The 141,953-nt window shown below is 39.6% G+C and overlaps 6 protein-coding genes and 2 long non-coding RNA genes across 16 annotated transcripts; 3 read left to right on the top strand and 5 right to left on the bottom strand.

The window, feature by feature from the left end:
- Window positions 1-12,521: 12,521 nt before the first annotated feature.
- Window positions 12,522-34,084, bottom strand: LOC113968670 (ATPase family AAA domain-containing protein 2-like). 3 transcript variants are annotated; one of them, XM_027685535.1, is made up of 19 exons: window positions 33,828-34,078; window positions 31,692-31,741; window positions 31,265-31,359; window positions 30,225-30,303; window positions 29,448-29,464; window positions 29,290-29,393; window positions 28,959-29,074; window positions 27,565-27,739; window positions 26,834-26,922; window positions 26,349-26,508; window positions 24,866-24,959; window positions 24,109-24,417; window positions 22,233-22,335; window positions 20,708-20,891; window positions 18,960-19,145; window positions 17,726-17,861; window positions 17,452-17,510; window positions 15,000-15,128; window positions 12,522-13,064 (listed from the first exon to the last, which is right to left on the bottom strand). In XM_027685535.1, the coding sequence occupies exons 1-19, from the start codon at window positions 34,047-34,049 to the stop codon at window positions 13,026-13,028; spliced, it is 2,346 nt and encodes a 781-aa protein (XP_027541336.1). In that variant the 5' UTR covers window positions 34,050-34,078; the 3' UTR covers window positions 12,522-13,025. The 3 variants fall into 3 exon arrangements, with proteins under 3 accessions (XP_027541336.1, XP_027541264.1, XP_027541425.1); XM_027685463.1 differs by having other exon boundaries at window positions 24,866-24,956; window positions 29,290-29,464; window positions 31,265-31,360; window positions 31,693-31,741; window positions 33,828-34,084; XM_027685624.1 differs by lacking the exons at window positions 12,522-13,064; window positions 17,452-17,510 and having other exon boundaries at window positions 33,828-34,079.
- A 4,866-nt stretch (window positions 34,085-38,950) lies between these two features.
- Window positions 38,951-46,243, bottom strand: SLC7A13 (solute carrier family 7 member 13). Its single transcript, XM_027685342.1, has 4 exons — window positions 45,190-46,243; window positions 42,588-42,719; window positions 40,539-40,903; window positions 38,951-39,796 (listed from the first exon to the last, which is right to left on the bottom strand). Exons 1-4 carry the CDS (start codon window positions 45,911-45,913, stop codon window positions 39,551-39,553), a joined length of 1,467 nt encoding a protein of 488 aa, XP_027541143.1. The 5' UTR covers window positions 45,914-46,243; the 3' UTR covers window positions 38,951-39,550.
- A 3,370-nt stretch (window positions 46,244-49,613) lies between these two features.
- On the top strand, window positions 49,614-70,062 carry LRRCC1 (leucine rich repeat and coiled-coil centrosomal protein 1). 2 transcript variants are annotated; one of them, XM_027684358.1, is made up of 19 exons: window positions 49,722-49,771; window positions 49,853-50,058; window positions 50,427-50,492; window positions 51,205-51,372; window positions 53,375-53,544; window positions 53,645-53,854; window positions 54,687-54,889; window positions 55,642-55,828; window positions 56,161-56,309; window positions 57,424-57,628; window positions 59,960-60,099; window positions 61,369-61,570; window positions 62,553-62,738; window positions 63,927-64,101; window positions 64,818-64,981; window positions 65,814-66,022; window positions 66,210-66,347; window positions 69,044-69,179; window positions 69,765-70,062. In XM_027684358.1, exons 1-19 carry the CDS (start codon window positions 49,722-49,724, stop codon window positions 69,885-69,887), a joined length of 3,087 nt encoding a protein of 1,028 aa, XP_027540159.1. In that variant the 3' UTR covers window positions 69,888-70,062. The 2 variants fall into 2 exon arrangements, 1 of the variants encoding a protein (XP_027540159.1); XR_003534386.1 differs by lacking the exons at window positions 65,814-66,022; window positions 69,765-70,062 and having other exon boundaries at window positions 49,614-49,771; window positions 69,044-69,178.
- LOC113968480 lies at window positions 52,899-74,069 on the bottom strand. Of its 3 annotated transcripts, none has more exons than XR_003534536.1 (4): window positions 73,887-74,069; window positions 64,730-64,867; window positions 64,166-64,320; window positions 52,899-53,454 (listed from the first exon to the last, which is right to left on the bottom strand). It is a non-coding gene; the product is annotated as an uncharacterized LOC113968480 (long non-coding RNA). The 3 variants fall into 3 exon arrangements; XR_003534538.1 differs by lacking the exon at window positions 52,899-53,454 and adding an exon at window positions 62,740-63,463; XR_003534552.1 differs by lacking the exon at window positions 52,899-53,454 and adding an exon at window positions 62,740-63,460.
- Window positions 74,070-74,603: 534 nt separating this feature from the next.
- E2F5 (E2F transcription factor 5) lies at window positions 74,604-89,078 on the top strand. Its single transcript, XM_027684517.1, has 9 exons — window positions 74,604-74,755; window positions 80,857-80,966; window positions 81,184-81,345; window positions 82,633-82,676; window positions 84,408-84,472; window positions 85,382-85,646; window positions 86,354-86,554; window positions 86,992-87,036; window positions 88,347-89,078. Exons 1-9 carry the CDS (start codon window positions 74,630-74,632, stop codon window positions 88,454-88,456), a joined length of 1,128 nt encoding a protein of 375 aa, XP_027540318.1. The 5' UTR covers window positions 74,604-74,629; the 3' UTR covers window positions 88,457-89,078.
- Window positions 84,959-86,371, bottom strand: LOC113968566. Its single transcript, XR_003534575.1, has 2 exons — window positions 85,804-86,371; window positions 84,959-85,694 (listed from the first exon to the last, which is right to left on the bottom strand). It is a non-coding gene; the product is annotated as an uncharacterized LOC113968566 (long non-coding RNA).
- CUNH8orf59 (chromosome unknown C8orf59 homolog) lies at window positions 89,038-94,229 on the bottom strand. The gene is made up of 3 exons (XM_027684995.1): window positions 94,078-94,229; window positions 90,555-90,671; window positions 89,038-89,203 (listed from the first exon to the last, which is right to left on the bottom strand). Exons 1-3 carry the CDS (start codon window positions 94,195-94,197, stop codon window positions 89,135-89,137), a joined length of 306 nt encoding a protein of 101 aa, XP_027540796.1. The 5' UTR covers window positions 94,198-94,229; the 3' UTR covers window positions 89,038-89,134.
- Window positions 94,230-95,077: 848 nt separating this feature from the next.
- LOC113968228 (carbonic anhydrase 13-like) lies at window positions 95,078-114,773 on the top strand. Of its 4 annotated transcripts, XM_027684881.1 has the most exons (9): window positions 95,078-95,172; window positions 101,520-101,717; window positions 102,065-102,113; window positions 102,806-102,831; window positions 105,464-105,582; window positions 108,826-108,921; window positions 110,057-110,119; window positions 111,047-111,202; window positions 113,296-114,773. In XM_027684881.1, exons 1-9 carry the CDS (start codon window positions 95,142-95,144, stop codon window positions 113,407-113,409), a joined length of 852 nt encoding a protein of 283 aa, XP_027540682.1. In that variant the 5' UTR covers window positions 95,078-95,141; the 3' UTR covers window positions 113,410-114,773. The 4 variants fall into 4 exon arrangements, with proteins under 4 accessions (XP_027540682.1, XP_027540431.1, XP_027540594.1 ...); XM_027684630.1 differs by lacking the exons at window positions 102,065-102,113; window positions 102,806-102,831; XM_027684793.1 differs by lacking the exons at window positions 95,078-95,172; window positions 101,520-101,717; window positions 102,065-102,113 and adding an exon at window positions 103,280-103,344 and having other exon boundaries at window positions 102,230-102,831.
- Window positions 114,774-141,953: the final 27,180 nt, after the last annotated feature.

The raw sequence follows: 141,953 nt of genomic DNA, 5'->3' as shown, positions 1-141,953 counted from the left end.
TCTGCTACTTTCATTGAGCAGTTTACACTGATAAGTAAGGGAAAAATGTCTCACATTTGTATTGATAGCAGAAAAGAAATCACTTTCATAGTATTGAAGAGGGCTGTAGCTGATGTGCAAAACTGAAGCATGTACTGACCTTAGGAAGAACAATTTCATTTTCTGTATCAGAGACACAGTGTCCCAAAAAAAACTTTTCCAGCCCCAGAAAAACTGTCACCAGATATTTTGAAGCCTTGCCTCTAAGTTAATAGAGCTCATAAGCTACATGTCTATACTGAGAAGGGGAAATTTTTGCTAATTGGGAACAACACCACACATAAAATAGCAGAAAGGCTACAAAGCTTTCTTATTATTTTACTTCCCTTCAGGAGAGGTTTCAGGGGGATTAAGATATGACAAATATTTGACAGTGAATTCATTTTCCAAATTGCCTGTTTCTCACTTAGCATATCCCCACTCGACTTTATTATATATAATAAAGTCAGTTCACGTATGTTCATTCACATCACTGGAGTTTGGAGGTGGACTGGTGTTAACAGGACAGAAGTGCTGCTTATGTGGAGGATTTAGAAATCTACGTATCACGGTCTTTTTGATTTAATTTAAATTCAGGAAAAAAAAAGAAAATCATAAACATGACTTTCATAACTACACAAAACATATATATCAAACAGCTGTAGGGGATCACCAAGCAATATTCCAGTTCCTAGTGTCCTACCTCCAACACTGGCCAGTGGCAAATGCTTAATAAAAATATAGATAGGACAGGAAGTATGTGGTAAATATTTTCCCAGGATACTTTCTCATCCTCTAGCAATCTGTATCACTAGCACTTACTAAGTCAGAGATGCGACTAATAATCCACAATGGATTTTCCTTTTTTTTATCCAAGTTTTGGGTTTGATTCATGGTAGAATTGCAGCATTTACAACATCCAGTGGTGAGAAAGAAATTCCGGATTAACTACTAATTTTGTCAAAAACACCTTCATTTTTGCTTTTTCTGCTAACTGTAAAAATGATATCTACTAGTTACTGTCTTGAGAAATACAGAGGAAAAAATTTTCCCTGTCCACTTTCATCTATGCCATTCACAATTTTACAAACATTTTTTTGCCTTTTTACTCAGTTGTCACTTTTCCAGGCTGATGAATTCTAAACTACTTAGTGTCTGTGACCAGTAATAAGTCAGTTTTTGTTTGCCTTTGCAACCCTTTTATCTTTTCTGCTTTAGCAAGTCCTTCTGAAACAGGACCGAAACGGCACATACTTATTTTAACTTGCAAAAGGGTAGGGTGCTGGGCTCTGTTGTTCTCTGCTCCTTTTTTTGGTCATTCCCCTGGCATGGTATTTGTTTCATTACATTACTGCTACTGATCTCAGAGCTGGTCTTTTCATCAAAAGGACTTGCTTTAACCCTGAGGTCACTTTCTGAAGCCTGCTCCTACCCCATTTTTCCCAATATTTTAAAATAAGGATAAATTTTTTCCATTTTCCTATTCTTCCCATATATAAAGCAAACTGCATACTGGACTCCTTTATGAAGTCTGTGGCCAGAACATCAAGGAAAGTTGCTATGCTCTAACTGGGGTCTAGCTTGGGGCTCCCCAGTTAAAGAGTGCCAAGAAAGGGGCAAGGCAGGAGAGGGCTGCCAAGGGACCAAAAGCACCATGAGAAGGGGCTGCAGGAACTGGGCAAAGAAGAGGCACTGCAAGAGCAACCAGAAGTTACTTGAAGGGTAGTGGCAAAGGTGACAAAGCCAACAGCTCCTCAGCAGTGGCAAATGATACCAAAAGGGGACACATACTGCAGCAAGGGAGATTGAGGTTGCACATTAGGAAAAACATTTTCACTGGGAATGTAGCACAAGTTTCGCAAAAAACCTGTGAAATCTGCATCCTTGGAAGCTTCCACGATTTATGCCTAGACATCAACACAGCTGACTTGGTCTAGTGTTGGTGATGGTGCCGCTTTGAGCAGCAGATGGGACTTGATGACTGCCAGAGACTCTTCCAACCAACATTGCTGTGAGTCTGTGAATGACTGACTTCATTTTTACACTGGGTATGATACTTGCTGATCTGTTTCTTGAGTTAATGGTGCAGAAAAGCTCCCTGACTACCTTAATGAGTATTCAGCGTAATTAGATGTCTGTAGTTATGATCCCGGCTTTAAAAAGACAAATCCCTGATCTATGATACAGAGCTTGCATAATTGCCGTACAAATTTGTTTGAATTGATGATGATTCACCCCTAAGATTTTACGTCCTTTAAAAATATTCATCTGAGATCATTTGTGTCCTTGCATCTTCAAAAAGAAGAAAGTGTCTTAAAAGAAAGTGTGTCTCTAGCATTAATCACAGGGATTGATCAGTATAACTCAAACAATGTGATTCAGCCGGGCAGATCAAGGGATCCCAATACCCTTCATTGGCTGAAAATGAAGGGAATGCTGAAAACCTTCAGAGAGAGATGAAACAGGAGTAAGTAGGTCTCAAATGTTTTAAATATGAGAATATTTTTCCATCAACTCTTTCCCAAGAGTTTATATTGCATTTAATAAGGTCTATGGACTCATGACTTAAAAAGAACCTTTTTCTCTCAGTACTAAAGAAATGAGACAGCAATATATCAGGTTTATTTCCAGTAATTAGACTTCACAATTGGCTTTATTTTGTCTTATTCACAATATAAAATTTATTTTTCTGTCTTCTGCTTACTGTTTTGATTCTAATCCCAATGTGACTAGCACACTGAATCACAATCCAATTTAATTCAATATCCCAATGCAGTGAAGAAGTGACTAGAAAAGCATTTCTAGCATAAATTCAAGTATGAATGCAAACAATCCCAGTTCTGGTTTACATAAGTGAAAAACAACTGCTCTAAACATTGGTAGAAAGAAAGAAAGAAAATTTTACAGAGTCTGACAGAAAACAGTGCAAAGTATATGTTTGGAGATAATTACATTTAAGTCTGTAAGATACATTTAATGAGCGCAGCACATGCTCCTCAAATCAATTCCTGGAGGGCCCCAAAGGGCTGACTGCACGTGTACAAACACTATGGCGCAAATGGTACAAAAAAATCTATTTTACATAAGTGACACACACCAGGTAAACTATAAAAGAAATCGGTCCCTCTCACTCTCCGTCTCTCTTTCCTTGTTGACCCCAGATCCAGACTATCCACAGCAGCAAGATCAATGCAGGATCTAAAGGCTGGATCTAAAGTTCTCTTTTCTCTTCTCTTTCTCTCCTTTCCTCCTTTGTTTCTCTCCTCTCTAATTTTATCCTGGCAAGTGCGGCAATCGTATTCTACCCCTTACTCCACACCTTGTTGCGGGATTTGGGAGCTTGTTAAAGTTAAATCTTGTCAGGCAACACTTCTGAGACTAACAGTTGCAAGAGTTAAGGTGACACTTTTACAACAAAGTGTAAGAGTTCCCTGACATGTGGACTTGTGTCTGCTCTGTGCAATAAGGAAGCCACAAGATGTGACATTAAACCCAGTCCTAAACGAATTCAAGTGATTGACATTTTTGGAAACTCAAGAGTGCAATGAACAGCTAGGGTGAAGTGCTGGCTTCTAGGAGAAAATTTTCCCACATAAATACTTATGATAATAGGGGATATACCTATGAATATTTTGGGATTGGATCTACTAAAGGGGCAGGCATGGAATGATTCAAGGAGATGGGCGTTCAGACTTGCCCATGCCACAATCCCAGTACTACAAGCAGCACCACTCTTGCCTCCCTCTAAGATAACAAATGTGAAACCGTACACGTTACTCTGAGGAGCAAAGAAAGGGATTAACCCTGTAATTAGTGACTCATGAGACCAGGGTATAATTATCCCTGTTCAGTCTCCTGTTGGCCAGTGCATAAACCTAACAGGAAGTGGTCATCCAGAAAAGCAGATTACAGCAGCTACTGATGGCATGAGGATGTGTGAGAACAGTAAAGGAGTACTAAATACTGCAGTGGTTACTGGGAGACTTAAGTGCACAAAGAAAAAGATTGGAAAGAAGAGATGTTATCTGCAAGTACAGTAAGACGAAAAAAGCTGAAAAGTCTCAAAAAATACATTTAGGAAAACTTTCAAAAGTCGACTTCTGGTGTCAAAAGAGACTAATGCAATAGATTAATTTTAAACAAAGTCATTTGTTTTACTACAGTGTAAAGGGACAAAAGCTTCTTTTTCATATGTGAAAATATTCTAGGAGATGCATTTTTATAAATTTAATAAAAATGTTTTAGAAACTTAAGAAAAACACCCTCAAAGGATCTTCAAGGAGTTAAAATGTAGGCAGGGTGTTCTAAAATGCATTAACATATATGTGGAATGAAAGTTCAAACAAGACCCTACCATCTTTTATATATGATTCAAGCCAATAAAGAAATAAAACCCTGCTGTGTTAATGGGAGCCTACCCACTGGTTTTAATGGGATTCACTCCAGCAAGCCTCAATATGGTACTACTTTAATTTAAAGTTGGATTTGCAAACTCAAATTAATACTTTGAGTAAGTTGAGGAAGATTTCTTAAACTGTATTAAAACCCAACAGACAGAGGTGAATGCTGCTTTCCTGCCTGTCTCCCAGTTTCTCATTTTTTACACGCTTCAGATCAGCTCACAGCCAGCCGCTCACTGATCAGCAGCACGCTGCGGTGACCTGCAAGTTTACTTATGCCTGTTCTTCTGACAGATCACTGATCTCTGTTTCGTACTGCTAACTTAGAGCAAATCCACCTTACTCCAGCTTGGGTCTGGAGCAGAAAAGCCTTCTGGCTACAAGAAAATTAGCCGTTCAATTGTTAGCTTGTTAGACCACCTCAGCTAGTGTTACAGCACAAACAAGGAAATTACATTTCTTATAGTAAATGCAGAGCATGGGGTTGGCCACTGAGGCTATGGTGATTTACCTAGGGCTGCTGGTTCCTGACCCCTCCAGTGGTCCCAGGAAAACTCCTCTCGGAGGGCTCCACTACCATCTTGGAACAGATGGAGGCTGCCTGGCCCTCATACAAAGGACAGACAAGGAAGGTGCAAGTACCAGTACCAACCCAGCCTTCAGCTGAAGCAGTTGGAAAGTATGGGGAGGTTGTAGAAGTAGTAACTCTGTCTTTTACAACTGTATTAATTAAGTTTATTGGTTTTAAGGATATATACATGTTTTTCTGGGTGACAGCTAGGAGCACTTAGAAAGCACAGCCAAAGGCTGCAAGACTAATACATAAATCCATGGGCTTTCCAGCTGGTGAAGTAAGGTACCAGAGAGGGATAGAGGCTTCTCTGTCTCCAGTACTGCTTAAAAGGAAGTGATGTTCTTTTCTACCCTCTCCTATCTGTTGATGGATTTCTTTGATGAGACTTTCAGCATTTAGTTGGAGACTGTTATGCTAAACCTGGGTAAAGGGATATGTTTCCACTAGACAAGACATAAAAAGAACTGTGATCTGAGATATACCCTTGCCTTTGAGGGTTCTGGCTGACACCCCCTACCTGAAGGTGCTGGTTTGAGCAGTTCTTAGTTGGATGTGGCTAAACGGCACTATTGACCATGCAGAAATCATGGTGCCATTTAAAACTTTTCCAGACACCTCCACATGATGCTGAGTTCTCAGCATGTTTTACCAGAAGCTCACTCCCAGAAACTGTCTGCATTATGTGATCAAGATTTTCAGAAGAAATACTGTGACATGATCAAGGACTGCATGTGCTTCAACAAGGTCCAAGTTAAGGTTAGGAACCTGATAGCAGCTGAATAATAAAGGCACACTGCATAATCTGGACTCAAACAATTAAATATGAATTTCTGTATCACCCATTCAAAACAAGAAATACAACTCATGTTTTGAGGACATAGGAGTCTCTCCTGGGGATTACTGCGTTGAAACAGATGCTAGAAGTGTTGGCAACTAAGTAGCTAAGAATAACTCCTTAGGGTGACACTGTGGCCAGACTTGGAACATAATTTATGCAGTCAAAGTAAAAATTCCGCTTCACCATACAAGAACTCTACGTTACATCTTTTGGGTGACTGCTTCTCAGATACCAAGCCCAGTTTCAGTGTCCTCAGAGAATGCTGACAGAGCTCACTTAAGAGAAAATGAAGAAAGAATCCCATAATCACTCTCATTAAACACACTTAAAAAAACCCTTAATTTTAGCAAAGATTTCCCCTTGTGACTCAGGCAAGTTTCTTAATGTCTTGGTTGGTCTAATAAAATATATATGCTGAACAGAAATTCAATAACAGCAAACAAAGAAAGAGCCAAAATCAAGTCAGAAAGTGAAGGGAGATTAATTCAAAAAGAACTACTCTTAGCAATGCATTTTTAGATATCAGAACACATACCCAGGCTGGACAATTAGTGGAACAGCAAACTTTATCAAACACATTAAGACAGCAGGCATGGCAATGGATACACAGAGGAGATGCCATTTCCAACAGCAAATTTGAAAACTTATGCTGGTGACAAAGTTGAAGACCACAATTTAATGCCCTGAATATTCTCACATTTGGGTGACTTTTTGATATTTCACTGTAACAATCCTGCCAAACTAGTCCAGCCACTGACTACAACAAGGATAGACTGCAAATGAGAAAGGCATCTTTTACGAAGACTGAAATAAATAGGACAAAACTCAGCTGACACGTTTTGGCAGCTGTTGTGTTTATTATCAGCAGCTTTTGAAAGTAAATTCAAAACAATGCCATAACATTTTTGACTTAGAATGAGCTCAAGACCACAAAGTGAAATGATTAGACAATTCTGAGAAAAAAAAATAGAGTTGTCAAAGTGTGCTGCATAAGGGAAAGGTCTAAACATCAATAGGAACGGCTTTGACAGAAATATCTGCTGGAAAGTATGCCAAAGGCTGCAACTTAGTTGTTTCAAAAAAGGACTAAGGATAAATGGGAAAAATACATTATTCTTCTGTTTTCTGAAATATTTTTTCCTGTAGCTTTTGGGTTAGCTCTGGTCTTCAGTGTTCTGTTGACTGAAATGCAATGCTATATAAGATACTTTGAGAAAGCAAGCAAGATATTCTCTTTATTTGACTGTTGCTGTCATAAAACAAACAAAAAAATCTGCAGTGGATGGATTTTCTTCTTTAAATACTGAATTGAAAGTCATTGTGATGGTCATAGCATTCAAATTTAGTACTTAACCTTAAACTACCTGTTTAAAGCCTGACTTGTACAGCACCTTTTTAATAGACTGGAAAGCCAATCTGATGACAACAAGAACCCAGACTCTGTTCCATGCAGGGAGCAAATTTATTTCAGTTACTTCTCTCTGGAAAAGTGGAAACAACAAAGTAACAGATACTTCACATGTTACTTTAAACAAAGATAGGCTTTGATCTGTATGAAACTAAGTTTGAGCTCAGTAAGTAACAAGTAGAATTTGAGTTACTACACACAAGGGCATTTTGGGCCCCTTTCTATGCTCAACCCATGGACAGCAGGATGCTGCCTGGAGCTAATGCATTTTTCCAGCTGCCAGCAAGCAGCCTCAGGGCACCAAGCCCACTTGTGTACTCAGCATGGAAATCCAGTTCCAAGGTAATATGATCAACTTCCCAAAGTCAGTAGGTTTGTGAGTCTTGTGGCCAAATTACTTTCTAACTCATGTGTGTTAGCGTCGCCTAAAATTGGGAGAAAAAGACTCACCAGGCAATTATTAGTATAGACAAGATATAGAGCAGGTCTTTAATGAAGGCCTTCTGGCGCAAGGAGTACAAAGGCACGTGTCCAGGGGTTCTACAATTTATGGTCTAATACAAGAACTATCCTCCCCAAATCTGCCCCCCTGGCACGCCTCCCTGAAAACTGAGTTGGAGGTCCCAAGATCCCTTTCTTCCATCTTCCTCTTCTTCACGACATGTACTGTCTCTGGAGTTTCTCCAAGGTTCCGGGCTTGAAGGTTGCTTTGACTATGAAGGTATCTTGTTGTTCAGCCCTGGGATGCGTATGTTCTTGAACAGAATGTGTTTACTATAGTCCTGCCTTGAAAGGAGCCTAAACAAGCCTAAGAATTTAGAAAATTCGACATGAAATGGGGGAATAGGGTGTTGTAGTGGTTTGAAACAGGTTTTCCCCCCTGGAGCTAAGAAAGTGGTAACCCCCAGGGGGTGGTGACACTTGAGATTTGAACCAATCTGCGCTCCTGCAAAAATATAAATATACCACAAGTAGACCGGAAAAGAAAGTAGTTGTAGTTGTTGGAGAAGAGGTGGCCATGTTCTGAGGCCACGAGGAGCAGGGGCAAGAGCCCCTTGGCAGGGGAGCTACAGGGACTTGGAATAGTGTAAGACTGAGCTAAGTGCCTGTAGTTGAGAAGTTGGGAGTTTTTTTCCTTCACCATGGACAGCGGCAGGAGAAGCGGCAAAACATCACTGTCCGGAGAAAAAGCAGCGGTACAGAGCCAAGAGATAAGAGAAGCAGCAAAACAAACATGCAGCAAAGCAGACACAAAAACTTCTGCAAGCCGAGAGAGAGAGAGAGAGAAAGCAGCAGAGAGAACTAAGTTTTATGGAGAGAAAGTTGGGGTAAGAACTGCAAAACTCCCCCAAACTTTCTTTGATATCCCTCCAAAAATGGAGGGGGTGGACTCCTATTAATTGGAAGTCCTAAATGCAGTGGTCCTGAGAGCTCAGCCAGGACGAAATGTGTGAGAGAGGACCTTGGGCCCTCCCTTGCTGCAGCTTCAGAGAAGCTGGCAGCCATCTTGAGGCAGAGCACAGAAGCTCTGCAAAGGGGCTTGAATCCCCTGAAGATACCAGACCGTCACGAAGGCTTCTGCACTTCGTTGACATGACCGTGGTGGAGCAACCTTTGTCTGGGGTAACGCAGCCCACGGAAAGTCCCTTCATTTGTGTCGGGGGACTGAGAGAGGCTTGGAGGCCTCCCTCGTGAGTATTGGCAAAGATCCAACAACTGCTGCTTCATGAAAGACACAGAGAGCCTGCTGCCCTAGTGGACTGCTGCTCAGAGACTGGAAGGGGTCTTTTTTCTTCTTCCCTCCTGGACTTTTATTTGGAAGGGAGAAGAGATTTGATCCATTGTAAATACTGTATATCATGGTAGAGATAGAGTTAAAATTGTATGTAATGTATTATATTATTTATTTTGTACAGTGTATTGTAATATATTCCCTTTCCCCCATTTTGAGTCTCGTGTGGTGTCTGGAAAACCCATCTCACACTGGGTTGAGATGAGGGAGGGGCTAGAACTAGGGAATTGAAAGTGACAGACTATACAGCTATACTAAAAAAATCTATTTTTACTACACAGCTACTTTAAAATCTATGAAAAGCTAAAAATCCTAAAAATTCTGAGACATCATTACAATACTACAAAATTCCCTCCTACATCAAGAATTATTTACAATTAATCTGTGCTCTGCATACTCCAGAAAATCCATGTCACAAAGAAACCTGAACTAAGGAACTAAAGAGTTCCTACTCCAGTGTCTAAGATCAGGCAGGAGTTCACACTGCATTCTTTCCAAGCCTTAAAGGAATCAATAGAATTCCCTCCTATTGCATCTACCTCTTTTTTGTAAAACTCAGAGGAAATTCACTATCTTAGTGATATCTATTCTCACAACTTCAGCTGACTTTGGCTGATGAACTCAGAAGGTTTTGGGGCCAAGTTAAATAGATAGAGTGACCAAATGCAATCCTCCTCAAGAAACCAGGCAAAAAAGGAATCCTAAGGAATTACTACTACTTACCTTCTTTATAGTCTTCCTTTTTTGGACTTGATTTTGGCTTTGCCAACTGTCCTGGTTAGAACGGCTGGGACCAATTCATCACTGGATGGGTGCAACCCAAAACTGTGTATTCTATAGCCTTCCATGCCATTTCCCCAGAAACTGTTGTCAGTGGAGGCCTGCAAGGTGAGGGGATGTTCCTGTCCTCATACCCTTTTATGGAATTCCCCGCTCTGATACCCTTTTATGGAATTCCCTACTCTGAGGGAGGGACTGAGCACTCCCGCCTGAACTGGAGAGTATATAACTGGGAGTTTGGGAACCTTGCCACCTCTCGTGGGATCCAGAGGAAGACTGCAGACCACTGCCTTCAACTAGACTGCAGACCACCGCCTTCAACCAGACTGAGACCACCACCCTCAACTGGACTGCAATCACCACTTCTGACCAGACTGCAGCAGCTCTCCCACCAGCAGGTTTATCCCCTCTCCCTTTGCTTTGGACTCGGGGGTGGGCCAAGGTACACCACTTTGTTCATACCCCAGGGTGCTGGGTTATACATTTGGGTTTTGTGGGTTAAAACCAATTGTCTGTCTGTATAATTGTACTTATTGCATTATTTTAATAAATTGTTATTCTGACTTATAAATCTCTCTTTTGAATTGAGTTCATTTTCCCTTGCTGGTTAACTTTTAAACCAGCACACCAACTGCCTACATTAAGAAAGAGGACAGAGGAAAGGAGAAAAGAATTGTTGAATTAGAAGTATTGTAAAGAAATGTTATATGGCATTGTACTGTATAGTTCCCCCTCGAGACTTCAGGGAGACTCCCTCAGGGAACTTCACCAGGTTTATAATCTGGTGCTCCACATCATGCAGACCCCAAGGAGGATTCAGACCCCAAGTCTGCTGCAGACCATATGAACACATTTCTTGAAGAACAGATGTTCTTCAAGATGCTAATCTTGATGTCTTGACAGGGCAACTAATATCCCACTAACCAAAGAGGAGGAGGGATCCCAAAGAAGCTATATATGTTTGAATATATATATATATATATATATATATATATATATGAAGATATATATCTTTTTTATGCAAGAAGACGACTTTTACAAAGAAGAGTGAGTCTAGTTCTAAGGCACTGGCCCTGACATTAACATACTCATATTCCCCTGCAGACTTTTAGTTGTAGATTTACCATGACATGACTCACTGTGCATGCTTCTCTTTTCATTGTATAAATTGAACAGGGATTGAACACCTAGAAATACAATATCTCATAAAGTGTCAACTGACATTTTCCCTTAATATTTCCAGGATTTTGTCAAAGCTGGAGTCTGAACAGGATGTCATGACAAGTCTCACTCCAAGGCAGGGCTCTGCTGAAAAGCAGACCACTTCTGAGTTGGATCTGGTTTGTCTTTATTTTCCACAGAAATTCAGAACAGCCTGAAGAGATGATCCTAACTTGCAAAGAGCAGAGAAGAGTTTTAGCTTTTGAAGGCTATGTTAAAAACACAGAACTCTTCAAAGTAAAATTAATCAGTTATTCGATTAGCAACACTGAGATGCAGAAAGCACAGGCTACTTGACGTCCTTTAGAGTCATGTAAGTTGTCTCTTTTTTTACTAGGGTAGATCAAGATTATAAAAAGCTTAAGTAACATTTTCACCAGGTTAGGTTATCCGCTTTAATTAAGTACAAATGAGTCCTGATTTCTAAACAGTTTTGTTTTTAAAGCATTCAAAGTAGTACTTACAAACACTTGACTAAGGAGTATTTCACAGGCACTTCAGGTCAGCTAGAATGCACTCAGAGGTCACGTACATTTTGTGTCGAGCACCGGTTTTTACGAATTTTTGTCATCAAAATGGCGAGCACTCTCTCTGTGACCATTATCATAACTAAAGCAAAGCAGTCTCTAAGCTAATCTTCATAAGATAACTTTTCAGATAAGAAACTGAATCAAAATAAACGGGGAAGGGAAAGAGAAATTCAGCAAATCACAAGACGGTGCAGAGGGTTTCTATTTCCCAGGCCTGCAGGTGCCCCAGGGACAGGCTCTCTGTGGCACGCTGCCACAGCCCCCGGGAGCAGGGCTTGTGCCGAGCCCCCTTCAGCCGCGGGACGGCCAGGAACGGGAGTGGTGCTGGGGTGGCCCGTCCGGCTGCAACAACGCCTCTGACGGCAGCCGCAGGTGCTCACCTGCACTCTCGTTTCTCCCCTTTTCTCCTTCCACGGGATCCGATCTCCGGTGCTTTCGCACGGGGACTCAGTTTTCCCAGCTCCTCCCAACTGCTCCGAAGGCTCCCGGCCGGCAGCGGAACGCCCTTGTCGACGGTTCCTCCTCTGCGTCCCCCGGCTCACATGCACCGCCTCCCGCCTCCAGCCCCTCACCCTGGTACTCACAGCCCCGTCGGCTCTCCAGACACCCCTGATCCCGCGGCTCTGGCGGCAGCCGGAACGCACCTGGGGCACATTCAGATGCGGCGGATACTGAGCGAGGGGGGGGCACGAACTCGGAGCTGGAGCCCTGAATGGGGCAGGCGAGTGCCCCGCACCCACCCCTGGGAGACGACAGGCAGCCAGAGTCACAAGCGCTGTGTCTTACTCCTGGCCTCTCGGCTCGATTCTCTTCATTAGACATTAAGTTGGAGGAAAAAAATAAGCAGTTCCCGTATCTTACAGTGACAGATTCTTTAGAAGAATTTCATGTTGTTTTCAAGAAAAGAAAATACTGTTGTCACGAAACGAGTTCTTTCACCCAGTGTGCAAGAAGCCAATCCACACACAGAGTCAAGGTATTTGATTTATTTGCAGAAATAATCCACAAAGCCAGCATACTGAGTATCACAACATTTCACTATTCTTAGCAAAGACACTAATGTTCATTGGCTCCAAATTCCATAGTCCTCTTATTAATTAGTCTTCTATTGGTTAAATGATTCTGTCACTTCACATGCCCACATGCTCAATCTTCTTTTGAGCTAGTGCCCTTCTTACTTCAGATGGTGTCTTCCTTTCTTGAGCCAGTGGGCACGGTCTCCTACTGTCAGAAGTACCCTTACCTAGTTTGACAAGATGACCTTGTTTTGTTCCTTATAATCTGGTGTTACCTTAGTCGTTTCGCCAAGTGTTATGTCTGGTTTCAGTTACGTGTTAAAGAAGTCTCTTTCTTCTATTCTTTTTTCTATACCTGCTACAATTACTGAGACATGATAAACACAACTTATCTATTTGGGAGCCATATATGAACATTAGAGTATGTCAAGTATGCTGAAGTCAAGTATCACAGCCAACTGAGGGCTACAATTTCTTTCTTCATTTCCTAATAAAAAAAGACAAATTAGGAGTCAGTTTGAATGTAAGCTTGAGAACTCTGTTTACTTCTTCATCAAAGAATCAAGAATCTGTACATACATACAGTTGTTAGTAATATTTGACCAATGTGTTACCACCATCCCAACATCTTTCTAGACCCACTAGCTTCAAACTCATCCTTAGGCATCCAAAATAGAGAGTAAGCTAGAGAGAATGCAGGGATCTGTATCAAGGGACAATGGATCTCTATCAACGGTGCTTTGAACAATGAGAAAGAAGACAGTTCCTGAAGAGCCACAACTGAAAGCTGGAGCTGTTCTGTTCTGCACTCTGAATAGTATTTGAGTACTTGTTAAAGTCTCTCTCTTCATACAGTAGACATTGCTCCTGACTGACTTGCACAGTCACTCTGAATAGGAGTTATTTTTTGGTTTAAGCTTAAGGTAAAAGAAGAAATCAAACAAAGAAATCAGGTCCAGTCACAAAAGCTGACAAGCTCTGATATAAAAAAATCCCTTCCTGTTCTAAAACACATCAGTATGCTAGATAAGTGTGCATTTTTCAGGAATGGCCTCCCTGAATCCAAATAATTCTCAGTGCTTCACAGTCAGAACAGACTGTCCATTCTAACTCTTTATCAGACATTGAAGAAGAGATTGAGATGACCAGGGCTACAAAAGAAGAGGCTGCCTCTTTTTTTTAAGGTAGAGTGAGAGGCATAAAGAATTTTATCTATTCTCAGGCACAAACACCTGGAAGACAAATGGATTCAAGGAAGCTGAAGACAGACTATCCAACCTGTCTAAATCAACTCAATGCTGAGAATGCCTTACTGGGGCCATGGGTATCCATGACAGATTTCTGCCGAGTTCTGACAACTCAGAAATCCTCTCTTAGAGGAAGAGATTAAAGAGCTGGACTCAGTGGCATCGAACCGTCATAGGCATAGAAAGCTCCCCACATGTCAAATTAAAGTAGCTTGAGCTGTGTGAGCCAAGAGAAAGTATAGTGAGACTAGAAAAAAGTCTCAAATTCTTGTAATGTTTCATACCTAATTTGTTTTCAAGAATGGAATGACTACTACACAAGTGTAACCGTGTGTGACTACCTGCAAGGGGAGAAAGAGGAAGTGGCAGACTGAGAAAAGAATCCTCCTTTCTCAGCCTGCCATCCCTGAAAAGGTTCTGGAGAAGGCATAGTGGGGTCAACTGCTTTGAGAGGCCTGTGGGGGTGGTCCCATTGTCTTCAAGGCTATTCCTGCTGAAACTGCCAACAATATTAAGAGTGTCCAAAGGAGGGCTATGAAGATGGTGAAGGGCCTTGAGGGGAAGCCGTATGAGGAACAGCTGAGGTCATTTGGTCTGTTCAGCCTGGAGAAGAGGAGACTTAGAGGAGACTTCATCACACTCTACAACTTCCTCATGAGAGGGAGAGGACGGGTAGACACTGCTCTCTTCTCTGTGGTATGCAGTGACAGAACCCAACGGAATGGCCTGAAGTTGTGTCAGAGAAGTGGTGTTAGGGTGGATATTAGGATAAGGTTCTTCATACAGAGGGTGATTGGGCACTGGAACAGGCTCCCCAAAGAAAGTGATCACAGCACCAAGCCTGTCTGAGTTCAAGAGTTGTTTGGACAACACTATCAGGCACATGGTGTGACTTGGGGATGGTCCTGTGCAGGGCCAAGAGTTGAACTTGACGATCCCTGTGGGTCTCTTCCAACTCAGCATATTCTGTGAATTATGCTAAATACAACTATGGTTTTGCAATATGGATAAATGTCTTCCAGACTAAAATGAAAAAGTCTTGTAACACAGGCAACTAACCAGTAAAGAGTAATGCTAAATAAGTGCTATGTTCACAGTGCACACATACATAGGCATAATAGACACACACACATAACAGTGTGTGACAAAAAGTGTTATATAACAAAAAAATTTACCGTCACTAATTCAGTTTTGTCGGCATCATCTCGATGTTGGTAAATGCACAGGCTAAGGACAGAATATAGTTTTGCCATGCTTGATATACTGACGCTTTCAGTTGCCTCAACAATAGCATCCAACACTTGCTGAAGAAAAGAAAGTGGAAATTACAGTTTAGAATAGCACAAGATACGTCCTACTTTCTTATATTGTTGAAGAAAAGTGGCACTTCAGAGAACTGATTAAATATCTGACAAGATTTAACTTGAAAAAAACTTCAGAGAAAAGTAAGGCTTAAAGTTCAGACAATACTTTTTTACTCATCATTCTATGATATCAACAATCATAATTGACAATTAACTGCCTCCAGAACAGCAGGGAACAACGCAATCCACTTTGTCATAGAATAGCTGCCACAGCAAAGCCACGTTTGCATTTCATTAGAAATGCCATACAGGGCCCTGGAAAATGTGTCTTTGGAAGCCAGCCTATAGATCTTCCAGATACAGCTGTGCTAGTCAGAAATGGAAGCATCCTTAGGTGCTCACCTTTACCCATTAGCTGAATGTGTACTGTGCCTAACATCAGTTAGCTCCTACCTTTCAACTCAAGAGACAAGCAGAGTGACTCCCTGTAGCAAATTACCAATCTCTCACACAATCCTTTCTGTTACCAAAGATGTGAATGTGATAATCTATGAGAAAGCAACGCTAACACGCTAGCAGCAGTGCTGCTGGGGCTGTACAGTGGCTGTGTGTTGTGTGAGGCTGTGAAGATGTAGCTTAAGACAGCAATCTCAACAAATGAAAATATTACTGCCTCACAACCACTTACCACTAACTCAGCCTCCCTCAGATCAGCTAGCACAAGATTTGAGCATTCCCCTCATGTCAGATATGAGATAAGACACAAAAACCACACAGCATGCTTTCAGCTGCTGCAGACACAAAAGGTAGGGCATGACAGAGGTGTGTGGCCAACATCACATGTGATACTATTTCTAATTGCTACCACATAGGTAACTGTATGCTCTTCTATTTCATCAAGTTCTACACCTGTTACCAAGCAAATAAACAAACAAAACCCCCAGCAACCAAAGCAACCAACCAAACAAATAATCAAAACCCCCACCCCATACAAAACCAAGAAGCTATATTTTGGAGGTTCATCCAGCTTCTTAACTGCAGGTGAGTTCCAAAGAACTTCTCTGGTACAAGCAGCAAGTTTCAGTGGCACCCATATTAAGTAAATAAGTTCTCTAAAAAGACATGTTTAATGACTGTAGCTCTCTCCTCACAGGTGAAAAATACATATAAGCTGAAACATCTATAAGGGCTCTACTACATGATTTCCCCAGTGGGCAATAACTTCAGAACACAGGCTTTTAGCAGCCTGACTTTGGAAAAACATATGTGGCTTCTCTCCATGCATAGGCAGACACGAACAAGAAAACCACCTGAAATTTGCTTATTTAAGACACCAGCCTTAAAAAGATACTTTCATCTCTAAAAATTAAGTCACAGCTTAAAAATATGACAGAAATTATGTGAACAAGCCTCTTCAGCAAAGGGCATTCCACTCTGGTCACATTCTTTTCATGCAGAAGATACATCCAAATAATACTCCCTTTCTCAGGCAGGTAAACAGCAGCATCTTCTGCTTTGACCAACTTCCAGGACTCCAATGAAGCAATTTCCTGAATTTTTGGCACAGCAATATCCCCTGGAGGTCAGGTTCTTCTTCTACCCTCTCCAGTTCATGCAAATGAACCTCTTTTACCCCCTGCATCTAGGCCCAATTTTGACCCCTTCCCCAACTCTAACCTAGGATAGCAACTTCTCTCCTATAGGGGACTGGAATAACTTATGACACCATAACTATGTGAATGCAAAATTCTAACACCGGATTTTGAAAGAATTTGGGAAAAGTAGGTATTAATATTTTAACCAGGATGAACTTTAGGTCAACCTGTTATCTTCAGGTTTAAAGCCATGACTGCTAAAAATCAAGGTCCTTTTCCATTTCCTAATAAATGAAAGCATGCAAACAGCAAAACAAAACAACGTCCTCCCAATATATCATAAAAACTCCTAAGACATTAATAATCAATAGCACAAGCAGGTTGTCAGTAGGCTATCTTAAAATTTAACACGCCCTTTTACATTAAAAATTAGGAAGAGAACCCTGTCTCCTAAAATATAATTCACCAAAAGCAAGGGCAGCAGTCTAGAACAGCTCTGGAAACAACAATTGCAGGTTGAATTATTTCACAAACTGTATATCCCTCCCATAAATTGCTTGAAATTGCATTGGTTAACAAACAACTTAATTTACAACTATACAGGTAACAAGAAAACTGACGCTGTCCTGTGTCAGTATTAACAAAATTGAAATTGGACTTACTCTGAGCTCAGAGTAATCCACAAACACTCCCTGTGCCTGAATTTTCATTGCTTTCCTGTCACATACTTGTGGTTGCTCATCCACCTGAGAAGATCTTGCATGAGTCACACGGTGTACCCGTGAATCTGGAATGACACAGATTTCTTAAATCAAGATTTTTCTTTATCTGGAATACAGTATCAGTGAAGATACTGTATATACAGAGTACTGTATATAAAGTACCTCTCTGCAATAACAGAAAAAACACAGAGAAATGATTGATAGAAAATTACCACCAAAGCAAATACTGTATTAGCTGTTAACTTACAGTAGCAAAGTTTTATATGTAGAATATCCTCACCTGCATTGTTTTTTGACGTAGGAGGTTCAGCAGCTTGCTTCATGATCAAATCCTCAAAAAATCCTCTTCTTTCAGCACAAGTAGGCCGTGGGATTTTGAAAACTTCTTCACGATTATTATTAAACAATGCTTTTATCTAGAGCATGAGAGGAAAAGACGTTTCAGACGTAAGGCCACACAAATATTTTTTTTCTATTCCAAAAAGATGAGTACCTTTGTAAGTCAAGCTGAATACTCATATGGATAAGACAAGCTATGTAAAGTTAACTTTTTGGGCTTAAAAACCTAGATTTTCATAGCAGCACAAATTAAAATACCTTCTCTAAGGAACCCTCTAGAGTTTAAGCTTCATGAATAAAATCTATGGTAAGCCAATGAGAAAGGGGTGACATTCACCACCTCTAAGGCTGCTTATTTTATATTTACCTATTTTGTCGTCCTTTAACTTGAATTCTTACAGCAGCTACAGAGGTAAGGCTCAGCAGACAAGTGCTAACTTTTTAGTAAGGTGGAGGTTTGGGTTTTTTTTAATCTAGAAGTTATCTATTAGCATTGTAAAAACTTTCATTACTCAGACAAAATAATCAGAGCAGTATATTCACATTTTGAACACCTTCCTTTAATGCACACTCTCAGATGTCTAGAAAGCTCAGCACATCCTCTTAATGAATTTTGTTAAGGAATAGAACTAAAAATTTATTTCCAAGTTACTTAAACAGAAGTCGGACCTTAACTTTTTAATTTGTCAAATTTTCATCTAGGTGAAGAAAGATATTGAATTTTTCATTAAATAATTTATATTTGAAATTACATTCTATCAGTAACAGTGTGATCACCATCCTTTTTCCATAAAAGTACCTTTCATGGTTTTGGTAAAAATGTTATCAGAAAAAACAATCTTTTTCCTAGCTATCTTTGAAGCACACTAAGGACACACCTAACCATCTTGACACCACTGAAATGATTGTCTGAAGTAAGTCTATACATCTGTCAGATAAGCATGAGTGAGAAGCAAGAAAAAGTTGGGTCAAAGTCAATCTTTTTACTCAGAAAACACTAGACAAATGCTTTCCATATTGCTTTGTCTAAGCCAATTTTAAGAAACTGGGTTCTGGTGCCTCAGTAATAACAGTATGAATTTGCTTAAGAGCAGCACAGTACTCCAATGTTTTCACAGAGTTATAAATTAACAAGAAACTGAGTAATAAAGCAAGAAAAGTATCAACAGAAATACCTCTTCTGGTAGATCTTCATGTTGCACATCAGATGTTGCAAGAAGCAAAACTGGAGCAAAGTGTGGAATGGTATTCAGTAGTCCTGTAAAACCAGCTTTCAGTGTAGGTCCAACAGCCTCCCACCACAAAGGGATTTGTGGGATATAAATGATGCTTGGTGTTGTTCTTTGAGCTTCTCGTATCAGCTGGTAAAGAGAAAGCTTGCATAAGAAAACTATATCAGGTAGAGCAGGCCACTAAGTAACTAAATAACTACATGTCAGTTCAACTATCTTATGAAATAAGAGTGCATAAGCAAAGACATCAGGAGAAACCAATAAATGAACAACTCCTTAACAATAAGGTAAAATTTTCACTTTGACTAAAATATGGATGTTGCTACAGAGACAGAAACAGACCTAAATCTCTACCTGATTTCAAAATTTCTTAGGTGTAAGATAGTTCCTAAAGAGCCTCAGAATTCAGCTGATGTGGTGGTGTGCCTGAAAAAACAAGACTAACCCTTCAGCTGGATGTACTGGCCTGGATAAATTGCTACACAACTGTAACTGCACCATTTTCGATTCAGAGTGCCCACATACCCAAGTCAGACCAGAGCACAGTCTGAAAAAACAAATATCTATGTGAAAAGATGAGGGCTGAGAAGATAAAAGAAGCCTGGTTACGATTCATAATTTCAAGTATATTTTACAAGACCTGACTGATCCTTAGTCTGCCTGAAGAGATGAATCACTCACAGCCTCTCATTACCAAAGGATCCACCAGACCAGATGACGTGCCTTGGAAGATCACAAGCCACTGCTTAGAGATGGTACCTCAATCACAGAAGAGGACCTGCATGTACTGCATGAGGGAAGTGGCAACAGTCCTTTTACATGGCAAATTTCTCGAGGCTCCCTTTCAGATTAACAATAATCAGGGAGTTCCTGTCACAAAATGAGAAGTGCACTTGGTGTGTCCAGGCAGTAACTACGCAGGGGAGTTATATAACCACAGATGCAACCATGACAGAAAAGGAATTGTTCCTCCTATGTGACAAACGAGAATCACGTCATGTAATGTGTTTGTCCTGACTTGTACAGAACTCAAATGCTACTACTAAAGGTCAAAATATTTGAATACAGTGATGCCAAACAATGGAATCAGTTTCCTGCCTAAAGATAAAAAATTAAAACGGCACTAATAAGTTTATATTTAATTTTTTTTTAGTTAAGGAAAATACACCAGTTTACAAATTTAAGTGTTCCACGAATTTTAACGCTTTTATTGCATGTACCGCAGCAGTACAAGCTATATATGGAAAAAACCAAACCCTTTTTTTCCCCAAAACCTTAGCTGCCTACAAATATAATAAAAAAGAAGGCTACAAAAAGTGCATGACACACCATCAGGCTGACGCAGAACTATCTACAGGGAGCACAGAGACTTAAGAAACTACAAAAACAACTTTCTGGATCCCACCAAGACCAGCAGGATTTCTTGCCACAAAGAGGGGTTTGTTAGCAGTATCTTCCATCTTCCCAAGCTGCTAACAACATCCTCCCTGTTTCATTTCAAATGGAAAACATGGTTATGTATAAACATCCTTATTCAGTATCATTCCATCTACAAGAAAAGCGGATTTTCAAACAGAGGTAAACATAACAGCACATTCAAATCAAGCCACCTCCATTAACAGTGAATTTTGCTCGCTTGACTATATATATACAGTTCACAAATGCTATGAGATTAATGAGTAAAAAGATACCTGTGAACATGTTTCTTCCTGTGATGTGCTGCTAACAAACAAAGTCAGTAGGTCTAGCGTATAAGATGGAAACTCTTCCAGGGCATGCATTACTGCATGTGCCAAATCAAAAGCTTGCCCAGATCCTGGCTCTTCAACTAATAAGAACCGGGGCCTGAAAGATGTTGGCTGGTAAAGAGGATTGCTACAACAATAAGAAGAAAACAAGTTTAAAAATGAGTGATGATGAGGCACAAGTTTTTTCCCATATACTTTTCTTTTGTAAATACTCTCCATGTTCCACCATAAGCTGGTCTGTGATCAGGAAGCCTATCAAAGCCTATTTTCTCAGTAACTGGTACCATTCCTCAGATAAGAAATCCTGCCAGTCCCTAGCATGTCTGCTATTCCTTTGGCTGGGTTAAGTAACAGCTCATAAATCCCACAGGGGGGCGATCCAACCAAATACAAACACAACAACTGGTCAGAAACCTGATACATGGCAGAATAAGAACTCTCACCACAAACCAGTCTGGGCCTCTTCACTGCCCATGCACAATCATTTTCAGCATGTTTTGACTGTAAGTAACTGTGAGATCTCTACACCTGTCAAGTTTCGCTAAATTTTGCCATAGATCCTTGGAGCTGGTTGGAAGGAGCAAAACAACATTTCTAAGTAAAAAAAATTGATGTCGGCACTGAAACAGACTAGCTGTGTCTGAAGAAGTACATGTTTGGATTGGTTAAATTACAGCACTACACTAAATATAAAACTTATGTTTATTTTATTCATTCATCTTTGACTTGTGTATTAATTTCCTAGTAATCTGGCCTTGTGAGCAAGAAACACACTTGTGAAGAGGTTTTTGTGTTTTTTCACCACAATACTGTCGTACCTTTACTTGTGGATCCTAGAAACCTAACCAGATTCAGCAGATCACATTTTCCGGACAGCACAGCAATAGAAAGGGAGAAAAATAACTGACAATAATCTATTTTTTCACCTGTTGGCTTATGTGACTTCCAGAATTAAAACATCAAAAGAATAACAAAAACTCAGTAGGGTAAAGGCACAAAATGCAGATGTTGTTTAAATTTTTCTCCCAGTGTTTCAACAAACCATTTCTCAATTTTGTTTCTGACACATAATTTGCTACTGGTTCAACAATCTTGGAAGGTAGAATGGCAAAAGATGGCTACACAAGTCCATAGGGTTTTTTTAAGCTAAAAGGACAGACTGTACATTTTTGGGGTCTAGTCTTTCAAGGAACACTGTGGATGAAATCAACATGTTCTTATAATCTGGTGATCACTGAGACTTAGGGAAAGAGGTTTGGCCATTCAATTTGATGGGTTAGGGCACTGTACTCAATTAGAACCTTAATACCCACGCGGATCTTCACTCTTACTTCTTGCAAATAGATTACCCACACACACATCCTTAGCTCCATCTAGCACCCCTCACACCAGAACAGTTTACAGACCCAGCCATCTCAAAAATGTAACTATAAAGGGGACATTTGTGCATGCTAAAGGGGACATGTACCTGCTAAAAGTGTGAAATGCTGCCTTTTTGCTATCAGAAATTTTACGAGTTGGCATCTTTCCAGAGACTGATGGTGATTCTTCATTGTCAATCACATCATTTCCTAAAATAGCATTTAAAGACAGGAGAAGTTTATTAACTTTCCTGAATAGTTCATATCTCACTCTTGCACTAATACACCTTTGAAATCAGTGCTGGAAACCACTTCTCTTGTATTTTGTCATTTGGATGCCATTTTCTGAAGATTTCATTCTACCACAGATCAAAGGAGATTGCATAAGTCTATACAAAACTGTCCTATGTTCCATGATTTGCATCAGGTATTATCCCTCTGTTGATAAAAACTTGGGAGATTTTTTCCTTAGAATAAAAATAATCAGGGACAACTTCTGTAGTTCTTAGACACCAGAAAAACCCTTCTCCCTTCACTTAAGCATTTATTATTGACTACATCAGTTAATGAGGTCAATGACATCAGATGTCATTTATCTGGATTTCTGTAAAGCTTTTGACATGATTCCACACAAGCTCCTTCTCTCTATATTGGAGACAGATGGATTTGATGAGTGGACTATTAGATGGATAAAAAAGTGGTTGGATGTTCCCATCCAGAGGGTAGTGGTCAATGGCTCAGAGTCCCGATGGACATCAGTGACAAGTGGTGTCCCTCAGGGGTCCGTACTGGGACCAGTGCTTTTTAGTATCTTCGTAATTAACATAGATGAAGGGATCAACTGCAGCCTCAGTAAATTTGCAGATGACACCAAGCTGAGTGGTGCTGTTGGACGGGATGCCATCCAGACAGACCTGGACAAGATTTAGAAGTGAGCCCACGAGAACCTCACGAGGTTTAATAAGACCAAGTGCAAGGTGCTGCACCTGGGTTGGGGGATCTCAGGTGTCGATACAGGCTGGGGGGATGAACTGATCATGAGCAGCCCTGCCAAGAACTTGGGGGTGCTGGTGGATGAGAGTCTGGACATGAGCCAGCAATGTGTGCTTGCAGCCCAGAAAGCCAAATGTGTTCTGGGCTGCATCAAAAGCAGCGCAGCCAGCAGGTCAAGGGAGCTGATTCTGCCCCTCTGCTTTTCTCGTGTGAGACCCCACCTGAAGTACTGCATCGAGCTCTTGGCTCTCCAGCAAAGGAAGGACATAGACCTGTTGAAGCAAGTCCGGAGGAGGGCCACCAAGATGATTAAAGGGATGGAGTACCTCTCCTGGGAGGAAAGGCTGAGAGAATTGGGTTTACTAAGCACGGAAAAGGCTTAAGGGTGACCTAATTTTGGCTTTCCAGTACCTGAAGAGAGCCTACAAGAAAGGTGGAGAGGGACTTCTCACAAGAGCATGCAATGGCAGGACGAGGGGAATGGCTTCAAACTGAGAGGAAATAGATTTAGATTAGATATTAGGAAAAATTCTTTACTGTAAGGGTGGAGAGGAACTGGAACAGGTTGCCTGGAATAGATCTCTATCTCTGTAAGTGTTCAAGGCCAGGCTGAATGAAGCTCCAAGCAACCTGGTCTAAAAGGTGTCCCTGTCCATGGCAGAGGGGTTGGAACTAGATGATATTTAAGGTCCCTTCCAACACAGACCATTCTATGATTCTATGATTCTATGATTCTATGATTTGGAAACAGGTGCCCCATACATGAAACCTTAGATCCATTTCTGAAATGGTAAATGTGATGTTAGCTATTATCAGAAACAGGGGGCTCCAGTGAAGAATGCATAGTTGTCTACAGCATATTTCTAGTCACTCACAGCTCCCTTCCTGCACTGTGCACATGCAAAGCATAAAATTGTACTGTCATTATGGCTGAGAGGTTTGTGTATGTGCCTTGGCAGAATTTTAAACAAGTAGGTGTTATTGTTGTACCTTGGTCCTTCTTCAGGACAAGTTCTGCATGGGGAAATGCTCTCCGCAAAGCTTGTAAAATTCTTTCCAGAGTGTTTTCTAACAGCGGCTTTGAAATAGGTGGTAGTCCTTGTCCAGGTGAAGCCCCAGCTCTCTGTGAAGCTGGAACAATCTTCTGCATGGCCATGGCAAAATCCTCTGCTGTTACTTTAATGGAAGTGGCATCTATCTTCAGTCTCTTGTCACTGTCATGTATCTGAGGATAACGGCGGCGCAAAGCACAGAGGCCAGCTTCAACACATAAGGCCTTAATATCAGCACCACAATATCCTAATAAACAAAACAAGAATCAAATATTATGTCAATATATATATATAGGTTAAAAACTGTCTGTATGGCCAGGCAGAGTGTGTTGGTGAATGATGCCACATCCAGTTGTCAGACAGTCACTAGTGGTGTTCAATACTGAGCATTGAGGCCAGTACTTTTTAATATTTTTACCAATGATCTGGATGAGAGGATTGAATGCACATACAGTAAGAACATGGACAACACTACGTTGGGTGGGAGTGTTGATCAGCTGGAGGACAGAAAGGCTCTGCAGACAGATTTGAACAGACTGGGTCGATGGGCTGAGGCCAATTGTATGAGGTTCAATAAGGCAAAGTGCTGGGTCCTGAACTTCGGTCACAACAACCCCATGCAGCCCTACAGGCTGGGAGAAGAGAGGCTGGAAAGCTGCCCAGGGGAAAAGGACCAGCACTCTTTTCAAACTCACCAACACATTTCTCAGCCAGCTCTTCAAGTAGGTTGTCCGATGGCTTCAGGGTCCAGTCTCGTGTGTGAATTTTGAAAATCTCTTGTCTCGCCTGGTAATAAAATGGTTGCATTTTAGTTTGCCTTAAGTTTTCTCTTGAAAAAATAATCACAACACAGAACTCCCAAACCCTCAGACGAATACAAAAACTTTTCTTATTTGCTCCTCTATCTATTTTAAAGGTCAGTTATTAATGCTCTCATTGCTTCTTCAAGCAGGAAATTTAATAATTCTCAAACTGTTATATTAAACTCTTGCTGGGGGATGCAGTGAGTTAAAAGGCATGTACATCTTCCATAAAAAGTCAGTTTTCACAAGTGTGAGACCTAATAAAGAAAAACATATACTAAAAGCTCTATCTTCAAATGGAGATTTTGCATCAAAGAAAATTCTCTCAAATTTAGCAAAATTTCATGGTGATGATTTTATTAGTTCACTAAATTTGCTTTTCTGCTACTTCATTCAAGGAAAACAGTCCTAGCACTCCATTTCAAATTGCTACAGTTACTACCAAGAACAAAAAGTATGACTGAAACCACTGTCACTCATCCAGAAAATGTCAAGCATTGCCTATCCTCATCTCTCATCTTAGCAAGACTTTCATTGAAGTATGTCCTGATACACTGATTAATTATGGTAGATTTCTAATATTCTTCCACAGTAGACAATTGTGTACAAGATCTGTTTCATGACACCTCATCTTCTGTTCCTGAGGGCAGCTAAAAACTGGATACAAATGTTTGTGCTAATGCACTGCTTAGTGAACTTCTACTAGCTCTCAGTCCAATAAGCCTTTTATCCTTTTTCCAAAAAGTGCTAAGAAATATCAGTGATAGCCAGAGAAAAACTACAAAAAACAGGGTCCCTGTTTTGCACACTGTCTCCCTCCCACTCCATCCCCACCACAATATTTTTTGGTTGCTATAAAATGAATTTCTTCATTGTTTAGCTATTGCCATTGAACTAGAAGCTTCCCAAGCTCTGCAGCTCTGCAATGTGCTTCACATCTTAGTCCAAGTCCTTGTTAATAAGTACCAGTAAGAACGTCGTATCCAACATACTTAATTCGCTCCAACATCAGCCTTGATCAAAGTTTCTGTTACCAAAAAGGAATTCTTGTGTGCACACCATTTCTTTCACCTTCAAGATGCTACAGCAGCACTTTAATTCATACATTCATTCTTTCTTAAACATTTTGATGACTAGCAGCATGCCGTTTTCTTTGCTGGTCACAGTGAAACCGAAACTACTTGTTGAAATCACGTTATTCCTGTATATTCAGTACCAAGTCTGCCCTCCATAGTGCAATGCAATCTCTCCAGACAGCCCTCTCTTGTCCAAGCTGTACTCTACTGATGGAGACTTGCACTGCTCCACGATGTTGCCTTGTTACAGGGGTGTAGAGTTTGACACATAATCATTAGCATTGAGTCGAAGTCCTGACCTTTTTGTTTGGTAAGCTGAAATGGAATTCTCGTTCAAAGCGTCCGGGTCTTCGTAAAGCAGGATCTATAGAATCCAGTCTGTTGGTGGCTCCAATAACCATAACCTCTCCTCTGCTGGCTAAGCCATCCATAAGTGTCAGAAGTGTCCCCACAACAGAGCTAACAGATAAATATAATTTTTATTCACCAGTTTAGTAAATTTTCTTCAGTTCCACATAACTTTCTTCATTGATCCCTCCAAAAGGACAACCCATTATTGATGAGATGCTGATCAGGAAAAGACATGTTTTAAGACATAACAAAGAATTTGTGTTGATATCAATCTTAGCAAACTGTTTTTGCTTATTGTTGTTTAAAAATAATCTGAAATTCAGTAGCACTAGTTTTCAGGGTAAATGAATGTGTCACATCAAGTTACATTGGTTGCGGTCTTCCTTTCACAAAGATCAAGCAGTTTTCTATGCAGACACAAAACATGTCCTACCTATGAACTTGGTCTTGTTTACTGGACCGTGTGGGAGCAAGAGCATCGATCTCATCAAAGAAAATAATTGAAGGTTGCATCTGGTAGGCCTGCAATGAAAATACAGGAATACTGACATCAGGAAAACAATACTATTTGAAAGAGAAAATGCATGAAAAAAATTGTGATTGGAAAGGCACTGGAACTAGATTTTTCAAACTAGCATCAGGGATCCCTACTAACTGAGCTAATTGAGTAAAGTGGCACGAGTAACAGAAGACAGCAGCCTATTTCCAGTCAACCCAGGAAATGAATCGTACCAGTAGTTTTTACAGCTATTTGGCAACCACCAAGAACAGATTCAGGACTTAACTCAGTTACAGGTTCTGGAAGCAACCTTCCATTACCAATTTAAATGAACATGCTTTCAGCCTGCATCTGTTTCCCTCTGATCTAAAGCAACCATCTCTTGCTTCTTAAAACTTTTTCTGCGACTGTTTGGGTTGTGAATTATGGTGGGAGTTTTTTTGAGGGTGGTGATGGTAGTGATTTTCTTACTTGCTTTACTAATCTTTCCCAATATATCTCAAGATCTCAAGCCCCTAAAAACCCCACTGAAAAAGGAAACACTGACAATCCCAGTGGACTTTCAGTGGACGGAGCTGAGAAAAACATGAAAAAGAATGAGTTCTTCTCAACCACAGAAAATTAATTACAACTCGAACAGAATACATGGCATGTTTCAACCTTACCTGTTCAAATACTAAACGAAGCTGTCGTTCAGATTCTCCTACCCATTTACTCATGCAGTCGGCAGCATTTCTCATAAAAAAGGTTACTTTCCTGTCACCTCTGCTACATTCATTAGCAAGTGCACGAGCAACCAGTGTCTTTCCAGTCCCTGGTGGACCATAGAATAGACAGCCTCTGCAATTTGAAAAAAAAATTAAAAAAAAAAAATCACATAAGAAAAAACCCTCATGGAAAAGTACCTATTACAACCACCATTCCTAAAACACACTGCTCTCCTAAACTAAACACTTAATGGATAAGAGAGCAGTAATAGCTGAAGTTTATGAAAAAAGTCAAAAGTCAATTCCTACTCAATTCTACAAGGCAGTAAACAAAATTAATAAGAGAATAATGCAGACATACAAAACCTAGAGAAAAGATAGTAAGTAGCATTACAGAAGGAGGTTTCCAAAATGTAACCAGCAGAGGTGGTTACAGCACAGTGGAGCCAAACAAGAAAAAACTTCCAACACAAAATCTGAGACTGGGGTAACTTAGGAATCATCAGTTCATTTTTCCATGATACACTGCATATTCATTCTTGTTTTCACAAAAGGCAAGATTTGAGAGTAAAGCATTTACTTCTGACTTAAAAAGCATTAGGTTACTGGATTTGGTCTCCCTTTGCTGGTGATACAGGAAGAGGAAAAGGTATTCTGTATTTCTTCACTCCCATCAACTAGAAAAGCCAGTGCACTGCTGATTCAAAAAGAATTTCAACAAATAAAGAAGCAAAACACAGATTTTCTTTTCAATGTTTGTAATACTTTTAAAGTTGCTGAAAGCACAGAATTTAAAGTCCTTTTTCAGTATACCATGACTGAATTCTGCTGACCAAGAATATATAAAGTTAACGAGTCTCTAATAATTTCATTTTGTAACACAGAACTCAGCTGTGTAAGAAGTGGACATATTCTTATTTTAGCCCAAGCACAACAAACACTGCAAGGTCCTAGTTGCAAGTGCTATCAATTGTAAAACTGATACTTGAGCACTTGAAAAAAAAAGGGTTGGTGGGAGAGAGAACGGGACTTCCAAAAACAAACTACAGTTGACTACCAGTAGATAATTCTATTCTGCTTACAAACTCTTCAAGTCCACTTGTGCATAAGAATCTAAAGAAAAAATCTCCAACCCCACCTTTCAAAGGCAAGACACTTTTAAAGGATAGCCTCGCCACATAGTAAATCTCTGAACCTACATATATGCTGTATTCTATCAATTTTTTAAAAAATTACTTTTTACTAGTGCTAAATATCCCCATCAGCACTGCTGAAAATTTTGAGGCATGGAAACATTGATTCTCCTGAAAATAGATCAATTCTAACTTACAGTTTTAAATGGTGCCTGTTACCTGGGAGGTTTAAGTTTCAGTATCTCAAAGAGGTCAGGATAAAGCAATGGCAAAATGATCATCTCTTTTAAAGCTGAAATGTGCATAGAATGACCACCCACGCCATCAAATTGAACCTAAAGATGAAGCCAACAGAACACATTTATATGTCAAAGACAGCTGCAATTTTTCCTATCAGAAATTAGATGTCAGCACCAAGGAAACATTCATGGCAATTTTCAAATCACTTGAGAGAAAACTGTAAACAAAGGGAGTTGTAGATGGCCCATTACTGGAAGCTTTCATAAATACTGCAAAGGTCTCACCGACACAGTGAAGTAAAAATACTTACCGAACTACCTATTTGCATTCTCCTAACACCAGTCAGACTTGTTCCAATTTCCATTTGATTTTCATGTGAAGTTCTGTAAACTTCATTTAAGTTGTCTTTCCGAGTCACTTCAACTTTCGTGTGATCCTTGCGAACTTCCTTCAAGTCGTCTTTCCGAGAGTTGACCGAAAGAGATCTAATTTGAATGAAGGAGTAAGAAAAAGGTGCTTTCTAAATTACGATGCAGTAGAAGATTTTTTATTTTCTAATGAAAGCAAGTGAATGCAAAAGACCTTACAAATGAGCATAAACTATCTAAACTATCTATCATTCCAACTGTTTTTCATTTAATGGCCATGAATAAAAAAAGGAAAACGGCCACTCCAGACACTAAACAGAGTGAATTATTTTTAACAACTCCTAGTACTTACAAATATCACTATTGCAATTTATAATTTTGAATTTCATTTAGCATTTTTCTTGTTTAAGGATAGTTTCATATAGAAACATGAATTGATTCCAAAGAGAAACCAGAATCTTTATCTGAGTGATTAAAAAAAAAAAAATCATTGAAACTTCCAGACTCTCCCTCTAATTAAATTATCTTCAGTTTTAGGAAAATAATTTGTACCCCTAAAGATTAAGTAGTCTAAGATTTTCAGAGGGACATTAGGGTTTCCATTCCAGAACAAATTAATTTCAGTTACTCAATCTCAGCCATAACTCTCATCAACACCTTATCAGTGACCAGAAATACTGCATTTTCAAATAAAATCTGATGGCTAGTAAAAAGGATGGCCTCCCCCTCAGTGTTTGTTTTCTTTATAATTTCAGACTATCAAGGCAATAATCTCTAATTATATTAATCTCTAATTATCACCAGTCCGAAAACCCTTGAAAGCATTATTCAGTCATGTGACTGACAGCACTTGAGAAAGAACTAACCATACACCAACCTTTTAGTTCTTTTACATGAATCTCTCTCTCTGACAGGTGAAGTACAGTTGGAAAAATTCATCTTATGTTTTCCTAGATCTGTTGAAAGCAAAGAGTTTAGAATAGTGTTACAAACAAGTTTGAGAGGAAACAGGATAGTCAAAGAAGCAAAAAACGGGATGTGTATCACCCATCTCTAAGTTCAGGGGAAGTTTCAAGGAGGGGAAGATTCGGTGGTTTGATCAAAGTGAAAAAAGGCACACCTGATTTTTAAGGAGAAGTGAAAAACACAAGAGTAAGATTATCAAGTTTCTTTAATTACTATTCTTTAAAGGATACATAGGTATTTTTTTTTACTGAAAAACAACAATAAGGATGCCAAAAGGATGCAAAAAAAATTGAATGTGCACAGGATGCATACATTTAATAAAATGTACTGGCAGAATGAATGTAAGAAATGTAAAGAAAAGTTGTGTGCATGTATTTCCACTGAAAAAAAATCTCACTTCCATGCAAGAAATTAGCTCCCAAGAGAAACTGTGCCTGTAACATACTTCATTGGGTCTAGCTGGGTGAAGGTAATTTTCCCCATAGCAGCCAGTTTTGGCTACTGCTGAGCAGACCTCCCACAGTGTCAGCACTGTCTCTCCAACATTCTGGCCCTTCATCAATAGGCTGGGGATGGGCAAGATCTTGGGAGGGGACACAGCTAGGTCAGCTGACCCAAATCAGCCAAAGGGGTATTCCATCCCATATGGCATCAGCTCAGATATAAAACCTAAGAAAAGGAAGAGGACGGTGGGGCATTCTTTATGTACAATGTTTGTCTTCCAGAGCAACTGCTACGCATGCTGAAGCCCCGCCTCCTGGGAAGTGGCCAGACATTGCTTGCTGATGAGATGTAGAAAATAAAATCTTTTTTTCCTCTTTGCTTGTGCACATTTGCTTTAGTAAACTGCCTTATCTCAACCTACAAGTTCTCTTCCATCTTATTTTCTCTACCCTTTCCAGCTGAGAAGTGGCATCCACCTTAATGACAACCCAGCACACTCACACTTACTTTCCAATGGAGCTTGATAGCGTTCAACAGCTTTCCTCTGTCGAATGGAGCGTCGTTGACCATCACCTTCTTTTGCTTCATGTCCTGATGAAACCACCGCATATCAACATAATGTTAAACTGTGTAAGTACTGTTGCAAATGATAATATATTCAAAACCCACTACACGACATGCATTTCCACCTGTCCACAACCTTTTACCTTGTAAGCATTTTGTAAAAACCTGGATTTTTTTTTTCTCTGAATACCTGTTCTGAGTTTTCTACAGTACAGCCCTAGAGCCCATGGCTTGTAATGTCAATAGCAACATAGTTTTTTCTAATAGATGAAAAATAACCAGTAGTTCAGCCCATCTCAATTGTTTAAAACAGGGCTTTTGGCTAGAACGTAGTCAAAAAAATTTAAAATAGAACTAGCCTACAATGATACCTGGATTGTCAGCTTTTTCTGTGTTAGTTCTTCCCATGTTGAGGCTTTCCTAATTAAAAGAAACAAGAAAGATCAGTCAGAAATATGCAAAAAACCTGTGGGCATTATTTGGTGCTTTTATAGTAATATTACCAAGGCACTCAATATAGACAAAAGATGAAATGAAGGCATGGGAGGAGAAAATAGGAGCACCAAGATTATTAACAAGTATTACTGCTCTAAAATAGGGTTTAGTAAATGTGATAGTTACATCTAGACAGATACAAACCAGAGTGTATCAATTAATACCAGGTAAACAATCCAAGAGTTTAGTAGAACCTGGGACAAATCAATTCCTAGCAGAGAAAAGAAAATCATCCTGGGATTTGGGAGAGGATATACAAAGTACTATGGACAATTCTGGTTTCATGAGAAAAACCAAAACCAAAACCCACCCAAAACAAAAACCAAACCACGAAAAAATTCAGATCTAAAACCCACAAACAAACAAAACCACAAAAAACCCAAACAAACAAAAAACAAACAAACAAACAAAAAAGACAAAAACAAAAAAACCCTTTCAAAGAGGGTTATGAAGATGTTTAAAAACTAAAGCACCCGTGATTCAAAAGGGCAGTGGACTAACTTAATTTAATAGAGCAAAACTAAGATAGAGGGAATATGGTTGTTGTCTATCATTTTAACATGAGTTCCCTTGTGCTCACAGGCAAGACTGGCATAAGACAAAACACAGATAAATCAGGTATCAGTGAATTCAGTTTTTAGTAAGATTTGAAGTGAAAACCCAGGCCCTGAAACAGTTGTTTGTAAGCAGAGTCCATTCAAAAGTCATAAGGCAATTCAGAAAGCATAGTGTAAGACATATTGCAGCATATCAACAAATATCTTCTGAAGAAGATATTTCTCCCACCCTTAGAGTGTAGCTGTGGCATCACTGTAAGAAGTTAAATTATAATTGGAGACCAAAAATAGCTTTCTAGACTACACTATGCCTTGGAAGAAGTTTGTTCAGCTAAATTAAAATTAAAACTAAATAATTTCTCTGTGTGAAATATCCTGCTCACGTTCTCTCTGTCATCCATTTTTTGTGATACTGCTTCTGCAGTACTAAGATACAAAGTGGACAGGTAAGAGCAATGATAAGCAAGTACAAAAAAACCCATTGAAACTAACAAGCATAACAAGTGCAACATTTCAATATAGTGTGCACTAAATAAGAGTCATTGACCCTTAGCCAAGTTTTTCAACCCTACTTAAAAATTAGGTCAAATGTTGACTTTTTTATAGCAAGATTTAGAACAAGTGTTTGAGCATTTACAAACATGCACTGTTTTCAGGTTTATTTTTCCCTCTTGCTAAACACAGTAAAAAAAAATCTCATGTAGCAGGAAAAAATGAGTTCTGCAGATCATAGGAAGAAACTAGAAAGAAATTATGGAAGTTTTTCATAGCTCTTATCCTCATGATTGCATTAAGTCATTTTTAGTTCATAGGCTTCTTTAGACAACAGGTTGCTTATTCTTCTTTTAACTGGAAATAAGGTCTCATGCTAATTTTCTATGACTACAGATGCTAGAAAAAGCATCTCACTACAATTACACTTTGCAAAGATTTCAGAAAATTATGTCAATTTGGGCTTCATAAAGAGAATTAAATCATGGAGACAAAGACAAAAACAATAGGGCTTCTTCACTTTGACTGTATCCAACTTTCCCCTGCATCTTAACTGGAGTAGGCATTAGAAAATTATTTGTAAGCATGAGAGAAAAGTTAATTAAACATGAAGGCACTTTGAGGACAAGTTAAATCTACTGAAAGTCACAACATAAAATTATTGGTTTGGTTCACAAGAAGCAGCCCACACATAAAAGATGCTCCCATATGAAGATCTCTCTGCAACTGGCAACCCCAAAATGAAGATACCAGTGGCCAACTAAAGCTTTGGCTGTGCCCAAATTCTTTGCAGGTGAAGCACCTGCCAAATCCACCTTTTGGCACATACTCTGACCTGGAAGTCTTAAACAGTCACAAGCACCTGTTTCAAAAAAAATCCTCACATTCAAGAGCTTGGCTGTGAAGTACAAAGGCTCTCACCTTACATAAATCAATACATTAATAACGATTACAGGACATACCCATGCAGGCAGAATGACAGGAAGGGATACTGTGTTACCAACTGCAATGGAGTGTTTACAGACATTCCGTGAGGTTGCTTGGCAACACCCCCTCACCAAAGTTCCAGGCTCCACCACATCCAATCCTGGTGGGACTCTACTGTGGAGGGCACCTGCAGCCCAGCACTTCATAATCACAGAATCATGGAATGATTTGGGTTGGAACGGACCTTTAAACATCATCTGATTCCAACTCACCTGCCATGGGCAGGGACACCTTTCACTAGCCCAAGTTGCTCAAATGCCTATTCAACCTGGCCTTAAACCCTTGTAGGGGTGGGGTATCCACAACTTCTCCAGGCAACCTGTTCCAGTGCCTCACTACCCTTACAATAAAGACCTGTTGTATATATAGCGGCACATAGCAAAGTCTCAGCCTAACCACTGTGAATAGACTTAGGTCTTGCTGCCAGAAACAACAATACCTTTTTCTATTGTCAAAAGAAGTAGAAAGTCCCTGGCCAATATTATGTACATAGGTTTGCTAATAAGGTTCATTTTAGTAGCTTTGCAAGATGATGAAAAATCCTACTCTCTTAAAAGTTTGCCTAACAAAACAGATTGATTTGTAGTGGTGTAACTACTTTGTCTAAGTCTGCAACTTCGGTGGACCCCCAAATCCCATTTTCTTCATCCTTTGATCAACCTGTATTACAGAAAATATAATGTGAAGCTGGACTGATAGGATTATTTTCCAAAACACAAATGAACTGGCATTAATTCTGCTACTTGCTTTTAATTCTTTTTTAATTCAGTTTCACATTATTTGTTCCATTATTTTTCCAAGGATTTATGTGACACTGACAGGTCTATAACTTCTTGGGTCATTTCTTTTATTCTTTTTAAATATTGGCACGTTACCTTTCTTTTGCACTCCTGAAATTTCCCCTGTGTAGCAAGAGCTACTGAAAATCAACCTGAATAGTCAAACTCTTCAACAGTGCCTTTAAACCTGTAGGATACAGGTTATCCAACTTCCTAGTTTAAAAATGTTTCATTTCCTGTTCCAAAGCAGAATAAAAACAGCTTCAAAGTTCCTGAAGCACACATATAGCTCTTACCCCTCCAAATCAAGCCAGCAAGAACTGGGAATGCCCAGGGTCCCCCAGCACTTGGAAAGACACAGAGGGCAATGACAAGAATAATTTCTAACTGTGATCCAGAAGAGGTCACAAGCAAATACTCTTTGATCTGTAAATTGTTAAAACACGATTGTTTCTGTTTAGCAGATGTGGAAACTAAGATGTGGAGAACCTTAGAAACACCCACAGTACATATATCAAATGTGAGAGTAGAATTCAGAAGGTCTGAGCTCCTCCAGGCCTAGCAGCTATAGGCAGCTTCTCATATATCCTCCCCTGTGTAACCCAGAGGTTCCAACCAAAAATCACCACATCAAAGCACAAACAATATGTACAATTTTTCATTATTAGTTGATTATCTTTTTATTGGAATCACAGTTAACACTAACTGTGAGAAAGGGAAGTAAATCAATTAATTGCTGGGGTTTTTTTATTTCTTCTGCACAATTGCTGGGTTGTGCCTGAGAGTGAATTTTTTTTTTTTTTGGTAAAGCAGTTCAGCACACATGGACTTAGCACGATGTATAACTACATGTAATTTTCAAAATAAGACTGATTATCATTTGATATTTATGTTGTCTTTTTAAGGAGATAACAAAAAAAACCCAGGTGATGCAGACATACATACAAATATTGCGTTAGAAATCTATAAAAACAGCTAGGGAGGTTACATGTCAAAATGGACCAGTATAGTATTGAAAAAAATTATCCACATTATATCTCTATTTAGCAAATATATGCATATTCTATCTTTATTTGTTTTAAGGTTCAACTTCTGAAGCATGCAATAGTCTAACACTAAAACAGTCACACTTCCATGTAGCATTTTCTTAGACATATTCAAGTAGGAAAGCAAGGGAGACCAACTAGTGTCACTGAAAGAAGCTATAATATTAAAATATTGAATTGCTCTTGGCCAGAGTAGCTAATACAAGTTATAAATCTGAATTCTGTTTTTTTATGGTTACTGCTTGGAAATATGGAATGATCCAGCAATAATAAGAAATCTTTATAAATTTAATAGTGTATTTGCTTCTTTGTGATTTAGCATTCTAAAACACTCAGGCAAAAGAAAGGCTGCATTAACAGAACATCAGTGATTCATATTCAGGAGATTAGCAATACCATATCTGTGATTGTTTTTATAATGCTAATTCAGCTCAGCTGTGTAAGTCCCTTTCCAAACAGTGGGTCATTCAGTAAGACCACTCAGATCTGGGAACAAGTCAACAATTTGTGTTGAAGAAGATGCTAAATGTGAGCTAGCCAATCCCTCATTCACTGTAGAAGAGGAATTTGATTTAGTGAATAAGGTAGCATTTGCAGAATGGTTGCTGGATTTAGGAATTTGAGTATTGCCTGGAAGAATTAAAACTTCTCTTTCTCTATAAATTCCAAGGCCATACTGGAATAATTTAAATCATAATTTTTAAAAATTGTCATTAATTCTGTTTTCCTTATTTTCTATACCAAATTTTAAATCCTCCCAGCTTGATTCATGGAATTTTAAAATCTCATAGTTTTAATTTAACATTTAGTAGACTGTAGGTCTTAAAGGAATTGCAGCTACCACCAGTTAGTCAGAAGTTGAGCTATAGGATACCTACTGTTCATCTAAACCAAAGTGACTGTGATAATTTGTCCTTCTTTCCTTTTTTATTATTCTTGGAACTTAATTCCAGGGGACTATAGGAAATCTGAACTTAATAATTACTGTGAAAAATCAGGTCTAAGGTACCCCATCTTAGGCATCCAAAGTCAGTGAGCAATTCTGGCCATACTTCCTTTATTCCATCCAAAAGATGGAAAGAATGGAAACCGAAAACTGTATATAATGTGTGAATAGCCATATAAGATTTATATTCACTGATTCCCTGGCTCTTTGCCCTGCTTCCTAAGATAAAGAAACATCCATAGCTGAACCTGGATCTCCATCAATGGTTCTCTATTCAGGTGTTTGACATGAATTGAAGGATTTTAGGGAACAACACAAAATGCACTTGTTGTGCAACCTACACATCAGCCTAACTCACTTTCTGCAAGCAAAGATGATACTACTGTCTCAGCTCATGAGGGAAAAGACAAACTAGTAGTTGTTTCTGAGGTGGTCAGGTAACACCATAAAAAATTCTGTAAGAAGTTAACAATGTTTGTCAAGAGCAGCATCTGAGCAGAGAGTGACAAACAAGGTGCAAGGTCACATATTTAAATGGGAGGAAACTAATAGTGAATTACCTGGGCACCATCCATTCTATCCAATAAATGAGGTAAGGGTATATAAAAGAATAGTTTATGATCTGATAATGCAGGGCCATCAAAAGGTGCCTTCACAGAGGGGCTTAAGCTTGCATGGACATTTTTAATTCTGGCCTGTTCTAAATGTTCTCATTTTCACTGATCCTTTGGCAAGAACCATGTACGTGCCTGTTTATGTGCCACCTCCTAGATTTTTGTTAAAAGAAAAACTATCTACTTCACATTACAGAAAGATATATAGATGCAATTTATTTCATATTACGTTTCAATGGAACTTTTGAGTTCCCTAATTTCTTGAAACTGCTAAAGGTCTACATTCAAAGTTTGTATCATTAACAGATAAATGCTCCAATTACCCAAACACATCCTGATATATATGATCACTAGGTACTCAACTCATTATGGAATTAAAGCATAGATACACTGACAAGAATTACATAGAAACAACACATCCAATTGAGCAACTTCCTCCTTATGCTTGCTTTTCCTAACCATCTAGTCTACAACACAATAGTATTGTCACATATACTTTTTTTCCCTTATGACTTCCAGGTTTTATTTACATATTAAATATGGTTTTAAATAAATTACTTCATTAAGCTCAGTTGAAAATCTGTGGCACTGCCATGCCCGCATTTACATATCACTGATGGGTGCTTTGGTCACAGTAAAATCCTTCCTTCCTTTTACAGTTCAGTTCTTAAAATATTGCTCCTATAAAATTTCAGTGAGTCTCATTATTTTTAAAATTTAAATAGCAAGAGAAATGTTTTTCCAATAGCACTATTGAGTGAAATTAAACATTGATTCCTGCCTTGCTTTCAACAGCAGGATCCAGTCTCCAGCTCAGCTGTATTCATTGCTCTCTCACTTGTGAGGACTTTTCTTCCTACAGCATTTTAAAAGGTATAAATTTCATTCTGTGTACATCATCACCTATAAGAAAAGCCACTTTTATCATGTACTTGTTTGCATCTGGGGACTCGTTCCAGCGCAAAGTCAAATCCTCTTAAACCTTCAGTTGGTTCCCAGCTTTATTGATGGGTGCCCTGTACTTAGGGCAGCTACAAATAAAGATTTTATCGATCATTCTGACCTCTAAAATTTCGATATATCAGTGAATTGAATATTCTAGCACGAATTTTTTCATTCTACTGTGTTATAAAACTGTTTCACCAATACAACATCCAGCAGACCAGAGTATCATGGTGTTAGAGAGATGTCAGTGTGGGGCCATCTACTGGTTGTGTTGCTGAGCTTTCATCAACAGATTTGAAAAAACACTTTACATATATAATTCTATTGTAATTATAAAAGACCAACATATATTAATAGATTAATCACTTCAGTACGTGATGTTTCCTGTGTACTTGTTATTTGTCTTTAATTTAAAATATCCAGTGAACTTAATATGGACCAATTATCAAAAGAAAAGATAATTAATTTATCTTGCTTTCATAAACATAATAAAAATGGAGGCGAGGAGGCCTAAAAAAGCTCTTACTTCTCAATAACACCAAAAAGAAAGCAAGGAATAAAGTAATGTTAATGCTAATATGTAAACAATTTAGTAAAGTAATCCACATATGTTTAGTTTTACTGCTGTGATGAAGAGGATAAATAAATCTTACTGCCTTACTTGATGTTTTGTAAGATTTCACCTTGAATTTTCATGTGCTGGTCTAAAATAGCTAAGATGCACCACATGCTGTTTTCTTGGGATAAAAAAGGTCTCAGTCAATTTTATGATGTTCTTCAAAGGTTTTTATTGAAAATAAATTCAGAAAAAAAAAGCAGATGAACAGAAGTATAAAGGCTTTAAAACCAGAAGTCCTAATAAATGAGCTACTTCAAACTAAGAATAATCCAGACAATTTAATTCAGATTTCAAAAGTATATTTATATGATGCTGCTAAGTATGTATTTACTCATTTATTGTATTATAATATTGATAATTATGTATGCTGTAATTGAGTCTTATTTCTATTATTGCACGACTATGTGTAACTTTTAAGTGTGTTTTCAGGAGCAAGAGAGAGCATTTTAGAGATTTTACAAGTTTAAGAGCGATCCTTTGCACCTATTATGTATATACACAGACACACACAAATATCTATGTATTAACTTACTATGCTAATGCCCATACATATATATATGTGCATGTGTATATATATACATGCATGTATATATGAATGCAACATATGTATATTCATCTATATATGTATATATCTATACACGCATGAACACCTGTTTTTCACACCTAACATCTAACTTGTACTGTTTACGCTCTCAGTTAAACAAAATCCTGTGTTGGCTCTTAGTTGTGCCAGGATTCAACATCAGCCGTTATTCACATTTGCCCTCAGCAGATCCATCAGCAGGAGAGACTTCTAACAGGAGCTGTAAGTAACAAGTAATTTTATCAAGAAATGCAAAATGCAATTTAAAATGTATAAAAGGAAGATAAACAATAAGACTGCCCAGCATAAACAGGAAAGCGTAAACATATTGCAGGTTGGGAGACCAGACTATGGGAGCTGAAACTAGGAAGAAAGACATTGCCACCATCACAAATGGAACTGGCAGAAACACCTGCAAGAAAACGGAAAAAAATGGCTTAGGAAATAAACAGACCAACTGTGATTTTACACCTCATTCATAAGAGTAACAACTCATTCTTTGCCACAGTAGAGTACCATTTCTCACACTGCTATAAACTCAACCAGGACAAGAGTCATCTGACCTCAAATTGCCTACAAAATAGGTATCCTTTCTAAAATATTTGTTTAAGCTCCTTCTATCATCAAGGGGTAGCGATAGGCAGTACCTGAAATGCATTTGTTGACATATGATATTATAGGTTCCTAAAAGACACTCAGGGCTAATTCAAGTGCCTAGAAGAAGCCTTCACAATGAGTATATACTTCTAACCCACATTTCCAACTACTAGATTAAGAGGAAATTCAACCTATCCATAATGTCTGTCATGTCAGGAAAGATGAGCGTAGACCAAGGTTTAATTAACCATGAATGATCAGCCAGAGTCCTACACTGTTCTTGGTACTGCTCCACACTGGTACACATCTGGTGCACATCTCCCCCATTCTGCATATAACCATCTCCTGTTTTCAAGTGCAAGTTCTCCGGGGCACAGACCATCTGTTTGTTTCACTTCCTTCTACCCCGTAGCAAGGTTTTTGAACAAGGCTCTAAACACTGAGATTAGTATTTGTATTTTTGTAACTATCCACTTTTGACTTGCACTTGTTCTGAAACTTTTAGACGCTACTCAAAACAAATCTGTAAAAATATTTTGAAACTTAGGTCCATTTACTTTGTATGGTCGATGTAGATGAGGTTCCCGGTATCGAAGTACAATTAGGCTTGCACAAGTCAGTCCAATCATAAGCCAGGCAGAAAATCCAAAGTAATTTGTTAACGTAATAAGGTCAGAGGGAATGATAAAAATGGATGCAATGGTGGTTGAAAAAATCATGGCTGGTGCTGGAGTACAGGAGTGGACATTAAGCATGGATATTAAAACAGGTAAATGTCCTGACTGACTTCCAGCATAGCTTAATCGACCTAGTGTGAACATGCTGCTGTTGAGGGCACCAAATATTGAGACAGCAACACAGAGAGGAATGATCCAGGCAACAGAGGGGATAACTCGATCAGCCCAAGTGACTGCCACAGCAACTGCAAGAAAGTAAAGCATTAGTGTAGTACAGGTACTATGTTCTGAATCACTGACAGACTCAACAGAAACAAAACTTAAAATGCAAGAAACCCCTGTATTTACTAGCAATGCCTGTATTTTTTTGTTACAGTAGTCAAACAGTAATCTAATCCTAAGGATATTTCATTCATGAGCTAAAGATTTCCTGGGAGAATGACAGCAAGAAGTGCTGCCTGCCAGAGCAAGCCAGGTAAACCTGCTGGGGCAAATACCACCGTGATGGACAGCCCAGTAGGAGAGAGCTGCATCTCATAGCCATGCATCACAAACACACACACATGGTCAAGGAAAGTAAATGAACACCTTAGGCCCCAGCATGCCCATGGTGGTGACACAGTCTGCTGTTACAGCACAACTGCCAACAGGGGCACAGGTACATTTAGAGATGGGTTGGCGAATGTGCTGTTAATGAGATTTTGCTTTGAGCAGAACTGAGAAATGTGAAAGATTATTTCTGAACAAGAGATATTGAATATTGCTTGGAAATTAACTACAGCCCATATTGTACCGAGGACTAATATTTAATGTGTCTACAACCAAATGCCATGAGGAACATAGATCTTGCAGTGACCTGCGCAGCATAGGAAATTATTAGAGATGGGGAAAACCCCCACCACACCCCGTCTCCCCCAAAAAATGTAATGAAAGAACAAGAGCCACAGCAACACATAGCAATGTCTGAAAAAGAGCTATCGTTTGAAGGCTATCTCCTCAGCTGACATAGATAAACACAACTTCCTGGTATGTATGGAGCTGGTTATGCCAGCTGGGCAGCTGCTATTCACGGATGGTCTGATATTTGCTGCTTCTTTCATTGTAGGATGGATCTGCAAATGTGTCCATCTTTCCCAGCAGATAACCTGACAATGGCTGAGTGATAATACAAGGTTGCTGAATGACAGCTACACTGTTTCCATTTATGTTAGTGAGCTGTTTTCACAAGAAAAAAAAAATTGAGCCATCCAAATAAGGTATGGTTTTTGTCACGCCTGTAGGCAAGGTCTGACAGCTTAATGTTATTACATAGGGATTTAAAAGGTGCTGTTTGGACAACCAAGAAGAAATACAGCACCCCTTGGACCTTTTCATAGAAAGCTTATTGGTACAGGATCTGAGAAATGCTTTACATACACTGGACTTTTGTATAGGCTCTTCTGAATCACAATATTTATCATGACTAACCCACAAACACACACCCAAAATGGCTACATTTTTGTGTCCATAGTCTTTTCTATATTACTGAACATGTTAGACTTGTCCACCTCCTAAACAGTAATGGCTCCAACCTGAGACACTATGAGATAGGGAAAGAAGGAGGAGAGAGGATTAAAACTACAGGAAAAACAAAGGTTGTCGCTATACTCAGGACCTAACTTTCAGCTGATTTTCCAGGTTTTAATACACTTCTGATTTAATTTTTGGCCAGTGCAGATATAAACCAACATTTTCAACATTTAGTAACATCTGTCTGCATTCAGTTAACTTGTGTCATACAGTAAAATTAAAGAATTCTCTGTTAAAAGAGAATGAACCCAAACTTCTGGACTGTGAAGTTAGGTGAGCAGAAGTAACCCAGTACATTGACATCAGATGGGTATGCTAATGAACCATGTCTTTTTAATTAAAAAAATATAAAATCCATACCTGAGGAGACAATTTCCTTAGGTGTGAGGACAGTCAGATACGAGATGTTTACCAGTAAATAAAAAACAATTACTGCAGGAACAGCAGTCATCACAGTTAAGGGGATATTTCTGCTGGGGTTTTTCATCTCTTCTGAAAAATACAGTTTAAAAAGACAAATAAAGCAAGCAGTGTAGCTTCAGCAAGTGTTTTTCAGTGGTAAATCTGTGCAGAGCTTGACAAGACTGATACCAAGGTCCTGCCCCAATCCCTGATCATGGCTGCTAAATTACGCTGCTTGTGAAGTCCTATGGTTGTTCTCAAATAGGTTACTATCAAAGATTCTTAAACAATTTATTTTTATTTAGCTATTTATTAACTATTTTGGAAGGAGTGCTGGATGAACAGATGTTAAAAAAATTACAGAAGGACTGATAATTTCTCTTTGATTTAATTAATCACATATTTGACTTACATTAGAAAATTGATTTGGTAAGAAATTTTCAAGTAGCCTTACTTGTAAATCACTACCTTAAACATGAGACTCTAAAGCCAGATTATTTATTCTGACATCACCTCATGAGTCCTGATCTGAAACTTCATATTTGCCTATTCCTACTCAAAACCTTTTTCTTTGCCCTTATATCAGGAAATACAGAAAAAGTAGAAAAAAAGACTAGATGGTATAGACAGAAGAGCAATAATGCAGTGGCTTCAAAAGGGGGCCATTCCCAGTGGGATACCAATGATTATTACCTTTTCCAGGGCAAAGATGGTAGAGGAAAACTGTTTAGTGCTAAGCCTGATAGCTGAGAACTACACTTATCAAATAAGAAAAAAATTCCAGATTTTGCCAGGGAATAATTCAGGCATTGGCACACATTCCTGCGCATATGATAGTCCCAACAAAAGATGGAGCTGGTTTCCAGAAGCCTAATAATTCATCCTCATCTCAATCAAAAAGGGTCTTTTTCACCTCTTTCACTCCTCCTCTCACTCCCTCTCGTCTTCCCACTTCCCTCAGCACTTACAGAAGATCTCCTGAGTATTACCAGCCAATAACTCACAAGAGGGAAGAAGTGAAAAGCCAAATATGCAGCTTACTTAAGCTCTTTTTAGGAGGTTGAAATCCCTTTCCTCTCTCATATACGATTCCTATCTTCTGCCCAGAACATCAGCCTTGAGCCTGTCCCAGTGCTGTCTGTAGTGCACAGAGCCAGGACTGAAGGAGCACAACAGCAGAATTCAAATACTGACTATCAGAGAATTTTGGATTTATTTCAGATGTAAGAAATACACTTTGTAATTTTGAGCCCAGAAATGGACAATCACCAAAATTGCCAATTTAAATTTATCTTTTCATTTGTTTCTTTGGTCATTACAGTCCTGCCATCCAGCTGGCACCTGATGCTTTAGCTGAAGCTCACAGAAATGAAGTTATTGTTGAAGAATAGGAAACTCAGTTCAATTCAGAACTATTGCATAGGTTACATCTGTCTAAACAGCTGTGCTGCCCAGTGTATGGTATTTATTAGTACTGCTGACCAAAAAATAAATTAATATTTTACCAATAGTCTTGTATTTTCTCAGGGTTACAAAGCTAAGTGCTTGTCTTTAAGGAATCCTTAAGATTTAAAAACTATGCTTTCCTGATTTATGTCACCTTATTTTTAATTGAAACATGTTTTTAATGCTGGAATAACTGGATTTTAATGATAACAGTCAGTTTTTTAAACATTAACCAAATTTCACATTGTTCTCACCATTGAACTTTGCGTTATGCATTAACACATGCAGTTTATTTAATATTTTACAGGATAGAGGTTAATGGATACATATGGTTAAAGATATAAGAGCAATATCAACCTGCTTCCAACATAATTCCATACATCTGATCATATCATAAAACACTATTAATTTAATTTGTGACATGAATAACTAACATTAGAACATCATCTCTGTACATTTCATGAAAAAGTGTTCTATTTCTTACTGCTACATCATCAGATATAGAAAAGGGTGAGTAAATAGATATTCAAAAATATTTTAAGTGTTTGAAATTGAGTACAAGTTCTATGAAAGTATTTATACCACTTTCCTTAGATGTCTCTTCGCCTTCTGTGCAAAACTCTATTTTCCCCAAAAAAATATCCCATAAAATTGCTAAATTTTAACAAAATTCAAAATTAATTTGTCGATGTACAAAACAACTGCATAACCTCAGAGAAGGTACAGATATTTAAATAGAAATTATCTATAAGCACATAGTTTGGCAGGGATAACCTAATCCTTTCCTAAAAATATACTGGTACGGACATGGAGAAAGACAAAACGCAAATTTTTTAGGTAAGAAAATTTCTGTTTATGCATAAGATTTTAAATTACCTATTTTGATTTCTCTTGTACCCCACTGGAAATGTCAGTTTGATTTTCGAGACTGGACAAAAAGCAGGAAACTTCCCTAGAGAGGAACACTGCCTCTTCTACCAGTCCTAACAAACACAGGACTTGCATAAAACATGAGAGACCCTACGGTCTTGAAGGAGAGACAAGTTCTACCAAAAGCTGAGGAACACAAGAATGACAACTGCAGAACAAAATCTAAAGAAGAGGAGTGAGATACCTGCCATATAATTGAGGGACCACCAGCCTCCATACGCGTACAGTCCTTGGAAGAAGGCTTCAGCAACCTGTGAAGCACTGGGGATCTCTGAGCTGAACAAGTCCTCAAATCTGGCCAGACTCTCCTTTTGCCTTGCAATGAGGAGAACAATGCCGCCGACAGCAATTACAGACAACGCCATCATCTTCAGCAGAGTGAAAACTGTCTGCACCCACGCAGCCATTTTGACGCTGCAGCCATTCAAAATCCCCAGGGACCAGAGAACAGCCAAGGCCAAGCATTTTTTCAGCACTTCTGGTGGAGGGCAAACGCCGTAGAAGGGCTGGGTGGCGTATTCAGCAAACAACAAGGCTCGAGCAGCATTTGATGCTGGTTTGGTAAATGTTGACGTCCAGATAAACACAAAGGCGGGGAGGGATCCAAGACCTCTTTTAATATGGCTATATTCTCCTCCAGAGAAGGGCAGAGAGGTTCCCAGTTCTGCATAGCAGAGGGAACCCATCAGAGAAACCAGCCCAGATGCAGTCCAGATTATTAGCGCGATGCCAACATTGAGTAAGGAATGCTTTAACACCCCTGTGGGAGACACGAAGATACCTGCCCCGACGATTGTTCCTATAATAAAACTTACCCCATCAAAATAACCTATATGTCTTTTCAGTTGAATCTTCACTTTTTCTTTTCTTTTCACATCTTTGGAATCATCGCTTTCTCCTTTTCCCATTTTTTTTCTGTTTTTTCACAGCAGAATTCACTTTGTTGTTAGCAGCCTGTCATGGCCCTACCTGCTAGTGAAATGTTATGGAAAGCTTGGCTTAATCATTCAGAAAAGAGAGTATACTTTGGGTTTTGATGTCTTCTGTGTGAAGATGATTAACCAAATACTTCAAGAATCACTGGCAAATCATGTACATGTTGGTTTAATATGTACTTCAGAAATTATTGAGGTCTGCAAATATTTTTAAAGAACATAGCATAACAAATAATGCACAGCATATGCTCATTTCTCAGCTGATTTTCATCAACAGATTTCCATTTCTTTTTTGTATGTCTTCAGTTCAGAGACAACTGCGAGAGGTGGGTAAATGTGACTTCTACATCAGACCTAGGGAAAGAGGTAGGATATGGCAGGATGAAGAAAGAAGTCAGCCCTCCTTATGTCATTGACAGTGACATGGACATTAGTTGAACAGCCTGGCACTATTTTTCTACTCTCCATACATAAAATGGACAGTGATAACCAGTGATCACCAGTATGTTTTGCCAAAACTTCATCAGTCACTGAGTATACAGGAGCTCGTTTATACTTCATTCATTAAACACTGCACTAGAAAGAAAATTACCAGTTTATTCCTAGTTTTTTCTCGAGCGCTCACATTAATAGAGCCCCCAAACATGTCCTAAGAAGATATTAATCTTTGGACACTACTGTGAGGGGAAGAGTCAGTGTTATCCTTTTCACTCTCTGCATAGGGTTATTGAACAGAAAGATGAAGGAGTCATCATTCCCACCAGTTTGGCCTGTGTCTTTTAAGGTGCAGCCACTGATTTTTTTTTTTACATATTTAACAATCTATGGTGTATTTTGTGTTCAAAATACAGAAAAGGAGCTTCTCTTTAATCAGATGTGGATATGCCATAAAACCTTCATCTTCAAAATAACAAGTCCTACAGACTTCTGTAAAAATGCTTTTGCAGGTGCTGGCGTCCATCAGTGCTGGTCGCTTTTCAAACGTCACCTCCTAAGGGCACAGGAGCAGGCAATTCCAAAATGTCAGAAGTCAAGCAGACAAGGTAGAAGGCTGGCTTGGCTGAGCAGGGATATTCTTGTGGAGATAAGGCAAAAAGGAAGGTGTATGCCCAACGGAAGCAAGGGTAGGAGACATGGGAGGAATAGAGAGATGCTGCTTATTGCTGTAGGCAGAAAATTCATGTAGCCAAGGCTCAACTGGATTTGAAGCTGAAAAGTACTGTGGGGGACAATAAAAAGAGTTCTTTCAAATATATTAATGGCAAAAGAAAGTGCGGAAATGACATTGGGCTATTACAGGATGAGTATGGTCACCTCACAAACAGAGACATAGACAAGGCAGAGATGTTTAATGCTTTCTTTGCCTCTGTCTTCAACACAGATGACAGGCTGAAGTGGCCTGAGCTGCAGGACTATGCTGTGAGAATTATAAAGTCCCAGTTGACCCTAAACTTGTGTGGAATCTGCTGCTCCAGCTGGATCCCTACAAGTCTATGGGGCCTCATGGGATTCATAAGAGAATACTCCCAAGAGCTGGCTGAAGTCATTCTTAAGGCCTCTCTCGATGATTTTTGAACAGTCTTGGGAATCTGGAGAGGTCCCAATTGACTGGAAGCTGGCAAACATTGTCCCAGTTTTCAAGATGGGCAAGAAGGATGACCTGGAAAACTACAGGCCTGTCAGTCTCACTTCAGTGACTGGAGAAGATTATCCCAGGAGGTATTGAAAAACATCTGAAGGACAGTGCAGTCATTGGTCACAGCCAGCACATGTTCATGAAGGGAAAGTCCTGCTTATCAAACCTAATTTCATTTTACAACAAGGTAACCCACCTAATTGATCAAGGGAAGCCAGATAATGTAATGGTTTTGGATTTCAGTAAAGCTCTCAATACTTTCTCTCATTGGATCCTTCTGGACAAAATGGATGGATAAACACATCATGTGATGGATAAGAACCGGCTCATGGGTAGGGCACAAAGGGTAATAGGGAAGTGGGACATCAGGCTGACACCAGTGGGGTTCTGCTAGCCCTGTGCTCTTCAACATCTTCATAAATGACTTGGATGCAGGACTCGAAGTAATACTAAGCAAGTTTGCTGATGATACTAATTTGGGAGGAGCTGTTGGCTTCCTCAAAGGCAAGGAGGCCCTGCAGAGACACCTTGACAAATTAGAGGACTGGGCAATCACCAACAACATAAAGTTCAACAAGGACAAGAGCTGGATTCTGCACCAGGGATAGGGCAACCCTGGTTGTATGTACAGACTGATAGACTGGGGAATGAGAGGCTGGAGAGCAGAACTGTGGAAAGGGACCTAGGGGTCCTGGTTGATGGCAAGTTGAATATGTCATCAGTGCCCTGGCAGCCAGAAGGGTCAGGTGTGTCTTGGGGTGCATCAGGCCCATTGACAGCTGGTAGAAGGAGGTGAGCAAGATTCATCAGTTGTGGCCAGCAGAACATCCCAGCAGCTCAACAGTGCTGGGATTTTTCTGCTCTTCAGGATCCAGTGAGGGTCACACCATGCACAAATACCAGGGTGGGAGCTACAGATTTCAGCACCCTGCACAGGCAGGCCCATGGGCAAGTACTAAACCAAAGCTCCAAGTGCTGCCACGGCTTCAGTGCATTAGGAAATGCCTCTTCTACAGAGTGAAATCTGTGGCTCCAGCTGAGCCCAGGCCAGGCCCAGTTTGCCTGAGACGGTGGCAAGCTCTGAGGTTTGAGTGACGCAAACCGGCATCCAGGAGGGCCAACTGTATCCTGGGGGGCATCAGGCAAAGCATCACCAGTCAGGTGAGAAAGGTGATTTTCCCACTCTGCTCTGCACTGGTGTGACCTCACCTTGAATATTGTGTGCAGTTTTGGTCACTGCAATATAAGAAAGATATTAAGCTGTTAGAGAGTGTCCAAAGGAGGGCAAGGAAGATGGTGAAGGGCCTTGAGAGGAAGTCGAATGAGGAGCAGCTGAGGTTACTTGGTCTGTTCAGCCTGGAGGAGATGGAGGGGAGACCTCATTGCAGCTTTCATCTCATTGCAACTTCCTTGTGAGAGGAAACAGAGAGGCAGACACTGATCCCTTCTCTCTGATGACCAGTGACAGGGCCCAAGGGAATACCATGAAGCTGTGTCAGATGTTTAGAACGGATATTAGGAAAAGGTTTTTCACCCAGAGGGTGGTTGGGCACTGGAACGGGCTCCCCAGGGAAGTGGTCACAGCACGAAGCCTGACAGAGTTCAAGAAGCGTGTGGACAATACTCTCGGGAACATGGTGTGACTCTTGGGGATGATCCTGTGCAGGGCTAAGAGCTGGACTTGATGATCCTTGTGGGTCCCTTCCAAATCAGGATATTTTCTGCTTCTGTGATTCTGTTAAACTCTTAATACTGTGTGAGCTCTAAAAAACTCCAAAGCTCCCAAACGTCCCCCAAGAAGAATTCAAAGCAGTTCGGTCTATAAACCCTGCCCCGTCGCGGGGCGATCCCAGGCGGCAGGAAGCAAGCGACAGGAAGCAGCGGCAGGAAGCAAGCTGCAGGAAGAAGCGGCAGGGGTCCGTGCCCACGCTGCCCCGTGCCGGGTGGGCCGCGGGCTCGGCTGCCGCGCTGCGGGGGCTCCGAGGACGCCGCCTTCCCCTGCGGCCGCGGCCGCGCCTGCCCGCGGCGGGAGCGGGAGAGCGGCGGTGCCCTGAGGCGGTTGTGTCCCGGCCGTAAGGCGGGAGCGTCGCCGTGGGAGGCGAGGGAGGTCTGAAGCGAGGAGCGGTCTGCGCGGGGCCCGGCGGGATGGCGGGGGTTCCCGGCGAGCTCAGCCTCATGGATAGGGGCCTTAAGAGGTGAGTGAGGAACGGGCCGGAGGGTGAGGGGCGGCCCGGGAGCGGAGCTGCCCGGCTGACGCAGGCCCCTCTCCTCCGCAGCCTGCTGGATGTGTCCCTGAGCTCGGACCTGCACACGCTCAACGCCCACTGCAACCGCATCGCCAGGATCGAAGGGCTCGGCCACCTCCGCAACCTGCAGCATTTGGATCTGTCCTCGAACCAGATCCGCCGGATCGAGGGGCTCAGCTCCCTGGCGAACCTGCGCACCCTGAGCTTATCCTGTAACCTGATAACCAAAGTGGAGGGTCGGCAATGTTTATTTCTGTCCATTTAGAAACTCACGGAAGTTTTGTAAGATTTGTCTTGAAGGTTGCTTCTGGAATGTTTGCATATAATTAAGGTTGGGCTACTAACGATATTATAATGTGAATTTTAAAATGTCTGTATAAAATGTGGTAAGCTTTATCATAACAAAATGCCTTAATTAGAAGGAAAACCTGATTTTTATTATTATAGTTTAATATAGTCATAATATAATCATAGTAATAGTAATTATGTGATGTCATAATTTGTAGTTATGATCTTTTAAGGCTCACTTTGCAAGCTTGGCATTTGAAAACAGAGCATTCTTCTGCAAATCTTATGGTTTCTATGTTTTTCTCATTTTGCTTAGGACTGGAAAAACTCTTTAATTTAACTGTGCTGAACTTGTCATATAATCGCATACATGATCTCTCTGGTAAGTGCCTTTGCCAAGTGCAGTGCAGTACAAACCATTTGTCTCACTTTAATTTTGAAAAGCTTGACCAAGTGTATTTTGAGAAGTTTCTAGTACTTAAAGTGCTAATTCACCAAATAATTCTAATAAAAGTAGCAATTGCTGCTCCTCTCAGCTTTCAAATTTCTAACACCAGAGATTATTCTAAACTGGAATTTATTCTCCTGTGTTTGGCAAGGCCAAGCTTGTTCGGAAAGTAGCACAGTAAACATTTCAGACTTATTTCCAAAAATGCAACTTACAGAAGTTTTCATCTATGTCTGTTTGTTAAAATGGTCAGCTGTTGCTTGTGAGATTTTATGCTATAGAATCAAGAAAATTTGTAATACAAAATTAAAAAGAACTTGGTAACAATTTTGTTAATGAACTGAGTTATAAAATGAAACTTCAAGGAAAATGTTTATTTTTACACACTTTTTAACAGCCGGGAACTAATGTGTTTCTTTACAGTTAGCTCTCATAACTAGCTTAAGTGTTGTACTATGTGGTAGAGTACCATGGCTAATTAACATATATAGACAAGGATATGGAACAAGTGTTCTTTTCTCATTTCCAGTTATGATATATTATTTACTGAATATTTTTCAACAAGCTGCCATTTGTTCTAAACCCCATAGTCTAGGACTGCAGCAGAAAACATTTTTTTTGGTTGTTTTTTTCCTCAAATTTCTAGGATTTCGATCCCTTCATGGAACCAGATATAAGATTAGCCACATTGAACTTCACAGCAACTGTGTAAGCAACGTTATTCACTTACTTCAGTGCACAAAGGGGCTGCACTGTTTGACGAACCTCACACTGGAAAAAAACGGAAAAGCCAATCCAGTTTGTCACACAGCAGGTATGGATCTCATGTTAGGTGGATACTCTGTGCTCGTTAGGCCAGTCATTTCCTTTAAGCTGTGAGCTGTGTTCTGAAGCTTGCAAATTCATTCATAAGCTGGCCAGCCTGTGAAATCTAAATTCTGTCAAAAGTAATTCATTTTCCATGAAAAAAAATTCTTTACCCCCACCCCCCGTGTATTCTTAACATTGTAACATGTTGTATGGTTACATAAGGCTCAGCATTTTCGCTTGTGAATACAGAGGAGTGCCACGAAGATTAGAGGGATGGAGCATCTCTCCTGGGAGGAAAGGCTGAGAGAATTGGGATTGTTCAGCCTGAAAAAGAGAAGGATTTGGGGTGACCTAATTGTGGCCTCTCCTTAAGGGAGACAACAAGAAAGATGGAGAGAGACTCTTCCATGTAGTGACAGGACAAGGGGGAATGGCTTCAAAGTGAAAGAGAGTAGGTTTAGATTAGATATTAAGAAGAAATTATTTACTGTGAAGGTGATGAGACACTGGAACACGTTGCTCAGAGAAGTTGTGGATGCCTCATCCCTGGAAGTGTTCAAGGCCAGGTTGGATGGGCTTGGAGCAACCTGATTTAGTAGAAGGTGTCCCTGCCCATGGCAGGGGGTTGGATAAGTAGGTGATCTTTAAGGTCCCTTCCAACCCAAACCATTCTATGATTCTATGATATTATTTTAGGTTAAGATGGGAAAGTGATGGAAACAGAAAGTTTTGCAGAAATAGGAGGAAAGGAGTATTAATATTATAAGTGGGTAGGTGGAGAATTCGAAGAATGTACATTGAGATACTGAACTACATAGAAAGAGGGCAGGCACGGGAAGTAAAGTCTGCTACTATAGAGACCACAAGGGAAAAATCAGTGGCACAATTAGCTTTTCCTTCTTTTCCCACAGCTTCAGTTAGTAGCGGCAGACTCTAGAATACTCTGCAGTAATTAGCATTTGTATCAAAATAGTAGGCAGGGGTTTCACTAGGCAGCATGGAGACAAGTTGGAGATTGCATGTGGATATATTGCTTTCAGTTGCGTTGCTTAGAGCTTCTGCTTTGGGGGTAGGTTTTTCCTGCTATTTAAATGTTACACCCTGTTTTCAAATAAGTTAAATTGCAGCATCCTGTTTTGGTGTAGGGTTTTTTTTGTTTTCTTTCTTTGTGTGTATGAGAGGGGAAAATCTATAGAAGGGAAAATCTGTGGAAGCAGAGGATTGATACTTCTGGGAGAGCTCAAAGATAATTTCATTACAAAGAGTAGAACAGTAGGAATAATGCAATAATACAAAATAGCAGCTATATAATTAGCATATAACTGATACAGGTGTAATATATGTACAGTTAGAAAGAAACCTCAAAGGTAATTGAGGAAAGCCAAATTAGGTTTTAAGTAATATTTTCAAAAGCAAATGTTTTACAAATGCATTGAGGCACTATAGAAAGAGTAACAGGACTATTAAAGTTTTTTGGACAACTCAGAAAATTCCAGTAGTTTTCTTCAGCAAGTATTTACATACCTCTTCATATGTCTTTGGTGACACTAACTTTCAAAACTGCACTATTCTGAAGCCCAAATTCCATTAATTTAAAGAAAGTTAACTTCAATGCTTTACAGTTTCATAATGCCTTATTTAATTCACTGACAAAGAAGTAATCTAAGCTGGCCTTTCCATTACATTTGTCTGTCCTTCCATTTGATACAACTGTTTTTGTGCAGTACTCTGATATTAAAAGGTTCTCTGTGCAACTGCAGTGTGCTGATGATGGTTGGGAAATGCTGGTGTAGGCCAGGACCAGGCAGATAGCTTCCAAGTTCATTTAGTTTTGTAATGTTATCTGTTGAATGCCATGGATGGGAAAAGATGAGACAACTGTAGATAACTCGCTACTTTTTTCTTGTATTAAAAATGCAGTGAATCATTTAAGATGACAGGGTAGCTGAAATACATTAGACATCTTGGGAGATTGATTTCAATTTACATGTGGTCTTTTCCTCAAGGTTACAGAGAAACTGTTCTTCAGTCGTTGCCCCAGCTAACAGCTCTAGATGGAAGAGGTATTTCTGGTGAACCAGTGGACCTGGAAGAAAAAAACTGTTCAGATTTGCAGTTCTTAGAAGATGTTTTGGGCTCTTTGGTTTCATCTGGATGCCCCTCATTCAGAGATCAGGTGCCATAGTTTGTGTGTACTGATTTTAACAACGATATGCTTTATTTTTATATTGCATGCAACTCATTAATGCTGCAAGGGTTGTCTTTCCTTCTGATAGAACAGTGTTGCCTTACCGCTGGCGACACCTCATATCGACCAGGCATTGGCTAATTTTCGTCAGCGTACAAAAATACCAGTACAAGGTGCCACCAGCTCCTCCACAGAGCTTGTCTCATCTTCAGAACCAGAGAAGACTGAACTTGATAAAATACACAGTGAGATGAGGATTAAAAGAATAGAAGATCAGATTTCACAGATACTTCAAAAGGTGATTTTTTTTTTCTGTGATCACACAGGAAGTTTTGTTTGTAAGATCAGGTGTACATTTCTGATAATGCAAAAGTTTTCTGGAACAGACTGGAGCATTTCTACTGGTGTTTATGAGCTTACGATGCCAATGTTTTCTTAATCATTTTGAGAAGCTGGGAATAAAATAAAACAGATCTTTAAAACTGAAGATTGCACTTCGAATCCTGACAACTTTCATACTGAATAAAAAACATAGTGTATGGGACTAGCAGAGGTATGTGATCATGTTATGTTAGAAAATTCTTGTCTGGTTTTTTTACCCTGAAGCCATCAATATAGTAACTGAACCAAAGTAAAACATGAAATGCACCAAAACACTTGGATTATACAGTTGGTGAAAATTAATTTCACCAGTAGGTCAACTTGATCTGATATGTTTGTCAGGTAACATAATTTGTTTTGTTAATATGTTTTGTTAGCATAGATAACATAAAAGTTTGTCAGGTTTAACAGTTGGTGGTGTTTGCAAGGCTTTTTTGGTTTTAAGTGCTGTATTTGTTTTACATTTTGCACCAACCTTTTAGGCCTAAGGATTTTACCAAAATTCAGGAATTTCAAAAAGATACACCTATATATTCTCAAGCATGTTGGGTTTATTTTATCTTTAAAACAATGAAATATTTTAGCAAGGAGGGAAGAGATTGTAAAAGTAAAAAATTGGAAGCAATTATTTACTTTCCTATCAAAATTATTTTGTGTGAAGTTTTTTAAAAATAGCACCTGAATAAGTGTTAGAAATTAGCCAATTAGAAATGGTAAAATTTATAGATAAAATTTTGATCTCTTCCTAGGTATCTGATAGCTCAAGACAGGAAGCTCCTCCAAGTTGTCTCAAAGCTAAGAGAGACACAGATCCAACTTCTGAGAGTGAAAATGAGAGTGGGAAAGAGAACAACAGAAAGGTCATGAAAAGAAGCAAGATCCCTCCTCACAGGAGAACTACCTTATCTCCTAAGTGTCATGCGAGTCATCTTAAGAACAAAATAACCAACAGGTATCCTGATGTTTGCCATATAAAGCCAAAATGAATTAAGCTGAATATTGTCAGAATGAATGTAGTACTTGAAACATTTTTCTGAAATTGATAGGTTGGGTCAATTAGCTCTGTTAATGATACCCTGAAAATGAGTAGCTTCTGAGGCTTCTTTCTGCCATTTCTCTATATGAGCAGTTTCTGTGTTTAAGTGAGAACGGAATTGAAGACTCCGAAACAAACACTTTCAGAATTCTAACAGCTTATACTTCCATCTTTGTTTTAAATTGTGGTGACAGAAAAATTCTCCACAGACAGAACTGAGTCATTAAAAAATAAAAATAAAAGATTCATGCTGTCTGAAAAATGATCAAGAATTTAACTGTCCATATTTTGTGATGAAGCTGAGGATGCCGTAGTGATTTGTTTGATTTATCAGGAGTGATGAGTAGATGATGATACAAATTGGAATATATTAGCGTAGTTAGCCACTGCAGCTCTACAGCTACTCTGCTTCTCCAGAATTGTTTGATATCTGTGTGATCATAAGATGTCTTTCAGATAGCATAAACTAGTTATATCTATCTTTTTACAGCTGACTATTTGAATTTAGCTGTTTCTGCTATGGTCTCCTTGCAAATTATTTTCTGCGTGGTTTTGAACTGTATTATTCAAATGTTGCAGAGAACTGTAAAATTTCATCCTGTAAAAGTGTCTGAATCCTCTGTTACTGTTTAAACTCTTAAATATACCTTGATGTCCTGCAAATATAGGGAAGAGAAGAAGAGTTCCTCAAAGTGTTCATACTCCAGTCAGAGAGACTCTCATCTTAATTCATCATCAGATAATCAAGACTTGAAAGTAGTGGGAAGAAAAGCTGAAATACTGATTGGTAGACAAAGCAATACAGAAAAAGTAGAAGAAAGTCATTCAAATCCCACAGAGGAATCAACATACCAAGTAGGTTTTGCATCATTTCAAATTAAGTATGAGTATGTCTTCATCTGAAGCCAAGCATACGTCTCCTGGTCAAACTAAAATTGGACGTGGCAAAAACAATTGCATGTAGATAGTATCAAAAGTAGTGTTGTTCTTTTAGTGTCAACTGGGAGAGGATTTATTTTGTTTCACTTTTATGGGAGTTTTTGGCCTGGTCGCTTGCCCTTTGCTCTGTCACCTATAAATTCCAGAAAGACAAAAAATCTTATTCTACACTTATAAATATTATTTGTCATTTTTGGCTATGCTTGAACGTTTACTAGTAGTTTGATGCTTACCACATTCTTGCTAAGGTGCTGATTCAAGAACTGGATCAGGAGAAAGAAAGGAGATGGAAAGCAGAGCAAGCAGAGAAAAAATTATTAGAGCATGTCAAAGAGCTACAGCAGCATTCAAAAGAAGAAAAGAATATTCAGAGTATGGCTGTATACACTACAGATAGGTAGGGAAACAGTGCTGTAATATAACAGTTTTCCTTTGAGTTTTGTAATTAATGAAAATTCAATTTGTAGGCTTAAGAAATGAGAGCAGCTTTAAACAATATACTTGGAAAATAACACATCAAGTAGTGGTAGAATTTCTCTCAGTATTACCTAATGAAATTCCTTTCTGCAGCTTTCTTCCTGTTCTAATCTTAGAACAATATCAGAGTGTTGCTTACCTCCATTTCCAGCCATTACTTTCCAAACAGTCTGTATCATAACTGTGCTTTCAGTTCAAGCTCTAGTAGCTGCCTCATATCATGCTTTCACCTTCTGTTTCCCAGTCTCTCTTTCCACCTATACCTACAGCATTCCTTGTGTTTTTCCTGCTCAGTGCACTGGAACAAAGGTGTTTCTGGCCGGCCAGAGTTGGCCTGTAGGCAATATGTTGCGCAGGGCAGGCCTAGCACATCTTTGGATAGTTGTCATCATTGGTTGTCATCATTCTTGTATAAGTTCTGAGCAGCAGCTTTTTTTCAAAAGATCTCTCTTCTAACAAAGCATTGTTTGTCATCAGATATTTTTGGAGTTGTCAAAGACACATTTTCTTTCTTGTAAGGAAGAAAAAAGTCAGGTACTTCCATGACTGACTGTGATTATTTCCCTTTTTTCCTTTTTTGTTTTAGGTTCACTTCCCACCTTTACTTGTATTAGAAGCTTATGTTCCTTTTCTGTTGAGATAGATCTTATATAAAAATTGTTAAAATAGTTAAGGATGCTTCAGAAGCATCCTTAGTTTAGTGAAGATAATTATTAAATTACAAATTGATGCTATATGTTCAACTTGTGTGTAAGCAAAATGATACTGGAATGTCATTTCCTAAAAGATCTATCTGTGAGGTTGTCTCCAACTCAGGCTTTTTAAAATGAAGCTCCACATAGTAATGCTACACATGACTTCAGTAATAGTTTACAGCTTTTTAAAGTTTTACATGACAATCCTGTAAGTAGTAAAGCTCAGTAAAGAACAAGATATGGTGTTACAACAGTTACTAATGTTTTTTTCTCAATGTACTTGGCATCAAACTAAATACTGAAATGTTTGTAATACAACTTCATGGCATTTATTTTCAGGCTAAAGGAATTGATCTTGAAAGAGAGAGATGACAAAGCAAGACTGCAAGCAGATGTCCAACAGTTGAAAGGTGAAACTGAAAGACTTACTAATGAGTTAAATCAGGCAAGAAATAAAGAAGCAGAACATCAGAAGGCCATGCAAGCTTTAGAAGAAACACTGTCCAAGATGGAGACACAGAGATTGCAGCAACGAGCAATAGAGGTAAATATTTTTCATGAGTAAATAATACAATGGCAATGGGGTGGCTGCTATAGTCCTGGATACAAAGAAGCACTAGATTTTACAAGCTTCAAGTCTGAGTTTTCCACAATAATAGTAGTTAATAACAGGTATCAATTTTAATTGTCAATTAATGTATTTTATAAATGGAAGTATGTCATGTGATGTGGTCTTAAGATAAAGGAGAACAAGTCCTATGTACTTAAAGAGTTGATATTTTCTGATAATATACAGTAACAAAAACAAGTTTTTTAAAAAATCAGTAAAGATCTTACTAGTCCGATGGAAACTTGGTGATTCTGTTTGTTTTGCTGATCTAAAGAATTAGATGCTTTTAATTGCAACCAGAACAAAGCAGTAATTGCTGAGAACTTACTTTAAAGATTCTGGTTGTTTTGAGTGGGGTTTTTTTTGTTTTGTTGGTTGGGATTTTTGGTGGATACTTTTACAGCTGGAGAAGATAATGATGCTTTTGTTGTTGGAGGCACTTTTTTCAGTATACAAATGCATAAGATCAAGTTGCTGCCACTATTTCTGTCTAAAAAGTCAATGGCTGAATTTTCAGTGTCCTCCAATATCTACACCTTTTGTTTGTTTATATTCCTATATTAGCCTATTCCCGTGTCACTGAACTTACAGAAACTGAATCCTAACATACACATCCTGAAAAGTCTCAACTTACAGTGCAATGCTGTAGGAGGTGGTGTTGCTCAGATACCCTGAAAGGAATGAGACTCAGGGCACTCCTTGATGGCAAACTGCAAGTGCCGTTCAAGTCACCCTCTAATTTAGGCTGCTGTTTGGGCACCTGAGTGGCTTTTCCATTTTCTTCCTTACCTGTAGATACCTTGGAGCTATTACAGATCCAGAAGTGGCCTTCAGTTTAGATCAGGTATCTGCCTGTCACCTTGAAAAGTACTAAAGTTAGTGATTTAGAGAACAAGAGAGGCATTTGGGGGGGGGTGGAGTTTTTTCTATCCTATAAGAATGGAAATACCTTATTGATATATGAGGGTTTTAGATATATGAGGGTTTTATTCCTTTAATGAGTTTGTAGAAATATGTCATCTCCTTGGATAGTAATAGCATTGTTTTTAATTACAAAACTTTCTTAGAGGGAAGTCTTTGTTCCTGTCTTTAAGATCCTGGAGAAAATACTCTTTAATAATTAGGTTTCAAAGAATAATCATGATGCTCTAGAAACTAAATTCTCTTTTTTAATGTTGGCCTATTTTATCGACTCCAAGATTAACAAAGTCTATAATATTTAATAGAGCTTTCTTATAGTACACATTGGCAGTTAGCTTCAGTGGCAAATTACACTTGCTCCAGGCAGTCACTATTTAAGGCCTTCAGTCAGCATTACTAGATGACTTCTTGAAGGGATTCAAGATAAGTCTACTATGCATCTAAATGCCTATTTTCTGCCTATGATCTGGAAGTCTTTAAATTTTCATCTGCTCTTGCTTGACAGTTTTTGTTTTAAGTGATTCAATTTAGGTGAAAATTGCTTCTCTGCATCCACAAAACAACAACAATACAGTGATGTGTGTCTAAATATTACTCAGGAATAGGCTTGACATGTAGAACACGAGAACTTAGCCTTCTGAAGTGTCCTGGTTTTGAATTACCACTTCATGAGTAATTCAAAACCTTTTTTATAACTTTACTTTTTCATATTCTTTTTTTCCCTCCTTATTGAATCATGAAAGAGAGCTTTGTATATAAAAGGCTTAAGCTTATGAAATGTAATTACTCAGAAAAGTTTGGATCAAATGGAAAAAGTGGAGTATGCCATCTGGAGTTTACACTGATTCTCCATTTTTTCTAAAATCATTAGGAAGCAGCTCTTTTCAGCAACTATAAACTGTACAAATCAAAAAGCGGTTTATATAAGTGGAGTGTTAAAAAGAAAGGTTATGTTGAATACATCTAAAAATGTTTTGTTTGGAACTAATACAAATATTAAAATATGAGAGTTTATAATTGAGGAAATCATTCTGCCAATGCATTTCTTCCACTTCTGCAGGACACTTTCAAGTTCTTTATAAATTAGGTAAATGCCTTTGTTTCTTCATGAAAATTGCTTTTTTTGTGTTGTAGTAAGTTAAGCTAAGACTTAAACATTTGTCTTAAATTTCTTCAAGTGAAACAAAATGTATTAAGAAATAAACAAAATAAAAACAAAACCAATAAGAAACAAACAACAAAACTCTTATAAAGCACCTGTTCCTTTGTATTCCAGGATAAGACATGAAGACTAAATTACAGTTTTAAAAAAATCTTGTTCTTGTCTTTATGAATTCCACACAGATGAAACAAGTGCAAGAGGCAGAGCTTAAAGCATCAGCAAATGAAAGAGAAGTACAGTTACTTCGAATATCCTTCCGACAACAGAAGGAGAAGGTAAAACAACTACATGAACTTCTCATATTAAGAGAGCAAGAGCAAAGGTATTGGGTCATCTATTTTCTTTTCACAAGTTAATAGAGATGCTAGTGTTGTAAATATACTTTGTTTAAATGTGTTCTAAAGTATGGATGTGTTTTAGTTTGGATTTGTTTTGTGGTTTGGGTGGTGTTTTTTTTAAGTAATGTGAGAGCTGGTCTTTGTAAAAATGTAAATGTCTTACCACACATTTTCTTGCTTATTTAAGAATACCTTCATATCTCATAGATTCCTGACTCATAAGTTCATGTAGGCAACTTCCACTTGATAGGTTCTTGTCTTATTATATGGCTGAACTCTTTATTTGAAATACTTGATCTGTAATTCAGGAAAAATCAGATAAAAATAAAATTGTATCTGAATTACTGTCTGAAGAGTTATATATACTACAATAACACAAAGTATTCAAAAAAATAAGTCAGCTTCTGCAGTATCCTGCGTGTGGGTGTGGGGGTGAGTTACTTCCTGGCTGATTTCCTCTCCAAAATTTCCCTTCTTTTGGAGAATACTTGAGTATACATTCTTTACTGTCATCTAATACAATCAAATATGCGTAGAAACTAAAGCACTAAGTACCCTGTGGTACAGTAATATGTGAGAAATGTTACTAATAAAATATGCTGGTTAAATTTGCTAAATTTTACATGGACAAATGTATTCAGATACCAAGATTGCTGCAAGTTTTGATGGAAGAATCTGATAGCTGTGTTTTGAGAACTTCCAATAATTATAAATCTCCAAAAGATATAATGTGAAGGACAGTTTTTTTTGCTTTAAAGCAGATGAACAGAATAATCTGAAAGTACAGGGTACTTTTGCTTCAACATTCTCCTTTTAGGTCCCCATTGCTGCTGCTTTTCGGGTTCTGAGTCTTGAGTGAGAAGCAACAGTTGTTGGTTGGGTGAGGGTGAAGAGAATCACTGCAGAAGAGGGTGTCTGACTGTACGGGGCTTTTCTCTGATTCCAGTGTCACTTTTGTTGACAGCAAAGCTAATAAATGCTAACTAAAAGCAAAAGAGCGATTTAGTAATTTCTACAAAAATTTGAATTAAAGAATAAGGATATTTCTTTGGGTGTTTTAACACTAGTCAACAGAATTTTCCTCATGGCAGTGTCATTGTCATAGAAGACTGAAATCTGTCTGTGAAACTAAGGAATTTATCCCATTTATTATGGAATTCATTATTCTTGTTCAGTAATACCAAGGAAATGAATTGAAATAGCGTTGCGAGATACTGCAGTTTGTGTCTCAAGTGTATGTTTGGTAACTTCAGGAAAGAACTTGAAACCCGAGTTGCTTTAAATGGACCTGAATTTCAAGATGCTTTGTCAAAAGAAGTGGCTAAAGAGGAGCAGAGGCATGAACAGTGTGTTAAAGAATTTCAGGAGAAAATTAACATGTCCTACCAGAAGTACAGAGAGTTAGAAGATGAATTTCGTTTAGCTCTAACTGTTGAAGCAAAAAGGTTTAAAGAGGTAAGACTGAGAGAACATTTAATCTCACACTAGATGGGGTTGTAGTTCTCTTAAGTGTGTTGGGTTTTGAGAGATATTTTGGGGGTGTTTCAGTTATTGGTGTTTTTGTTGGGCTGGGTTTTTTTTTATCCTTATGCTCAAGTGTTCACGCAAAAATACTGATAGTAGGCTTTGAAATATCAATGATTAGAGCATCAACAGCGAATGCCAAGTCAGCACTCAAAAAACCCAGCATTTTTGTTCATATGTAGAAGTTAATCAAAAGAAAGGAGCAAAAAACACTTCTATCTGGTGTTATTAATTTCTTTTAAAGTATGTTGACATTCTATTAGAATATATTCAATTATATTAAAAATGCATATGTTTTGATAAGGTTATAGTTACATATATACTAGTGTATTTAATAATGAAGTACTTTATTGTTTAACTTTTCAAAATTGAATTTTGGATATGCATTTTGAAACTCAGAATTCAAAACTTGTTTACTAAACTCCTTAGAGAACTTATTTCTTTGGCTAGTATTTACATTATTTTATATTTTACCCTTCAAATCTTTCTGCCGAGGAAAAAAAAAGATTGAATTTACTTTAACTCCTTCTTTCAAGATTTTAATGTCAATCTTAACAATGAAATTAAATCAAGGCATTGTTTTCAGTTCCCAAGCTCTGCTTCCCATCCACCTATGTGTTTTTTGTATTGTTTTGGGGGGAGTTTGATTGGTTGGTTGGTTTGGCTTGGGTTTTTTGTTTGTGTTTGCTTTGTTTTGTTGGGTTTTTTACAAATATGGAGCTGGGCAGAACCAGTTTCAAGTTGAAGTATCACCAACAAACCAGTAAAAAACCAGTTTCGGATATTCACTAATTTGATATACAGTTGATAAATTTCTATTTTTTCACTTGGAATTTAAATGTCACTTGTGCTTATGTATTCGCACTTTTTCCAAATGTTAGCATTTTTCAAGTCTTGTTTTACAAAACTTTAGGTAAAAGAGGGTTTTGAAAATGTTTCTGCTGATCTAGTTAAACATAAGCGAGCCCTCTTTGAGTCTGAACAAAGGGAAAAAGATATGGCAAGTCTGATCCAAGACCTAACAAGTATGGTAGAAGAACAGAAAGCAAAAATTGCAGAATTAACAAAATCAAATGAAGAAGCTACAGCAAACCTAAAGGTACTTGTTTCAAAACACTTCAACTACATATATATGTTTTTTTGTAATATTTCACCTATAAAAGTTAATGATTCCATAAAAGGTTGACTGACTGAAAGACACATTTCCTGTCGCTCTAAAACTTAGTACTCCACATCAGCCGTTATTCTTGCATCTTGCACTTCTATTTCTCAACAAATGCTGCTTCCCATAGGGAAGAGGACTAGTCGTGTTTTGAAACATGCACTCCTTGCCTTGGGAGCACTGGCAGTTTGTATGTAATCGGATAGTCAGTCAAAACTACAAAACCTACATTAGTAACCCTGACCCTTTGTAAATTCAAAGGAATGGAATATGCTTCTGCATTCGTCACTGTACGTGAATTAAAAATTAAATTGAACAGATAATCCAGTGTAGTTATTAGCAGCTTAATATCTCCTAGTTGCATAACATTAGCAGTATTATTCATTATCTACTAATTGTCAAATTTTAATGTTAAATACTGTGGGCACAGTTGCTAGTACTATTCAGCTATCCATAAATAATTTTTTAAAATCTCAGGAACATATTTTTTAAATGGATGTATGATTCAGTCCATGTATGTATCCAGTCCATCTTTGTGCTAAAACTTGGGTGCAGTACAACTGCTGCACAGTTGTTTCTAGTCTCCTCCCTCCATGTTGCTGTTGGGGTGTCCAAACATTGTGTTGGTATACAGAATAGGATTCTGCCAGTCAGTGATGCTGCTAAGATTGAAAAATATCTATATTAAATAGCTGTAATCTGTAAAACAAAAAGTAGACTGCATAACTGAAGATAAGTCTTTATCATTGGAAGTGAAAATTCACCCCAGTTCTGTCTGTTTCTTATGATTCGGTTTTTAATATCTTTACTTTCTCTTTGGTTTTTTTTACCTGTGAATTTGTGATTCTAAATAGGTTTTTATAATGGCATTGATAATTTAGGGTAGTTATCTAGAAATCAACTTTACAGTTTTCTGGAATTGAAGTATGTCTACTTGAAGCAAATTTGAGTTTCATAACTGGAAAGAAATGCATATAGAACCCTGAATGCAAGCAGAATATTTCTCAGTTAATTTGCTGTATATAAGTATTACTTTCCTAACCAGGAAATCAATTAGTATTGATTTGAAATTTTGAATACTTGTTTTAAAGGATCTTATTGTCTTTTTCCAATGTTCATTCATAGTGTCGAACTCGAGAACTTGAAACTGTGACTGAGGAGGACAAACAGAAGGCCGTTCAAGTTGAACTTCTAAAAAAGGAAAATGGAAAACTTACTTCTCAGCTGACAGCCCAGGAATCTGTGATTGATGGGTTAAAAATGGAAAGAAAAATATGGGGACAGGAGCTAGCACAACAGGGTAAAATAGTTTTGGGGGGATTTTTTCTTTTGCAGAAAAAATGGTGGTGCTCTCAATGTCTTACCTCTCAAATAAACACTCCAGTAGAGTTGTGATCATGACAAGGTTTCTGGATCTTATCTAGCTGTAGAGTTGATGTGCAAAAACAGATGTTCTGTGGCACATGGGATCTGTAACAGCAGTTGTGGGAGTTGGTTGCGAATACAGCTTATCTATTTCCTGAAAATATCAAAATACCACAGTGTTATTCAAAGAGCTTTTAAATATGAAACTAGGAAAACAAAGATTTGTAAATAGAGTTATATAATGCTACTTTTCTATCAGATAAGTCTAATGTGAAAATTTCAGTATGTATCTTAAAAAAGTATGAAATACTTAAGAGGGGAAGAAAAACTTGGGTATTTTTCATTTTTCTCTATGTGACTCAGCACCACCTTGTGGGCTCTTTGAGATTGGCTGGATCTGTAAGAACTACTGCTGACTTTTTTCAGAAAAGTTTTCAAAGGATAAAACAGAGACCTTCAGTTCTACACTTGCTACCTAAGTGTTACCTACCTACAGATTAAATCCCTACAGTGTTTCCAATAGACAAAATAGTCAATGGTTTGGTTTGTAAGGTGGTTCTTACCTTCACCTCCACCCCATTTCCCAACATTCTACATCTTGAAGTCATCTGTAAAATGAGCACTGTAGTGTGAATATCCTGTTTTGTCTAGGAGCTCATCTTGCTCAAGATCGGGGAAAACTGGAAGCTAAAATTGAAGTTCTAACAAATGAGATTGAGATGTTAAAAAAGCAAAAGGAACAGGACAGTGATACCATAAGAATTAAAAACAAAATACTGGATGATCAGACAGAAACAATTAGGAGATTAAAAGAAGTAAGTGCCATATCTGACAATTTTTGTACTTAACTTTCACTGCAAGTCTTAATTTTAGCAATTGTAAAGGCTGTAATGAAAGCTGGCCCTGCAGTCCTTGTTTACCAACTCACAAATCACAATCAGTCTGTCAGTGGCAATTCATTTCACTGAGAGCAGAAGAGAGTTTTTTATTACATTCATGTTCATGTACAGAAGTGCTACTTTGAATCTCTCAACCATATTTATGTACAGACTTTATTCTCTTTGCCTTGCTTTAAATTATTCTTGAAAATGATTTTGAGAGAGGTGAAACCCGGATAGCATAATTCTTCCTGAAAAAGGAAAAACAATTTTAAATGTTTGCTTCATGTTTATTTTACAACATGTAAATGTTTTTTTCTTTATTCTGTTCTTGTAAATCAATATTTTGGCAGCAGAGATACTATGTTTTGTTCTATTAATTCCATTCATTCATTAAGAGACTTAAAACTTTAGCTTATTAATCAAAATTTATAGCATGTTATGTCAGTCAAAGTTAGATGCATTACTTTTTACAGATTGTGAACTCAGGGACCGTGTAGAATAGGTTGTTCAAAAGAATAAGTTGTTTATTCAACTGTTATGTAGAATAAGAGTTCAAAATAACTTTTTTCTTAACTTGCTTTCAACTTCAGATTTGTTTTGGTGGTTTTTTTTTTACTCTGATTAACTGGCTATCACTTTACTAAGTGTTTTTCATGCATTCAGAAGAGTAAACTTTCACATGTCCTTCCATAGACTAAACAAATACTCTTAAATTGTAACAATAAAGTTGAGTGTTTATGTGTACTAAAATATTTATCTTCCAAAGGGCTTACAAGAAAAAGATAAACAAATCAGAAAACAGCATGAAGAAAATCGTGAAGCTCAGAAATTGTTTGAAATAGAGTTGGATGAAAAAGCTGCCGAATGTGAAAAGCTAATGGAAAAATTAGAAAGGCAAAATGAAAGAAAAGAGGAATTAAAGCAACTGCTAGAAGAAAAAGAAGTAGAACTTGATGACATTAGGCATGCACACAGGTGATACAGACAAGTCACAATAATTCTTTGGAATCGTTGTATGCAACATTGCTCTGAAGTTATTCTATGTTCAGAGAGTATTTGCTTGCTATTAAAACCCACAGAAATGAGGAAAAATGGAAGTTTTTTCTGCCCTCCTAAGAAGTGGTATTTACAGTCATTGTAAATACGTGCATTTTATTTTCAGCGCATTGAAAAAGAGGTGGCAAGGTAAAGGAGAACTGTTAAGCCAGCTGGAGGTGCAGGTTAAACAAATGAAGGAAAACTTTGATATCAAAGAGAAGAAGCTGATTGAAGAGAGAAATAAAAGTCTTCAAACTCAAAGGTGAATACCTTAATAGTTTATCTTGTGACTACTCAGTTACTGTAGAGTTTCACTGTTAATATGTATACAAAAAGGTTTGATTATATGGCAAAAGAAAGCATAATACTTTTTTAAGTACTTGTGAGCCCAGTTACAAACTCTGTGTGCCTAGAAGGAATTCTCACTATACAGGTGATGTACTTTGTGGAACTGGCATTCAGTTACAGCATTCGTCACTTAAACTTTTTTGTTCTGTTTCCATTTTCTTTGATAATGACTGGAGCCTACACTCGTTCCTCCCTGCTATACCCATTCCATCCCAATGCTTTTGATTTACCTTGTGAGTAAACTCCATGTCACTTACATAAGAGACTCTTCTACAGCAATCACACGTGCTGGCTGGAGTTGTACAGTGAAGATGTTTGTGCGCATGAGGCACAGTCTCTGTCAGGGTTTCTTTGAGCATGAGCCTGCCAACCCTCTAGCTCATGACCAGGATGCATGGAACAAATTGATTGCAAATCAGAGATCAAGCCAAGCAATGGCAGCTGGTGTACAAGGGAGGCCACAGTGCTTTCACTAATTTCTGTGCAGGATAAAGTAAAAATACGTCATTCACTGTGTACAAAATGGAGGACAGATCCTCAATACTTACCACAACAATATTAATAAGTCATAGAATTATTTAGGATGGAAAATACGTTTAAGATCCATCAAATCCAATCATTAACCCAGCACTGTAAAGTCCACTACTGAACCATCTCCCTAACTGCCACATTTACAACTCTTTCAAATTCCTCCAGGGATAGTGAAATCAGCTACTTCCCTGGACAGTCTGTTCCAATGCTTGACAACCTTTTCAGTACAAAAATTTTTCCCATCCAGTTCCAATGTAAACCTCCCCTGGTGCAACATGAGACCATTTCCTCTCATCCTGTCACTTGTTACCTTCCTTTAGGTAGTTGTAGAGAACATTGAGGTCCCCTCGAGCCTCCCCTTCTCTAGGCTAAACAACCCCAGCTCAGCTGCTTCTCATAAAACTTCTGCTCCAGACCCTTCACCCACTCTGTTGCCCTTCTCTGGACATGCTCCAGCACCTCAGTGTCTTTCTTGCAGTGACCTCCCCAGCGCTGAGTACAGCAGCACAATCACTGCCCTGGTCCTGCTGGCCACACTATTTTTGATACAGGCCAGGATGCCATTGGCCTTCTTGGCCACCTGGGCACCCTCCTGGCTTGTGTTCAGCCACTGTTGACCAGCACTCCCAGGTCCTTTTCTGATGGGCAGCTTTCCAGCCGCTCTGCCCCAGTCCTGTAGCGCTGCCTGGGGTTGTTGTGTCCCAAGTGCAGGATCTGGCACTTGGCATTGTTGAACCTCATACCATTTGCCTTGGCCCATCAATCCAACAGGTACCAATCCCTCTGAAGAGCCTTTCTGCCCTCCATCAGATCAACATTCCTGCCTAACTTGCTGGCTGTTAATTAGTATTCCCATCCATTACAAACAGACTGTTTCTAACTTACCTGTCATTCTCTTTGCGTACAAGTAGCAACAGATTTTTAATTTATTTTCTTGTTCCTCATGTACGGTCAATTTTTTTGGATCAATAGTTAAATATGAGATGATACAGAAACAAGTACTCATAACCCAGAAAATTATTTCATATGCTTCTGGTATTATGGAGAAGTGTGCTAGACTGCTGCCTTAGATTCTCAGTATGATTTTCTTCTTTATTCTTTGGCTTCCTTCTCATTTTTTTTCTTCCTTCCTCCCAACTATTCTTGAGAAAATACCAGCTAATTAATAAGGCTACATATTTATTATATTTATCTAGCAGCAATAACCATGTTACCAAAGGAATAGGTATGACTAAGGTTTTTTGCTTTACATTTTAAGTTAAACACTGATTAATTATACATTAGTTGCTATTTTAAGGAAGGTTATATGATTAATAAATGAAAGAAAATAGCTTGATGGTCAAGTTTGATTAAAAAAACAAACAAAAAACACACAACAAACAACAAAGAAATAAACAAAAAAACCCAACCAAAACCAACCCCCTCAAATAATCAATAATTGTTTTGGAATAATGTTTTTGGAATTGTTAGAAAATCAGTAGTGGAACTGAGCTTTTTTTCCAAATAATTCTGGATTCTTTCAAACATTTGTTGTAAATTAATTGTGTAGTTCCAAATAATTCTGGATTCTTTCAAACATTTGTTGTAAATTAATTGTGTAGTAGAATAATTTGCCTTGCTTTTTGTTCCTACATATTTTAGAGTTATCCCCTAAAATTTGCTTGAGTCAAGAAAATGCTTCACTACTGTGAAGCAGACACTTTTCTGATGCTGTGAGACAGGGTCAAAGGCCATTTACAGGATCTCACAGTTCAGTCATTCACTTCTTGGGAAGCAAAAGCATAAAAGTAGATATTTGAAAACATGTGAAGTTCCTATCCATATTGACAGTAGCAAGCCTGAATCTTCATAGTCTTTGCTAGTGATTAAATGCTTCTTCTAAGAGGAATGCCAGAAGCCCTGAACACAGTGCATAAAACCAGAACACATACTTGAGAAAACAGGACATCTTCTAATGCTGATATTGATAGAAATGTCTCTGTGCCTATGTTATTAAAACCTTGTCAAAGGCAGAACTGGACAAAGCAAAATACTTCAGTTGTTTGCAGGAGCATGATCTCTTTTTTTAATCATTTTTAGGATTGCTGTGGAAAAGCTTCATGAAATGGATAATGCTTTTAGAAAAAAACTTGAGTCAATGTTGGCAGCACATCAGGAAGAACTGTTGCAGCTGGCAAATGAAAAGGAAAAACAAATTGAAGCAGCAAATGAAAAGGTAATTTTAATATTAAATGCATATGTTTATTGTATTTGCATTTTTATTCTACAGCCACTATAACAGTGGTGGTTGGAAGTCTCCTGTTTGTATCTATCAGTCTGATCTCTGAATGGAAACAGCCCTGGTTTGCAGGGCTTGCACAGCAAGAAAATCTCTAGAACTGGTATTCCAGCAAAGTAAAGCTGCATGCTTTGTAGCTGTTATGAATATAACACTTCCTTATCTATACAAGCAAGAGTAATGATGATTAAGCCAGATAATCCTTTTAACTCACCTATGCCAATGGTAACACTTACTGTTCCTGTCGTGTACTGCATTTTTCCTTGGCATGACAACTGGTGCTTTTTCTCCATAATAAGTTTTCTGGTTTTCATACATTACTTGCTATGTCCTAGTAGGTTAATATTTTTTTTAAAGCAAAATTCTGCTACTGCATCCAATGTCAAGAGTAGTGCATTGCATATTTAAACAGAAGCACATAACTCTTGCATTGCCTATAAGTGTTAAAAATTGCCAAGATTTTATGAGTTTATGTGTATTAAGAAAAGCAAGAATTTTCTTTGTATCTCTGTGTTCTTTCAGGTTTTCTCTGTTGAAGAAGAAATGCGGGAGCTTCTGCAGGAAATGGCAAACAATAAAAAAGCCATGGAAAATAAAATACAACTACTTGCACGTGCATTGAATGATATTCAACAAGATCTTTGAAGATTATTAATATTTACTCTAAAAACGTATTACACAAGCTTAAGCAATTTCATACACTACAATGCACTTTTCCTTGTTTTCTAGAGAATTGTCTTTGTTGTTTATTTTGATGGTTCAGGGATCAGACATAAATGTTTTTATGTTATATTCATAATAAATAGTTATTTCTAACCTATGGTTATCTTTAATTGATGACAAAATGGATCCAAACAGGTATAGGTGAAAAACATCATATAAAATTAGGAATTTGCATGTTTAATAAGAGAAAAGAAAGTTGGAAAGTTCTAAGCCAAGAGCTTGAAGCTTTGCTTCACTGGGGTAAAGAATCTTGTAATGAGAGGTCCAAGAATGTTGAATCATAGAATGGCTTGGGTTGGAAAGGACCTTCAAGATCATCTAGTTCCAACCCCCCTGCCATGGATAGGGAACTTTTTGCTAGATCAGGTTGCTTAGAGCTTCATCCAGCCTGGCCTGGAACACTTTCAGGAATGGGGCATCCACAATTTCTCTGGGCAACCTGTTCCAGTTCCTCACCACCCTCACAGGAAGGAATTTTTTTCTAACACCTAATCTAAAACTACTCTCAGTTTAAAACAATTCCCCCTTTTCCTGTCACTACATGAGAAATAGACTCTCTATCTTTCTTGTATCTGTGAAGTTTAATCTGCCACTGTTGAAGAATGCATGACTACTGCAACTTGGAGTGGCTCTTTTGGCAGCGTAGTTTCGTTTTCTCTACAGCAATAGGCTTCCCACCACGCTTTTGAAAAATAGGAGATAATGACCTAACAGCTTCTTATGGAAGCAAATCATAAGCCTTATGTTAATATATTGTTATACTTCTTTCATGATGGAGGCTTAACCATCACCACTGCACTTAGGCATTTACTTCATTTGTTTGTTCTCAGAAGATCCTAAACTGTTATTGAACCACACTGAACTCAGAAGCGTTTCATGATGCACTAGTAAATAAAACGAGTAGTAAAATCAGGTACTTTTTGGCACACCAGGTGGAGCTATTTCTACCCACCTTGCATGTCATAGTAGCCGAAGCAGAGTGCTGTTGCTCCAACGATAGAAGCTACTAAGCCGATTTAATCAGCTCGTTCAGAACCTGGGCATTAGAGCACACAGTGTATCTGTATGTGCCTTTTTGTGCCCAGCAGTCCTGTGAAAGTACTTAGTGCTAGTAAAAAGGCCCTGGCCTTTAGCTGTGAGGCCCACTGGCCTTGTTATCAATGTGTTAATGAAAGCTTGTTGTGTGAACTGGAGCTTGATACCAGCTGCCTCTTGTTATGAGGTCCAGCTTAAGTGTGGGATGTAACAAAGGCCTTGAAAACACGGGCACAAGTTGAAAGCAGAGGCCACGGCAGCAAAAGCAACTTTCTGATGGTCAGTGACTGGTCTTTGACAAAGTACAACCTTGAGAGCTGGGAACAGACATCTTTTGTTTTATAGAATAGAAGCAGCAGCAAAGCAAAATAAAAGGCAGCCCAACACCTGAATGAGGTGCCTGCAACACCCTGGGAAAACAACCCCCACTCCACAGGGTGGAGGTGAAGGGCTGGGAATTGTATAAAGATTATAAAAGGTTAAAATTCCAAATTGGGGGGGGACGGGATGAGACACACAGAGAAAGCAGGCACCTGCTTCAGCTCTGGCTCCTTGCATCCAGAGTTCCCACACCTGACCCATGAGAACACCATGAACAAACCATCAGCACTGATGAGGAGGCATCTGCACTGTGATACTCAGGATAGAGCTCAGATAGGATAGAGCTGTTAAGGATTGTTCACTTGGAATCTGTGCTATTGGTTGATAATATGTAAAAATTAATACATAGTGGCAATGGTTAGCAAGGTGTAGGAACCAACTCTAATTAACCAATTGTGTTAATGAATGTTAGTCCAGTAAATATTGCTGTGAAGTTTAAAATTAGCCTAATTTATTCTTCTAGCAGAATCCTTGATCTGCTAGGGGATCTCTTGATTCCCTGATACCAATATATCAGTTCTCTAAAGGCAGAAGAAAATTTTTTCTTATTCTTGTGCTCTACACACTCCTTCAGAAATTGCAGTATGTGAGGAAATACTCACTTGGAAAACTGGTCTATAGTATTTTCATGGGTATCACTGGTGCAGAAAAGTTGCACCACTTGAGAGTGCATTCTGTCATGTTTATCTAGTATTTCCTTGAGCACTTCTTTTTTCTTTGCTTATTTGACCAAGCTACACTTTGGGTGAAGTAATTGAGTAACTGGAATGCACCATGAAGTTGAAAGAACGTACTCTTACCCCAACTCAGTGTACTAGTATCTTCTCTGAGTTTTTACTCCAAAATTTTTGTTCTGAAACTTTTCTGATTTCATCAGAGGGAGTTGTTACAATTTTTAGCATATATTCTTTCTATTCCTTGTTCTTGGCTCAGAAATCTCATACTGCAGTACTTGAGTACGTGCACGTGTTAGTACTGCTTGGAATGTTTGTTTTTCTTGCGGCTAACTCTGGCATCATTTCCCTCTTTATGCTTACAAGGCTCCCTTAGAGCTTTTTAATAAGCATTTAAATGATTTCTACCTTCGAAAGGTTAAAACAATAAAAGTGTGGTTCAGGTGAAAGCTGTGCCAAATTTACCAATTCATGAGGATGAATTTTAACCTGACATTACTGTAAGGTATAAATTAATAAATAAAAATATAAACAAATTGGAAACTCTGACCTCATCAGATGCAAGGCATGCTCTTGTGCATTAATCATGACAACCTAAAAACAGTTCTGCTGTGTTAAGAACTGGCTGGAGAGCCGGGCCCAGAGAGTGGTGGTGAACGGTGCTGCATCCAGTTGGCGGCTGGTCACTAGTGGTGTCCCCCAGGGATCAGTGTTGGGCCCAGTTCTATTTAATATCTTTATTGATGATCTGGATGAGGGGATCAAGTGTACCATTAGCAAATTTGCAGATGACACCAAGTTGGGGGGGAGTGTTGATTTCTGAAAGGCAGGAGGGCTCTTCAGAGGGACCTGGACAAGCTGGAGAGATGGCCTTGTTGAACCTCATCCCATTGGAATCAGACCAAGTGCTGGGTCCTGCACTTTGGCCACAACAACCCCCTGCAGCACTACAGGCTGGGGACAGAGTGGCTAGAGAGCAGCCAGGCCGAAAGGGACCTGGGAGTTTGGATTGACAGCAAGTTGAACATGAGCCAGCAGTGTGCCCAGCTGGCCAAGAAGGCCAATGGTATCCTGGCCTGTGTCAGGAACAGTGTGGCCAACAGGTTTAGGGAAGTGATTCTTCCCCTGTACTCAGTGCTGGTGAGGCCACACCTCGAGTACCATGTCCAGTTCTGGGCCTCTCAGTTCAGGAAGGGTATTGAGGTGCTGGAGCAGGTCCAGAGAAGAGCAACGAGGCTGGTGAAAAGGACTGGAGCACAAGTCCTATATATTAGGCTGAGGGAACTGGGGTTGTTTAACCTGGAGAAGAGGAGCTCAGGGGAGACCTCATCACTCTCTACAACTACCTGAAAGGAGGTTGTAGCCAGGTGGGGGTTGGTCTCTTTTCCTAGGCAACCAGCAGTACAAGAGGGCACGGTCTTAAGCTGTGCCAGGGGAGGTTTAGGTTGAATATTAGGAAAAAATTTTTTACAGAGCAATCAGACATTGGACTGGGCTGCCCAGGGAGGTGGTGGTCCCTGAAGGTTTTTAAGATGAGATTGGATGTGGCACTTAGTGCCATGGTATAGTAACCACGATGGTGTTGGATCAAGGGTTGGACTTGATGATCTCGGAGGTCTTTTCCAACTTGGTTGATTCTATGATTTTATGACTCCATCATTAGATTTTGTTTTCATTTCCTGACAAGATAATGGATCTGTTTTAATCAATATTGAGTATGTAATCTGTTAGGAAATTCCTGTTACTTGGTACCAGGGGGACTGTGATTCCAGAGAGCGTGTGTAACTGCGTGCTCCTATACATACCCATACTGCCCAGCACATGCTGTTACCTGTGCAGGTACAGGCCCTGTGTGACACAGAACCCCCGGTGTGATGTGCTCCACTGCCTCCTGTGATGGTACCTAAGGGTCTTCTCCCGGCAGCATTTCTTCCTTCAAGTGCATCCCTTGAATTCTTACGCAGTGTGGACTTTCACAGCTTCTCTAGTTTTATCTACTTTTTACTGAGGGAAAGAGGTGTACCTGCAGGAAGGTTAAGGCCGAGTGTATTTAGACAGGAGTGCAAGGGACTGAGTAAGCCTCCGAAATTCCCTGTGCCTCTCGCCAGACTATCAGCGCGTCCTGTGCCTTGACCTCGGGAGATGTGAGAACACAGTTTACAATTAACCTAAGCGCTGCTATATCCAATGCAAGCGGTGAGATGAGTGACACGGAGCTGTCGTGCCGGGGACAGGCAGGCGCATCTGGCACTCGGGCCGGTCGCCGAAGCCCCGTCCCGTCCTGAGGCGGACTCCGAGCCTGCGCCACCCCTCCTGGGGGAGCCTGAGCGAAAGCCGGCCCAGGCCATGCCAGCCCAGTGTCCTCCCTGTCTGCGGGGCCCGGCCCGGCCCCTGTTCCCCGGGCGCAGGGGGCCCGTCCCTCGCCCCCCGCGGCCCAAACACGCCGCTGTCCCGGCAACGGCGGCGGCGTCACTTCCTGCGGTTCCGCCCCTCTCTCCGCCGCCGCGCTGGGCCGGGGCCGCGCTCCGCGCTCGAGCCGTTGCGGCGGAGGCGACACGTGGCCCCGCGGGCGGCATGGCCGCGGCGGCCGAGGCGGCGGGCGGCGGCAGCAGCCGCCACGAGAAGAGCCTGGGGCTGCTGACCACCAAGTTCGTGTCGCTGCTGCAGGAGGCCAAGGACGGCGTGCTGGACCTCAAAGCGGTGCGAGGGCGGGGGGGAAGCGCCCGCGGCACCGCCGGGCCCGGCCGGCGCCGCGGCCCCGCCGCGCTGCGGGGAGGGCGGTGCAGCGCGGGGGCCGGGCCGGGCCCCCCGCGACCTCCACACCGGGGCCTCCACTGGCCAGTGACGGGCTGAGGGATCTCGGAGGTGGCTGACAGCCGCCGCGGTCGGCTAAAATACGCGTTCCGGGTCTTTATCAGTAGGGTAAATGGGTACCGTGCATTAAATATAACTTATTGAGGGTGTTTTTATTCACTATGTCCAGTTTTCGGCTCCTCAGTTCAAGAAAGAGAAGGAGCTACTGGAGAGGGTCCAGCAGAGGGCCGCAAAGATGCTGAGGGTCTGGAGCATCTCTCTTATCAGGAGAGACTGCGGGAGCTGGGCCTGTTTAGTCTGGAGAAGAGAAGACTTGAGAGCAAATTCATTAATGCATATAAATATTTTAAAGGCAGGGTACCAAGAGGATGGTGTGGGACTCTTTTCGGTGGTGCCCAGAGACAGGATGAGGAACAGTGATCATAAACTAAAACACAAGAAGCTTCACCTCAGCGTGAGAAAGAACTTCACACTGAAGGTGGCAGAGCACTGGAACAGGCTGCCCAGGGAGGTCGCGGAGTGTCCTTCTCTGGAGACATTCCAAACCCGCCTGGATTCCTGTGTAACCTGTTCTAGGTGACCCTTGTTGGAGGTTGGACTAGATAATCTTCAGAGATCCCTTCCAACCCTAATGATTCTGTGGGTTTTTTTACTGCAGTACATTGCTCTCTGCACTGACTCTGTATGGGTTGCTGTTTAAACCTGTTTCTCGCCCACCCCCTTGATGTTCTCTTAGCAAGAGAAAACCATGTTGAAAACCAGTCTCCTTAGTATTTTTTATTATATGTGTATGAATGATGCTGACTTGGCAGAGTGGGTGGCAAATCATCATCATGCCCCTCTGCAGCCAGCCCGCCACCTCTGAGGCATGAGGGCATTGGGCTGCAGCGGCTGGAACATCTTCCCGGTGATGCTAGGGGACCAGCTTGCCTTGGCCAGGTCCTTGTGCTGGGAGGTCACTCTATTGCAGGAGGGATCCTTGGCACTGTGTCCTGCTTGCTAGGTCCCTGGAGCATGCTGCCACACTGGCCCTTCGGGCTGTCAGGTTGTACAGTGCATTGAGGCAAAGGTATGTAAACCTGGCTGGTTAAGGTTGTCCGCAAACTGCTGAGGAGTTCAGCAAAGTGCAATAAGAGGCTGGCTTGGCGCTTTCATTACTTGAAGTGCTTTCTGGAAAACTGAAAGTTTTGTCGATTACTCTTAATGGGCCCTGGGAGGTGACTGGTGTTCTTGGAGCTTTTTTGTGCATCTGTGTTCAGAGGGGTAGCACTTCAGTGATGCTACTGTGGCTAGCGAGACTTCAGGGTGAATAGGGAAGGACACTGATAGGCTTTATATTCTTCCTTTATTAATGCTATAGTCTGGACAAGTTGATTAGCTCCTTAATATTTAACTGCCTCTTTCTTAAGTAAAAAAGAACTAAGCTGTCCCCATCTCGAGGATTGTTGTGCAGCTTATTTTATTGTCTGTCATGTGCTGAGGATGTTCCAAGTCAGTCTGAGAAACAAAACATACTCAGTTTGTAAGACATCAGGCCAAAAAGCTTGGCCTTAAAGTGCAATAGAGGATTGATTCGAACAGTGAAGTTGGGCCGTTTAGCAGGATGGAATAGTGTTTCTAGTTCTCTCTAGTGAGAAAGGTACCTACTCAGAGGGAATGGGTTGGTGGCACTACAACCAGTCACAGACATTTCTGCTCAAGGCCTACTGGAGACTGGTTTCTGAATTTACTTCGTTGGAAGTAAATACAAACTACAGTGCATAAATCATTGGTACTTTCATAAACAGTGAGTCAGAACATACATTTCTGTAACTGGTTTTCTCATAAATAAGCTGCATATCTAAGGAAAAATGAAAAAGAGAAGGCGTGTGTGTGTTATGTCAGTGTGCTCAGGGAACTGAAGAACAACAGGCCAGTCTTGAAATGGAACAGAGTGTTCCAAGAAATGATTTATGCAGTTAATACCCTCAGGTGTCTCCCTGCTGATGGGTACTGACCATCTGATGTGCTGCTGGTTAGTATTTTCTGTAGCAAAACCAGCACTAGGAAGCAAATGTAATTTGGAAACAAGTGTGCTTCCACCTTTGTGATTTAGCAATTGAGAAGGAAAATCTATTTCTGGGACATTTTCTGGTGATCTTTGAATACATCTATAATTATAGCTTACTGGTCTGGAAGAGGACACTTTGGAAATGTTTTAGTGCTGGACGCTTCTCTGGTAACATCTGACAGATTGTGGGAGTGAAAGTGAGAATTTACTTGAGGTTTGAATTTTACAGTGCTTACTTTAAAATCGAACAGCTATTCTAGAATAATGATGTAACTGTCACTTAATAACCCTGTATAAAAAATCTACTTATAGGATTAAACTTAAAACATTAAGAGATGAGATAGAAAAGAAAGAAAACTAAGTTCCTATCTGCAGCAACCCATGAATTGCAGGGAAGAGAGAAAAAGAGCAAGATGAGTGAATAAGGGATAAACCACCTGAAATGAAGCCAAAAAAATCATGTATTCTTTCAGTTCATAGCATACAATTGCTTCTGCCTTGATTTCTTAAATGGGCTTTGTTTCTAGCAGAATGCCATCCCTGCTATAATGATGGTTAAGTAGTGTTCCTGATCATCAGTGCAAAAACATCAGGTATTCTTAAGATGAACTTCTTTTTAGAAGTGTATTGATCAGGTGCAAATAAAAACTTCCTTACACTTACCCTACTCCACAGAAGAAAAAAGAGCCCGTCCATTAGATTTTACATTCCCTTAGTCTTTATGCATGCAATGATATTCAGTACTTTTACTTACAGGTTGACAAGAACACATTCAATTTAAAACTCCCACCAAACTGTTGTTAGCCTTCTTGGGGAGAAAATGTCATCTGCTAGTGGCACAGTGCAGAAAATGCAGGACCTCTTTCCTTTGACACTTGGCGAGCAAGCAATTCTTGCTGCCTTGTACTTTGTTAAGCTTCTTAGTAATCACTCTGCCACGATGTTCTATCGAATTCTTCTGCTCTTCAGATGTTAACATAGCGAATTTGCAGCTGATTCGTGCTGCCTTTTGTCAGTTCCCAGGGAGCAAAGTTGTGTGAGGGCACAGACTCTCAGTTGCCTTTTTTCTGGCTGGTGGTTTTATTTCTGGGCACAGTTTTGTGTGTCTCTGTGCGTGCCTGCAGCTGAAACTGTGCTAAGCAGTGTGTTGTCTGTATTCCAGGAGTTGCACGACCTGAATGCACACAGCACTGAAGCCCAGCGCTTATACATTTTTCTTACAGCTCTGTGAGACACTCATATAGTGCTTGTCTTGAATACATACGTAGTCAAAGTATGAGGAGATACTAGGAGAAATTACTAGAGTTCAGCAGTTTTACATTAGGAAGATTTTATGAAGGAACTCCAAATACAAATGATTCAGAGGAAGGAATGTGGAAGCTACGTCCAGCCATGTTAGCAGGGCTGTTGTAGATGTCCCTTTCTTTGCATAGGCTGAGAAATGATGAGTTTTAAGTGTTTTAAGGAGATTTGTCTCTTTTAATTATTGAAGTCACTAGTGAGTGGTTTGTGTGGAAGACTGACCCATGTACCTACCAGAAGGTGTCGCACTGATAACTGCTAGAATGTCAAAGAGGAACTCTTCAATTTTTTTTAGAATATCTGTGAAACAGCCCATTAAATTTTTAGAAGATCATTAGATTACAAGACGAGCACCAGAAAGGTAGTGAATGGCTGGATTAAACCTCCCAGCTTGGGAACTGGCCCCAGCTTCTTTGTTGGAATTCTTATTGTAAATAGTTGAACTTTGTAGCAGTGATTGAATCATATACAGGGCTAGTCACACCAAATACATATGTAACTGTGTCCTTCATTTTCCTATGAAATAAATGCCTGTCCTGGGGTTCCGGAGCTTGGTTTGCAGCAGTGGTAAATTTCTGCTGCTGATGTTAATGGAGCTGTGCTTTGGGCATACAAAATGCAATAGCATTTAGAGTAGAACAGTTACTCCAACTTTGAAACATCTGGAATTGGGTACTCAAAATTAGTGACTTTTATTTAAAGTCTGAAGCTTTGGTATCATAGCTACAAATTTATGTACATTGGTATTTTTTACTACCAGCGCATCTTGAAAATACATTGAGATTAATAAAGCATTTACATTTTGTAGACAGGCCTTTGACAAAATTTCAAGAGGCAATTAAATTCGTCTGCAGAGCAGTTTTTTCATTGTTCAAACTAGGAGCGATAGACTAAGTTCTCTCGAGCAATGGGAAGAGAGCAGAAAGTTGAATAGCAGCTGTTTATGTTGTCCATTCCTTGCACTGAATAATGTAAACAGCTTATAAAAATTGTGCCTCTGAAGACTGTGAGATACATGAGGTGCTGATTAAACATTGTACAGGTGGCATCAGTTTTGTCACTTTCTAGATTCTTAGATCTCTTGCAGTTCTTGGAAGCAGTGTGTATGTATGCAGCAAAAATAGCAGGTTAAGATAGCAGGTGCATACCTGCTGATACAAGTGATTGAAGAGCCCATTTCCTTGGAGAGAACTGAACTGTGCGCTTTTTATGTATTTGCATGTATTCTGTTTGATAAGAAAAGATTTTAACAGACTGTTGCAGAAGACCATATGAAAGATAACTGTTGCTACGGCTATCAGTAGAAACACTGTTTAGTGGGGTACATCACTGTCAAGGAGAAGGAGCAGTGTTTATATCTCATGGCTATAAGAGTATTTTTTTAAATTTCCATTTTTTCATTTTGTCCTTTCAATTTTACTTAAGTAGAAAAATGAAAAAAAACCCCAAACCTGTACTACTAAGCAAATGGATTTGTGGTTGTCTCTCAAACATACTTGCTTACAAAAACCATTAATTTAATAGATTGTTGGAAAAACTGAAATAAGTCATTATGTTATATCATTATATATCATTATAGTGGAAATTAGTTTACCTTATGCATTAGTTCTAATTTAGGATGCAGAAGTCTTTGCCACCTATCCTTCTCTTTATTATTCTTCTCTTTTAATTTTTTTAATACGTATAATCCCTTGTAATCATTGTATCTAAGTGTCCTGAGTAGCTACAAAGTCAGACTCCTCTTTGCTTTCTCTCCTTTTAGCTAATGTTCTTTGAACCTGACCTGCTTTTCAGCATCAAAGAGCTGAGGCTGTGGAAGGCAGGAGTAGCTCAAGTTTGCTTATTTTATCTTAACTCTTTGCATCAGGTACATAAAAGTCACCATGGAGAGAGATAAGGCGTGAAGCAGAGTTTCTTCTTCCTGATGCTCTGCTTTGCTCTGAGAGGTGAGCTGTGACAGCCCTCAGACACACTGTACAGATAGCTGAGTGTCAGTGGGACATCCCTGTGAGCTGTACCAGTGTCCTGGTGCCTGTGGAACTGTTTGTGGTGCTCAGGGTGACCCTGAGTGAGTGAGCCCTTGTACACTGTGAGGTGGATTCATGTGAGGACAGTGATGGCCTGAAGTACTGCAGCTCTCCTTCTGCCACTTTGTGAAATTACAACCCTGTTGATTTGTGTCCCAGTACTGCTGAAGCCGAACAAAAGCTTCAGTACTTTGTGTCAGCAAAAGGGATGGTAAACTTAGCATGACCTTGGCTTGAGAGGCTTGCCCCACTGCAGGGTGTTGCTGTCTGCCTTCCCTACTTTTTCCTACCTTCCAGAAAGAGCACTGGAAGCTCCTTCATGCAGTTGAACAGCACATGCTCCAGATACTGAACAGGGTCTTGGCAACCCATGTGAATATCCCCTCCTGTCCAGGAATGGCCTGCTGGCCTTCAGCAAGGTGACTCCTCCATCTGGTTTGCAGCGCTACCTGCAGGTGCTGAACTTTAGAATTAGTGATGGAATATCTGGCTCTTGAAGAGTAGAACCTTCTCCCTTCAGAATGACATTACATGGCATTTTTCCAAGGGAGTGGCTTAACTGTCTTTTCCTGCAGGATGCGAGTTGCTGATACTTGTTCTCTTGACAGGCTGCTGATACGCTTGCCGTGAGGCAGAAGAGAAGGATCTATGATATCACCAATGTTTTGGAGGGGATTGATCTCATTGAGAAGAAGTCAAAAAACAGCATTCAGTGGAAGTAAGCCATGTCAATTCTGCAAAATTTTCATATGCTCAAGAGCAACAAAAATTGCATCTTTCCACTTCTGACTAGATATGACACCACAAATGCTCATTTCCTTCATATTGAATATTAATAGATTTTAAAAATGTTGAAAATAGTCTTAAGAAATTATCATTGTCTGTTTGCTTTAGATTTTTACTTGTGGTTTCATGAACCCTTTTACCTTTTTAAGAGGAGTAGGTGCTGGCTGCAATACAAAAGAAGTCATAGACAGGCTGAGGTATCTGGAAGCTGAAATTGAAGATCTAGAGCTAAAAGAGAAAGAATTGGATCAGCAGAAACTGTGGCTTCAGCAAAGTATCAAGAATGTCATGGATGATTCCACAAACCACCAATATCCTTTTAAAGTAATTGTGTGCCTCTTGGAACTAGAATTAAAGCAACAGCTAAGGTATAGGTAATGGATAAAGCATAATGTAGTCTCTTTTATCCAGAAGAAACGTAAGACAAATATTTTTTCAAGTTTTTCTCAAAGAAAGAAGATACAAATTTTATTTACGTGGCTTTTTAACTTCTATGACTGTGATTGGTAACATGAAAATAAGTTAGCATATATATATATGTATTTTTAAGTCTGTAGTATAATCCTGGTGTCTTACTTTAATTATATGTCCCCCATTCACTTAAGAATTGGACTCAATGATCCTTGAGGGTCCCTTCCAACTCAGAATATTCTGTGGTAGTCTATACTGCTTTCCAGCACTTGAATTTATACCTTGTTACCACTGCTTTACATGAATCTGTTTTGTGTTGCTTCGTTCTCCTGCAAAGATTAGGCTATCACCCAAAGATAAATTGAGTTGACAGTGTCCTGAAACTTGTTGGGCTTGAAACTGGGAAAAAAATCCTGTGTTTAAATAACCCCTGAACAGAGAGTTCTAGCTGCATAAGCATGTGCTTAGCTATCTTGCAAGATACTGAGCAAAACAGACACCTGAGATTGGGAGCAGGAAAGTGCCCTTCTTATAGAAACTATAGCACCAATGATAAGTATTTAAACATTGGGACTTGCTATACAGAAACTGGTTGTGTAAAATGGATTTTGTAGTAAAGGAGATTGAGGTTAGATGTTAGGAAAAACTTTGCTTTGGGAGAGCTAGCACTGGAATTGACCTCCCAGGGAGGTGGTGAATTACCCATCACTGGAGGTTTTCCAGAAGAGGGGAGGCAGACATCTATCCAGAATGTCTGAACAGTGGATCTGACCTTGAGGCAGAGGAATGTGATGGGAGATGAACTCTGAAGTTCCCTCTAGCAGTCGTTTTATGTGATTATGGGAAGTCCTGATACATACTTGAATTCCGTAGTGTCAGTGAGATAAGCGGTGTTCTTCAAAACAAGATTTTACATGTTCTCCCTGTTAGGATCTCTTCTCAAGCAAGCTACACAACTTTTTTTTCTTTTTGTATTTTCTTTGCGAGTACAGGTTTTTTTCTTTAAAAGACAGAATTCTTCTATTTTTAACTATTCATTCTGACAGACAAAAAAAATGCTTTGATTACACCTCTGAGTAACAATAGTAACTTTATAGTTTAGACTTAGTTTGGACAAACTACTTTTAAAGGGCAACCCGTACCAGTTCTACGTTGCTTCAAGAAAAATGTTCCTTGACATACATTACATTTTCATATGTCACCCATGAAGATATCTGCAACTGCTTCAATGGTAAGTTGCTGCTGTTAGGCTGTATTTCTAAAGCAAGGGATTTCCTAATTTTCCTCTTGAAAAATGACTTGCTTTTTCCTTGCAAGTATTTTGAATTTACAAGTACTCAATATTGATGTCTCATAATGTTCATGACTACCAAGTTCCGGCATTTTCTAGTTGTAGTTACTGATTGTACTGAATGGAAGCTCAGCTGGAGTCCTGGTTTTGGATGCCTTTTTTGGTATTCATACTTTGCAGCAGCTTTCCTCAGGCCATTAATGGAACCAGAGACAGTACATGTGGGTCCAACCCACCAAATGAACCAGACAGATCCAAATTTCATACAGTTTTTCTGGTGGCAGTTGTGGTCAGAGTTCCTGATGATGCTGTATAAATGGAGCCAGACAAAGTTCAGTGATGGAGCTGCTAAATCAAAAGGATTCCTGTACAGTTTGAAGAAACTGCCAAGAATTGCTGGCAGAGGTTACTACCGTTGACATTCTTTCCCGATCCCAGGGCACCCAAGGGAAGATTGTTGTTCAGCTTCCAGCTAGGCTAAGAACCATCTCAAGGAAGACTGTTTTTTAATAAAAATGCAAGATTAGAAAACTACTGCAGAGTTTAACAAAAAGTAGCTGTAACTAAAAAGAATTAGCCATTACAAAACATAGAGGCACCTGGCATGGCACTCAGATAGTACTTCACCTAAGTGTCTTTTAGGAGGCAGAGAAAGAAAGGTGTTATTACGAATCAGTTATGGACAAAGGGGAAAGGCAAGTGACCTGCAGTGTTGTGCCAGTGCTGTGGAAGTAATTGTGATCCCCTGACTTCAACCAACACATTTTAATTTGCATAGTAAGCCACAGGTGAGTTTGATAGCCAGCTCTTAATGTCCCAGTTGTGCTTTGGAAGCCGTGAGCTTAGATACTTGGAAATGCTGGCTTTGAAGATGATCATTAATACCTTTTCTTCCTTCTATTAAATCTTTGTAGTACCACCATTTGTCAAAGGCATAAAGTGAGCTAGACCAGAGAACTGATTTAGCTAAAGTAAGTCATATGAGGAGCAGCTGAAGGAGCTGGGCTTTAGCCTGGAGAAAAGGAGGCTCGGGGGAGACCTTATCACTCCATACAACTACCTGAAAGGTGGGGGTCGGCCTTTTCTCCCAGGCAACAAGTGATAGGATGAGAGGACATAGCCTCAAGCTGTATTAGGGGGGGTTCAGGTTGGACATCAGGCAGAATGTCTTCATAGTAGGGTTGTTAAGCATTGGAATAGACTGCCCAGGGATGGTGGAGTCACCATCCCTAGAAGTGTTCAAAAAATGACTGGACATGGCACTTTGTCTAGTTGACAAGAGGGTGATCAGTCACAGGTTGGACTCGATCTTGGAGGTCTTTTCCAACCTAAATGATTCTTTGATTCTGTGAAAAAATTAATTAAATATTTTCACCTTATGTTACATATAAAACTAAAAGATAAACAGGTAAAGGAAATGGTAAATCTTGTACTGCTGTGAGAAAAGGTTCTTGCAACTATGACCTAAGTACTGGAATTCTGTGATTTATATCATGCAATATACTTGGATCTTACAGGTACTATGCAAGTCTTACCACAAGTTTATATATGCTGAATTATGTATTTTAAGTGGTCTTAGAATATTACCATTTCTCATTCGAGTGGGTATCTTGCAAGACTTAAGAAAACTATGCACACTTTACACTTACTTAAAAATTGCTTTTTAACCAGGAGATACACTCCTAGCAATTCAAGCACCTTGTGGTACACAGTTAGAAGTACCTACACCTGAAATGGTATGTACTGGTTTCTTGTTTACCTAAGTGTTCTAGAGGAATAGTGGAAAAGAGTGGAGGATTTATCTCTGTCCATGTGCAAGAGGAGGGGCGAAATGATTAGGATTGTTTCAGTTGAGAAGGGAGAGGCTGGATGGGAAAAAGTGGGTTTTGTACACCTATATGGTAACTGTCTTCTATTAAAACCAAGATACATTAGTGGGTTTTTTTACCATTTCTTCTTCTTTTTTTTTTTAATGTTGCAACTTTCCAAATTGTGCATAATTGTCATGAATTCCCTTGAGAATTCATTGATAGAGGCTTTTATCTGTCAAGTTTCTCCATTACACTGTTAACATGGATCTTTTACAAAAAAGCCTTTTAGATTTAGTGGTAGATTTAGTTTAGATTTAGTCTCATGTTAGTAGACTGGATAGAGAAACAGACTGCAGTCTCGCTTTAGCCAAAAGACTGAAATGGGTAAGATTAAAGTAGGAGGCCAAATTATTTACCTCTGTCCATCTTTATTTTTTTTTGTTGTTGCAGTGCTCGGTTTTAAATAGTGTTTACATAGTTGGGAGAGAGCATTGTATGAAGCATGATAGCCACTGTGCTTTTAGAAGGCTGAAATTCACCTGAGAAGTTTCACAAGCTATTTTTAGTGAGCTAAGCACAGTCTAATATCGTAAAAGCATCCCAAGCTAGAGCCATGAAGCTGATCAGTGGTACTATCTTTGTCCGTCTCTGCCGAAATCAGTTCAGGCAATGGTAAGGTTCTCTGCAGGACCCAAGTTAGCAGCTGTAATGTTGGGCTGTATTTTTTTATTTTTTTTTTGTCGAGGACCAAAACAGCTGAACTTAGTCTTCATCACCTTGTACAGTGTCGAGTTCTCAAGGAACAGTAACTTTCATAATACACCACCTTTACAGGGACAGAATGGACAGAAGAAATACCAGATCAATCTTAAAAGTAGTTCAGGACCTATCCATGTGCTGCTTATAAATAAAGAATCGAGCTCCTCCAAGCCCACGGTGTTTCCAGTTCCTCCGCCTGATGACCTTGCACAGCCCCCATCTCAACCTGCAGCTCCAGCGACTCCACTTAAACCCACTGCAGCTCCCCCAAATCCACCAGAACGTGACCTGAACCAAGGACAAGAGTTACCACAAACACCAGCTGCGGACACACCATCAGGTGGATCCAGGGTTTTTCCTACCTCCAACAGGGTGGGGAGGAAGACAGCTAGAGGGAAAGAAGAAACTGTTAGGAAAGGTGGTAGACAAAGGAAAGTTCAAGAATTTGCACAGCATAGCAGCTCTCTGTTGACAATCTTCTCCAAGGGCTTACTAACAGCTCTCAGGAGGTTAGAGAGACCCCTCTTCCTCTTCTGTCCAGTGAAACACATTCTTCCCTCACAGCTTATCATCTTACACTGAACAGGTTTTGGATGTAATCCTGTTACTTATTCTGAGGTGCTTCTCCAGAATGCAGTATGGAGCAAAATTGCAAACCTCTGATGGAGGATATTATTTGAAACATGTACCTTTTAATGAGACTGATAATACAGGCATCAGTTCCAGCTGTTGTACCACCGTGTCACTTACCTTCTTCCACACAGAGTGAGAGACTGCCTGAATATCAGGTATTTTTTTCATAGTAATGGTAGGGTAATAGGAAAAGATTTAAGAAAATGCTGTGAGTGTTACAACTGCATTTCTGAGGGTCCTGATTAACCTTTATTTATTAACCTTTAATTAATTAACTAATTAAATTGTGCCTGTGACTGTGGAAGGGGGAGACTCCTCGCACCTGATCCCAGACACTGGCCATGTTCCCAAAGACAAAGCTGGGTGCAGATGCTTTGTGTTCCATGTCTCCATAACATGCCTTTCTGTCCGCAGATGGCAGCATCCAGCGGGACAGCGCAGCCCCTGCAGCCCCCTACTCCAGCCTTCCAGAGCTGGCACTGTACCCTGGCCTTTCAGGAGATGGTGCCCAAGCCTCAGCCATCTCCAGTGACTACCAGGGCTTGCTGCCTCTGGATGTCAACTGTATTCTCAAGCCAAACTCATTTGACATTGCAAAGATGGAGGAGCCCACAGGTAGGGAGCAGTAGTTCCTGTTTGAATGTTTATACTGGTTTCCTGAGCCCTTCTTTGCGACCAAGTTACCAATGAGTTACAGACGAAATGATAGGCCTCTGTTTATCTCCTAGTGAAGCCACTGAGCCAGCTCTCAGTAGCAAACTCATTTTGTGCAAATGAGCTTCTCTGCCACCAAATAAGCTTCATGTTGTATATGGCTCTAGGGTTATAAGAGATCAGTGGAAGAAGTGTAGTGTGTGGGGGGGAACTGAGGGATACAAAGATAAATATATTTTACATGTACATGGCATGCTATGTCTGCAGCTCCTACACTGCATGAGCCACACTGTTCCTTTGCAGTTCAGTATTTTAATGCAGATAATACATGTTGACTTCTATAAACACATATTAAAAAAACCCCACGTGTATAAAGCATGTGCTCCTGTCTTTCACAGGAAATATCAGTGGGGATATTATTGACGAACTTATGTCTTCTGACGGTAAGTATTTAGCATCTTTTCTAATAATCACAAGTAGCAGCATGGTTTTTGTGTGAACAGCACTTAGGAGGCATATGTTAAATGTGATGACAAGACTCAGTATGAAACTACTTCTTTTCCCTGTATTGCCTCCTCTGTCATTCTTGTCTTTGCTCCCCTCTCTATTCCCTGCAACAGTTTAACCGTCAAAATATGAAAACCTTAATCCAACAACCACTTACATGCATGAATAACCCACCAGTCCTTAATTCAGGGACAAAGAAAGAACAGGCTGATGACTAGTGTGCTGCCTTAAAAAAAATATCTGTTTTAATTCTTTTCTGCCTCAGGCTTCCTGCAGGTGCTTTAAATAAATATTTCAGAACATAGTTACATGCCTGTGTGCAGAGTGATACGTGGCTTGCTGCAGTACACTAATAGAACAAACGTTACCCATTTCTGCTGTTGCACCTCAGTGGCCGTAAGAGCGCAGCACTGAACCACAGCTGCTTAGTTCACGTGCTCCTGCCTCTCTGCTCGGTCTCTCTGAGGTGCCAGGCAAAGAGGTGAGCTCAGCTGGTGTTGTTCCTTTTGCCCTGTGCTCTGTAAGCAGCCTGTGCTAATATCTGCCCTCCTAGCAGACAACCTCGGGCTCCTGCAGAAAGAGACGTGTAATTATAAGATATGAGGTACAAGATGGGATTCTGTGAATGTGCCAATATATGGTCAAAATGGAAACAGTCTCCGCTTCTAGGGCAGGTACAGCATGCCCAGCTCATCTACACTATGTTAGAGTTCCTACGGTGCCACATGAGGGCTGAGGCTTCTCTCCTTGCATTCCCCCCACTGAGACAGCTTCAAGTCCATGCTTGAAATGCAGTGCACAGAAAAACTGCTAGCCTTCATTTCCCTTCTGTAAAATAGGGATAATAGTAACTTCCTTACTTATTTGAAGGCAGATATATGCAATATTGTAACAAGAAAAAGGAATATAAATATAAATTATGGCTTTCTCATGAAAGTTTTCAAAAGCTGCTCAGGAGCTCCTTTGCTGCAAGAGAAATTAAACCCATATTCCATGCTGTCGCTCCATTCCAGCAAACTCAGTTAAAATACCAAGCAAAAAATGGTAGATAGGTCACTTACTGCCTTCGTTTGAATGCAGTACAGATATTCACAGTATGTATCCTAGCGTGCTTTTCAGATTATCAAGACTATTTTAATTATGAAGACTAACCTTGATACTGGTGATGACAAACATACTGAATGATGAGATAGGGCTGATATTCCAAAAGTGTTTTAATTTAAACTAAACTATTCCTGCTTTACAGTTTTTCCTCTCTTACGACTCTCTCCTACTCCCGGAGATGACTACAACTTTAACCTGGATGATAATGAAGGAGTCTGTGATCTCTTTGATGTGCAGATACTAAATTATTAGATATTGTGTCAACCAGACTACTTATCTACCTCTAACTATAACATTCTAGACTTCTTCATAACCTAAGTATTTGAATAATGAATGTATAACTTCTTAGTTCACTGACTCTGGGAGTATATTTCCTTTTGCTTCCTTTAACTACTTCACAAAACAAATTCAAGAACAAGAAAAAAGGGCTCTTATCAAAAATTCTGGCACTTTTTCACCCAAGTGTTCTCTGTGTAATCCAATTATTTGAAGCTTTCTTTAGTAAGAAAAGCAAAAATACTTTTTAGCCTTTGATCATTTCCTAAAAAATGATTAGGCTTCTTGCTTACAGTTAACAGCGTTTTCTTTGAAGCTTTACTGCCAAGAAGCTTTGTATATTCTTTTTTAACCTTTCAAACAATTTTGAAGCTTTCACTGCCAAGTTGAAAAGTGAAGGGTATCAACTTGAGTTATGCTAAATTGTTTCAGTGAACCAATTTTGTGAAGTGCCTTCTGTTTTAGCACTTTAAGTTTCTCACACTGACTTCTGACATTCCACTTTCCTAGATGACAGGAAAGGTCTGTTTGTAGTTTGTATTAAAGTGTGCCAATACTTGTATATTAACAAGATTTTTTTTAATAAAATTCTTCAAACCCATCAATTGTTTGTGATCTTTCATTTCTTGCAATCCCTCCATTGTCCATTTTACATTACAACTGAGATAATAGGTTTGTAGCAGCATCCACATTTGCTGGTTCCTCTTCCAGATTTGTGGAAACCTGAAAAAAAAAGTTTGTGTTTAAAGTTGAAAGCAATTTCTTTTTACTCTGCTTGAAAAAAACCCAAACTAATAAATACCCATTGTCTAGAAGATTAGTTTGTCTTTTATGTATTTAATTTAGTCTAAATTTGCAGTCATACTTCAATAATTTGGGGGGATTACAGGATTCACTAAACTTAACAGATAAGCTGACAGTGCTTTATGCAGGAGAAATACGAAGTGTCATGCCAGTAACAACATACATGGCACAATTGAGACAGGCTCACCTTTTAGTTCAGAACTGCTCTTGACATTTTTATAACTTTGGAGAAAATACTATTACAGCCTGAGTCATCAAATTAGGCATTGTCATGTACAGCCTTACTAGCGCAGGAGCAGCAGTAAAGTCTGAATTCTTGAAAGAATAAATAGCAAGCCAGCAGGGACAGGGTCACTGGCACCAACTGCCTTGAAATCCTTGCTCAGCCTCATCCTGTACTGACAGCATTGTCACTTATGTTTTACTTTTCCCTCAGCCTCTCTCCTTAACGTATTTGACACTTGTTTCGTCACTCACAGCCATACAGAAATTTGATCACCTCAGGCACAGGAAGTAATACTGAACTCATGTCCACATCTCCAAACAGCTCCTCCTTCCAACAGCCAGGATGGATTCATCTGTACCTCATCCTGGCCCACTGCCTTCTCTCTCCCCAAAACTGCCCAGAGCATCAGGAGTCAGCATAAAGAGTTTATGTGGAGGAACTTGTCAGGAATTAAACTCTGTAAATTAATTCTTTTGTAAGACTGCATGTAGCCCTGTATAAAAAACTAAACAAAGGAAGGCAAGTGAAACACTGTCTTGAACCCCAAGCACTGCAGGCAAAACCTCTAGTACAGAAATTGCTGTTTTAGGTGTTGGTACTTCTGATGAGGGAATATGAAGGCCTAGGCATCAGGAACAGAGAGACAGAGCTGTATGTTTCAAAGCACTGTCAGGTGCTTCAGGTAGGGAACATCTAGGTTCATCCTCAGCGTCTACTCATGGGGAGACATAAGTCTCAAATCAAAAAGCTGGGACTGACTTTAAAAAAATAATTTAAAACCAGTTGGAATAATTTAAAACTATGTTTTGGAAGCGTGCTTCAGCTTGGCTGCCCACCCTCTTCTCTCTCTACTTTAGTAGTTATATAGCATTTGAACATGTTAACCAGGTTTCAGCATTACCACACAAATGAAATTAATAAAACTGGGTTTATAGCTTTAAAGCAATTGCACAAATTGCCTCCAGTCTTAGAGCCAGAATGTAATGCTTTAAACACACACATTCCTTTCAGTCTCCTCCTCAGATTTTTACAAAGGGAAATTACCTGTTGAGTCTTCTGAGGTTCTGCTGTGGTGCCTTTCGATAGCTGCTGCACTTCTTTCTGAACTTCAGCAAATGCTTTATTTATTGCACTAACTTTTTCAGCATTTTTAATGTTTATCTAGGAGGGAAAAAAATACACACATTGATATTTTTAACAAAAATTCCACCAATGTGAAATTGCACCATTTTTGTGCAAGTATTATGCAGACAGTACTATATTTCTGTCTTCCAATATTGCTCTTCAGTATGTGTATCTGTTACTTAATTAGGCCACCTAGTCCTGTACTAATAAATTTAAAATGGAGAAAGTAGTTAAACTTATTCTATTGGAATGGGAGCCCACAATGATCCAGAAACAGAACACAGAGAAAACAAAAGCCAGGCTGTAGACAGGCCTTGCTATATTATATATAAATTGTCTCTGCTGCTCTTTCCTCCTCAGTGGGAGGACTCCTCACACTCTGCCCCTGATCCAACGTGAGGTCCCTCCTATGGGAGACAGTCCTTCATGCTCTTGTCCAGTGTGAGTCCTGCCCACAAGCTGCAGTTCTTCACAAACTGCTCCACCATAGGTCCCCTGTGGAATCCCAAGTCCTGCCAGGAGCCTGCTCCAGCATGGGCTCTCCTCTCTCCATGGGCCCACAGGTCCTGCTAGGAGCCTGCGACTTCCCACAGGGTCACAGCCTTCTTCAGGCACCCACCTGCTCCAGCATGGGGGCTGCAAATGGATCTCTGCTCCACTGTGGACCTCCATGGGCTGCAGGGGCACACCATGGTCTTCCCCTCAGGCTGCAGGGGAATCTCTGCTCTGACACCTGAAGCACCTCCTCCCACCCCTTCTTCACTGACCTTGATGTCTGCAGAGCTGTTTCTCTTACAAATTCTCACTCCCCTGTTCTGACTGCTGCTGGTGTTGCGCAGGTGTCTCCCCCATTTCTTAACTTGGCCAGCGGTGGGTCCAGCCTGGAGCTGACTGGCATTGGCTCTGTCAGACACGGGAAGCTTCTGGCAGCTCCTCACAGAAATCACCCCTGTAGCCCCTCAAACCCAATATAATTTACAAATGATTTTACCATTTTGAATTTCTTCCAGTAGTTTGCCTTTCAACATCACACCTTGCATCCTACTTGTTGGTCTGGCCAACGTCTACTAGATTTTGCCACATTTTTTTAAAGAAACTATATGGCTGCAGCAGACCAGGATGTGTGTCTCTGGGCATCTCAGCCACACTTTTAGCCCAAGTCTGCCTTCATAAGTTATTTCATCAAAGATGCTTGCTTTTAAAGGGGAAGAGCTAAAATACGGACCTGTGCTATGCTTTGGAGGCATCCATGGTAGAGGAGCAAGGTGGATGCAAGGGGGCATAAATAAACTCTTTCACCACTGCAGCTAGTCTCAGCCCTAGCACCTGTTTCTTTCAACGTCTGGAATGGGATCATAGCCAGATAATGGCCTTTTACATTGCAAATGTTCCAGAAGCACACTCATAATTTTTCAGGCAATCCCAAATTTCAGGATACCTACTGCTGCTAAAGGCTAACCCTGTAATTCACCTCTCAGCATTTTACACAGGCAGAAGCAAACCATGCATACTTATTTTGCTTTCAAAGCCTACATAACTTCAGAGCATGCTTACATTAACAATAATTCCATTTATTCTGAGTGACCAAGAGAACCAGTATTAAGAAAGCAGTGGCAAGAGGCCGATAAAACAGGCCTACTCAGATTGGCACTTTAATCCATAATAACTTGGACAGTGGCTGTAGAAATACGGACCCAGCTCCAATCAGAGGATGGATTGTGGGTAACACAATAGACAAAGATCTTGGGCTTCCCATCAAGGCTTGTCACCATCTTCCAGCTTCACAGGGGTGTTAAAAGGATTCAGTCAGTTTCAATACCTAATATCTCAGCTGCTCAGGCAGGACTCCTCCATGGCATAGGTATCTACATCAAAAGTTGTCTGAATAGTTATAATGGGATTTTAGCTATTAAAGAATAAATGTATTTTAACAATTTTTTTTCTGAGCGTCTTCCTATACTGCTTAATGATAAGTAAATCCTATTAAACCCAAAGGCTTCATGCATTAAAGAATACGGCTTCAAACACAGAGAATAAAATTTTACTCCTAATAAGCTCCTGACTTTTCATGAATATGGTTTTAAACCTGTTTCTCCCTTTATTATACAGAACACTCTAGACTAAGAGGAGATGCGACGCCAACAACATGAAATTGTTATTTCCAAAGTTTGTTAAGTTCCTGTCTGTTCACCAGATTAATTTGTCAAGTGGCTTTGGCTCACAGGAAGAAATCAGAAACAGCCTTTTCTTAAGAGCTGTTTAACTCTGTTTGTCCAGCAGACTGCAACTGCATCGAACAGGAACATTAAGCCACTAAACGTTCTGCTTTTATTACTTTTATTACCTGATGCCTTCCTAGAGGGACAGCTGAACTCTCAGAACACGCACCTCAGGCTGGAGGCAGGGTTTGAGGAGAAGATACCATATAATGACTCACTGCTACCAATAGGAAAACTCTTTCTTAGATCACCCCCCCATTCTCTCTTCCCCTGCAGCGCTCCCAGCTCTGCGACCCACTCTCTCCCTCCTCTGGGCTGTGCTCCTCTCCAGACATGAAAATGACAGAATAATATTTTTGTTTTTTCATTGCTTTAGTGTGTTAAATCAACTCACAGAGGCATCTGCAGAGCATCTGCAGCCCATCTAAGCTGCAAGGAGAAGTCAAAGAGGAATTAAGAGCAAAACATACAATAGTGTGTGTTCCTAGATCTGTTTCACTGCATCTTACTGACACGGTTTTACCTGACAGTTGAGGCAAATAAACAGCTACTGGATCAGAAGCTCCATCCTTTCTAGTTCTCCCCCACCAAAATGCTTCTCTTTGCATTCGTTCATAAATAAGCTTGTTCAACTCACCAACCCAGCCCATAAAAATCCAAAATGCATTTTTAATTGCTTTTGCTGCTGATTTAGCAAGTTGAATCACCTAGTAGGTGATGAGTTTCCGAGCCAGCATCAAGGAGAGCTGTGGAAACAGAGCCCAGAGGCTGGGGCTGGGCTTGGGAACATGATGGAAAGGAGCAGGACGTGCTGCTAATACGGTCCAGTGAACGTGAACTCACTGAACTGCTGATGCTCCCTTTAGCATCGCATTCTCTAGGACACGCCGAAATGCCATCAGACATTTCCCAAATGACACCCGTCAGGAAGAACCACTTGAAATCTTCTCTGGCAGATGCTGCAGATCAGTCAGATAAACTCCCCGCTCTTCTCTTTTTGCAGATTATGACATCCACATATAAACCTGATTTAGGGTGAAAACGGTGCACTTTGCCACTCTGTGCCCGGACGCACAGTCCCTAAAACAGCTCGATTTAATCAGTCCCGAGAGCTTTCCCCGCCCCGCAGCGAGGCCTAAGAGGAGCAAATCCCGCGGGGCCGAGGCCTCCCGCAGCGGGACTGGGCCCTCCCCGCAGTGGGACGGCACCTCCGCGCCACTCACCTGCTTCAGCGCGGAGGTGACGGGCCTCGCCTTGCCCTTGGCCTTGGCCCTGAGGGCGCCGCTGCGGGCGATGCGGAAGACGCTGCCGGCCTTGGCGGCCCCGCCGCGGCTCTTCGCCATGGCGGCGACTGCGGTGGGCGGGCCGTGACGTCACACCCGGGGCGTGACGTCGGGAAAGCCGCCAATCTTCCCCAGCGCTGCCAGTGGGGGACGCAGCTCCGCCTCGGACGGGCACCGCGGGAGCGGCAGTGCCTCTTCGCTGCCCTTTCTAGTTCCCTCTTGCTTTCGTTCCCCTTCCCTGTCCCTTACCTGCCCCTTCCCCTGCCCTTTGCCGGTCCCGCACGGCCCCGTCCTCGGCCCCGGTCCCGGCCCCGCTTGCCGCTCCCGCGCTTTCCCAGCTAGGTTTCCCAGCACGGAAAGGCTGAGAGCTCCGTGCCGCGCGCCCGCCGCCGGCTGAGCGCCGAGTCCCGAGCACCGCGTTGCCCAAAGCACGTGCCCGTGGGCAGCACCCGGGGCTATGGTATAAAAGAATAAATGCCCAGTGGGTTGTGGGGACACCCTCCTGCCTCCACGGGCAGGAAAACGTGGAATCTTTCTACGGCCCGTTCCAAAGGGAATTGGGTTCGCTCCCCTGGGAGTAAGGCGGGAGGGGATGCAGCGGTGCGCGCTTCGCTTTACTTTCGGGAGGGGCAGGGGTGACCCCAGGAGTGGAAACAACTTCCCCATCTTTCCTCGTCGCACAACTCGTGCTGTAGCGGGACGGGGACTGGCGGAGGGACAGCACCTTCCCTCTTTTGGAGCGGGCCCTGGAGAGATGGCACTGCGGCCCCGGGTGGCCCCGACGGTGCTGGGCGCAGGCTGGGCGGTGGAGGGCTTGGGCCGAGAGCCGGCACCGACGGGCCGGGGGCCGGAGCACCGCAGGCTCCTTATCAGCGCCCGAGGATCGGGGCGTCGCCGCCCGTCGCCTTCAAATCGGGCGCAGCCGCCTCTCCCGTCCTAGCCCGTCCCATCCTGTCCTGTCCCAGCCCGTCCCGTCCGTCCTGTGCCGGCAGGAGAGCAGAGCCATGCTGCACTGGGGATACGACGAGCACAACGGTAGGGGAGCGGCGGGCGGGGGGTCGTCGGGGCGGCCGGCGGGGTCCCCCCGAGGGCACCTCCCGCCGCCGGGCTCGGCAGCTCCCGCGCCCGCGGGAAAGCTGGATGAGCTGAGATGCTGTCGAGGCTTTGCAGCGTGAGAGCGAGCAGATTTTTGTCTCGGCATTCTGCAAGGCAGGCGGCTGAGAGAGGTGTCCGTGCGTGAGGCATCGCCTGCAGAGTCGGGCCGGGGCTTGGCTCGAGTCGGGTCTGTCACGTTCCCGGTCGCGATTTCGTTTGCTCGTGTAGCTGAACAGTTGCGTGTGCACATCGAGTACTTGTTGAACAGTCACACTGATCGGAGCTGCTGTATCGGCAGTGCCTTTCTGATTCCACCTGTTTTCTGTTTCTGTTACACGGTGGGAAATCTTGGTTACTAGAATTGGTCATTTAAATGTATAACTATGCACCGAAGAGGAAATGCTTTTGGATTTTAGTTGTTCCATGGTTTCCTTAATCTTGCCGGTCTTTGAAGTCCCAAGATGTACTCATCAGCAGGCTTAAAGACTTTGTTCTGGTTTGCATTTTAAGTCATGCAAACGCTGCTCCTGTGTGCAGACGGTCTCACAAGTCATGCAAGTAGAAGTGATTTTGAAAATTGGCTCTGACAAAATACATGGAATAACTTGTATTGTCTGTACACAGAGAAATAAGACACCATGACAGTAAAAGGAGACAGCTATATATTTGCATATACTAATGCCTGTAAGAATATATAGATTTCGGAATACTGTTTGTGCACGTACTACCTTTCCTTTCTGGCCCTCTTGTTCTGTCTTTTCTGGATGGATGTACTTTTCCTGAAAAACTAGGTGGTGGTGGATCACAGTGATGTTGCAATGATTAGGTGTGTTATCTGCTGTTATGCAGTCTACTCTACCCCTCCCCTGAAGACGTAAATGGGTCTTGTTTTTCAAATTTGTTTCTCCATATGTTTCCATGCTGTGAGCTTCACCTGCACAGTCCAGATAAGAAGCCCACTCTCCCTGCCTTATCCTATCTCTCCTTGTTTGCTATTCTCAACTTCTAGAGAGGGGAGGCCACCAGTGTCTCTATAGGGGTAGCCCTGGACCTTGCTTGGGGCCCCATTTCTCCTAAAACACTGTTTACTGGCTGATAACGTATTTGAGATGGAGTTTGCCTTTCACTCTCTTCTTTTTTGGAGCCCCCAGCAGCTGTGAGGTGGGTAGTTCCTCATCAGTCCACCCCCTTTCCCCTGCCTCTCACAGGAGACTAAAGGAGAGAGGCATAAAATAGGTTCCCTGAAACTAAGATCAACTTTTGCAACTCATGAGGCAGAAACAAAGTGAAATTAGTTAAATCTGGTGCGCTTATATCTATAGTTGACTGCCTGCGGAGTTGAAAAGACATCTGTGTTCCCTCTGAGTTCTGCATTTGTTACTTGCAACAGTTGCAACATAAATCATTGCATGCATAAAGTGAACTGTCAAATATTACATATACATGTCTGCCTATATGGTATATTTATATATAGGACATGGGCCCACTGTTACAGACAATTAAAAGTTTTGGTGATTGACCCTGGCTAGATGCCAGGTGTTCACCAAAGCAGCTCTGTCACTCTCCTCCTCAGCTGGACAGGGGAGCAAAAATAGACTGAAAGGCTTGTGGGTCAAGATAAGGACAGGGAGAGATCACTCACCACTTACCATCGTGGGCAGAACAGACTCAACTGGGGACAATTAGTTTTATTTGTTGCCTATCAAATCAGAGTAGGGTAATGAGAAAATAAAACTAAATCTTTAAAACAACTTCCCTCCACCCCTCCCTTTATTGCAGGCTCAGCTTCACTCTTGATTTTCTCTACATCCTCCCCTGCAGCAGTGCAGGGGACGAGGAGTGGGGACTGCAGTCAGTTCATCACATGTTGTCTCTGCCTCTCCTTCCTCCTAAGCGGGAGAACTCCTCACACTCTGCCCCTGCTGCCGCTTGGGGGCCCATGGAGAGAAGCCCACTATGGACTTCTCCAATGTCAATCCTTCCCACAGGCTGCAGTTCTTCACAAACTGCTCCAGCATGGGTACCCCGCCGGGAAGGTTCTACAGCTTCTCACAGAAGCCACCCTTGTAGCCTCCCTGCTACCAGTAGCTTACCATATAGAAGTTCTTGGTTGTTTTGATGCATGTATTTCTGAAATGCAATAAGGCAGCATTTTATTTCTATGAAAACCTCGACCTTTGCTTTCTTGCCACTTTTCTTACCTCAGATGGTAAGAGTTTTGATGGTGCTTATCTATAGAGGCACAATATTGAAATCTTGAAAACTGGCTTCACTGTGGCATCATTAATGCTTTTCAGTGCTGCTCAAGGTTCCTGTCAAGAGGGGAATGTTCTCGCCCTTCACAGGAACAGTCCTTTTAGTTTACTGGGGAATTCCCTTAGTTAAAAGGCAAATCACAGAATCACAGAATGAGTAAGGTTGGAAGGAACCACAGTGGGAAGTCAATTGCCTTCTGTTTACTATTTGTTTAATGAAATATATGGAAAATACTTACGTGTATTGTCTTTTACTGCAAAAATTCTCTTGATCTAGTTACTACTGTAACAGTGACACATTTTATAAATAAAAGGGATATGATTCATAGAGCCACAGAGAATCATTTAGGCTGGAAAAGACCCTTAAGATACTTGAGTCCAACTATAACTCCTTATAGATTTTTTTTCCTCTAAGAATCATTACATCATTTTGATAGCTGCTTTAGAAAAAAGCTCTTATTTTACCCATTTAATGATTTTTGAGCTAATCTTATCGCAAGCTAATATGCAACTAAATTACTTGCAAACCTAACTTTATAAATTTAAGCACTTTGTGTATGATGATAAACTGGGCAATGGATTCTGTTTAGGAATAAATAAGGATGTGATTCTGTCAAGGTCAGACCATAATAAAATAATACACTTTCTATATGTAATAGCAAACTCTCTCTCAAAAAAAAAATCCACTTTTTCACCTGTACATGCTCTATTTATGCACATATAGAGGCTCCCTGGAACTGAGCTGTGTCCTGAAGTGTCTTCACTGGCTTATCTCAAGTTAATCTATCCATTTGATGAAATTCATAATCTTTAACTGCAGTTGGAGAAAAACACAACATTGTCAATGAGTTCTATTTCCTGGGAAATTCCTAACTACCTTCATTATGAGATCTGTGTCATGAACTGGATTTGTGCGGTGCTGGTGAGTGGTATATGCAGCGATAGTCTGACCTAAAAGTGTCAGAGGTGTGCATTGCATTTGGTAATGCCGTGTCCAAAATAAAGGCATGAAATCTTCAGAGCAAATGGTTTGGGTTTTTGTCATAAATGTTGGTCACAATGGCTTTGATTGTTAAGAGCTACTAGGTAATCGCCTCTAGCAACAGAACACTTTCCCAACAGCAAGAGAGCATATCGTAAGTTCAAAAATTAGTATATTAATCATTTTCCTTCAGTAAATGAAAAAATGAAGGGAGGTGAGTAGTGAGTTATACTTTCCTGGATATGTCTTAAAGTACATATTTATAAAACTAAAGTGTACATTATGTTAATATGGAGGCACCTAGTTCAGGTCCAAATTCAGAAGAAATTTTCACCCTGGAGATCCCATTGCTTAAATCCAGTTGTATGACATGCATTTGAGCATTTCTTCCAGCTGTAATGACTTTTTTCAACTGTCATATCCAGAGATTGTGGTGGGGTAGGGTCTGTAGTAATGAATTGAGTCACGGTTTTCCTAGAGTGGCAAGAGTATAATAATTGTATTAGATTGCTGATAGATTATCTAGTAAGAAATACTGCTTGATAATGCCCTGGTGGTACAAAATGAGCTGAAGTTTCCTGATATTTTTCTCTATATTTTGAAAGATCGTATTTCTGGTAGTCTTGTTTACTGATAGACGTTTAATCACCATAGCAAAATGGTATTTTGGTCATCTGAGCCAAGAACAAGTACAAAAACAACTACCATGTCTTTTTAGAACTGAAGTTTACTGTAAAATAATTAGCTAATGATAGAAACACAGCCTTGGGTCCTCTTTTAGGCATCTTTGTATTGTTTCTAAATGCAAATCTTTCATATTATGTAATGTACAATAACTGTAGTTATTTTGGAATTAGAGCAAATGGACCAAGTAGTTAAGCATATAAATGTATTTTGCCTTTTCTCAGTTAAGGAATGTTGGAAACATTAAAATTAAGTAACAATAAATTTTTTTTAAGCATCCCAAGACACAGTAGTTAGGTATAAATGATGGAGTAATGGTTCTTATGAATAAAACTTCGCATTGCACCTCTAACTATGGGGTACTAGGATCTAAATGCAATTAAATATATGCTAAACTGTATGTAATTAAAATATTGGATAGCTTTGATGACCATTTGTGAAGTGAGAAAAATTAAGTTGAAACAGTTTTATATTTCAAACCAGTAGGATTTTTATCTTCTGCCTTAGAAGCGATTTCCTTAATGCATTTAGTTAATGCAGTCATTAACAAAAGGACTTTTTAACAAATTCAAGACGAAAGGCCGTTGCCTTTCTTCTGCCTGAGGCTTAAGTCTTAGGCTGTTCTTTACAAGTTCTCCTTGTCTCCCGTTTTTCGGTGCTTCTCAGAGGAGAATCCGCCTCTGCCCAGATGGCTGTGCAAGCTGCTGCCCCACGGCGCTGCGGGAGCTTCCCTCCCTGATTTACTGTTGGGGCGCCTTGAGCACCTGTGAGTTTCTCAGCTGTGTTTACTTCTATTGAAGTCAAGGAAAGAAAAATGTCTAACAAGTTTTGATGTTAGGCTGTTAATCCCGGTGTCATACATTTTAATCCTTTTTTGTCAATATGTTTGTTTAAGTGCTAAGCTATCCAAAAAGACCCAAACCAACAGGCTAATTTTTACACTGAGATCAGTTACCTTCCATATAGAGAGTTACAAAGATTTCCAGTGATGCAGATTTTGTAAGATTAGATTCTCATGGTTATATTAAGGTTTTCTTGTATCTAGTCTCTCTTAGTTGATTTATTATGCTTTCGTATCCGTTATAAGCCTGGAGTGCTATACATTTATTAATATTGAAAGATCCTTTGTCCTGCAGACTTTCCCCTTTCACCTTTCTCTTTTTCCCTTTCCTCTTTCTCCTTACTTTATCCTCTTTTCCATTCTAAACCTTGTTTTCTATCTTTATTTACTGAATATATTCCCCAAGCAACTTATTGTTCATATTTTCTTCTTTGGCCTCTTTATCTAGGTATGGTTAGAAAATGGAATAGATATTCTTATTGAGAACTCTGATGTTTAGCAGATAACACATAACTCACACATCTCATCAATGAAGCTTTTCTTACTGTTTTAGAATGGCATTTGCCATTTTCTCATATCCATATTATTGATTTATTAGCTTTTCAGCTTACATTTGGCTTAGCTTGCGTGGAGGGAGGAAGGCTAACTTGAGATCACTGGTATTGGTTAACAACTTCTTTAGTCCTTTAATTTCTGCCTAACGCTGATAATGGTGCTGCAAGTCTGTGTCTGGAAGATCTACTTTCATTTATCAGCAGGAGGTGGTAGAAATCCAAACCTCATGCAAGCACCACTGTCATCAGTGTTCCTGTTCTTGGATTTTGTTAGTGCTACACTAGTGTGTGTGTGTGCATGTGTGCATATAGACTTTGTGATTAGAGGGTGACAGTCTCTCTTTTGTTGTGACAGCTGGTGTGCAGAGTTGGAGGTGACCGGTGGTGCAGCAGTGCTTAGGTTACAGGCACTGCCATCAGGCTCCAGAAGAGCCTGTGAACCACTCAGCTTTTTTTACCTTTTTTGACATCTCCCCATCTCATTCAGCATAGTCATTAGAAGATGTGTTCTCAGGTCTTTTGCAGCAAATGACTAAGGTATAAAAAATATCCTTAATGTGAGGATTTGGATAGAAAAGAGGTAATCCTTAAAGACATAATAAGACATGACAATAGGCAAAAATGGCATGTCAGAAATTTATTAGGGCATAATGTCTGTTGGATACAGGATGCTTGATTTGAATGAGCATTTGTTGTATGTTTCTTGTGCATAGTTGAGTCTTAACTGTGAATAATTATCTATATACTGCATGTGGCCTTGTTCAAGGGTACATGCAAGGTACATGAAGGGGTCCTGAGAGCTGCTGTTGCGATGTGATGCAGCAAAAGTAGCTGAGTATTTTGATCTGTGTTTTCCTGATTCATCCTTTTTGAATTTAAAAGATACAAATGAGAACAATTCAAGCAGAGTTTTCTTTCATAAGAATGAGGGTGCTGTCATCAATTTAGACTTCTCCTCCAATGTGTTGCAGGGCCTGCCCACTGGAAGGAGGTTTTTCCTGTCGCTAATGGAGACCGTCAGTCACCCATTGACATCAAAACTGAGGAAACCAAGTATGATCCCTCCCTCCGTCCTCTAAATCCCAATTATGATCCAGCTTCTGCTAAAATCATCCTTAACAACGGGCACTCCACCAGTGTGGAGTTCGATGACACCATCAACAGATCAGGTTTGTTCCTTTCCTGTTGCACTGTGTCTTCTGTATAGAGTGCATAGAGCCTGGGCACATCTCACTATTGGGTATGAATTCCTCATGAACAATAAGGCTTTGCTTCTCCAGATGAGAGATTCCTTTTTTCCCTGTCTTTCAGCATGATACAATGTGGGAATGTGTTTGTACATGAGTTCAAGATTGTGTTTCTCAGGAAGTGCTGGGATTCCCTATTCACAGCGGTGGTTTGATCCACCCCAACCACCTGGGTAGTGCCAGCCATCATGTCTGAACAGTGTTGTGTACAATTTTTCAAATGCTGCTCTCTCTCTCACTGCAGATGAATCCTTTGTGTCTCATTACAGGTTCATTCCAACTGAATCGCTCAAATCTCTTATCTGAATTTAGCTGCAGGTTTGGTTATTTGTTTTTCCCCTTTTTACAACCCATACTTGGACTTCTTGTGTCAGGAAAGAGCCAATACAGAACAAGTGAAATATATCCCAAGTGATCCCTTTTCTTCTCTGAAAAGTGTTATTGTCCCAGTCTTTTCCAGGAGTATGTAGCTTCCCTTTTTGCAAGCAATAATTCTCTGGTTTAGCATAGTCTTTGTAAGGTTAGTGCCTTCATCTTTAAAACCTTCTCTTAGATGTTAGGCAAGCCAGCGTAACCCCTCTTGAAACTGTAGGAGCACAGAATCTTCAAGCAGTAATATCATCTTGTGGATGCCTGAGGCTTAGCTGAGGATCCAAGCCCATATAATGCTTTCCCAAGGGTCAAAGCCAGAGGGAAACTAATTTTTGATCACCCTGTCCATTAGTCCTGAGGACTTGTTAGCTTATAGTGTCAACAGGAAAAAAAATAGATGGAGACACCATCGTGCTTTGGTTTCCTGGACAGTCTTAGTTTTAAATTTCCTGTCAATACAAGCAACATTGGATGTTGCCTGAGAGCCACCAGCTGATCATCAGTGATCGGTCTGACCTCGTATGTGTCAGATGCCACGGAACTTCCCAGAATTAATCTCTGCTTCAAGCCTAGTAGGCCCTGGTGAAGTAAAGCACATCTCTTAGAAAAACACACTATCTTGATTTCAAATTTTCCAGCGATGATGAACCTACCACAGCCTTTGGTAAGTTGTTCTAATTGTTAATTACCCTCACAGCACATCAGCTGATGTGAGTTATATCAACTTAGCCTTTAAGCTCTTTTTTTTGAAAAAAAAAGGCAATGAATGTGAATACACCAAGAACCTCTTCCACTTTCTTAATTCCATCCATGAAGTGACAGAGCCTGAACATAGCATTTTTGTAGGCTTACCATGGTACCAAAACAATGGTAATGTGATCCTCCTTTATTCAGGCCATATCTCCAAGAATACAGTTCATGTCATGGCAAAGCACTGGCAAATGTAGATCAGATAATTAACAGATGTAATCCCCAGTCTCCTTCAGCATAGTCCATATCTTCTGTGTATGGACTAGATTCTTCAATCCACATCCATAAACTGAGTAATTCACTATTTTCCCTAATATTTGTCTCTGACAAACTTTATCAGTAATGTTTTTGTTTTCTTTCAGGTCATTGCTCAAAAAATACTGAATTTTCTAGGGCCCAAATTTGGCTTCTGGGGCTCCCCTGTGAAGTAAGGACTCCTGCTATGTGTTGGTTTCATGAAAAAAAAATCAAATTAATTGGTACTAAATACGTTAGCATCTTTTAATGCATTATTAACTGACTTCCATATGAACTATTTCTTCACTTTGGTCAGCATTGAAACTGGGCTGTCAGGTCTGTAACTGTTTGTTTAAGTCTGTTTATGCTCTTTGGTACCACATTAGCTCCATTCTTTGAAATTAGTCTATTGATTTTCTTCTAACATTTTTCAAAATTTGAGATACTGATATTTGCCCAAAAAGCTTCTGACCAACCTCCTCCTTAATTACAATTGGAATGAAAGAGATTTACCATCACTGTACGATGTGGCACAAATACATCATCAGGCCGTTTTTCACATTTTTCAGCAGAAGTATTTCACGCCAATGCATTTCTACATAATAGTTTTCCCTCAGCCAGTTACAACACCAATCTTTACACATTTCTAGGATCATTTACCTCAAAGTTTTCATTCCTTGAAAGAAGGAATTTGTGTTAGGAGTACCATTTCCCCATCCCCTCTGTCTGTAGGCTGTGTAAAAGCATGGTTTTGAGTTGAAGCTTTAAAGAACTCAAATATTTTTTCCCCCCATATAAACAGTCGCAGTTCCTTTTCATTAACCAGGCTACTTGTGTTAGCAAATAGGCAACTTAAAATTCTTTCATCTTTATTTGGTGTATTTTGTTCCTAAGAAAGTTTAGGTTTGGGACTAAACCTAGAAGAGAGAAAAAATTGCCATTGTCCTCCCTACTGCTCTTAATTTAAAAACCATCTGGGTAAAGCTCCCCTCATTTTCCCTTAAAATTTCTATAATGACCCAGTAAACTATTCCCAAACCTTCAGTGGAGATATGGAGCCCAGAGAATGGAATGAATTGTTTTGCAGGGAATAAGGAATCTTTCTGAATGTGATTCACATTCAAGTCTCTGTGCAGAGCTGGTTTGGTTCTAACTCTGATGCGCAAATGATGAGCACTTGCAAAAGCAAAACAAGGAAAAGCCTACCCATATCCATGTTAGGTTGAATAGAATTAGATCAGAACAGAATAGAATTAGAAGAGAATAGCGTTAGAATAGAATAAAATAGAGCAGATTCTTTCAGTTGGAAGGGACCTACAATGATCCAGCTGCCTGAGCAATTCAGGGCTGACCAAAAGTTGAAGCATGTTGTTAAGGGCATTGTCCAAACACTTCTTAAACACTGACAGGCTTGGGGCATCGACCACCTCTCTAGGAAACCTGTTCCAGTGTTTGACCACCCTCAGTTAAAGAAATGCTTCCCAGTGTCCAGTTTAAACCTGCCTTGGCACAGCTTTGAGCCTTTCCCATGAGTCCTGTCACTGGATACTTGGGAGAAGAGACCAGCAGCTTCCTCTCTGCTTCCCCTCCTCAGGAAACTGTAGAGAGCAGTGAGGACACTTCCCAGCCTCCTTTTCTCCAAACTAGACAAGCCCAAAGTACTTAGCCAGTCCTCATAGTACATGCTTTCCAGCCCTGACTAATTGTCAGTAATATTGCCGTTGTACAATGCATATGCAGCGTTGGCTTATTTTTATTTATGTTAATATAAACTCCTTTTTCTCCGACTCCAATCTGATGTAACTAGATTTAGCTGCAAATGAAGGAAAGAGCCTTGAAATTTTTTTAAGCTCCGCCTATTTTCCTCCAAATTTCAAAGAGAAGAAATTGTGCTGACATTACATTTTTCTGATCACCCATTTTATTCATAAAATCTATATTTTAAGCCAAATTTCTTAGTGATTCTTTCAAATTTATTCAAGAGAGGAAACTCTCTTGAATGTTGCAAATAGAAGTATTTTCCCATTTTCTGAGAAATATCCAACCCATAGCAAGACAAACCTGGAGATAACAACATACCCTTTAGTTGCCCATAACCCACTAATCTACACATAAATGCAATTTTGATAGTCATATCCTGGACGAGTGAGTGTTTCTGTAGTACTTCCAAGAAGTGGGAAGCCATCTGAGTGAGCTTTTGAGAAGGAGCAAAGAACTGTCCAAAGACTGAAGTTTGGTGTGAGGTTAGAGGATGTTGGTAGAGGCTCCTGTTCCTGCAGTGAAGCCTTTTCCTCTGCTTGGGTTTCCAGTGCTGACTGGGGGGCCACTCAGCGGGACCTACAGGCTGCGCCAGATTCACTTCCATTGGGGGTCCAACGATGAAGCCGGCTCTGAGCACGCGGTGGATGGGATGAAGTATGCGGCAGAGGTAAGGCTTTGCATGGAGTCATCTGCACCTCTAAGCTTGTGACTAGTTTTCCATTGTAAAAATAATGTTGCCCCTCCTCTTCCCGCCTTTCATCTTCCCTGCATTTTATCAAAAGATGAGCAGTCTTCCTGAAGTGTTGCATGTTTGGTCCTTTCTCAAAGGAGAACCTATTTGAAAGCTTTGGAGAGGATTAAAAAAGGAGTACAGAAGACAAGAGCTTGATAAGAGCAAGATTTAATGTTCAAGAGCTATTTTAAACTTTGTCTTTCACTGTCTCTTCCTTGGAGAACATTTTCAAAGTCAACTTCAATGACAAACAACAGAATTATTTGATTTGGGGCCTGTGCAGTGTAAAGACAGAGTATTGCATTTTGTAGTGCACTTAGCAATGTGGTGGTTATGACTTTAAGAACTGCACTTGAGTATCTGTGGGATGCCTGTTATCTGTGGGGTAATGTGTTTCAGTGGAGGGAGACATGCACCATCTGCTCTGGCATGGAGCTTTCACTCCTGCTCTGTCTCCTTTGGTGCATTTGAGTAATCTGCAAGAAAAAGTATTCAGTATGAGATTCTTCTTTGCAAATGGAAGTAACATGGAGTATTTTGATGAGACTGAGGTCTTTAACAACAGGTAATTCAGAGAGTGGAAGAGTTTTCTGGGGTTAAAAAGAAGTAAAACGTGTAAAAATAAATGGTAATGGACAAATAAAAGGCATAATACTACAGAAGAAAAAAATGCAATGTATGCACAGTAGTGTGATCAGATTTTGCTGGAAGTGATGTAAGAGATAGCAGTCAGGAAAAAAAGATCAGTTTTCTAACACTAATGGGGAAAAGTGATATTTGCAGTGTTTAAAGGCTTATGTTTTCCACAGGAACCAGGTGAGATGGAATATAAAGAATTAATAGAGGTGCTTTAAAACCATTAAGTACCAACCCCAAATTTCTAGCTGAGAAAATTATATGTTTCCCATCTAAGAAACCAAACAGAAGGAGAAAATATCTCTGAATTTCTAGCCAGTCTAAAAACCTTTCTGTTACCTGTTGGTTGGGTAACCCTCCACAAGAAGCTCTCCAGATGTCACTTTGGCTTTGGGATAAGAAACGCAGAATTAAAATCAAGGCTTCTGAGCATTGTTCACACAAAAGAAAATACCTCAGAAGGAGACATGAAAATGGTTTCAGTGCTCACCTTTTAAGGAAGATGTGCAAGATTTCAAGAAAAAGCATCAACTGAGTTGAAGAAAGAACTAGTGTACAGGTAAAGAAGGCTTCAATGTTTGACCTCTAATCCCACCGGGAAGCAGAAGTGATCCATGGCTCCATTCTTTGTGACAACATATGGTCTGATCAAGATCTCTTCACAAGCTGCAGTGACAGAGCGGTGGTAAGACGGGATATATTCCTTACAGAGAAGTCACAAGCCATTGAGAAGGGGTCTGTACCCAAAAGTGTTTCACAGCTCTGTTTCTTTGGGGATTTTATTTTTTTGGGATGGTTGGCTTGGGTTTTTTTGGGGCAAAGCTATGAGGGAGTGGAGTGGGCTGTTAGTAGTTGTGGGAATTTTCCTTTTTGTTCTTTGTTAGCTTTTTTTCCCTTTTTTTTTTCAAATCCACAATAAAAGTCAATTCTGACTGAGAGTATCTGTTTCCTTTTTGTGTATGTAAAAAGGTAATTGTTTAAAAGTTGTTCAATGTAGCTTCTCTGAACTTATAATAGTGAGTGGTGCAGACACTATGAGCTCCAGGACACTAGTGCACTTGTGAAGGGTTTAGTGGACTATGTTCTCTTCCTGGTTTAATTTATAATATTTTTAGCAACTTTCCTTCAAGGATTTCTGAAGCTCTGACTCAGCATGTGTGTCATCGTGGCCATACATATATTATTGTTGACTACAGTGGTATTCCTTACTTGCTGGAAGTAATGTTTCAGCACTTTAGAGCCCAAGTGCTTAACAAACATTAACATAAAGTAAGACCAAGTAAGAGATATGAAAAATTGAAACTCAGAGAGGTTAGGCAAGGATTGAGATTTAAAGTAAAAATCTTCATTCTCCTAGATCCCTGTTTCAACCATGCAGCTATGTTATTTCCCATAGGAAACCTTTAAAGCAAGTTCCAGCTTTCCTAAATTGCTTTTGCTTTAGATGTCTTGTAAGTGCTATATTCCAAAAGGAAGCCTTTTTTTTCAGGGATACATCCTAGTTTAAGTCATTCAATGAAGCTGCTTTTCAGCACTCCTAAGGAGTAAAGTTCAGTGTCTGAAAAGATGGCCACCAATTTTAGAAAAGCCAATCTCATGCCCTGCTTCTGAGCGTCTCTGTCTAAAAACTGTGGGTAATAAGATTTACTAATCCATTGAGGATTTGCGAAAGTAATTAATGTTTGTGAAGTACTTAGATGTAAGTACTGTGTGAGTGTTTATGCTCTGTCCAGAGACTGGGACATCCTGGAGCTTCCTGAGAACCAGGAGCTGCCACCATGAATTGTGGTCAGGAATTAGGAAACCTGGTCTAGCAGGAGGGACTTAGGTGACATGGGAGTAGAGATCATGGGCTTTTCCTTTTTCCGCCTGGCTCGGTGGTGTCTTTACGCTGCTTAAGCAAGTACAAGAGGACAGTTCCAGAATAATACATGTTGGAAATGCTCAAACCTGAGATAATCAAGCTGCTTGTAAGGACCTAACTACTGGTGGTCATAGAAAATAACATTTGGAAAGTATCAAAAATGAAATGTTGCTTTTTAGCTTGAACTAAACAAGCGACAAGGAGTCAGTGCAAGTTTAATGTGTGTTCTTCTGCCTGTTTTCTAGCTATTTATGTGGCCGATTAATGTTGCTGAAAGCTTGATTAAAGAAAAAGATGAGTAAAATACTAATGACATCTTCATGAATTTCAATCACTCTTTAAAATCAGCTGTACTAAATATGGATTTAAAACCTTTAGTTATATAACCTTTGGCTTTCTTGTCTTAACTTCCCAATTCAAAATCTGGGGGCCCAACAGCAGTTTGCCAGGCACTGTGGTGTGCTGATTCCTGCTAAACTTTGAATAATCCCAGCCACTGGAAATGCTTTTGCCATTTGTGTGAACTATATGTTTACTGATTTCATGAAATATCTGCACTGAATGGCTCTACATACAAAAGAGTGAAGTAGAGTATCTAACCCAGAAAGTTGTAGTATTCACTTGCCACTGCTTCAGTTCAGCGAGAGTTGATGCTGTCTGCGTCTCTTGCTTTTCAGCTTCATGTGGTCCATTGGAATGCAGAGAAGTATTCCAGCTTTGTTGAGGCAGCTCGTCAGTCAGATGGATTAGCAGTCATGGCTGTATTTCTGAAGGTAAGAAAAGAATGCTCCAGGTCTCCTAATAAATCTGCATTATAAGCCCAAAGAGATAATCGTGATGGTTGGTGTAATTATTGCTAAAAAGATACTTGTTTTGTACTTGTTTCCTTCATAGTGTTTAGCTGGCCATATGGAAAGCTATGCTTCCTTGAAGAACAAAAATATCAGATTAAGAGATTTTTTGAGACAGTGAGACTCTCTGTTTGCCTAGTTTGCACTCCAGTACAGCATAAGATGTGAAACTTAATTCAGCTGCCCCTATATGGATCCAAATAACCTGTACTTGACTAATAGGTTTCTTTATGGGGACAATCTGATTTGATTCAAATGTTTCTTTAACAGCTTGTTTCTGAGCTGGTAGTTTCTTCTAGAAAATAATAATAATAGAAAAAACAAAACCAGAAACTGGAGAATTTCCTTATAATTCTTATATACCTTTTTGCCATTTGTACCTGTTCTAAGATGAATTAAACTTGTGCAACAGCTTGATTGAGTTCTGCATGAAGAAACAGATGGAGAATTCACACAATCCATGGCAAAAGATAGGGCTTTGGTCAAATCTGTGGTTTCTGGTGGATGCCACAGCTTCCTGAGCACAGCTAGTGCTGGTGCTGGCACAGTCAGGAAGCTATTCCATGCAGCAGTTGCAAAGAACTGCTTCAGTGATTCAGTCTTTCAAGTTTGCATTATAATGGTTCAAGGGGAAGTGTTACTGGACCTCTGAGCAGACAAATTCTTCTTGGGATACATAAGAACACTGTTTTCAATGTTTTAAGTAATTTAGATTACAGATGTAAGCTTGCCACTTTTAATGTCTTGCATATTAAAACATGAACAATAATGGTTTCTGTTCTCCTGTAGTGAAAAGTTTGTGATTCATTTGTAGCTGAAATAATTACTATGAGTAGCCAGAATAGTTATTATCAGCAATGGAGCGGATCTTCTTTGTGACCAGTACTATTTCCAAGGACCAGGTAGTTACAGGCTTCTTCACAAAATCCGTCAGATCTTACAGTCATATAACAGGAGAATTATATAAAACAGTTTCATTATGCATTTCCTTTCTGATTATTTATGTTTGTTATTTTCCCTGGAGCTCCAGTGTTTCTCTTTTCTCTGGTTTTAATAGATTGGTGAATGCAACCCTCAGCTGAAGAAGATTACTGACCGCTTGGACACCATCAGAATCAAGGTAAATGAGTTTTTCTAAAAAAATACTAATATTGGTAGTTGCTTTTGTTGTTTTGGTGTTTTTTTTTATTTTTTGAAACCTGGCCGCTACTCCCTTCACTTTCATGTTCCCTGATTACTGGTATCATAGCTATCCACATCTGGTTTGAGATAGTTTAGGAGCATTTTTCTTGGGCTGAAAACTAAGTAGACAGTTTTTATACAGTAAAAGATCAGAGGAAAATACTAATTCCTCACAGAACCCAATCTCTGATGAATGTGTTGCTGTGAGAATAGTAGCAGGGGAAGAACATACTTTATGGAAAGCTGTGAAAAAGATGAGGGAAGTATTTCCCCTGTTTTGCTGAGGTACAGAGTGAGAAATAATTCTATTTTTTGTGTGAGATAAATCAGCCTGATTCTCAACATGATGTTTTGTACAGTCATCTCTGGCCTGGTAGCTGGAACATAGAGAAACAGTAGTAACACGTGGACCTGGGAGGAGCGAATGGTGAGAGGAGCCAGTGGCAGTAACCTGTGGGGTTACTCTGCCAGCCCCACAGAGACCACACTGAAAGTCTAACATCTTCTGTCCTCTCCATTCAACTTCCATCTCGTGGTCACTTGTAACTCAAGGGAGCCTATGCTAAAATGACACCTTTGATGGTGTCCTGCCGGCAGCAGGGACAGCAGCAGCAAAGCTGTCACAGAGGTAAGACCTCGTCAGAAAGTCTGACTGATGAGGACCTCCATCATCCAGGATGCTGCCAGCCCACCTGATAGTGGAACAAGCTCTACCTCCTTTGCCTTGATTTATCTTGGCCTCTTGCTTATAAATAACATTAAATAACATTTCCCTGTTTTTTTCTTTTTCTTTTTTTTTTCTTTGAAATAAAATTCTAAATATAATTAACCTAGAATACAAATGATCTTTTTTTTTAATTTCCAGGGTAAAAAAGCACTATTCACAAACTTTGATCCTAGCTGTCTGCTTCCCAAGTCCCTGGACTACTGGACTTACTTTGGCTCTCTTACTGTTCCACCTCTTCTTGAGAGTGTCATCTGGATTGTTCTGAGAGAACCCATAAGTGTTTGTTCTGAACAGGTACTGTTTGATTTGTCACCACTATCAAAATGTTGCTTTTGTAAGACTTGAAATTGCAAATAACATCCACAAATATGTCATTGCAGAACTTACTTACAAAAGACAAAATTTGTATATCAAATTTATCCTGACTTCCTGTTGCTTTTCTTTCTGTAACAGCTATTTATTATTTGTTTTTTAAAAGAATCTGCATACTCTAAAAATTAATAATCAAAAATAACCCATAAGGAACTTACAGGAAAAAAAAGAGTTCTGATGATGCTTAGGAATTCTGGAATTCCATTTGATTTGATTACTTGCATATCCTGCTCAAGCCTCTTCTCTGGCATTTTTATCTGGCAGATGAATAGTAAATTTATTCTTGCATTCCAGATATGTAAAACTTGATGAATTTACTAGAATTGTGAAAAGCAAATACAATCGTAATAAATTGGAGTTTTGTGTTAGGCTGTCTTAGGAAAACTGTGATACATCATAAAAGAGTCTGTTTACATTTCTTGTTAAATTAAGCTTAATGATGTATCTTAACGTTGCAACAGTGACACCCAGCGGGTGGATGCTCTTGAGTGTAAAGAGTTTTTCTGACCAGAGACCACATACTCAGCAGAAATGGTGACTTCAGTCTTTATACTAAATGTTAAGACAGCTTCCTGAATGGGATGCTTGTTAGTCAGGAGACCTCAGAGTCTGTTTCCAACTGATTTGAAGTAATTTATTTGCTCAATGTGCGCATTTTTCTCATCTGCATCTCTTCCAGTCAATCTGGCTTTGTAAGACTCACTGCAGTGCGTGAGGATCTAGGATTGAAAATTTGTGTTAAGGTATCAACTTTCTAAAGAAAAAACATTGTTCATGTTAAAAGCTTCTTATTTGGGCAAATATGTAATTAATACATTCTAAAATGTGAAATGCTGTATACAAACAGCCATGTGTAACAGGTTCAGAGGACATGGTGTGGGAAACTGTCAATTACAGGGATTCTTTACAAGTCATTTTTCATAGACTTCAGGTATATCTTATGTAGTAAAGTAGAAATATGCTATATTCTTATAAATATGAAGTTGCATGTAGCTAAAAGTGTGTATTTCCAGCAATGTCCACTGTTGTGATTGATCAGTCAGCACTATGACTGATACTGTTCTGCCATTTAATTTTATTCCTCAAGTTTGTATCTCTTTGGGGCTTTAGAGTTTGCTACTGACTTTTTGTTAAACTTTTCAGGTTGAAAGAAATTAAAAATAGCTTTTGAGTTTTTATAAATTTACAGGGAGCCTGAATTCCTAACGTTAGCTTTAGAATGGGATGAAGCAAGATAGCACCAACTTTTTTGCTCTTAATGCAAATAAGATGCAATGTACCATACAACTAAATGCTCTATTATAATTATAATGTCCTACCTTTGACAACCTAGAAGGGAAGTAAGGTGATATATAGAAATAGTGAATATTGGAAATAGTAGAAATAAAGCAAAATGCTAAACTAAATCAGGTTCAGATTTCCTGAGGTTGAGACGTGGAGTTCTGCTAGGAGTTTCTGCTGGGATCAGCATATGCTGAGGTATGAATAACTGCTTGTTCTGTGTCTTCACAAGGAAAGAATTTGGAATCTCTCCTGATTTGAGTAAGTGCCAATTACAGCAGCTTTCTATATCACCACACCTGCAATTCCAGGTTAATTGTGAATATACTCTTTGAGCAAGAAAACATACACAGAATGTGTTTACTATAAGAAACATAATGTAATTTTTGACAAAAAACATTCCAGAATCTCCAAGCTATGAAATCCAACTAAAAAATATAAACCCTCCTGATTTAGATGAGGTTATGGAAGAAAAGTGTGAATATAGGAAACAAGTAATCCTTATGCACAGTTTCATGCTGACATGTATTTTGGGAGATTTTCTCTGTAGTCATCCTTTTTCGTTTACAAGGAGAAAAATGGTGAAATTGCCATTCCCCACATGCCTTAGTAAAATACAGCTCTGTTCTCCCAAGTGGAAAAAAGGTGACAAGTATCTTTAATATTTGCACTGCATTTTCACTAGTATCAATATGAGGGTTTTCTGCTGACCTTTATGTCTCTATTGATCACAGCTGGCCAAATTCCGCAGCCTCCTGAGCACTGCTGAGGACGAGGTCGCCTGCTGCTTGCTGAGAAACTACCGGCCTCCCCAGCCTCTAAGAGGACGAGAAGTCAGAAGGAATTAAAGGAGTAAAGCCAGAGTAGTCTCCCTCTGAAACCAAAGGCTGAATTAATTTTAATAGTTAATATACTTTGTGATTTTTAATTTTTTTTTCTTGAGTTGTTGTAACAAATAGGTGTTGTTTTATTACTGGTTATCATGCAGTCATTTCACACAGACAAGTACGTCCTGAGCTGTTGCAGGTTCATCGACATTAACAGGTCTGACTGTGTTTGAGTGCGTTGGTTTGGGAGCACAGAGGTCACTGCTAATCATAAGGGTCAGATGTGGTAAAGGAGTTGCCCAGAATTTCCCACCAAATTATTGAACAGGATGCCTGGTATTATTGGCAGTGTAGGATGTTCGGGGTTTATTCTTCTGGTCTCTAACATAACATTTAGCTTCTATATGGGACTTCACAATATAATTCTCAAGGAAAAACTATTTCAATGATGTTGTCATTTCACTTTCCTGCAAAAAGCAGTAATGACTAACAGCATTTAAGTAAAACAGATGTTTATATGATCCTGTTATTCTGGCTGCTTCATAGCGGGAATCATGTACTGACTGATGTTTTTTTAAAAAGCAAATAGTAAGGATTTTGTATATTGCCTGATCATGTCAGGTGGATTAGGTATTCCTGAATTTCATAACGTGTGTGATGAAATTGTCCTGAAACCTGAAAACTGCAAGGTAGAAAGGCATAGAGGGAATTGTTTGGGTCTAAATGCAGTCTGTTGCATTTGGTGAACAATAAGGGACTAACTATAACACTATATCCATGTAGCATCAGACTTTTACCACTTAAAATCAGAAGGCAGGGGTGGCTGTTGCTCCAGACTCTTTCATGCTAGACACATTGGACACTGCAGTGTGATCCACATTGTGCATACCTCACACTATGCAGTGGAGCACAGCACTGCTCAGGTCTGTAATGTCTCAAGGTGCTGGCTGATGTTCTGCTGTCATAGTTGAACTTTGGTGGTTGCACTTACATGCCAAGACCAAAGAGAACATTCAGAGAAAGCCAAAGAAACTGGAATCAAGTCAATATCTAATAAAAAGCTCAGCCCTCAATAGCAATATGTTGAAATGTCCGTCTTTATGAATTGACTTGAGCCTGAGTTTCTCTCAGGAGCTTTTGTTATCTGAATATAATTGTTTGTTTTATGCCAAATTTATTTTTATTCTTTTTAATGAACTTGCCATAGCATGTAGCTTAGGATAGAATTAGATTTACTCTCAAACTGTGAGAACTACATAATTACCTACCTGGAAGAGGCAGCTAGAGGTTTTATGGGCAGCAACTACCATCAATCTCTGTAGTACTTCTGACCAACTCATCTTCCATGAATTAATTTTTTTATAGGTTTTATAGGCTCTGCCTTTTACCTCAGTGGGTCTTTTGATCTTAGATGGACAAATATGATGGAAATCACAATCAGGATTGAATTTATATGCTATTTTAATAAATTAGACATAGATATATAGATATTTTAGCTCAGTTTAAGACAGGTGGACTTTTTTGTTTTCTCCTCCCCCGAATATAGCTATTATATGCTGCAAGGCCTGCTGTCGCCTTTTGAATGTTTTCTGAAGGAGAGCACAAATAGGCCATTAGAGAAATAAAAGGCATTTAGCAGCAGCAGCAGGTACAAGTATTAAACAAAGGGAAAAACCCTTTGTTTTTTATTTTTTGGCTTAGAGAGAAGAATGCAGCTAAAAAGACCTCAGGATAGTTCATTCCTAAAGGGAATGTCAGGAAAGTGTGCATGGAGAAAGCGAGAGTGTGTTGTATGTTTTCACACCCCTTTTTAGACTTAGTGTTGGTTTTGATATGTTTCCCTATCAAGTGAGTAGCCTCAGAAGAGAAAGCAATAAGGCTACTGCTTCATATCATAAACAAAAGTTTTATATGTTTCTTGCATATTGAAAACAATGGAGTTGATCCATTGCTTTGATATTTATAAGGATTTTATCAAAATAAAAAGTTGATTTTATGAATGTGTCTTGTATTTTCTACTGAAGAGCTTAAACTTTTACAGAGAGGGCTTCACTTTTGTATCTAGCTCCTGCAGCTCTAATTTTAGAAAAAATTGTCACCCATCATTTGAAGACTGCCTTTGGGCAGTGTACTATGAGATATGTCTTTATGTTCTTTATGTAAAGTAAAATGTCTTGGGCGGTGGTAAGACATGCAATCAATTGTACAAGTTTCTGATAGTGCACTTTTGAAGTATTGACTATTTTTATAGTTACGCTAATAAGTTTTAGAAGAAGTCATCATTCCCCTAATGTGGAGATACCGTATTCATGTTAGATTGACGTAGATGGAAGTTAGTGCTGGCATCTGAAAAAGACTAGAAACGCTCAGTTGCCTGAAATCCTTTGGGAACAGCTTCTCAGGTCATTCATCTGCTGCAACTCTAAAGTGAGAATGTGGACCCAGTCTCGGCTCTGAGCACTTGGTTGCGTCCTCAGTCACTAATTTCTTGTATAGTCAAGCTACACTGAATCTCAAGCAGACTACTCAATGTGCTCCCAGAGAATTAAATCTCAAGTGTGAACTCTGTGTTGTACTAAGGTGACTCTACAGCAAACAGGGTTAAAATATGTCATCACCACCCCCCACAGCTGCCGGTCTCTTTGATCAACTCTTAAACCTCTGACACACTTGGAACCTTTATACTGAGAAGAATGAAATGCTCAGTGACCAAAAAACATAGAGCGTATTTGCTGAAAATAGTAGCTGTCAAGAATTGTGTACTGTTGGAGAGTTGATCACTCATAAACTTATTCTCAGAATTAAATAAACCACAGAAGAGCCCTGCTGGTTTTGGCACAGGAGGGAAACTGTGTTCTGCTGTGCTCATAACCTTTGACAGTTATGCTCAGGATGTTTTTAATATTGCATGTGTTTAACATCAGCTGGGAATTTTCTTTATGTCAAAGAAAAAACCTGGTAAGTAGCTGTCTTTGCTTCTGGAGTACAATGGGGTGAATATACAGCAGACACCTGTTTGCTGCCATAAACCCACTTGCTCTATACCTGTGCCTTCTCTGCTGCTTTAGGGATTTGTCTCTGTTGCTTCCACAAAGAGGACTTTGATGGGCTTACAGACATGAAGCAGGACCTAAAGAATTCAAGGAATCAAGCTGAGGAAAAAAACCCCAAGTCAATCAATTTCAAAATAACTTCACAAAAAAAAAGTGGAGTATGGCATATAAATAAAATAAAAGAACTCTGTATGTTATACAGTTTTTATAAACTTAATGGAAAGGAGATTTTGGATTTAGATTCTTGTAGCTTTACATAGGCAAGATTGCTAAATTGCCTAGCCTTCAGTTTTTAAAAGCTGCAAATAACTGAGAGATTTGGAGTACCTCAGGGATGTAGCCTCAACATGAAGGTATGAATGCTAGAGGAATCTTGCTCTAGAGATTCTAGAGTGGTCTCTTTCTTTTATTATCTATTAACTAGGCTAAAAAAACATGGTGGCAGTCTCCTTATCACTCTGCTGCTTGAGAGACTACGTCTACCTTCTGTTGCATTTTGTTGTCCCCTCCCTCCACTCTGATCTTTCTTTCTAGTTATATATGTGAAGTTATATATGTTTGTTTCATTTTTGGGTTTAATTACAATTGCTTACGTTTGCTCATTTTTCTTTGAGTCTTCTTCCCTGGCATCTCCTTAGGACTTAGGATAAAAACCTTAACTTACAAGACACCCTACAAAAATACTGTAGTGTTGTACTTCCACCAATGTTCTGCACATATAGATAGCCTGCTTGGCTTTCCTGTCAAGTCTTGCTATTATGTCCTTGTACAGATCTAAACTAATTGAGATTTGTTCTGTGATTTAAGCTCTTAGATACTGTTATTTCTACACCTTTTATTTGTGAAGTGTTTGACTCTGTGGACAGATGGCCTTTTCTGTGTGTCTGCTGTCTTTGTGAGGCAGAAGATAATGATGAAACACTTTAAAAAAGCGTTTCTAAAGTCATGTTTTGTTTTCTGTTTCTGTCAATTTCTCCATCATTCTTCCCAAGTGCAACATGGTGAAACATTTGCATGTGTGATCTGTCTTTTCTCTGGAAGAGAATTTGAGGACAGGGGATGTCTCTCACAGGAGAGTACTGGATTGTCATATGAAAACAAAGATTCTCTGCCTCTGCTTAACAGAACTGATGTGCTGCACAGTCAATTCCTGTGTCTGTTTCTATTTTATCAAATTTCACCCACATACTTGGGTAGATAAATTTGAATAATTTTTAGGTACTTCTGACAGTTTCATTTTTCAGATGTAAATCATACAGGATACATGAAACAGGTAGATGAAATATATATTTTTGTGAAGATTCGATTTGATTATTTTTCTGTCTCTGATTTGAAAGTATTTTGAATACTGTTTAAATGTCAGCATTTTACTTCCAGTTCTTTTCTACTGTTGTATGAACACTGGACAGAAATGTTGTCTTGATAATGTTTGTTGTTTTTTTTTTTTAAGCAGCACTTTGGTGATTTTGAGGAAAAATATGAACCCAGTCATTCTCAGTGCTCTTCAGAGAGTTTGTTCTTGATTTCTGTTTTCCTTTTGTCCTGTTTAAACTTCAATTTCTTTTGTAGTTTATGACTTCATGAACAAACCATTTACCTGAAGTCACTAAAAACCTCAGCATCCAAACATATATTCCAAAATTGTTTTAAAATCCTCATGGTTACATAGAAAGCATTAGTACCTATGCATGAATGAAAGAATGCTGTGTCCCCAGATCTGAAGATGGCAGAAGCAATCCAAAAATGGAAGATTTAAATAGTGTCTGTTACCTATTTCATTGCAAATACAGTTACAAATAAGAGCAATATCTTATTGTCATAACAAACTAAATAATATAAAAGTCATGGTACCATGCTATTCAACAAAGTATTAATTTTGAAGTCTATTAAAATTGTCTGCAGAGACTACCCAAAGAACTTTCGGCCTGTTGGCCTAATGCCCAAAAGAAACCTTGAATCTCTCAAAATAGTTTAGCTCATCTTCATGACTGGTTCAGGGAACCTTCATGAGAAGAACAAAACTAGCAGCCAAGCCCAGAGCAAAGCACTTCACCAATGTCTGCTGCAGTGAACCTGTTTGACTGAATTAGTTTTGAATTGGCAGATAAATAACTATATATGGCAAAATAAAAGCAAAATATTATTTATTAATGAACATTATTTGAGTAGTTGTAACATGGTGTGTAGTATTTTCAGCAAGAATCCTTAGAAAATCCCTGAAATATTCTCTTCTGTACTGACAGTCTCATGGTGTTAATGTAACTAATGCTCCTACATATTGTTCTTAAAATTTTTAGCAACTAAACTATATATATAATAGTCTCTCTGCAGACATGCTTAACAGTAGATACATGATATACTATGTTATATATGTGTATATATACACACATACACTGTAGAATATACAGGAGGGACTGGAGGATGACCGGAGCACAGCAGATTCTGTTGAGTTCAATGGAACTGAACTGACACTGGACTACACCAGCCTTCTGGAGTCTGCAGACGAAAACCTGTGCCCAGAGAGGCTTTTGTTTTGGTGTGTGGAAGGTGTCAGTGATAGCTCCATTCAGTAGGTAAGTAAGTGAGAATGATAACTACGCAATGTTGAGGTGATGCTACTGATGCTGCCTCAGCAGAAGCTGTGTCTCCTGGGGGTTGGAGATGACCAGAACTCTTACATGCACTGGCAAATTGTGCTGATGATATAAAATCTTTCCCCGTTTTGACATATACTCTGGAAATAGATGATTGATCGATTGAGAACAGGAATATTGGGTTTGAAAAGATTATAACCAACTAAGCTATATTAAGTAATCTAAAATGTCGAACTGGCTGTGAACAACTGAGCGGTGTGATGTGAAGAAGATTAAGAAAAATGCCAAAGATAGGAGAACAAACACTGAAAAAAACTTCTAATAGAAAAAGAGGCCCTTTGCAGATTGCTTTTGCCAATAGATGTCACTGTAAATAAGGCAATGGTCACCTTCACACTGACAGAAGTCTGAATAAGACCCACATGTCCTGAAGGCTCAGCCTGTGAAAGAAGAGTACACAACATAACTCACGTATTAAGGATGTGTTATTGATTGTGATTTACTCCCTTTCCAAAAAGTGATACAAGAATTGTGAAAAAAAAAAAAAATTACTTTCTGATGCATAACAAAAGACATTCAGTACAATTCAGATTTAAAAGTTCATATTTAGACAACTGTGCATTTAAATGCTCCCCTGCTTTCCATAAGCAATTGCCCCTCATATAGTTTCACACATGCCTAAAAGCCACATGCCAGAAACAACCATTATAGGAGCAAGGTAAGTTTTTCTGTGTTTTCTTACAGCTGGAAGTTTTCCCAGGCATTAAAAAAGAATATCTAAATTATTTGTGTACAGGGAGCCTGGATGGTGTATGGCTATGTCAGCACTAACAGCAGGCTCTGTAGGTCTGCTAAGCCACATTCTGGCTTAGCTGAACTTCCCTGAGTACACAGAAAGCCACTGGGCAGAGCATAGGCAGCAAGGTCAGACTATGCTGATGCCTGAAGTTTTGGCAGCAAGCTCAGTGCAAGGGCAAATTCACACATACTGTAAATACAAATGAGTGTAGGTAATCATCATTAACCAGTTGGGTTTGTTTTTTTTAAAGGGAACAGTAAAGATTCACATGGAAAATCTGAACAGTTATTTAAACCACTTTCTGCTTCAGTTTCCAAGTTGATTCAGATGAATGGTGGTTCATTTCACCCATGGCACAACTCTTACCTCACTCTCTCTGTGAGGTTCCAGAAAGTGAACCAGGCTTCTGGTTCACACAGGCACACTGTAAATGTAAATGTGTGTTAACTGGTAAAAGATCTTTGTGGTATTTCAAAAGCCTTGTCAGGTGAAGTCTCTGGTGTTTGGAAAAAACCGCAACATTGCACCCACTTTTACAAAGGGCAGAAAGAAGGACTTTAGGAACCACTGGTCTGTCAGCCTCACCTCTCTGTGCCTGAGAAAATCATGCAGCAGGTCCTCATAGAAGCTATTCTTAAGGCACGTGGAGGACAGGGAGGCGATTTGAGGTAGCTAGCATGGCTTCACTAGGGGTAAGTCCTGACTGACTAAACTAGTGGCCTTCTAGGATGACGTGGACAAGGGAAGGGCTACCTATGTCATCTATCTGCACTTCTGTAAGGCCTTTGACACATTCCCCCCACAACATCCGTCTCTCTAAATTGAAGAGGATTTGGTGGATGGCCTGTTCAGTGGATGAGGAACAGACCACAGTATCATCCAGAGGGTAGTGGTCAATGGCTCAGTGTCCTGATGGACATCAGTGACAAGTGCTGTCCCTCAGGTGTCAGTACTGGGACCAGTACTGTTTAGTGTCTTCATCAATGACACAGACGGGGGAATCGAGTGCACCCTCAGCAAGTTTGCAGATGACAGAAAGCTGAGTGGTGCTGTTAACACACCTGAAGGACAGGATGTGATATAGAGGGGCCTGGACAACCTCCAGAAGTGGGCCCATGAGAATCTCATGAAGTTTAATAAAACCAAGTGCAAGGTGCTGCACCTGGTCGGGGCAACCCCTGGTACCAATACAGGCTGAGGGATGAAAGGATTGAGAGCAGCTCTGACAAGAAGGACTTACGGATGCTGGTGAATGAAAGGCTGGGCATGAGTTGGCAAAGTGCACTTGCAGCCCAGAAAGCCAATTGTATACTAGGCTGCATATTTGCATAGCTGTCATTTTTACTGATCTGGATTTCGCCCTGTGTCAGTGTACAGAGGGTATATACAGCCTACATGGCCTCCACCTCTGGCTTATGGCAATCAGGATGTAATATAGTAATCTATCCTTGCAACACGTCCATTTAATGGTGGAGGGGGAACACCCAGGATATCAGAGCTGAACAGCACTTGGGTAAACACACTGCTTAGGTGTGATATTGCTTAAATAACACAGAAGCCTCAGGATGGTGCATTTCCCTAGGGACTGGTGTACTGCATCACGTCAATGTGTTCACGGGTGTTTGTAGAGGCATTCACACTAAGTTCCTACAAAAATGTGTTTAGATTAAAAAAAAAAAGGTTAAGGAATTTTCTCTTGCATCTTGCATCCAGTAATTCATGCAAGACATGACATGACTGACTGAACTGCCTTGTATTGAAATAGAGAAAGCTCCATTTAATTTTCTGAAAAGTATGTAGTGCTGTTTATTTGCACTTTACATGCTGTTGTTTATATGTGTATAGTGGAGTTGTTTTCTATTATGGCTTAAGGCTATATTCAATTTCTTCAGAATCAGTAATCATCCCAGCCTGGGCACTGGGCACTGGATCAACTATTCAGCCTGCACATATTTGAGTGCTAAGATGTGCATCACTTCTAGTACTTAGCACTCTCGCAGTAGTAGGCACTGAACAAACATGAGCTTATGCTTCTTACTAGCACTAAGAGTTACCTTTCACATTTGGCAGCGAAAAATCTACCCAGCCAGGGTATAAAAGCCCTAACCAAAAGAATGGCTAGATGGTTAAAAAGAACTAATTAAGTTGCATATTCTTGTTTGCTGCCACTTTATTTTCTGAGTTTACAGAGAGTCATGATATCACGCTCACGATGTAAGAACTCCCAAGTTACATGAGTGAAGAGTTCCTGTTAAAAAACGGTGTAGCCGATTCAAAGTCTGCCCATAAAGGCACTTGCAGAGGCAACAGGGATCCCTCAGGCTGGGTAGTGAAAAGCTCCCTACTTCTTGAATAAGTGTGTTAGCTACCAACACGCCCTGCTTTTCTAGAGGGGAATCAAGCATATGTGCTCTGCTTTGCAGTGAACTTATTATCTGTGTCTCTCATGGTAAAAAAAAACGAGCCAGAACTCACTTTCTGGTCCTGGAATAAGGGCCTAAACATGTCCTTAGATTGTACAGCTGAACTTTCTTGCATAGTTTATTCCCTATGGTCCATTGGAAACCTAGATCACTTGATCTAGGCCCTCTTGCAGAGACCTCTAGCTGACATTTGCCAAAACCACACTGGGGAGCTTCCACTTGACCATGGCCACTACCTGTCCCTCTCCAGTTGCTAATAGGGGCACAGCTAACACTCCTGGTGCATGCTTGGAGTACCATGTAGAGCAGTGTGACCCAGGACTTCATCAGCATCTCTCTCCTTTTCTAAATTTCACTGGAGCAGGTGTGTGACAACTTGTCCCCACTCTACCTGGACACTTAAGTCTCCATAAGCTGGCTGCTGTGTGGGCACCACTGCACATGGCATTCCTGCACAACAGTGGTATTAGATGTCTCATAAATGAGAGAGGCAGCTGAGCATCTGGTTTCTCGAGTTCTCTACTGAATTTAGCCATTGGTATTCATCCTAAGTTTCATTATAGATGCCAAAATGCATCTTCTGAATCCTATTTTAAGTTTTCTTGGGCTTTTCCTCATTTGCGAAATGGTTCATTAATGCTTGTTCCATTCATTTTTGCCTGTCATGTTGTCATTCATGTTTTCTTCCAGCAAAAATTCAAGGGTTTTGTGACTTTTGTGTCACAGAAGCCAGCATTTAGGTGAATGCTGTTTAATGATGGAAACAGCCACCTGTGTCTTTGTTAGGTATGTAGTCAAACTAGAACTAACTGAACCTGTGGTCAGAGCCAGGAGCATGCAGGTGAGATTAAGGAGGATAGGAGCTCTTAGAAATTCAGTCCCCTCTTCTTTCTCTATGAGGAAAGAGGAGCCCTCTGTTTTGCAGCCTGAAAAACTGGATGTGTAGAAGGAATTGACTTTATACCAAGGCAAGTCCCTGGCACAAACTGTCTCAGGGAGAGCAGTGGAAGGTGTTTTTGGAAAGCGATGTTTTAATGGTAGGTCTGCTCTAGGAGACTGAGTCAAGCATGGAAGCTCTGTGCGGGAATTCTGTTCTGTTCTTTACTTTGCACCACTTTTTCTTTGTGGCTTTGCAACAGTCACATTGCATCAGTATTTTCAAACTGATACTTGTTAACCATTTTCAAAGTGATACCTTGTTAACCATTAAAAATACACTTTTAATTTCCTTGAAGTACTGACTACCTGAAAGATCTCCTAGCTACTGGAAGCTCCAGCCCCGTGGCAAGTGGGTCACTTCTGTTGTGATGTTTAGAGATTTTAAAGTGCAACCTTTAGGAAAAAGGGCTCAGGAATAGCTGCTGAGACTTACTATTAGTCTAACCATCTCATTGGAATAACTATAACCCCGTATGCTTGCAGATATACAGAAGGAGTATGAGCACTGTGTATGTCACCTAATTGACACAATTAGGTTTTAATATATTGTCCTTTATACTCACAGTATTGTTCTTTTGAGTAATTTATTTGAATTCAGTCTATGCTTCTTTCACAACTGACACAACTTGCTGTAGTATCACAGAAATGAGATTTCAAAAGTAGATCGAGAGCTTGATGTCCCATATGTAAGTGCCTGGTCTTGCAGCTGCTTGAGCCAAATATCTGTTCTCCACCTCCCTCTCATCAATCAGATATTATCAAATGAGTTAAAATGTCACTTCAGGAAAGAAATATGCATACAACAAATACTTGGAAGGAGGGATAAGGAATCACAGGATAGAACAGCAATGTTCATGCCAGGGGAACCTAGGAGCCTAGAAGCAGGGTACAATGAGTGAAATAGGAAACTATTCTGTAGGTCTTGGCAAAGCTTTCTTTTGTAGTAATTATCTAAAGCTGTCTGGAGGCTTTTCCTGCAGCCTTTCTCTCCCCTGACCCAATAACAAAAGAATCCATGTTACAGACTTTGCTGTGGGATATATAAAAGAAATACAAAATGCAACACTGTTAGCTTTGTAAAATTCTACCTTAACATTAATCCTGCAGGTCTTGTTCAAGAGCTAAAATAGCTCTTGAACAGCTATTTTATCCACTCTGAATAGCTGGACTGTGGCTGTTTCAGCGTTTCAGGCGTTCCTCTTAAGTATGTGCACTTTCACAGACACAAGACACAATGGATCCATGGGACTATGTCTCCAAAATATGTTGCAGAAACAACCTGCATGATTCCATGAAGATAATAAAGAATAAGGTGTTTTGAGAGGATATTAGAGCATGCTTCACAATGGTGCAAATCAATGGAAAGAGAACACAGTTTCATGAGGGACAGAGTGGGATGTGGAGACCTGGCCTCCCCCTGAGGACTGCAAGGGAGGCTCAATTACTTGCACAGAAGGGGCTGTGGATGTCCCCCTCCTTGCTCTTCCTCATGTAGAACTTCCTGATAAGACAGAAGTAGTTCTATTGCATAAGTTGCTGATAGCTTTTTGCGCCACTACTCCCAAATCTGTCCTCACACATTTTTCAAGGGTAAATCTAAACACTTCCTGATGTCATATTGTCGGTTTGCCAAGGGCTAATGTCTCCTTATCGTGAGGAAGCAGTTTGGTTTCAAGGAGCAGCCCAGATGACCAGATTGCCCCAGGCCTCAGGTCTATCCTGGTTAACACCCTCCAGCTGAAAGACTGAGCATACAGCAGAGTAGGAGAGGGTATGCTCAGAGATATAATTTATAAAAGTATTGGCAGAGTGTGACTTGGTCTTTTATATTTAAATCACAAAATCACAGAATCATTTCAGTTGGAAAAGTCATCTAGAACCATCAAGTCCCACCACTAGCAATTCGCATTGCTGTGGATACCTAATGTCCCAAAAAGACATGACATTTAATTGCATTAGGTTTACTCATGCCAGACACTGATTTTTCCAATCTTTCAGCCTCGTTCACTGCTTTATTCCATTCAACTTCAGTCAATAGGCAGTTTGCTAAAGACTCCAGTGAGAATAAGAACAGGACAAATCATCACCACAATTCATATTTGTGGTGCCTCAGAAACACGCATCCTTGTGGCATCACGTTTCCTGTGAAGAGTTGATGCTTTTGTGAGCAAAAGGTCAAAAATGGTGCTTAGGAAACTGTCTTACCTGGCTCCAACAAAGCCAGCACTGGTGCCTGTGGGGGTGAGTCCAGCAGCCAGCATGCTCAGCTCAGGCTGAATTCAGTGTAGTGAGCCTGGCATGGGTCACCATGCTGTGTTGCAGCATTTTGGCAGACACACTCTGCTCCCCTGCCCCGGTGCATCTGGTAACTGAGGTGTCACTCCAGCAGCCATATTCCTGCCAAGGAAGATGCACCAAGGGCCACCGGGCATGTGTCACGCTTGGTCACCCCTCTGCTGTCGTCTTGGTTCTCTTACTTGGGCAGGATGGATGTAGTCTCATTGGTGACATGAGAAGCAGTAAATGGTGTTCCAAGGATACATGAGGAATGAACCTGATTCTCCTTGGGATGTGAAAAGAGAGGGAAGTTTGGGGCTTTTTTCCTAGCTCGTTCTTAAATTTCCATTCTGGTGTGTACATGTGTGTATTTAAGAGAAATTAAGCAGAAGTTACATATCCCCCAATAGAGTGAATATCAGGGACAAGATGGATATCTGTGGAAATGTTCAAGACCAGGTTGGATGGGGCTCTGAGCAACCTGGTCTAATGAAAGGTGTCTCCGTCCATGGCAGGGGGTTTGAAACTAGATGAAATTTAGGGTCCCTTCCAACCCAAGCCATTCTATGATTCTGTGATTCTAAGATATTCCAGCCTCTCAATTTCACAGATTTATCCAAATGTGAGCTGTAGCTCTCCACAGATAAAATGGGAAGTGAAGGTAATGGACATCTGAAAGGGGATGATCAGGTGGCAATAAATTGGTGGTGAGGGAAGTGCTCATTTCAGGCTGCAGTTTTTATAGTATGATCTCTTGATTACCTCAGACCATTGCAAAAGACTTAATGACTTAAACAGTCAAAAAATAATGCATTTTATTTGAACTCTATGCTAATGCAGAAAAACGTTAATAAGGCATTGCAAGGAAGCTAGGATGCAATACCCTAACATAGGCAGCAGTATACCAGGAATCCTGGTGGGATTTTTTTCAGCAATTCTTTTCTTTGATAATAAATGAAATCAAGAAATTCAGAATAGCTAGCAATTGTGTTTATTTTGACAAGCAGTCTTGCTTAAAAAAGAGTTTTAGAAGTTTCAAGATGTAGTATTACATCTGGACATTTTCTATATGATATACAGCAACTGAATTCAGTTTTAAGTGTTTTTGCATTTGAAATAATTCAGCTTTTGAATATGTTGGGAACGTGAATTCGAAATTTCTCTGTACTTTATAGCAGAAGCATGTGAATCTGTAAATGTTAACTGCACTGCTGTATAGTCCAAGGCACGTAAATGTAAAAGAAGAAACTCTATCTGTAGCAACATGAGCTGCAAAACCCCAGCAGATAATGGTGACTTACATAATTTAAGGAAGGTACCTCATTTCAGTTAAAAAACATTTAAGTTACATAGTGGGATCAACTGCAAACCTAATTTCTGTTCCAGTGATTTATGTTGCTCCTTGTAGAGTCTGACTTTATCTCCTTCAGACCTTTGACACTGCTGGCCACTAATTCATTCAGTTGTCATGGCTGGAGCCATTTGTAAAGCTGAGTATTGCTGTGCTTGAGAAATAGTGAAATTGGTGTTATAAGTGTGTGACTTAAATGTACAGCCAGATCAAGGTTCTTTATTTTTCCATGGACCTATGTGGAATAATTATTTATTAGATCTGCAGGTAAAATAAAACAGCAATTATCACACAATTTCCTTTAAAACACTGATAAAATAGCACTGTTACAATACTGTTTCATTGCAGATTCTATCTCTGCTTATCTTACGCTTTTATGAGAGGCTTAGTAGGAATAGTCACTGTTTTACAAGACAACTTAAGAAAAGTGCATTTCTGGTGTTATGTATTCTCCCTGTTTTTTCCTTCCCTTAACTGAGTGAAATTTCAGTTTGGTTATTGTGAGGCTATGCTGATGATAATTACCTGGAGTAATTTTAAACAGACAGAGGGATGGAAGCACCGTATTAGGTAGGAACCATGAACAGTGAACTCTTACCTCTACACAAAAAGCCCATACCTATCTACAGTATGGAGACCTAGCAACAAGAAATTTCTTTTGGAATCCCGTAAACTCATGCCCAGGATTACAATTTCAGCTCTCATATCTCAATAGTCCCATTCAGATGAACTCCTGCATTACTTTGAAGTCTTCAAAAAGGCAGATGAGAGACAGTGTAGATTTTAATTTAACTACTATCTATATTACCATGATCAGGTTGTGATTATGTTTACCTTAGTCTTTACTGAACCCAAGGTCTTCAAGTTACCCATCAGGTTTTCATTGTGTTAACCAAGCTGTAAATAAAAAAGTACTTTAAAATCCTAAATATGTAACATTAGTTTAATTCTTACAGAATCAAGAATAAGAATATAATTTATGAGTGTTTATTAGTTGAACTTTGCAAGCCCACTGTGAACAAAATTAGGACTCTTGAGAAAATAACAGGAAGTGTTCCTTCTGCTTTGCAGAGTAATGCAAGCAGTTGTGCCAAAATCTGTGGTTCAGAAGTATATGCTTACATTGTTCATATGTGCTTATCCTTGACATTCAGTTTGAAAACATTTTGCTGGTGTCTTTTTTCAGTATGAACTATGAGTAATTATACTTTAGCAGTATATAGTAATGTAAAATACTGTGTTATGATGTTTCCTTAATATAAAAAATTCCTTAATAACAAGGAATTATTTTTCCTGCCCCAGTTGGTTTTGAAAGGCTAAGTATGTCATGTGCATGGATTCGAGACTTCTTGGAGTTCTGATTTAGAACTGAATTTTCTGACTGACAGACACAAATACCACATGTGACTCAAACTGTCTATCTGAGAAAGTTCACATTGTTGTAAATGAAGTGGAAAGCAATCACAAAAGGTGTGAGCATTGCCTGTTATGACGATGAATGAAACACCACAAGTTCACTAGCACCCATGCTTTAAAGCACAGCTCTTCTTGGAGGGTCTGTGGATTAAATGGGTATTTGGGTAAAACATCCATCTAGAAGCATGGGCCAAGTTGGAAATATGTGCTATAGCAGGATAAGAGACGAACATCACCACCTATTTAACATAAAAGCATATTTTTTCTAGTTCTTATCACTGCAGCTTTGATAAGGAAAGGGCAGAGAAAGATATGTGTTTTCAGTACGTGAGTAACTGACCTCCAGGAAAACAGTGACAATTGCTAAGCCATCCACCTTGTTGAAAGCCTCAGCTGCATTCAAATACATCTGCATTCCAGTGCATGAGATGAAGCTAAAAAGCAACTGTCAGGATCAATTTTGCTGCTTCTATTACGAAGAAATGCCACACTTAGTGTGAAATAGGAAAGCCACTCTGCACTCTTAGGGTCTGACCATGAAACTGAGAATGTGCTTGTGAAGTCCTGCAGATTTATGGTAGTCAGCTGAATTGCCCTGGCATTGTCCAGACTCATACATGGGCTTTACCCTGGGGTAGGAAGAACTGCACATATTCCTGAGAGCAATTTAGAGGTGAGTACTCAAAGATGTGAAAAATCACAATGTACAAGGGACATATAATTTTCTAACTCTATTGCTAACAGTCTCCTGTGTGTGCCTTTATTTCCATGTCTTTAAAAATGTAGTAAATTAAATAGCATTTTGAGGAGTGTAACCACTTTGTTACACATGGTGCAATATTTATTCACAATAGTCCTATTTACTGCAAAAGATTGATGTTATGGCCATATATGTCATGGCGGTGAATGGTTTATATTTAATATAGGTCTTTCAACAAGTATTTGACCATATTTGCTTTCATAGAGTTTTAAGGAACTTTCATTCAGCCTAGTGTTTTGCATATTGTATCTTGAGTTATTTGTTTTTGTGAAATATAAATTTCCAAAACTTACAGAACTTGGAAATTGTAAGAATTTCTTTAAATGCCATCTCACCTATGAATATGCTTAGCAATTCTGTATGAACTATGTAATTCTATGGCAATAGACTAGTCCTGGATTACTTGTATAATGTTTCAGCAATATCACAAGAGAAAATATAAGAACTCATTAACATACAAGGAAGAGATTCTAAAATATAGAAACAGAATGTGGAAATTATCATATAATGCACATAATCTAAAAATTCTGATTTTAATCCCTTTTTTTCCTAATCCCTTGTAATTTTAAATCTGAATTTTTTCAACTTAACACCTTTATTGTTTCAACCCATTTTAAATTATTGATTTAAAGCAAGTTTATAAACACTTAATCATGTGCTGCTTAAACACAGCTTAAGCGCACTATCTCTTTACAACAGAAAGCAATTCTAAAGGAACACCCCTTTCTTATCTTGGCTGTATCAAGTGAGATAACTTCTGACAGCAGAAAATTTACTATTAGGAAGACACTTATGGCCGTGTATTCCTAATGGGTAGATTAAAAATGTATAATCCATCTCCTTAGTTTGTCATGTTGTAGTGTTCATAACGTCTAAAAAGCTGCCAAAGATAACATTACGTGGATTGAACACGAATAGTTTGTAGCATGTTGATGACTATTAGCAGGGCACTAAGGCACTGGAAAAGAAATAAAGTCTGTTACTTTAGAGATGGGTTTTAGCTTTTGTAAATCAGATCTTGCTTCATTATCTGAAGACATTTAATGTACTAGACAGCTGTTGGGGCCTTCACTAGATAACTTTTTTCCTCTTTCCTTCATTAATTTATTCTGGGTTTCCTTCTTATTTGGTGTTCTTGAAAAGCCAGGGATAAAACCAACAAACTCAACCACATTACAGTGATCAGCATACTTGTAGCTTTGAGGAGCTCCAGCTACAATTATGGTGGATCATCAGGTGATCAGACTCTCTAAAAAGCAGCTGGTGTAGTATTAAGCTGATTGTACTTGTACAGCTGACCTTTTAAATATTTAGCAGATGTTACTTACTTTTATACCTGTACCTTACAGCCCTATCTCATTATTTACATATGGATTTAGATTATCTAAACTTAGCATAATAAACACAACAACATAACCCAATTTGCTCTTGCAAAGTCAACTTTACACATGCAGAGCTGGGATTGCTTTTGCAAAATAAAATAACTATCAAAGCTATCTATATATCCTTTTTTTTCCCCCTAGGGATGATATATGTGACTGGACTTTGAAAACTTGAGTTTTACTTTTCTTTCATTGACTGTACTTCTGAGGCATATTTCCTTCCATTCACTGTGTGGTCTGAGCTCACTGATTTGGTCCCCATGGAAATGAATCTGATGCAATGTATATGTTCCAGTGAGAGGTCCTCCTATTAGCACTGCAAATGCATGAAGTATGGCCCATCTTCGCGAACGAAGATTTGGGGAAAGGTCTTTTACCTTTCCAGCCTGCGCAATGGATTTTTTTAGGTGAGACACAGCCTGCGCTGAACTGAGCCCACCCTTTAATCCTAAGGTTCATCTGCCGGGGCCAAGCAAGCTTGGACAATGGCAGTGAGGTCCTCAGGACGTAGGTTTGTTTAGAGTGTCCTTCTCATAGATGGATGGCCACACAGGGCTAACGACCTCCATCAGGCCAGAGACCGGGATTTGAACCCGTGGTCTCAGCAGTGAAAGTCCTGCACGTCCGTTAGCCCGTTAGCCCTGTGAGGCCATCCATCTATGAGAAGGACACTCTAAACAAACCTACGTCCTGAGGACCTCACTGCCATTGTCCAAGCTTGCTTGGCCCCGGCAGATGAACCTTAGGATTAAAGGGTGGGCTCAGTTCAGCGCAGGCTGTGTCTCACCTAAAAAAATCCATTGCGCAGGCTGGAAAGGTAAAAGACCTTTCCCCAAATCTTCGTTCGCGAAGATGGGCCATTATGCATGAAGTATGGTAAAAACTTTATCAATCAATAAAGTCTTCCTGACAGACAAGTTATACATTTCAAAGATTTTTATAATGTGCAAGCAGTTTTCTCCATGTTAACATTTTTCAAGATGAGATTGTTTTTAAGTATCTGGAGAAAAAAACCCTGACAGTTCATTCAGTTTTAAGTCATTGAAGGTTTTAATTCTAGGTATGTATATGAGTGCATTGGTTACAGTAAATCTGCACTTCTGCTTGACACAATTCCAAAATTCAGGTGAAATAGATGTGAATACACCTTCTACTCTAGAGAGAAAATAACAGCAGAAATAATGCAGAAAACCAGCAGTTTGCCAGAAACAGTAATTGAATTTTAAGAACTGCAGAACAAACAATCCTACTTCATGGAATTCACTTCCACTAAAATCTGTATTATTTATGACAGTATTTTAAAGGTCTTTTTCTTCACAGAAGTTAACAATTATACGTACTTGATGTTTTCTGAATTTAGATTATGAGCTGCCACAGATGTACACAGATGTTATTGACACTGTTTATTGGTTACTATCATTAATTCTTTGATTACAAGCACATAAATGTGTATTGATTTCCACTGTAGGGATAGACACCTGTAATTGTTCACGATGCTTAGAAATATGTACCTGGAGTTCTCACAGCATTTGCAAGGTTATACATGAGCAGAAAGAAATCTCCTTTGCTAACAAGGGAATAAGACCCTCTGAGGAAAAAAAACCTAGTCCAGAGTTATTCCATATGGAGTTATACTGTAACTGTTACATATGTATAAATCTCCACTGTGGATGAAAAAACAAACCACAATTGAATAACTGCGTTTAGAAAGTCTCCTCCTGACTTTCCCTCCCCAAATCAGTGATTATTCTGGAGGTTTCCTACTGGGAAATTACCAGTCCTTTTACTATTGACATAAGTACGCTTGCTAACAAGTCTTAAAGACTATAATTTGGATCTTCTCTGACATCTAAAGGATGTTGCCAACTAGTATAACAAAATTAGCAAGCATATCCTAATCTATATAATTACTCCTGAAAAGCATATATAAATTTTCTATAGAAATTAAAGAAAAAGAGAATGAAAAAAAAAAAGTCTTATATCCCCCTCTTCAGATCTCCTTTTTACTAACCTAATGGGTTGTCCTCGTCCTCAAACTTCATGTGGAATGAAAGCCCAACATTGATGATCTCTTGGCATGTGGAAGGTTTAGAAATGATCCAGAGAAGACTCAGAAATGGATATTTTTTTTATTTCCTTGCTTTTAATATCTATAGGAGACTGATGGTCTCCATTGGCAAGAGAGTACAACTTGTGCCAGTGGTCAGGTCCTAGGCAAAATAAATAATTGAAGTTTTCTACTTCCAATTTTGTACCAGTACTGAACCGATGCCACTTTCCCTTGGAACCAATTGTATACATAATACAGATAATTGATATGTTAACAATCCAAGTAAATGATGATTTTTTATAATTAAAAGAAATAAATATATTATAAATATATATGATTTTGTATTAAAGATTGCTTTTACCATTGCTGCCTTGATAACTCCTGCTCAAACTTGCCTTTTTTTTTCCTCCTTGTAAGGTACTGTCTTCTTTACAAAAAAACCTACTTGTGCAGATGAAACCTGTTCAGAAAAGATCTCTGATTTTCTTCTGATTTTGTAACTTACATCTGTGTTTTTATATGCCTGCTTAAACAGTAAAGACAGTAACACTTTCTAACCAACCTTTATTGATTCCATATGATTTCAGAATGGCATGAGAAACTGGGATAAGGGAAAGGATTGTAATAAGGAAACTGTTTGGCAATCAGCTTACTTTTGATTCAGTACATATTAAGACAGATACGAGTTGGATGCCCAATTAAAATATAAATCATTATGGCTGTTCAAATGTGGCCCAAAGACTTTTACACTAAATACTCCAAAGGATAATTATGGTATAAAAATGAAGACTATCCAGAAAGCAATGGATGCTCAGTGTTTTTGAAAATCCATATCAATGATTTAAGAAACATATATGTGGACTTTAGAACATTCATTTTGACAATCACTGAAAAGTAGTCAATCTCAGTAGCTTTTAGTGGTGGAAAACAACAACGTCAGTGTTCAACAAAATAATATATTTATTGTTAAATACTACATTAATACAACTAGCGACGCTCTCAATAAGAAAAGAGGTCCAAAACCTACTGTGTCCTACCAGCGTCAGATGTTTTGGGAATGACCTCAAGCCATTTTTGTACTGCTGGGAATCTTCAAGGCAATTTTGGTGACTGATACCTGACTCTGTTTTCAAGCTAAGTTCTGCTAACACATATAGGATTTTGCCTGGCCTAAACTCTGTCTCATATACGGTTAAAAGCAGGATTGCATTTTTAGGACCTTATGCTTGACCAGTGCTGCAGCATAGTTAAATAGTTATGGTATTATCTATATTTCTAACCATTTGAACTGAGTATATGCATTAATTATTTCTATATAAAATATGGTTTATTATAGATTATGTAAGCCTTGCCTTGTCATCCTGCGTTGCAAAACTGGAACCTGTTGACATTTTGCTGTTTTTCTTACAGGCTATTCTCAGTAAGAGGAAATTACCAGTATCTGCCTTTGCAGATGTCTGCAGCTGACGTGGGGAATTTCAGATACCATTGTGCAAGTAGTATTATAATCTGTAAAACTTCTGCCATTGGTGCCTAGAAATATGGCAGTTTTCCAGTACGTCTCAGTCATAGGTGCATTGCGATTTTCCGTTAATTTTTTGGTTGTTCAGAAATTATGTTTTATCAGAATAGAGAATATTCAAAGGAAAATTATCACCACAAAACTCTGCTGAAAGACAACTTCATCTGCTCAGTTGCTGATCCAAATCAGAGTACTAAAATGATATCAGCTTTTCATGACATCATGAAATTTCTGCTTGAAGTGAAGGGTGCACAATTTATGGTCCGCAGGGAACCTTGCTACATAAGCTACGTGAGAAATAAAGAGAGCAAAACAAACAGATCAGCTGGAAATTTTAGGTGTGCCGGACCTGGCCAGTTATTAACTTGCAGTTCTCCAGTCAGTAACAAGACTTGCACCAAGTGTAAGGGGCAAGGCAAACCAGGCTGCCTGCTGCTGCATAGGCTGCCATGGTCTGGAATGGCTGTGACAGATCACTGACATGTTTAGCACTGGAACAGACTCAGGTTGGTGTCGGTGCCTGTTTTCAGGCTTCGGAAATAAAACCTGGCACCAGACTGAGAACTGAGCCATGCAGCAGGCAGTTCAGGAGCCCCAAAAAGGCCATCTTAATCCTGGCACTCAGGACTTGCAGCCTTTCTCCTGCTGCAGGAGAAGATTTGGAGTTTGATTCCAAGTTACAAGGTTACTGGTAACATTTAAGTCTCTCATCTTCGTGCCTGTCCCCTAGAACTGCTGGGAGTCCTGGAGGGATGTATAAGTCTGGTACTTTGGGGCAAAAGTGTTCATGGCTCAGGAGTTTTTTTCTTTGAGAATTAGAACTTTTAGAATTTATTTGTGGGAGGATTTAGCAGCCATCAGTAAAATTTATACATTCTCTAAAGAACTGTTTTGAAACAGTATGTGTTTCTTGCAGAACAAAAATCTTGACTTTTAACCAGAACTGGTATCAACTACCATTGTTCCTTTGGAATAATGTAGGAGATAAGTTCCTTCACTCCTATGAGAGCCAGAGCACCAAATCAGCTGCAGTTGTTCACACAGCAGGGTGAAAGAGACCCCTCAGTTCCTTGCCTGCCATCAGTTATCTGTAGACTGTGTTGGTTACTGTGGGTTAGTTATATAGATAATATCAAAGACTTTCTGTCTGTTGTCAAGAACTGTCAGCTAAACCACGGAAAATGAAAGTGACCAGTTAGATAGGACTAATCCAGAGAGATTTGAAAATGTGTTTATGGTTTGCATGAAACAGATGGGGTATTACAGCATGATGTGGGGATAATATAAAGAAATTCAGTGACAAAGGATACAGAAGAGTGAGGCAACATAACTTTGAATTTTCAAGGAAAGGAATGAAGTTTTAGGAAGAACAGCCAAAGGAAATATAAATCTTGCCTTGTTATACAGATGCAATGGGAATACAATGGGCAAATATTCCCACAGTGTCTTTTGCTCGATCAGATAATCAATGTCAATTTTATGACTATGAAAAATATTCTTTCTGTGCGAGGTGAGCATGGCAGAGATTTGGTAAATTGATCTCTTGGAAGAGGAGCCAAGATTTTGGAATTGTGACCTTTTTACTGTTTATCAGCCTGGCTATAAAGTAATTCTAGACCTTTGGTTTAATGCATCAGACTGTGTGTGACTGACACAACAACTGCTTTGCTTCTTGAAATCCAACACAACTGGCTTATGATTCCTCCCATTACTGCCACTTCTACCTCCCTAAGTGCACTTCAGCTTTTAACTATGATCCTATCACTGTTGTTAAAATATTTAATAACTAGTATTTTTTAATTAAAGTCTAAGCTACTAGTTCTTACAACATTAAATAAAAACCTGTCAAAACCTTTTTTTTCCTTCTGCATGAGTGCAAAGAATAAGGTTAATGTTATGAAGGAGCTCTTGAGCTCATGAAGAGTTCATGAACCAGGATTTGAAGGAAAAGAATCCAGAGTTTTTTTCAATAGACTTACCACTTTTTTCAATTCTTGAAGTTATGATGTGGGTTTACCATCAGCCTTTCTCCAGATGACTAAGAAATTAGGTTTGACTTTGAACGAAGTCAGCTTAGGAAGGGTGGTTGATATGTTACTGCTCATTGCAGAGCTCTTTCCATGTGGGCGACTTCTTTCATATCCCTTTCCTAGCTGACAAAACCCATTTCAAGGCTTTTTTTTTAACAACTTCGTGGTAGGAGAAAATAGCTGAACTCAAAGAGCACTGAAATATTTTTCCAAAATAAAAGCTTTTTACAAATTGCAATAGGGATTGAAGTAAGTTATCTATAAAAGTAAGTTAAAATAATATGATTTTAAACAGTTTATAATTATTTTTTGTCTCCAGTATATACCTCCATTGGACTTGTAGTCAAGCTGTTATCATCTTTTCCCAATGCATTAGAATTATAGGACTAAATTGCTGAGACAGCAACCACAAAAATGTCTGAGCAGCACAGGGCATAGGAAGGCTGAGGATCATGGATGGTAATTTGCTTCTTAAAACACAACCCTGTATTCCATCAACCACTGATTATTGTCTACACATTTTAGGCTATCCACACTCTGCAGGGAAATTTGTTAGCACCTTTCCAGGAAAATGGGATTAACGAAATGTGATATCCTTGGCAAAACCTTTACAGTATAAATAGAAGTGGAGCCCTGGCTTTCCAGATGAAAGTATGCTAAGTTTTAATGTCTACAGTTCTGAACTTGCAAAACACTACAGATGTGTCTAATCTTATGCATAGCAGGACACCTACTGACCTTATTTGAGAGTATGAAATTAAAAATGAACATAGTACAGGAATGAATATAAAATAATCTTAAGGACACTAGTCAGAAAAAAAACAGGAAGCTCTTCTGAAAAATATTAGATTACAAAAACATTCATCTGAAATTTTTCATTTTGTAAGTGCCAAATCTACAAATCTGGATAGTGAATTGATTTGTGGAAAAAAATGCTACAAATATTTTTACTAAATATTTTACTAGCTCTCATAGTGATCCTTTTTAGTTAATGTTTACAGAGAACCAAGGTACTGCTATTTGTAATGCTCTGGTCAAAACTAAATAAGCTGTATTAGATAATCTTTCTATATAGCTATTGTAAGTAAACTAGCAGAAGAAAAGTTGCAAAGTTATGAAAGTTCTGCAGTGGCCTAGGAGGGCTCTTCCAAGCCATCAGGCATTGTTTGAACTGAGGAAGCTCTGACCATCCTTGTGCAAAGTATTGCACAGGGTGCAAGAGATAAAGATCACCTCAAAAATAAGACATATGGCATAAAGGTGTGAGATAATAGGACCCCAGTGGCTGTGAAAGAGCTACTATTTCATATTAACTTGCGCCTGCTTCCTACACAGGACTTTGCTAAAGGCAGAGGTACAGCTCAGTTTGTGCATGGCTGGTTATCGTGGACAGGATCAAACCTGGACACTCTTTGAGAGGGAGAAAGTGTCATCTTAACTGGAGAGTTTTATCTGCTATGGGCTACAGTTTTAGGCTTTTACTACTAACTGAGCATTTATTTTAAGTGACGATAGTATATCAATGTACATTAAAAAATATAGAACTATCCATCCTATAACTACCTGTCCCAGTTACAAGAACAGCCAAAGTCTGAAGCAAAGAAAAAACTTGTGTCCAAATACTGAAGTATTCATAATCTTTTCTTGTAACCAGGTAGTAGGAATACGTAATCCATATTTTCTAGTCCAAATATCAAGAGAACTTTATAATTGTGATTATGCATCTCATAGTCAGAGAATGTATCGAATTGCAACTAATACATTTAGATATCAGAAGAGATTTTTAGGTGGACATGGCATAGTAATAAATACAAATTTTATTCTGTACAGTTATATTGACACAACAAACTGTATCAGAAATGATGGGGTAGTTCTAAGTGTTTGCCTTTTCCTTTTAATTCTGTACCCTAATATGAAAAAAGCATATATAGTGACAACAGACACAGATTTATAGAAATAACATAGGAAAGAGAAAGACAGACTACTATGTTGATACATTTTACTTGCCCTACATTAGGGATTTTCAGCACACAGGCTTGCTCTTCTTGCTTGTCCTTCATGTTTAAAAGAATCCACAAACCCCAGAGTTTAGGGCCAGAAGTTGAAAATCACATTTGTGTGCCACGAGTCTGCTAAAAATTGCTACCTGCATGATACATTTTCTGGATCTGTACCCTTCAGTTGGAGCTGCTGATCAGTTTGAATGTAGCTTTGCCAAGTATATATATATATATGTGTGTATATATATATATATATATATCTCACTGTTATTGCTTGAGAATCAATTTGAACTGTATGTATGGAGCTGTATGCATGTACGGAGCAGATGTTTGTCCAAGGTAACCAAATGTATTCAATTTTTGGATTTCCAAAAATTTTAGTTCTTTTTACAAGTGTGTGTGGTGATAGTACGAGGGGGAATGGCTTTAAATCAAAAAAGGGTTGGTTTAGATTAAATATTAGGAAGAAATTCTTTAATGAGAGGGTGGTGGTGAAGCACAGGAACAGGTTGCCCAGAGAGGCTGTGGATGCCCCATCCTGGAAGTGTTCAAGGCCAGGTTGGATGGGGCCCTGAACAACCTGGTCTAGTGGCAGGGGGGTTGGAACTGGATGATCTTTATAGTCCTTTCCAACCCAAATCATTCCTGCAACAATTAGCTCTGTTGGTCAGAGCATGGTGCTAATACCACCAGGCTTGTGGGTTCAATCCCCATTGGGCCATTCACTTAAGAGCTGGACTCGAGGATCCTTGTGGGTCCCTTCCAACTCAGAGTATTCTGTGATTCCATGATTCTATGATTCTATGATCACTTCAGTGATCTGAGATAACACCTGTATTCTGGAAGTTGCATTAGGCGTAACTAAATATCATGATTTTGTACAGAACTGACTGTTAAATAAATTTCACGAGAGAAATGCCTTCTTCCAGAGGTGTCACTGACTGTTGAAACTGTTGAAACAATAAAAACATTGCTCCTGATAGAAAACATTTTATTCAGAATGAGGCATAGTCACACAGTCACACTCCAAGCCTGCTTGGAGTCTTTCAGCAGGCAGTTGTGCCCTCTGCTGCTGGCTTGAGCATAGTGAAGGAATAGCAGTAAGAAACAACCTGAATACTTTTGACCTGAAACATGGGTAAGATGGGACAGTTCAAAGACATGTGCTAACATGACTGTTTTTACAGGGTAAAGTAATCCAAAAACAATTTGTGATATTTGTATTTTAGTCAAAATGCTACAGAAAATTCGTGTTTGTTTGTAACTTGCATTGGGTGGCTAAGAATATTTTTTTGTTTCTAGTCCCCTGAAAGACTCAGAAGTGAAAAACAGGAGCAACAGAACTTTCGAGAAGGATTTTTTTTTCTTTTCTCAGTGATGAAGCACTAAAATTCATTATTTCTTCTGAAACAGCTGATATAAAAGTTCTAACTCCTCTATCAAAACAGCAGAACAAAAACAAATGGATACTGAAAAGGTTATTTTTTTTTATTATTGAACCTTTTTTTATCAAATACTGCATACAACTTGATTCAAAGCTTATTTGGCTATATTACTGGATGGTTATTCTGCCTCTAATTTTCCATTTTAATTTTACTGTCCACATTGGTGACAGTCACAGAGAATAATTCCCATGAGCCAGTGAGGGATAGAGTGCTTCTCTCACAGTTTCTCAAAAAGAGTTCTTAATAACAAAATGACGGGGGGAAAAAAGTCATAATTTCAGTGTTGGCTCTTTTGCAGCTATTCTAAATAATTTTTCTCTTTGAGCTACTGAAGTCCTGAAAATACACCTGCATTAGTAACACATTAAAGTTTTGTTCCAAATGTAAAATGCAGACATGTACCTATGGAAATAAGCATATTTATGCACCATAGCTATAGTTTAACTGATTTCCATTCTTAAGATTTTACTACATTAGCAGTGTTCTCTCCTTTTATGTTCCACATTAAAATCCACGTACATAGTGCAAGGTGTAGAAGTAGGGGGGCAAAATCCCTCCCATGGTAAGAGATCAGGTTTGTGACCACTTGAGGAACCTGAACATATACAAGTCAATTGGATGATGGTATATATCCCAAAGTCAATTGGATTATGATATACATCCCAAAGTCCCAAGGAATTGGCTGATGTAGTTGCCAAGCCACATTCCATGGTATTTGAAAAATAATGGCAGTCAGGCGAAGTCCCAGGTGACTGGAAAAAGGGAAACATTGCGTCCATTTTTATAAAGGAGGAGCCTGGCAACCACCAACTTGTCAGCCTCACCACCTGGGAAGATCATGAAACAGAGTTAAAGACAAGGAGAATGAGTCAGAGATGTGGGCATTGCCTAGGGAAATTTGAACATTGTTGTGCAATGATTTTTATAATTCATTACATTTGGATTAAACCATACGTAGATAATGGCTGTTCTCTGAATTTTTATCTGTGGTGAAACCAATCATGTGAATAAAGTAAAACAGTCAACAGTCCAGAATTTATCTCTTTGTTCAAATAAACTAATAGAATTGAAAGTTCAGATATGTGTATTTATAGGAAAAAACAGAGTATCCAGTAAGTAACTGTGAGGGATGTTGATCTCAGCTATTACAAACAGGAGACTAGTTCTAAATGAAGAGGACTATAAAAGCTATAATTAGTTAATGCTTCCTGAAAGCCTAACCTAAACTGTTGGTTTTTTTCCATTCCAAAGTGTAATACCGTAGGGAGATCACGTACCATGTAGTAAATTCAGACAGAAAAACAAATCTTATAAACACAGTATTATCTGCCATTATTTCAGGGCAATATTTTAAACTTTCTGAATCAGATACTTTTGTTTTAATGATGCTGTGATTGCTGAAGGACTGTTTACTTATTATAGTGGAATAAAACAAACACATCACAATTAAATGTCACCAAGTTATGTTACTTTTATTTACGTGCTCACAGGTGATGCTTCTTTAATCTCTAATGTGTGCTGTAAATTCTGAAGAAAGCAGATGGGTTGGTGAAGAAAACAGAATCCTTTGTTAGGTAAAATCAAGCTTACTTCTCTTGGAGTGGTTTCATTGCTGTTTTATTTATTGTTTACAAGTATTCATGGTGTTAACATAAAAACCTGATAAAGGATGGCTGTGTCTGTTCTGCATGAATCTTATTCTCTGTCTCCAGAGAGTTTTCAAAGTGTGCAACTATGCAACAGTTCAAACACTGACTGAGAATAAGCGAAGGGGCACAGGAGACCCTTCTTCTCACAGAGGACCAGCAAATGTAGCCTGGTCTTTGTTGTTGACACGTGGGAAACAGACAGAAGCATCAGAGAAGATGGAGGACTACTAGCAATGCAAAGGCTTTTCAGGAGTGTGGTTAACGCTGTCTTACAAAAGAGAGGTGGTTTGTACCATCTGCTAGAGATGCAGGAGAACACAAAATGCCTTGCTGAGACACACGTTGGCTAAATAGGGAAGCTCAGGCTTGATTCTCCCAAGTCCACCCCAGCACACCTGAAGAACATCTGCTAAGTTAATTCAGTAACAAGTTCCATTAATTTTTGAAATAAATGCATAGTTTTTTCAAACGGAAAATTTTATGTGACTTTAAAAATAGACAGCTCTATTTAGCATAAAACTCCAATATCTAGAGTAACAGGAAAATGTTACTCACCCAAACTCCGTTTATAAAGTGTACACGCGTGAGCACTCCAACTGAAATCAAGGGGACTGGTCCTAAACTTCAAATTCTTCACATGCTTAAATTCTCTGCTAGGTTGGGCTTGTGTGCTAGATGGATTAGCTGGCCAGCAGCAGTGCTTTTTTCTAGTTTGGGAAGCAGAGGAACATCTTGCAACCATTTTGTCCTAGGTGGCACAAATCTGTCACTGTAACAGTGTATCAGTGGTCCACTGAACTCCTGTTTTCTTCCTCATCGTATTAAATATATGAAAGCTTTAGTTATTATGCCATAGAAGCACATGACTGATTGAA

Source organism: Neopelma chrysocephalum, unplaced genomic scaffold (assembly GCF_003984885.1).
Source record: "Neopelma chrysocephalum unplaced genomic scaffold, ASM398488v2 Primary Assembly neopelma1_22, whole genome shotgun sequence".
Lineage (NCBI taxonomy): Eukaryota > Metazoa > Chordata > Aves > Passeriformes > Pipridae > Neopelma > Neopelma chrysocephalum.
Note: the sequence above shows the minus strand (reverse complement) of the source record. Positions and strands in the feature narration are given on the sequence as shown.

What these genes read in the sequence shown, in the direction of transcription:
- LOC113968670 (XM_027685463.1), bottom strand. Translation starts at nt 34,049, where the DNA reads ATGATGTTTAAAGGTCCGTTCCAACCCAAATCATTCCATGATTCTGTG. An exon ending in GCATTTCACACTTTTAGCAG is followed by an intron (nt 20,892 to 22,232) that starts GTACATGTCCCC and finishes TTATTGTTGTAG; the next exon opens with CAATCCTCTTTACCAGCCAA. An exon ending in ATGAAGATCTACCAGAAGAG is followed by an intron (nt 17,862 to 18,959) that starts GTATTTCTGTTG and finishes CTCATGCTCTAG; the next exon opens with ATAAAAGCATTGTTTAATAA.
- SLC7A13 (XM_027685342.1), bottom strand. Translation starts at nt 45,913, where the DNA reads ATGGGAAAAGGAGAAAGCGATGATTCCAAAGATGTGAAAAGAAAAGAA. An exon ending in TAAGGAAATTGTCTCCTCAG is followed by an intron (nt 40,904 to 42,587) that starts GTATGGATTTTA and finishes ACTTTCTTGCAG; the next exon opens with TTGCTGTGGCAGTCACTTGG. An exon ending in ATCTACATCGACCATACAAA is followed by an intron (nt 39,797 to 40,538) that starts GTAAATGGACCT and finishes GTTTTCTTGCAG; the next exon opens with GTGTTTCTGCCAGTTCCATT.
- LRRCC1 (XM_027684358.1), top strand. Translation starts at nt 49,722, where the DNA reads ATGGCGGGGGTTCCCGGCGAGCTCAGCCTCATGGATAGGGGCCTTAAG. An exon ending in TGCAGCAACGAGCAATAGAG is followed by an intron (nt 57,629 to 59,959) that starts GTAAATATTTTT and finishes AATTCCACACAG; the next exon opens with ATGAAACAAGTGCAAGAGGC. An exon ending in TTGAAGCAGCAAATGAAAAG is followed by an intron (nt 69,180 to 69,764) that starts GTAATTTTAATA and finishes GTGTTCTTTCAG; the next exon opens with GTTTTCTCTGTTGAAGAAGA.
- E2F5 (XM_027684517.1), top strand. Translation starts at nt 74,630, where the DNA reads ATGGCCGCGGCGGCCGAGGCGGCGGGCGGCGGCAGCAGCCGCCACGAG. An exon ending in GATGATTCCACAAACCACCA is followed by an intron (nt 81,346 to 82,632) that starts ATATCCTTTTAA and finishes GACATACATTAC; the next exon opens with ATTTTCATATGTCACCCATG. An exon ending in AAGTACCTACACCTGAAATG is followed by an intron (nt 84,473 to 85,381) that starts GTATGTACTGGT and finishes CCACCTTTACAG; the next exon opens with GGACAGAATGGACAGAAGAA.
- CUNH8orf59 (XM_027684995.1), bottom strand. Translation starts at nt 94,197, where the DNA reads ATGGCGAAGAGCCGCGGCGGGGCCGCCAAGGCCGGCAGCGTCTTCCGC. An exon ending in TCACCTCCGCGCTGAAGCAG is followed by an intron (nt 90,672 to 94,077) that starts GTGAGTGGCGCG and finishes TTTCCCTCCTAG; the next exon opens with ATAAACATTAAAAATGCTGA. An exon ending in AACCTCAGAAGACTCAACAG is followed by an intron (nt 89,204 to 90,554) that starts GTAATTTCCCTT and finishes TTTTTTTTTCAG; the next exon opens with GTTTCCACAAATCTGGAAGA.
- LOC113968228 (XM_027684881.1), top strand. Translation starts at nt 95,142, where the DNA reads ATGCTGCACTGGGGATACGACGAGCACAACG. An exon ending in TGACACCATCAACAGATCAG is followed by an intron (nt 101,718 to 102,064) that starts GTTTGTTCCTTT and finishes GTCTCATTACAG; the next exon opens with GTTCATTCCAACTGAATCGC. An exon ending in TCATGGCTGTATTTCTGAAG is followed by an intron (nt 108,922 to 110,056) that starts GTAAGAAAAGAA and finishes TGGTTTTAATAG; the next exon opens with ATTGGTGAATGCAACCCTCA.